Source organism: Leptinotarsa decemlineata, unplaced genomic scaffold (assembly GCF_025532065.1).
Source record: "Leptinotarsa decemlineata unplaced genomic scaffold, Ldec_3_MD MMD2_tig00078422_RagTag_RagTag, whole genome shotgun sequence".
Classification (NCBI taxonomy): domain Eukaryota; kingdom Metazoa; phylum Arthropoda; class Insecta; order Coleoptera; family Chrysomelidae; genus Leptinotarsa; species Leptinotarsa decemlineata.
The window spans coordinates 5,848,769-5,989,681 of NW_027412747.1; the positions used below are offsets into that span (position 1 = coordinate 5,848,769).

Consider the following 140,913-nt stretch of genomic DNA (forward strand, 5'->3'; position numbering starts at 1 on the left):
TCTAGTTTTAGTCTCATGCCAAACCTCAAAACGGGAAATCGTTTTTTCCATAAACCGTATTGACGCTCTACTACATTTCGAGTCCTTATTATAGACTCATTGTATACATTTTCAGCAGGTGTTCTAGTTTGTTGTAACTTAGTCATAAGATATGGCTTTAGAGAATATCCACTGTCACCAATTAGCATATACTGACCAAATACACCATTTTCAAATTTTTGCTTCAAACTGCTATTATTGAAAATTGTTTGGTCATGCACCGATCCTGGCCATCTCACAACAATATCTCTAATTTTCAATTTAGCATCGCTTACTGTCTGAACATTTAATGCAAAATAAGATTTTCTACATCTGAATATTTCTGCATCATTTCCACCGGGAGAATCAATTTTAACTAATGTGCAATCAATTGCTCCAATGGTTTTGGGAAATGAAGCTATTTCATAAAATTTTTCAACTGCTTCTTCCAATTCTCTTTTATTTTCATACATGCGAATGTGTTGTCGGGCTAGTGAGGCAATAGCAATAGACACCTTTTTGATAATCCTGCTAGCTGAACTTCTAGACACTCCCATAAAATCTGATACGATTATTTGCATATTTCCTGATGCGTAGAATCTTAAAGTCAACAATAATTGTTGTAATGGTGTAATGCACCCACCTCTAAAAAATAAATAAATTTTTTTATAATTCTGTTAATAATACAAATTTTACAACTTACTTATTAGTAGGTAACTGAATTTGTTCTTTTATTTCATCTAGTAGATACAAAACAGTTTGTTTTTTTAAGCGAAAACGTTGGTAAAAGTCAAGCTCATCATATTTTTCGAAGCAGTCTGTTCTTTTCCTATACACTTTTGGTCTTCTAGTATAAATAAATTCTTCATCAGATGAACTTGAGCTAGACGTTTCAAAATTATTCATATTTTTATGATTATTATGGCTAAACGAACACAAAACTAGCAAACGTAGCGAGTAGCACAACAAATAACAATTATTAAAATTGAGGTTATGTTGTAGTTAAATGACACTTTAGCGAGTTGAAGTAGAGAAATCGACACTTTAACTTTGAAGGACGTTTTTGGCTTAAAGGACACTTTAACTTGGTTATGAAATCAAAAATATTTATTAAAGTATCATTTAAAGTTAAAGTAACCTTTATGTTTCTTTATGAAATCGGCCGTAAAACCAATAATGATTGAGAGTAGAAGTAAGCCCAGTTGACAGCAAATCGGGGGCGTGCTTATTAATTTTTGAGAGGGATAAGAATGAAAGAAAAATTCCTAGTACAATTAGTTACTATTGGGTTGCAGCAATTGATAAGTGAACTCTTTATAACTATTCTCAAGCTTTCGAGTAACTTAAACTCATCGTCAGGGGTACTAGAAAATACAAATTACAAATTTTTGATAATAGAATATAATATAAATGTAAATGTACAAATTTTCGTCTAATCTTCAACCTCAGATTCGTCACTGTTGCTACCGCTATCATCAAAGTGAATTATGATTGGTTCAATATTGTGTTCAATACGGTTGTCTACGTCCCACATTTTTTGCTCCTCTTTTAAAACATGCTGCATGCATTTCTTCCAGTCTTCTGCAGAAACAGTTCGAATAGCTTCTTGTAGGTGATGTTGCACGTCCACTAATTTAAATGTTGTGTTTTCTCGTGCCACATATCCTTTTACTTGCGCCCAGATTAATTCTATTGGGTTTAATTCGCAGTGGTATGGTGGTAAACTTAAAACTGTAATTCCACGACTTAAGGCCATTTCATCCAATGCGAATTTTTTATATTTGTCTGTGTGTAATTTTGTTAGCTGAAGTAGTTCTGCCTTTAAACTATCTTTGTTATATTGGATGTTCTTATTAATTAACCATTCTTGAATTGCGGCTTTTTTCCATGATTGTTTCGGTAATGGTTCTAAATGTCGACTATGGTATGGGGCATTGTCGATGACGATGACAGACCCAGGTTCCACAAGTTGAATGATGCCTTCAAACCATTTTTCAAACACCTCCGCATTCATCTCTTCATGATAGTCGCCTGTTTTCTTAGATTTAAATATTAATTCACCATTTGGTAAAAATCCACTGTCGCTTCCTATATGCGTAACTATCAGACGACTACCTTTTCCAGATGGCTGTTTTAACCCAACTGACAAACCTTCAATAAAGGCTTGTCGTGCACTTGTTATATTACCATCCTGCCATACTTTTTTGACCGTATGTCCTTGGTTAACCCATGTCTCATCCATGAAGTACAATTTTTTTTTGAGCTTCCGAAATTCGTCAATTTTTCTTAGATAGTTTCTTCTCCATGCTATTATTTCTTGACGTTCAATGAGAATGCTTTTCCTGTCAACTTTTCCGTACGTAAATTTCATTTCGTGTACAAGTTTCCTAAAAGTTTCTTTACCCATTTTTGGGACCAATTCATGATCGCTAAGTGCCTCCAGAACTGTTTGTAGTGTGGGCAGCTCATTTCTGAAAAAGAAACTGTGAATAGTTCTGCGTATACTGGTTTTGGCTTCTTCATCAATTGTGATTTTTTTTCGTCCGCTACTAGTTTTTGGCGTTTGTACGTCCCCATGAATTTCTGCTTCTCTTAGTATTTTGTAAATCGATGATTTTGGTACACCGGTATAATCAGAGCACATATCAACTAATTTATCTTTTGTAATTGTGGAACTTAATGAAGTGCCCGGTTGGTTATTCGGAGGTACACACTTGGAATTACAGCACATATGCACAAAGTCATCTTTTGGTGGCTGATGATCTCTTTCAAGACAGTGAAATACTCGCAGTACAATTTGTTTTTCTCTTACTGACCGAGACTCCGACCGTTTTACCTTTTTCGACGTGGAAGGCCCGACCATGTCTCCCATTTTTTGAGTAGTTTGAGAACGGTGTAGAAATATAATTATGTAACGCTTAAACACTTATTAGCACTATTATTTTCACCAATTGTTATCACAACACGTCGATTGCTGACTAACTTAACTGTAAAACGTACAATTCACGCTGTATAATTCACAAACCAATGATACGCTCATGGCTGCAAGTACATTAGTGAGGACTGCAACGATGAGATGGAAGTTACGGTAAAGTGACAAAGACAGAAATATCGTTGCGTACAGCGTTGCCACTAGTTGTAATAAATATCTAACACTATATAGAAAATAATGAATTTTAACTGATCAGTAATCAGGAAATGTATAAGTATTACTCATTACAAGCTCATTACTGATTTTTGTCATAAATAATACCTTTTGATCGTACTAGTATTGTGTATTATCTATAATTTGCCACAACCTACAACTCTACTGCTTACTATATTTTGATTCTGCTATAAACTGGTAACGTAAAATTTAGATATGACAACGCGCTTTACTCTCAATCATTATTGGTTTTACTATAAATATGAATTATTTGCTAAAATGTACTGATGTACCTACTGAACATTGGCCAAAATCACTAGATTTAGAATGAAAACACTAGCTCTGGCAGTCCTGCATAGGATTCTGTTTAAAAACATGAAACTCTTTACCTCCAACCAGGGATACCATAGCCGACTGGTACGGGAGGCAATAGAGATACACAAATTTCAACAGAAAAGAAGTGTGAATCTCAACCATATGTAATCTCATTCCAATAAGTTCAAGAATAAGCAACAATCGCTTTACGCAGCCGTAATATCCAGTCATCGGAGATAACTCAGGATGCATAAAATCAGAAGAAACTAGCCACTCAGGCAGCGAAACGACAGGAAGAAATTCCAAAAATTGACGGCCTTCAAACACGAGAAATAGTGACAGTGAAAACCTCGGCCGCGAAAACCTTAACCATTTTAACATCTCATATTCGTCTGACAACTCACTCGAATTGCAGGTTGACTGGTCCGTTTTAGAGGTAGGTAAATGAAAAACTTTCTATAGTCCACTCTATACTAAACTACTCTGAAGTTGGTGTATTTTTTGATCTGTTGAATCTCATTTAACTCAAATATATTAAAATAATATTCCAAAACAGATTTCACAGGAGAAAACAGTCCTAAAAAACAACTTTTGACTTACTCGAAATGTTTCACTTCATGGCAAAATATAAAGGAAAAATAGCATCTGTTGGTCTAGTCTAGATTATATAGTTACCAACATATAACGTATGTTATATGTTATATGGAATATAATGAATGACATCAATAATACAAAGTATATTATCACGCTGAAACTTTCAATATCAGAATTCACTACTAATTCCGGATGACTTCTCAGACGAACAAAAAAAAGTTGCTGATGCCATGTTCAATAACTTCTTAGATTTTCAATGGTGCTTTGATGTTGTAATAACTAAGCAAAAAAAATTTCAATGAATTCCATGCAAAGCTGGATGATCTAAAACAAATTAATTGGTTACGAAAAATTAACAAAGATTCTCTAAAATTATAAAAAATGAAAAACAAATTGATACATGAAACAAAAGCAGGAAATCACCTCAGATTATACTTGTGATGCACTGTTTGGAACCTTCGGTGTGGTAATGAATATTAAAAGACACTAAACTAGTTTAATCTTCTTCTTGAAGATGATCACTCGGTGATTGAAACACGTCTCGAAGTGTTAAAAATATCGATTTGGTGTTGGGATAAAACTGTAGTAATAATGTTTACCTCAGATTATAATCATAAAATCGTTACTTACCGTGCATTCCACTAAGCGTTCACAATGATCAAAATAATCCTATAGTTGTTCCACATAACGACCGCGGTCGTTCTGGTCGCCTCGAAAACGTCATTCATGCCTTCATTACTTTCGCTCACGGCACCGTATAGAAGATAGAAGTACTGTTTACTTCTATCTATAAAGTTCTCTTGTCTAATATTCTACATAATCTATACCTATACGGTGCTCACGGCAAGCTCACAACGACCCATCTGAAGAGGTGGATCGAAGTGGACGTTGAGAATATTTCTGTGCAATTTTTAAAATTGTTTTTGAAATATCACATAAATGTTATCTTGTCATTCGTAATTCCTTTCCAATTTCTTAACTTACTCCATTATTCAATCTCATAAGTAATCAATGGAATTAATTACTTACACATAATGAAGTGAATTTAAGAGTTTCATAAATTTACAGTATAATCTAAGTGTGCAATTAGTTCTTCGAAATCGGAGAAAAGGTGCAAATTTTAGGGAACTGTCCCGCTTTCAAGTAGGCCACACTGCATATAAATATATGATAATATCAACGGAAACAAACTCGTAGGTGAGCTTTTTTTAACCTATCTCGTTAATTCGACACCATAAAGCACGAATATTTACTAACTAGATTAGAGGCAATGCCATATACAAGGCTCAATTTAGTAGTTCATCCAGTCATACATATTCGACAGAATGCTTAAGGTGTAGATTGAGAGTGAGTTGTGTGACACGAGAATTAGCACAACCCAAGGTGTCCTAGGTCCATTGCTATTTTTGCTTTATGTGAATGATTTGCCCACTCACATTGAGCAAGGACATTCTTTCTTCTACAGTTATTGATGTAGCTATTACCGCCATTGAATTCCAAAATAAAGATATACTGCTTACAGAGAAATTCGCCCACTGGCGTGACTTTTGAAACATTAAGTAACAATGCTGAGAAAATGGTGATCATAGAGTTTACAAGTCCCGTCAGGCGAACGCTCAACCTTCCAATGAATATCGATGGCCAAGGTTCCCAAATTGTGATGATAAGAATAAGGGACGTGTTTACGGTGCTTAAGTCTATTGTACCGGAAGTACAAATGTTATAGTGGCCTACTTAACATATATTTCTTTGGTTTTAATGGTTTCATGAAACTTTATTTTTGTGAAAGACGAAATATTTATTTGAAATTTATATCAATCAACATAGTTTTTTGAATTTATTTCTAAAAAATCTTTCTTACAGATTAATTTCATTGCAAATTACAATCAACGTTTATTTCTTCAGAAAATTGTATTTAGTGCTTGACTTTACTGCACTGACTATTTTTTTCTTATTAGGATTTTTCTTCATGTTGTCAAAAAATTCACTGCAGCTTATGGACGCAGAGTTAATAATTACAGTCAATTCAGCTTTCATCAATTCTGCAAAACATCTGTTTCGTATGTCAGTCCACTTCAAGTTCATATGTTAAAAAACCCTTTTCACAAACGCATTTTATGGTGGAATGCTTAAGCGAAATGAAACAACAAATAAATTTGGTAGCTCGGGGCTCTTTTGAAATAGCATTTTCCATTTACTCCCCACGCTCATTTCTTTTTCCGCTACAAGGATTTCAATGCAGTCTTTTACTGACGGAAATTCATCGTATAAATCGTATAAATCGTCTAGGGATACCCTATCATCAAACTTCAACTGTTCGAGGATAGAGGTCAAGTCATTGAATTGAAGATTGTGATTGAATTGTGATTGAAGGCCATTGTTTCTAAAATAAATAGGGGATTGGCATCCGTGAAATCAAATCATGTCTTCAAGTACCTTACTGCTGTTCTCAAAAACAACTTGAATTCACTGCTTAAACCTTTTCTTTTACCGTCATCTAATTTCTTCATTGCCTTTCCAACAAAAGATCCGTGAAAACTGTCTTCTATTCTATTTTCCAATTTCTTGACTAACTTAACCATTATTTCATATATCTCAGCTGCTTGCAGCCTCAAAAACAAGTGACACATTAGTAAGAAAATGGGAAACTATTGGGATATCAGTAGTTCACACTCTTCTACTGTGCTTTCTTCATTCAAAAGCAACAATCTTTTAAGACACTTGGGAATATCCACCCCTTGACTGATGAAGTAAGACAGGCTGTACACATTACACGTTGGTGTGGCGTGGACAGACAGACGATTCGTCAAATATTTTGTGTTTAAAATTGGTTTTATTAAATAAATTTGTCCCTTCAGCAAAATACGGGATTTTTGCCGTCCCTTATCAAAGTTTAACGGGACGCGGGAAGGGACTGTCCTTTAAAATCCGGGACGTTTGTCAACCCTGTCGATGGCATAGAAATAAACACGCCAGAATCAGCAAGATACTTAGACCAAGTTCTATCACATATTCAAGAATAACAATATTTCAACTCATACATCTATTTATTTATATAAATTACTCACATATATACCTCCTCTAATAGAGGAAAACTAAGCAAAAACACTGATACCACTGATAGATACAAGAAAAAAAATGACTTTCACTTACATCCTGTACTTAGGTCACAACATAATAAAATCACCTTAGTATACAGGGACATGTTTGATCATCTTTTTTTCTGAAAGCATGAAATCGTAAACAAACGTCAACACTTTTAAGCAGACACTAAAAAATGTCTCAATCCTCCTTTAGATAATTATATTCAAAACCGTGGCTGATTTCTCGTCATGTATGTAATGTACATTATGTATATAGCTTTCAATATGTATCTATTCCGATATGTTTCAACTTCTTAATGTGTCCTTGACTACTGTTATGTGTTTGTACTTGTTTCTTTTAACATATCTCATGTTGTAAGAATAACCTATCCATAAATTTATAAATTTTTCTATCAACTGTTGAAAAAATTCATGTTTCAAAATACAAAGTGTCCACAAACATTAAGTCCGGCCATACACGGACCACATATTTGCAGTTGAGACAACCACAACATTGTGGCCACGTTGACTGCACTTTGCGGTTGACCCAACCACATTTTTGGGGTCGACTTGCGGTCATATAAACCGCACTTGCAGTTGAGGCAACCGACATCTTTATTTTATGGTGTCAGAGTTTAGTGCCAGTTTGAATATGGATTTCGAAGAAGAAACACTACTACTTCTTATTTAGAGGAGAAGGAGAAGACGTAGGAAGGTACGATCGTTTTGGGTACATCCACTTCTGGTTGCGCGACAACAGGAAGGAAATTTTTATATTTTCTTTGAAGGATGTTGACAATGTTTCGTGGTGCATTTCATCAGTTCGGACTTCCATTGTCTAATATGATATAAATTGATTTTAAATCCCTGAAAAATCTGTAAGAAATCAAAAAGATTAGCTGAAAAAACAATTTTATTAAGCAAAAAACTGAAATTACAATTGTTTTGACTTCACCTGTAAATTAGGTGTTATTGGAAATATCCAGTCTCGAAGAACCAAATTAAAATCCAAAATTTCTGTCTGTCAAACTCTTATCTATTTTTTTCAACTCACAGCTAACTTATACATATTATTAAAGATTTACAAAACATCAAAAATAATTATACAGAATGTAACAATTTCAAACTAAATAAAAGAAATGAACTCCAACAATATTAAAATAATATACAAGCAAAAACCGGTAAACTCCGACAAGACGAAAAAAAAAAATTTAATTACTTCAGAATGTGCATTAGTTCTTTTGATGAATTAATTATAATTTTGAAATCGAAAATTGAACGCTGTGAGACCAATATGAGAAAAAGTACACGACAGTGTACGCGGTTGGGTACGACTGCAAGTTTGTGGTTATTGTACGGCGGATGCCGCGATGACATCTCGGCGGAGATCAGCAGCAAGTTTACTGCAGACGCCCGTTTTGACTTTTGTGAACGCCCGTGTACGTGTAGTACAGTATTTCTTATGGGCGGCTTGAGTTCGCTGGAACGCGACTGCAATTGTGTGGTCGATCCGACCGCAAAATATGGCTCGTGTACGGGTGCTCTAACACAACTAAATCAATATTCAACAAATACGATTTTTTTTCATATCTGATCTCCATTAACCCAACAATTCAATTCACAATGGGCCAGTAAACTAAAGGAACACTTCTTAGATGTACTGGTGAACAGTTTTGAAGATGGGATATTGGGTCAAAGGGATTACCTACTGGTAACCTATGCAAACCTAAAGGTATCTAAATAGAAACTCTTATCACCAGCTACGATTATAAAAAGAGGTATTTCAAATTTTAGTTGAGGGGGCCCGACATATCTGTAAATCTGAAATTCTCCTCGAGAAACTGAATCATCTGAAAAATGCCTTCAAAGAGAATGGGTATTGCGTAACCGAATTAGAGCGAAAATGTGACCCTTGAAAAGAGAATAGGTCTGTCAATGAAGACAATTTCCTGCCCTATGTGAAGAATTTTACAGCCGTATTGAAATAATTCTAGAGAAACACAAAATGAAATCGATATTCAGGTCAACAAAAACCATCAGAGAGACTCTTAGATCAGCTTAGGTCCTTCAGCAGCATCGGAGGTATATCAGATCCCGTGTAGCTGTAGATCGGCCTACTGCGGTACTACAAAAAATAAGTGGAAATACCTGGCGCTCTAAACACAAGAGAAATGTTTGCCTGGGATACACCAAAAGGGTAAATTTTCGTTATCTGGACACCCGGCGATTTTGAAAAAATGTTTGGCTGTACTTACGTATTTTGATGCGTAGATTACGAATCCGAAAGAAAAAAGCGGCGCTCTCCCTTATTTAAAAAGTTACGGCCCTTCAAAGTTCAGAAAAGGGCAACTTTTCAGCCTTCTTTTTCACTAAATAAACTATTTAAAAACACAAGCATTTATTCACTAGGTCACCTTTACACCTTATTCCTCCTTCTTTAACACTTTTCACTTCAATAATCAACATTTTTCTTACAAAAATGTTAAAAAATGTACGGAGCTGCTTTTTGGTTACATATTACATTTTACGTTTTTAAGGTTAATGATATGGTTGGTACGACTGATGCAGTCCATATTCCTGAAGTAATTCAAATGTTTTTTACCTTCATTCTTTAGATCGTAAATTGGTTTTTGGTGGTGTATTACGAATTTGAAATAGTAGGCGACGGCAAATACCAACCGCTTTTTTCTGAAATGTCACTAGTAACCAACCTAAAAATAGAATAATGTCACCAGGAGAAGCATTCGTTTTTAAATTAAGTTTTTTATAAAAAAAATGTTGATTATTGAAGTGAAAAGTGTTAAAGAAGGAGGAATAAGGTGTAAAGGTGACCTAGTGAATAAATGCTTGTGTTTTTGAATAGTTTATTTAGTAAAAAAGAAGGCTGAAAAGTTGCCCTTTTCTGAACTTTGAAGGGCCGTAACTTTTTAAATAAGGGAGAGCGCCGCTTTTTTCTTTCGGATTCGTAATCTACGCATCAAAATACGTAAGTACAGTCAAAAATTTTTTCAAAATCGCCGGGTGTCCAGATAACGAAAATTTACCTAAATGGGTAATCCTCATTAAAAAAAATCTACCGGACTTACTTATGTTGCGAGATTCTCGAATATTTTTTTATGAATAGTAGGGAAAAATATACAGGATTTTTTGACCAAACTTACAAAAGTAATATGTCAGTTCAGAAGGAATCCCTGAATATATTTTCCAATCGATTGCTGAAGTAGGTACACCCAGAACTACATTAATTTCATTCAATTCGAATTTGCCGCTGACAAATGTAATACTAAGGAGTGGAGGAAGGACACGAAAAATCGCCCCTTGAAGATCAAAGTGCCACCTTTAACTTACGCTTCTGTGTAGTTAGTGTAGTTAGGTTACAAGTCCCGTCAGGCGAACGCTCAACCTTCCAATGAATATCGATGGCCAAGGTTCCCAAATTGTGATGATAAGAATAAGGGACGTGTTTACGGTGCTTAAGTCTATTGTACCGGAAGTACAAATGTTATAGTGGCCTACTTAACATATATTTCTTTGGTTTTAATGGTTTCATGAAACTTTATTTTTGTGAAAGACGAAATATTTATTTGAAATTTATATCAATCAACATAGTTTTTTGAATTTATTTCTAAAAAATCTTTCTTACAGATTAATTTCATTGCAAATTACAATCAACGTTTATTTCTTCAGAAAATTGTATTTAGTGCTTGACTTTACTGCACTGACTATTTTTTTCTTATTAGGATTTTTCTTCATGTTGTCAAAAAATTCACTGCAGCTTATGGACGCAGAGTTAATAATTACAGTCAATTCAGCTTTCATCAATTCTGCAAAACATCCGTTTCGTATGTCAGTCCACTTCAAGTTCATATGTTAAAAAACCCTTGATATGACATTGTCCTTAATAGAATATACATTTCATTTTTTTATAGTGTTGTTGAATATTTTTCTACAATTATATACTGTGTTTTTTTAAAGATAACGCTATAGAATTCATGGTTTTAGTAGGTACTCTAGTATGATATTATACTTATTTAATTTTATTGTTTAACTTCATAACTTTGATATTATGCTTTGTCAATGAGAATTTTATTTCTTCTACAATAAATTACTTACGCTTCTGTGTAGTTAGGGTGTTCTGTGGTAATACCGTTAGCGCCACGTTATTTACGCCAGAACAACACCGCACGTAAAACGTTGCGCTATCATACTTCGGACTGAATCAGATAGATCCGGTAGCCGGTAGCTGTGTTTGTTTTTATTTCCTGATTACCTCCGGTATATGCAAGGCAGCAGCTAGTCTAAAGATATCGTCTCTTTTGAACATGAAATTAATTTTTATATCTTCTGCCATAATGTTGTCCAGATTGAACCTATCTTCAGCAGCCCCAACAGGAAAATTTTCAGGCACGCTGAAAATATTGTGCAAAATCACTTGCTCCACTTCATCGTCATCAGCATCAGCTAAAATTACTCGCATCGCATAATTTCTCCTAAGGAGAAATTATGCGATGAACAGGGCAAACAATCAAAACAGAGCACACTGGTTTTAGAGAATAGTTCCAAATAAAACTGCTCGTTAATAAAACTCAAAATATAATGGCAAAACGTGTACCGCCCCAAACAATGTTAAGATGTAAACATAATATTTAACGCGGAGTAAATAACACTAGCTATAAAAAGCATTGCCCTCAGTAGAACACACCCATTAATGACAGTAGTAGAAAACCAAGACGCGATGGAATCCTCATATAAATCATATGCAATAAAAGGGGCAGTGAACCCAATAGTGAAATAGGAGTTGATATTCATGAAGTGCAGAAAAGTAGGAATAATGAAGTTATTCTCACAACACAAACGGATGGGACAGAGTTGAAATTTTGAAACAATAGCTAGTGCAAAAAGTACCAGAAGCAACGGTTCTGCTACTTTTTAACAAAAAGATCATCCACATAAAGGGGATGGGCGCAACCGTTACTGAAAAGAAAATAGTAGAAGAAGTTTCCAAAATTATTAAGCTTTTGAGGTGAGGGTACTTTGACCTGCTTATAGAAATAAACAAAACGCAACACTAGTAATACACGAAGACGATGCCATAAAGCTGGTGCAGTTGAAAACAATAAGGATTGGTTGGATGATCTGTAGAGTTGCTGAAAGACAGAAAGAGATTTGCTGCTTAAATGTTGGGAATTTGGACATTCCAAAGAATAATATACAGGGCCAGATCAAGAGAGATTTTGTCTGAGATGTGCAGAAGAGAGACATAGGGCAAATGGAAAGACACAGGAAGACATCAATCTGATACACTCAAATGCTCAGCACAACCGAATAAAAAAAAAAGCACTTTTAACCTTGCGAACAGTGCAGGAAGCATCCACTAGAACAAATAAAACCGAAGAAGTATTAACCGCAGAAGAAAATGTGAGCAAGGGTGGATAAGCAATGGAGGTGGAAACTTCAAATACTGACAGAAACAAGCATCCTACAAATAAATTGTAACAGAAGTCGACCAGCTCACGATATGGCTCTTGCTATAGCCAATAAGCTTGAAGTAAATATACTTATTGTGAGTGAACCCAACATAGGCGAAGCTTCTTTGATGATTTTCCAGGATTCTATCACCTTATTGTCAGCAGAAGAGATTCTATCATCATTTAGTTAGTTTAGTTATTTAGTCTGATATATTGTTTTGAGTTCTTGATATTCCCTGTGATATAAACCGTATTTATATACTTTGTTCGGCTTAGATAACTCAATTAACCTACTAATTTCTATAAATATTATTATTATTATTATTGTGAAAACGACTATGTTACAAATATTTTGGAGTACGTAAAGGAATGAAAATAAAAACTAGCACTGGTATAATAAACATTTTATTGATAAAAGATAAAAATATGAGATTCACAGCCACTGTCACAGCTAATGTAATTATACATACAATGAATAGAATATAATATAAGGATATATAAACTATAGAAAAATATATTGAAACTATAAAGATTTTTAGAGTCAAACTACCATTGTAATTTGTTTCTGCTGAATCACATTATATGGGTAGTTTTAGGTAACATCTCAGAAAACAAGCATTCTTCCTGAACAATTATCTTTGATCGAAAATAATCTCTCTGATACATCTTCTAGAATGTTCTTCAAACTGCTTCATTCCTTTTCAAGATATAAAAATCTATTCTTTGGTGTGCGAGGGTGTATGCGAATGAGAATGTAACATTTTTTGGCAGAGAGCTTTAATGTTAGGTTGATTCAAAAGTTCGGCTTCTCTTAGTATCCTCCTTATGTCAGACATACGTTTGTACTTCACAGCGAGAAAATAGGCGGTTTTCAACTGTTTCGCTTCGATATACGCCGATATCTGTAAAATAATATATTCTTCTACATCTTCATATAAAGGAAGTGATAGAAATTTTCAAAGAAGCAGTAGTAAAAATATACCTAGACAAATAAAATATAAAAGGATACTTTTGATCTTTAGTAAATATCATCACCACTACCACCGTCAAAAAACACCATTGACAATACTTCTGACTTGCAGATAAGTTAAAGCTCAAGTTATAGTATGTGTGATTGATGACTTGTATACTTTATATGATCACTTAAATTAAATGAATAAAAACACTTTCGTCTAAATACCACTGGAAAATTTTATTTATAAGACCGGTTTCAGGTTTGATCTTATTATCAAGTATAAAACTGAAATCTGAATTTTGAAATATCGATTTTATTAGAATTTTCAGGTGTGCTGCAAGGACAGGTACTTGAGAGACAGGATGCCAACTTAAATACCACCATGAAAATTCTAGGGGTTGTTAGACTCATAAATTCAAGAGAGGAGACCTACATAAATCAAGTTGCTCGTTTAGGGGTATATGTTTCTAATCAAATCAGTTTATTCATTCAAAGGACCCATTAGGGTATAGAACATGTCAGGATATAATGTCTTAGTGCATGTATATAAATATAGTAAAGACTACATACATAACTACAAGACAACAAAAGGAACAGCGATATAAGTTATTTGCTTAAAAAGTTACAATAAAAATTCATCAATGCTATAAAATTTTCTTGCAGAAAGTGTTTTATGGAGTTTCGAAATTTGAAGTGTGCCAGTGGATAATTTATTGTAAATTCTCACACCTGTTGAGAGTGGTCCATTTGATGTTATTTGGAGATTGCTATGATTGGGATAGATTTGCTGATTGTTTCTGGTTTGGCATACATGTATGTCCGAATGCCTGGGAAGAGTGTTTTTTATTTTATGGATGTAGCAGGCAACTTCCATAATACAAAGACAGGCCAGAGGAAGAATATTCAATTTGGCAAACAATGGTTTACAGGAATTCCTGGGTGATACATTTTTTTATAGTTCTTACTGCTTTTTTCTAAATAAGAAATAGATGCTGTGCAGCCGGAGAGTTTCCCCATAGTAAAATGCCATAAAGTAGAATAGACTGGATTTCAGCAAAGTAGAAATTTCTCAGACTTCCGATATCAACCACATTCCGCATACATCGAATTTGATATATTTTTGTATTTAATTTATTTATAGTTGCTGTAATATGCTCATTCCAGTTGAGATCGTCATCTAGGGTTATTCCCAAGAATTTTGTTATTGATTTTCTGTTAATATTTAAGTCATTCAGTTTGATCAAGAGTGGATTGTTTATTAGTCTTTGTCTGGTGTGAAAGATTAGATACTCAGCTTTTTCTGTATTGAAATGTAGTTGATTAGCTGAAAACTATAGTCCTAGTTTATTTACCAAGAAGATGGTTACAAGCTTGTTCGGTCATTTCACTGCATTCCTGGGAGACAAGAAAAGATGAGTCATCAGCATACAGCGTGATGTTATACTCAGGTAAAAATTCCACTATGTCAGCAATGAATAAAGAAAATAGTATTGGGGCCAAAACACTTCCCTGTGGCACTCCCAGCTCCAGTTGCGAGGCATCTGAGCAGTGCTTACTAATAGATCCGTGCTTACTGGTTTTTAATTGATTTGTTAATTTCCATGACCTCCAACATATTCATTTCTCCCTTTATTACATATATGTAGGATTTTGAGATTATCTTCATTTATCTTGTGGTTTGATTCTTGAAGATGTTCGTACATTGCAGATTTTTTGTCCAAACAGCAAATTTTGAAATAAGACTGCATGAACATGTCACGTCTATCAGTCAACTTCCTATCAAATCCATTGAACCAAAGCAATATTACAAAAAATATTGAAACTTTTGCAAGAGTAATCTTGATAAAATAAAAATTAACTTGATTTCATGTGAATGGGCATTAAGTTTAGTAGATGTAAATATTATTTATTAAAAAAATCATTGATAATTGTTCTACAGTTATTAACAATATAGCACCATTGAGAATATGTCAATTTTAAAATAATGTACCATGGTTTGACAATGAAGTAAATATTTAAATTAAGGAAAGAAATAAAGCCTATAAATCATTTATTTAATCTTCATCAAAATACTCAAATGGGATAGCTTTAAAATACGCAATTATTCTGTTAATAGTTTCAACCAGGTAATCGAGAGCATTCAAAGTGATGAAGTGTGGTATAATTGAGATTCTAACCTTTACTTGCCTATAACTAAATTCAAATTGTCTCCTTAGGAGAATCACGTGATATTGTTGCTTCATTAGATAATAAATGTAACACACATGAAATCCAAAGTTCTGAAACAAACTTTGGAAACTGCTGATCATACCATATTGAATATTATAAATATTTCGCTTCAGACTGGAATGCTCCCAGATCTCCTAAAAATTACTACTATTATTCCAATTCCACAGGTAAATAAAACTATCAAAGCTGAGGAATTTGGGCCTATTAATACCTTGCCACCCTTTGAGAAAGTACTAGAGTATGCCGTTTACAATCAATTACTAAACTTTGTGAATGAAAATGAGATTCTGTTTGATAATCAGTCAGGGTTTTGGGAAAAATACTCTTGTAAATCGGCACTACAGAGGTCACTTAACTATCTGATAAAAAAATTAGATGACAAAAGTATGTAATAGCGATTTATTCAAATTTGAAGAGAGCTTTTGATACAATTGACAGAAATATAATCCTCAGCAAAATCAAAATATACGGAATTGAGGGCTATGTGAATGAATGGTTTTCTAACTATCTTGAAGACAGAAAACAAAGTGTAAGAATCAATGGCACAATTGCAAATGAAATCTTAAACGACAAAGGAGTTCCCCAGGGAAGTGTTTTAGGTCCCTTATCATTTATTCATTATATATTTATATGATATTAATATATATGTTGAATGTGAATTTACAAACTTATTTGTAGATGATCCTCTATTAGCTTGTAATGATATAAGCCAAGACACTACTGTACAGAAAATGAATGTGATATATATATATATATATATATATATATATATATATATATATATATATCATATATAAGTCTTGATTTTTGTAATATTAATTAATTATTTCTTACTTATAACTGTGTTATTGTATCCTAGGAAGGTATCCTATTTACCAAATGAATGTTATATAGATCCTGCAAAAAGAAAATCGAGAATCCACAACCCGGTCACTATACAAAAGTTAACTTATTCAATAACAAGAGTACTTTTACAAACATCTTCAACGTTAACTCTCAAGCCATTTTCTCTGGAAGCCGTGTATATATCCTTAGCTTTGAACTCTATTCTGACGAATCCTCTACAACTGAACCAATTGACAGCAACAATATCCAGTACGTTCACTCTTAAACTGACTGAATTGCTCTACTGTAACATAAATAGCTATCCAAAAAAGAAGCAAATCATAAACCGTTATGTTGAAAACTATGACATCGAGTGCATGTGCTGTTTGTAGAAACTAAAACTGACAGCAACACTTTGTACCAAAATTGGAAGAGTATCTAAAAGAATGGTCATCAAATACTGAATAAACCTAAAGATGGGTCACTTGTTCGAAGTAAACCACATATTAACATTGACAAAGCAGATGCTCCAGCACAATTAATCATCAGCCCAATGAATGTATCCCTTTCACAATGACCTTTAGAAGGAAAAAACTAAATATATTTTTGGTTTACTTCCATCCCAACTCTAAGCTGGAAGAAAAAGTCTGTACCCAAGTTTGTTTGTATCTCTATTCAATTATTATTGGCGACTTCAATTGAAATAATAGGTTCAAACAAAGGCAGCTGAGTTATTTTCTCCAAAATTCTAACAACTGAACAACTCATTTTAGAAAATCCACCAAAAATTAAACTCTTGTTCCACTATCAGGAATTACCGTCTTTAATCATCAGCCTGAAAAAAAAAATACCTTGACTTCAAACCTAATGGTTATCTGCATCCAAAAGATGATAGAAGAGTTCAGAACATGATCAAAAACAGGTCAATACAATACAGCAAACCTATAGAGAATAATGGAGAAATGTTTAAAACTACTAACGTTCACGGATATTATTTCAGAACCACATCCATGCAATGTCAGGACATAAACTTCGAAAACAATCACTATTATAATGTAAATTATTGGTTTAAAACATATTTTTCATCAGAGCCTCCTTATGAAGAACACCATATTGATGAAGAAGAATACTTCCAAATAATCAGTTACAGAAAAACTACAAGTCCTGGCCATGACTTAACGTAAACATCAATATATACTACATTCCTCCAGAATAGAAACATGAATCATCATAACCATTCCTAAAAAGTGATACAATCACAGTAAACCACAAAAGTATGGAGCAATCACACAGTTCTGTAGCTGAAAACCTGGAGAAAATAATCAAAAATCGTTTGGAATCAGTAAAAGGAAATAAAATACCAAGTTACCAATTTGGACTCAACTCCCTTAACAAAGTTCAGAAATAAAGAGAATCGGTGATAAGTAAATTCAAAGTATTTTTCCCAAAAAAAAAAATCCATTTATCAATAACTTGTCATATTAAATAATTTTGCCTGCGTGCATATACAATTTTCATATTTTTCAGAATATAAAAGGTGAAAATACCTAAAGAATGTCTATAAAAGCTGATTTTCCTCCACAAAAAATGACTTTTGTTCAGTGTCTCAAAATGAATTTTGTTATACATCTGAATAAAAAATTAATACTATATACAGGCCGTTTCTTTTATCATGTGGTGACATTGCTATATTCTAAACCGTAACAGATACGAAGAGGATTAAATGAGAAAAAAGGTAACTGTCATCGGGAACAATACAATAGTCAAAGAAAATTTACGGGGACTCTCGCCCTTCTCGAGTTATACGGGGAACCTAAAAATGCTGTTTTTCGTTTTTTTCGAATGGAATTGTTATTTCGGAGAATATCAAAAAATGGGAAAGGAAAATGTTAATGTATTCGAAGTGTACTATGACGACGTAATAATAAATATTAGATGAAACGGTTTGTGTCATGGTCACCATCATTTTTTTTTTTAATATGGACCTACCTTTTTTATTACAGATATTGATAAAGCGATAAATTCTAAATCCAAGGGTATATCACATTTGATATTTTTATAGCGTTTCATTTGAAATAAGTACCATCATCAGTGACAACAAATTACGGTCTTGTCATTTTGATATCTCAAAATATTATTCAGACAACCCAATAAATTCGACAGGTAGGTACCCTAATACAATGAAAATTCTTACTTTTTTGTTTGTATTCAAGGCTTATTTCTCCCTAATCAATTATAATTCGTAATATTTTTATAGATCTCAATCCTAGAAATAACGAAAATATCAGTTTTTGGTCAAAATTCGATTGTTGTATAATTTGTTATAATCAAATCATCTCAATTCATTTACCATGTTAAATGCATAGGCTTTGCTTGGTTTCTATGGCAGGAAAAATGAATGCGTTGTTGAGAACTGTCAAAGGTGTATTCAAATGATGAAAGGACTGATATGCTATTTAGTTATGAAAAAGGAATATATGTGTTGAGCTATACCAGAATCCTCGTATTCCGAAAATCCAAATGTTCAAATGATTGGAATGAAATTTGAGGGACTATGGTGCATTTGACAGAAAGAAAACAAGAAAATGTGTGGTTACTGGAAGTGTGAGGAATCAAATAAATGTTATGGATAAGCTAATATTACCACATAAAAATTTACACAGTGAAAGCATCATCTTTTTTTTTATTTAGGATCAGCCAGTTACAAAAATTATGCTAGATTGTCTGCAGACAAAGGCAGTGAGCCAGGGAAATTGATATAATTACACAGATAGGTCATAATAATGGTTTCAACGCAGATACTATCCAGAAGTTAGTCTTAGTCAGGAAACAAAGCCGGAAATTCACTTACAGATTAATATACCCTCAGGTCAAACAACCAGAAATCATAGAAATTTTCATTTCTTTTTTCATTATGATTTCCTACCAAGTAGTAACGGCTACATCCATCAATTTATATCCATTATAGACGGAATAATACAAATGAACATTTACATAGAAAAACCAATTTCGAAGAAAGGTTCGGAATAAATGTTTGGTTGGGAATTGTGGGAACAAATATCTTTGGCCCTTTCTTTCACGAGGATCATTTGAATAGTGAAATCTATTCTTCATTTTATAGTCAATGAATTCGATGGCTACTTAGATGAATTGCCATTGAATATTCCCCATGAAAAAAAAAATCAACAGGACGGCGCTTCTCCCGATAATGCAGCAATGGTAAGGGAATATTTAGATGCAATACTCCAAGAAAATGGATGGGAAACAATGGACCAATTAACTGGCCAGCTCGATCCCCAGATCTTACTCCTTTAGATTTGTTGTCTGAGGATACATAAAGGATAAATTTTTTTCAACACCATTTACAGATACCGACCATCTCGAACAAAAAATAAAAGATGCATGTATTAGTATTACACCTATTATGGTAGAAAATTGCCACAGAAATTGTCTGGACCGACAAATTATGTGCATTCAACAAAGAGGTCGTCAATTCGACCATTTAATGTAGATTGCCATGTAGCTTTCATTTTTCGTATTGGTTTCATTTTTCCCAAAAGTTCATGATAAAATAAATTGTTTTTCTGTTTGATTGTTGTCGCTGATGATGATGATTATTTCAAATGAAATGCTAGAACGCGAGGACTGCAAATTAGGAGTTAAACTGATACCCAAACTCCTTGCATCTACTGATAATTTTTGCAATCCGAAATTATTGATTAATGATTTGAAAATAAAAATGAACTCATCCCAAATAATAATATCTGAAGATGATATAATAGATGAAATCAATGAGAGGCAGAGAAAGAAAAACAATGTTATGGTTTTTAATCTTCCAGAAAATGGAAATTCACTAGATGGTGACTTAACAGAAGCAAATTATCTTGTTAATGAAATAAAAGAGGAAGAACTGAAAATTGTTGCCACACGAAGAGTTGGAAAAAAGAATAAAAATGGTGCAAGAGCCTTAAAAATTATTTTTTCTACTCCCGTACGCCCTTGTGCGTGAAATTATTTTTACGCCCTAGGGCGTGAAATAAACCCATAAGAATAACATGGTACATTCAAGTGTTTTTATTATCAGTGCGTGAAATATACTCATAAGGAATACATTGTAGTCTGTCCATAAGACCTAATACATGAATATTTCGCTGATAGGCGGCCTTAGTGCATCTTTTGTGTAAGAGCAGCAATAAATCATAAATAAACTGTCAAAATAGCTTGATCATTATTGTTGTGAGCTCATTGTTGAGAGTCAATTATTAATATTTTAACATTATATTATAATGGATTCTGATCATTCAGATATACGAAGTACCCCGCCGGATGTTATGGATGCAGCCAATGAGGCTAGTAAGACTTTATTACCCCAAAAATCATTGAGCGTGTATGAAAGTACATATGAGAAATTCATGGCATGGAGGAAAACAAAGAATATCAATTCATTTTCTGAAAACGTAATATTGGCATATTTGTCAGAATTATCCAAGAACTTTAAGGCAGCAACACTTTGGAGTAATTTCTCAATGTTAAAAAGTACCATCAGCATTAAAAAAAACATAAATATTGACTATCCTAAGGTACGTGCTTTTTTAAAACGGAAGAGTGAGTTATGAGTTCCCAAAAAATCCAGAGTTTTGGAGAAAGAACAAATACTGAAGTTTATACAAGAAGCTCCTGACGAAAAATTTTTATTGACCAAGGTAAGTTTAATGTCTCACGGTAGTATTAAATAAATAGAAAATAATATCTATAAATTGAGTAGATTCTAATAAGTATAGTTGGCCAAATCAGATATATTATCTATAACTATGTTAATGTGATATCTAACTATGATCTTCTAAATTATTTTAAATTGGGCGTTGAGAATCGCGTTTTCACACATATATTTGTAAATACGAATGGTTCAGCGGTAGTGCGTCGGCCTCGCGCGCCCAAGGACCTGGGTTCGATTTCTGACAGTCATAATCTTTTTTTAGTTTCTATATTGTAATTTCTTTTTCTTTTAGGTTATACTAATATTTGGACTTGCTGGAGCTCTTAGAAGAGATGAACTGTATAAACTGAAATTAGATGATATTGAAGATTTAGGTACAATACTCATAGTAAACGTCCATGATACAAAAACCAAAATCTCAAGAAAATTTACCATCACGGAACATCTTGAATTATACCGAAAATATACGGCACTCCGTCCGCAAAAATACGCAGAAAAAAAAATTAATTCTTAATTATCAAGGTGGAAAATGTACCTATCAGATCGTTGGTATAAATAATATTGGTAAAGTTCCTTCGGTAATCGCAAAATACCTAAATTTACCTCATGCTGAACAATATACGTTGTTTTAGGCGGTCATCCGCCTAAAACAGTGGCTGGAGTAGAAGCTGGAGTAGAATCTGGAGGCGATTTGCTTACCTTAAAAAAACATGGAGGTTGGAAATCCTCTGCAGTGGCAGAGCATTATATAGAAAACTCAATTACTCAGAAAATTGATGTGGCAAATAAAATTTTATCGCCTCAAAATCAAATTTCCTCAGCCCCTATCGCCACTACTTCTATCATCTCAACTTCCAAGTCAAGAAACACACTAATAGAAAAATCAAATGCTGCAGGTGTAAGTTTTGGAATGGTCACAGGTTACAATATTACTATTAATAATCATTATTATTCCACATCAGAATGAAAACCAAAAATAATAATCTCAGTATAAGAATTAATTGTTAATTTTATAATATAGGTATTTACTAATTATTCTGAAATTCAATAAAGCTCTTTAAACTAATGGTGCTTAATTTTCTCTGTATGGTCGTAGAAAAAGTATAGTGTGCAACATGTGCGTGAAGACTTTTTTACACTCGCGTTGTTTGCGACACTCGCCTGAGGGCTCGTGTCGCAAATTCCACGCTTGTGTAAAAAAGTCGATTTCACGCCCTTGTTACACAATATACTATTTTCTAACTCTGAGGATGCCCTCAAAGTTCTCAGATGTAAGAAAAAAATGAAAAGGAAAGAAAAGTGCTGATTTAACCCTGCGTCAAGCTGAGCACTCGAGGAAAGTTCAGAAGGAGATGGAAGATAGAAGGTGTAAAGGAGAAAATGTTTTTATTCGATATGTTGGAGGTATTCCTCGAGTGACAAAAAACTTAAAACAGTAATTAAATCATCAGCCAGCAGTATTGAAACAATTTCAATATATTATCAGAACGTTGGGGGACTTCGAACAAAACTAAATGAACTACAGCATTCGATACTAGGGTTTGATTATAATATTGTAATTCTTGTAGAATCCTGGTTAAATAAAAATTTTTGTAATAAGGAATTAGGTTTGAAAGGTTATAATATATTAAGGCTAAATAGAGATAATACAGATAAGAAGCGTGGTGGTGGTATTTTGATTGCTGTTAAATCTGAATTGAATGCCAAAACAATTAATTTACCAGGGAATGTATTAGAACAATTATTTGTTTTCCTCAATATTAAAAATCGTAAAGTAATAATTGGAGGAATCTATATACCACCATAATCATCAAATGATATTTATGAACAACACACGTATGATATTAACTATATTCTTGAAAGCAATAGAGATTGTGAATTTATCCTTTTTGGGGATTATAATATACCAAATGTGGTTTGGTTCAACGATGAATTGGTTCTGAATGTCAATTGTCCAGATAACTCTCCCACTATTGTGTTACAACACTCTTTTGGCTAATACAACCTTCATCAATTGAACACCATTGCTAATAGCAGAAATATTACACTAGATTTAGCTTTTTAACATTAAAAGATCTTTATATTCATGAACCGTTGGATTTGCTGTTTCCTAACAGTGTGCATCACACCGCAGTTATTGCAACCTGAAATTTGATACAGAATCGCAACTTACATATGAAGAGTACTATTATGATTTTAAAAATGGTGATTATTATGAAACAAATAATTTTTTTGCTAGTATTGATTGGAATAGCATGATAATCCCAGGAAAACTTATTGGTATGCTTGGTCTTGGAAAATAATTGCGTGATATGGAGTCCTCTATATCAGACAGATATATCTATGATTGAGAAAGTACTATACAAATTTCTGAGATCATGTGCATTTAAGCTCGGATAGCTGAGGTCCGACTATGAGTACTCAGACATTCTGCTTCTTCTGAATGTATCTGCTTTGGAGCATCGCCGAGCTGAAATTGATCCAAGACTTCTTCATAAAGTTATAAATGGTGACATGAACTGTCCGTTTGTAACACAAATGATTAATTTCAATGTAAATTCAAGAATAACCAGAGTGTCGGAGTTGTTTAATGTTCCTTACCATTCTACTGGCTAGGGCTTAAATTATACCATCACTAGAATGCTTAGGTTAGCAAATAAGAATAGCAGCTATATTAATTTGTTTGACTCATCCTTGTACTCTTTAAAAAATCAGGTTAAACGTATTGACTATGTATATACTATGAAGAAACTGCTGATTATTATTATTAATAATTAATTGATATTTTTTTTATATACTATATTATTATTCAATTGTTTATTTTTTTCAATCACACTATTTATATGTTCATTGTATAATGGCAAGTCCGTAAATGAATAAATAAATAAATAACATAAATAAATAAAATATCAAATGTGAAATACCCTTGGATTTTGAATATAGCGCTTTATCAATATCTGTAATGAAAAAGACAGGCCCGTATTTAAAAAAAAAGTTGATGGTGGCCATGTTGACACAAAATGTTTTATTGAATATTCATTTTTACATCGTTATAGTTTATTTTGAATACAATAACATTTTCCTTTCCTATTTTTTGATATTCTCCGAAATAACAATGCCATTCAAAAAAAACGAAAAATAGCATTTTTGGTTTTCCCCATGTAACTCGAGAAGGGTGAGAGTCCCCGTAAATTTTCTTCGGCCATTGTATTGTTCCCAATGACAGTTACCTTTTTCATCATTTAATCATCTTTGTATCTGTTACGGTTTAGAATATAGCATGGTTACCACATGATAAAAGAAACGGCCTGTATGTAGATAATAAATTATGTATATGTATAGACTAATCATACCTTAGTTGCCTTGTCGAAAATCAACTTGATGAGGTCCTCCACTTTTGTGCCAGACATGTTCGCTTTTGTAAAAGTAGCGACAGCTTGGGTCAGCATTTCATCGCACATGTCCGTTACAGCTGCATCTTTGGAACCTCCACTCAGTTTTATACAGCTAACTAATTGCCCGATGCCATTATATCTTTCTTCTCTTGCTAGCTGCTTGCCTGCCTCACAATATACTTTCACTGGCTTCAAAAAATAATCTTGAATTATCCTGAAAAAGGTAAATAGTTAGATGCTCCTAAATACCAATGCAGTGTGGATTGTAAAAAAATACCTTAAAGCGATATTAAACCCGTCAGAAACATCTTTTCCGCATACGATGGCCAACACAGCCAGCTCTAGTTTTTCCTGCATACTTCCAAATAAGGTAGGAATTTTGGGTTTCTCGATTTCTGTAGTCTCAGATGATTCTGTAAGGAAGAGTTATGGTACAAAATTGCAATTGCAAAAAATTGTAATAGCAAAAAATTGAGTAATTCAGAAATATGTTGGTTCCTGTATACCATATTTCTCCCAACACGGTAGAAAATTATAATATTAATAATATTATTAATACTTGTTCGATTGATGACCTATTTATTTTGTAGAAATTCATATTGAATATAGAATAAAAAACCATTTTTAAGTAAACTCTTTACCTAAAAATGGTTTAATAAACCGAAACCAGTCGTAACAAATAAAAATCGTAGTAGAAATTACTCAAAACTTATGTTCTTTATTCTATATTCAATATTAATAATGCTTATTAACGTTATAAAATCTACAGTACATACTAACATAGTCACGATCTTTAAGATGGTGACTACAATGATAGTAAAATAATGTAAATCATGCCCAAAAGAAAATAACACCGGCCGTCACTGGTAACCATAAACCAAACGTGACGTAGCTAAGAGTGCGCAAATGTACGATGATTCACCGCCACTCTAGAAGCAGCGAGAATAATGCTACCGATTTCGACGGAACTTTGGAGAAATTTCTACGTAATTCGATTACGATTATGTGTGAATCCCAGCTGAGGGTTGAATCTAGTATAACGCCCAGGAACTTTATATGAACTGATATTGGAACTGCAAATCGGTTCCAATATCAGATCATATAAAATTCCTGGGCGTTATACTAAATCCAACCCTCAGCTTGGATTCACACATAAACATCTTAAATAGGCTGAACTCCATCTGTGGAGTTATACGATATCTACTGGACCAAGTATCAGTCAGCTGTTTGCTAACATATTACTATGTTCATGTTCAGTCAATTATTTCCTATGGGATTATATTTTGGGGCTCTTCATCAAGCTCACAAAAAATATTCATAACACAAAAGAAAATTATGAGATGTATACTAGGATTGAGTCGTAATACTTCATGTAGGACATACTTTTCTGACCTAGACATCTTGACAGTACCTTCATTGTATTTCCTGTTTCCTACAAATGCTGATCAATATTCTACTAATATGAACCTCCACACTAGACATCAAAATGAGCTATCTGTCCCTTACCATAAATCATCTTATTATGAGAAAGGCACACACTACCAAGCAATCAAAGCATACACCTCACTACCTCAAATACTGAAAGATACCGGCCTGAAGAGGTTCAGGAGTTCTGTCATAAGTTACTTGAAGCAGAAACGCTATTATTCTTTTAATTGTTGGATGTAATAACGTGTATTAGTTTTAGATACTCTTTCAATTGTGCTTCTCAGATTTTTAAATTCAGCTGTATAATTAAATTCTTGTCTTTGTATTAGAATACTGTTTTAACATTTTAAGATTTGTACTATACCTCAATATTTAAATATTTTCATCCCCCTCCTATTTATAGACATTGTAAATACATTTTAACTTGCTTTTTTGAACCTGTACCTGACGTTTGTTGTATCCTGTGATGATTGTTTTGCAATTAAAGTATTATTATTATATTTAAAGGCTAGCCACGAGGATACCTACATAGTCAAGTGGCAAAGTGATCTAGTAAGGCGATAGACATTCAAATAATAGTTGAAGTGTTTGTTGTATTTAAAGTGAAATAAAGTTAAGTTTGATTATTCAGTGTAGTTCGTAGGGGTGCGACAGCTGGTTAACATAAAAACAGATTTCAAACACACTTTTTCAAACAGAATTATTGGTCCACCCACCGGGAAAAACGTAACAATAAAAACAATGATTCAACAGGTACTTCTCGATATAAAGTTTGAATGAGTGCATGCTTTCAATGAACTTCAGTTCAACTGAAAGATAACTAAATATTTTTACGGTGATATTCTCAATCCATTGGAAGAACGCACTTTTCCATCCGTGTCCAATTTCTTTACAAAAAGATGAGAGTTATTTTATGAAATAGAAGTAGAGAAGTGATCTACACGATTCCAGATAAGCTGCTCTTATCTATCACGCTCCTCATGATGAGCTTCTGCTCCATAAAAACTATCCAAAAATTCAATCCATAGCTTAGCGTTAACTATACAGGCGCAAAATAAATAATTCGCAAAATATTTATGTCAACTGAACCTCTCTATTGACTAATTGCATACCGTATTTTTTCACATTTCCAACAGTATGTGAAACACGCCTCTCAAAAGAAAAATTTTAGTCAATCTTCACTGCTAGACATTTTGCGAATGGGTGAACTGGGGTACATTTTGATTCAAGTTCATCTAGAACATTGAATTCTGGCAAAGGTTTGTTACTAAATTGAACCGCAATTGTTTTATCAATGTTCAGCCAAAGATTTTTTATGAGACACCCTGTATATTCCGGCATATTTCAATAAAGCTTGAACCAATCTCTTCAAAAATATAGCATACTTGATGTTTTGCTCGAGTCATCTTTGAAATACAGAGCTTTTGGCTGTTTTCATGTAGACTTTGAAACACACACTTTTATCAAGTAGGCTTTGGACGACGCAGCAATAAAACAGAAAGAAATTATTCAGTGTTAGCTATCAAATGTTGAGAAAGCTTTTAACAACAGTAATTTAAATGCATAGTTTCAATAAAACTGATAATAATTTATACTATATTCACTACCAATAAATGAAACTTCAACAATAATAATAATAATGATAAAGAACAAACAATGAAATAAATTTTTTCAGAAATATTCGAAATATCTACCAGCTTCTATACACACACGCGACACCTTTTCTGAAGGTTTTTTGGTCGAATGAATTAATTCAATAGGAGTGAGAGAAGCAAAACTTTGCATCATTGCCGCTCCAAATCGTATGTAAAATTGGTCGGCAAGAGGTAAAAGTCCATAGGTGTTAGGTCCGGGGACCTGGCCAGCCAATGGTTTGGCCCTTGATTGGCGATCCAATTTTAACCAAAATTTGCAGCCAAAAAATTAGTGACAATTGCAGTGTTGTGAGGCGAAGCCCTGTTTTGCTGAAAATATATTTTTCTGAGCTACATTAGTGGCAATTCACCAACAAGGGATTCAATATTTTGCCTTAAAATTTCTTCTTATGTAATGTTACATGGCTGATAGACTGCGATTACAACATCGGATCGAGAGCAAGATCTTCTCAGTTCAATTCTTGATTCTGTTATTGAAGATAGGAGGCTAAGTGGTACAGCCAGGAATTGGCTTATCGCCTCCTCAAGAGCAGAATATCTTATGAATCCTTATGCCAAACTTTTGGGTCTGCAGAAGCTGAATCTGCATCAAGAGTGGAAACAAATTTTCCCTGAGCAGGTCATCAAATACTTAGACTTAAATAGTGATTCACCTAAATCAGAGGCAAAGAAGCCATTCATGGCTGAATCTAATATATTGTCGGGTAGAGCTAATTTAGAGATACCATTTGAGGGTTTTTATGATCATTAACATGGGAATTTTTCTCCTTGAACTTGTGACCTCAATATTGACCAAACAATCGAAATCTTTTCAGTATGCCATTACGGCTGCTGCAGAAGAAATTCCAGAAATTGGTCAATAGGTACGATTCCTGAGATTGATGGCTACAGGTAACCTAAGTGGGTGCAGTTAGTACTCTGCAGTCATGCGAAAGTATCTCTCTGAAATGTGTCACAGAAACCTACTCCCAAAGCCACACATTTCTGTTGTTTATCAACCTGAGAAAGGTAGTCGCAGATTGACTGCTGACCAGGTCCACTCTAGATTTAAGAATATGTACTATAGTCGGTTTATCAACCTTGATCTGGTAGTAAAGCCAGAATAGCTTCGTTATCGATTTATTTGATTCATACTGCATGCCTGCCCCGTTACAGACTGGAACAGGTTTTTAGCATTCTGCAGAGTCCGACTCCTGTCAGCTGACATGAAAGATCACTAACCAAATTCAGTGAGCAGCTTCGTTAATAAACTGGATTTACTTGGTCGAGTTTGAGCAGGTGTGCCACAATAAACTCTCATGGGTTGCAGTATATGGTCAAATAGACCCACTCTCTTTGGACCTACCTACCTACCCTAAAGAAAACAAAAACTGAAGAAAAGAGTCTAGTAGTTCTATAATATAACTAAAAGAGTATACCATTGAAAGTCTTCTGAGGATTATTTTGAGATTATTATAAAAGAAGAAGTGCTCCTTAGCTATTTGTCTGTGCCCTATTATTTTTATGAAAGGAAACAATAATGAAATTGATGACTTAACTTACCATAAATAAAAATTATAGGAAATTGAAAAATTCAATGAAAGGTGATCCTTGTGGCATTTGATTGTGGCTCAATTTACATAAGTTGGCACATCATATGACACAGGAAATTATTTACCTTCAAAAGCAAGAACATTTATTTTTTAAAGGATAAACTATTGATGGGCAGTTAATGAAAAACAAGACAAAAATATCTCAAAGCATCGAATTTTATGTTGATTCTCTCGAGCGAGAAATGATACCAATTTACCTTTAGTTCCCAAACTGAAATATCAAAGAGTGTATGTATTTGTCTCTAATGTCAGTTATCATATATACATGAGATATGGATTGCCATTATTGAGTTTTATTTATTGTATGAATGTCGTTGAGTGTGTATTTGTCATTAGTATTAGTTGTCACGTGTAATTGATGTTTATATTTAACGTTTGTTTGAACAATGTTTCATGATGAATTTCACTAGTTCGGACTTCCATTGTCTACTATATAAAATGATTTGAAATCCCTGAAACCACTAAAAAAGAAGAATTAAAAATGAATAGCTGAAAATAACAATTATATTAAGCAAAATAAACCTGAAATGAAATAATAGTGAAATAAAATACAAGTAAAATAGAACAATTGAACAAAAATAAATAAAAATAAAGAAATGAAAAAAGAAAATAAAAATAAAAAGTTGAGAGATTCCAAGTCACGTTAGTTCACGACGTTTCGATTGTTAGTATCTACAATCGTTTTCGGGTGATGACTGGACTGATTCCTCCGAGAGATGACTATTTATAGGTCATTCGAGTACTTTCACTTATCCCCGCTTTCCATTTTCCGCTTCACTGGTTCCGTGGGAGATGACGGTTTGGCGGGAGTTGGCCATTTTTCGCTTGATGATGGGTTTCCATATGTTGCGTATTTCTACGCTGGCTTGACTGAATACGCTGTTGGACAACATGTAAGCAGCTTCCTTGAATTTTCTCCTAAACCAATGTTCCTCTCTGTGCAAGATCTCAGCTTGGGACCACTCGATGTTGTGTTGATGGGTCCAAACATGGTCTGCTATTCCTGATTTGCTGGTTTCCCCTCGCTGTGTGTGTTTCTTGTGCTCGGCAATGCGAACATTACATGGCCTCTTAATTTCACCAATATAGGATTTTCCGCACTCACAGGGTATCCGGTAAATGCAATTCTTGGAATCGCAGTCCGCGTTTGGTGGCCTGGTTTTCGTGAGGCTGCTAATATAATTGCTAATATAATTGTTATTATCAGCTATTCATTTTTAATTCTTCCTTTTTAGTTGTTTCAGGGATTTCAAATCATTTTATATAGTAGACAATGGAAGTCTGAACTAGTGAAATTCATGATGTTTATATTGTTTATTTTTTAGTTTCATTTGCTGCTTTCATTGTACTCCTAATACAATTAGTTTTCTTAATATTGAGTTGAAGTAACATCGTAAACAATTAAAAAAACAACTGACACTAATGACAAGTACACAATACTAAACGACAAAATACATGTACTACAAATGGAATCATTATCAGGTATGGTCTATTTAGAACAACATTATTCCAAATAATCAAATCTAAATAATTCAGTTTTGTCAAAAAAGTGTGTTTTTCAAAGGAAAACACCCGAAATATGATTTGGGCAAATAAAAAGTGACTCTAATGCAGAATTTAAAACATCTTATCATTATTACAAATATTGAAAGTAGGACTACAGTACAATCAAAATAGTACATGCCTACAAATGTACAAAATATAAATTGAAACTCAAAAATTTCAGGTAGAATCTGGAAATGCTCTACTCCGGCTCGGCTTTTGTGTTTTGAAATTTCTAATTTAAACATCATGAAATGCAGAATTTTGAAAATCCAATTTTTCCCAAAAATTTTGCAGATAAACAGTGATGCACTTTTGTTGTCAATTTTTTCGTAAATCTATAATAAACATTTGCTTAGTTTAATATGAATATTCTATATCTTAGCAGGTGAAAAAGGTATTTGAAACATACATATTAAAATACCTGTTTTTTGATGAAGGTAAGACCGTTTGGTTTACAGGTGAAAACTGTAATAAAAGCCTAAATACGGCTGCTTTAAGTAGCTACTTTTTGAATATCTGTGTTTCACAGTATAGGTGGATATATATTGGTCTACCTTAATTTTAGCATTAGCTATGAAACATACAATTCAATGAAAAAACATTGATTTTTACGATTTGAATGAGTAATGGTTTTTTCAAAATGATGTACAAAGAAAAAATCATTAAGGTCTAAATTTTAATATAAAATTAATTTCAACTTATAGATAGTTTATATATGGTCTAAGCGATTTGGTGAAAATATAGTTTATATTTAGCTGGAAAAAAATGTATGTTTCAAGTTACTTTTTGAAAATGAGAAAAGTTATAGTTTTTGTAGGAAAATGTGTCTACTTTTAGGAACTGTAAGATTTTTTTTAATTTAAAAACTTTATGCCAAAAATACAAAAAACCATAATACTATTAGAGCATGAGTTTTGTGCAATATTTTTTGTGATAACTTTAATATGGTATATTATGTCGCTATATAATGAATGGCATATGGAACCTATACCGACTGTTACCATGTGGAGTAAAATTTGAGAGACCCAACTGAAGCTGCAAACTCACCTTCGGTTGTTTTTTTCATATCCTTTAAGATTTTAACTGGTTTAACTTCAGCGTTTTCGCATTTTGCCAAAAATGCTACCACTTCGTTTTGCCTTTCAATAGTGTTGATATGTTTGTTAACGTCTTTTTTACTGATCTTCATAACCATTGACAAGTTTATGATGCCTTTCTCTTCAAAACTCGCTTGCGAAGCAGAACTTAATCTTCGAACTGTGAAAAATACAGTTTACTTTTATTGTATAGTCAATTTACAATCAAGCCTTTTTAAAATTATAAATACATAATTTGATCAGAAATCTACTCTTAAAAAATTTTACAGATCACATGTGGCCAAAATTATTTTGAAAACGACCTTTATTTTTACCTGAAGCAACTTCAACCCACTGCTCCTGTTCCAAACCATATTTCAAGTGGTCTTCTGCTTCAATCAAAAAATGAGCATTGCTTGAAAGGTCATTGAAGTTCATAGCATTCTCTCGATAGAAATGAATGCATGTCATAGCTGCTCTGATGTAGTCTCCCATGAACTGCTGCAGCTGATAGAGAGAGTGCCACATATTCTGTTTCTCTAAATGTCTGCAGATCTTCAGGAGATAGTCCTAAAATATTGAGATTCGTGATGGAAGCTTATATTTGGTATGATTATTTGAAAAAGCAAGTCAGAATTTCAATTAATATTTATCCATGATTCTTGATTTGACTGTTATTAGATTATTTGAATAGCCCTAAAAGGACAATTTTCTAATTCCTCTTCTGAAAATACTGTTGATACTACTGACAGTATATACTCAAAATATGAGCTCCAACTCAACAAAATTTAAAAAAAATACCTTCCAAACATCCAACGTCGAATCGATCATGGACATCTGGTCCTGTAACATCCCGATGATCCCATCCTCCAAACACTTCATGTAAATATCAATGAATACATCACCGCTGAGCTGATTGTCGATGATGTAGTTCAGAGCCTCACTAAAGTCTCCTTGCTTCACATAAAATTCTAAGAGACCTGCATGACTACCATATCTGCTCAAATAATACACACACTCATCGTAAAACATTCGGTGGATTGGAGGTTCTACAGATGAATCCCTCATTTCAGTATCACTTGACTGGTAGTAGTTTCCAACTGAAATATTCTTCAAGTTCTTCAACTTGTTCATGATGCAAATCGCCGGATCTGCAGAACAATAAGCGCTGATGGACTTGTCCAAAGTAAGAGTAGAGCCGTAAAGTTTTTGCTTATCGGCTTCCTTCATCACATCCGGATCGATGATTCTCGTGTTAGATTCCAAAATGTTGATGATTTCATTCACTAGCGGCGGATTTTTCGAAGGTTTCGTTTCGGATAGAGAGCTCAGATTGGAGGTTTTGGACATATTTCTGCTTCTAGTGAGGTTATCGGTACTATCAGTCATGCTGTGATCGTTTGAGCTCTCGTAATGGCCGGTTTTGTCTAGGCAACGCTGAAACTTTTCTCTTGCTAAAGATAAACTTCCAGCTTTCAGGCAGCTTTTACCCCACACGGCGAAAACACCTAAAAAAATATAGGTGGTCTGAAAAATTCAGAACTTTCTTACCCAACATCTGACAGACCATTTCCACACATAACAAAAGATACTACCCAAATATATTTTGTGGAGGAAACAAAGTTTTGACATTGACACAACCATCTACTCAACAATCATAATTACCATTTGATCAACTGCCTTTGCAAAGGAGGCATCAAAGTTACTATGACGTTTGGGAGTTTTCCCCAAGAAGAAAGTAAATACTGTGTTCACTGACATGTATAATACATTGACGTGACACCTGTGTGGTCTCTAAATGCCTGTATACAAAAATGAATTTCTAGACACTACATGCTGACAGAATTCATAAAGGTAAGTTGAATCATTACAAAAAAAGATCTATCAGAACAGAAAGAATGCTGCCCTTGTCAACGAGAAACTGATGAACCTTGCTATGAAACTAGGAAATTTGATGCATTAGAGACAAAATTGAACGTCTTACCAAACCAATAAAGAGGGGAGTAATCAAAACTTGGTTGAGAGAGGGCAATGCATCTGCCTTCAAAAGGAATAGGTACAGCAGATAGAACAAACCTGCAGTGTTCTACACTGCAGTTTTGAACTTCAACTCTCGGATGTTATACTCTATTTCACCCAATAAAGACCATTATTATTATTATTATCATTATTATTATTATTAAAATAGAATTCGAGCAAACAATATGCCCCAGGAGAGAGAATGCCCTCAGCTAGGTCCTGTTATGGAAAATCTTCCCTTCTTCTATGTTTACAGACCAGATTGGGAAAACTCTGGAGAAATACAATCCACTACTATACATTCTTTACACTAACAATGTGTCTGAAGTCGTTGATGAATACATGGTTCAGTATGCCGATGACTGCTCTGTAGTTTTCAGTTCAACCAATCACAACTTCCTACAGGCAAATATCTTTTCCAAGCTAAAGATTCTGGAGGAGTACTTTATATCACACAATCTCAAACTGAACAAAAAAAAAGACACAAATCATATATTTCACCCAAAACGGCACAAAATAATACTTTAAGTGATGGTGTAACTACTTTAGAACCAGAGCCCCAACTTTCCTTTCTTGGAACTATAATTGACTCAAAGATGGACTGGAAGAGCCATATAGATAAAGTGGCAACACAAATGTCAAGGTACTGCTATACCCTGAAAATAATTACACAAAATATATCCACTAAGGCTGCGATGTTCCCATATAATGGTTATATTCAGAGTCACATCAGATATGGCACTATATTCTGGAGAATGTCTGCCCATACACAAAAAATATTCATATTGCAAAAACGGTGTCTCAGAAAAATATTCAACCTTTCTCAGAGAGAAAGCTGTAAAAAAATATTCGTAGAGAAAAAAATATTAACACTAATATTTGTCACAGAAAATATATCTCTTTTTGTGACTCATGATAGGAACCATACCCACAACACATGAAACAAAAATAACCTTTTGAATATAAAGACACATTTGACCTATCTTTAAAAAAAATACCTTTTTCAATCATTAATATTTATAACAAGATATCTGAATCTCTCAGAACTTTGTCTTCTATGATCTTGAAGAATAAACTGAAAACTTTGCTTGTCTCCAAAGCTTATTATTCGCTGTCGTATCATTCTGCACTGTGATGTAGTTTATTCTCTTTTGGACCCTACATAAAAATGTATATGTTCGTGTTCTGTATCTACTATAATAATATTACATTAAGTATATTGACTGTGATAACCTTGCTATTCATATTCATATTCATCTGTAGCAATGGGATATTAATGATACTGCCTCATGAGTTTCTTTAATATTTACTGTAATTGACATGTTCTACACCTGAAAAGGTTTTTTATTACCAATAACTAATAAAGAATATCTATCTCTATCTATCTATCAATATTCAGACTAACAAAAACTATCAAATAGAGTCTAGTGTCAGCTAACTATGCCAGAGAGCCATGAGCGAATCTCTTGTATCTGTGAGTCGGTCTAAATTCAAACTATGAAAAAAGTATAGATACTTTGTTCTTTGAACACGAGATAAATTGAAGCTTTGAGCATACCGACAAGTCAGCTGTAGCCAATAGGGAGGAAATAGAAATTCATGAACGCAAAGAAAATTTCAATGGAAGGAAGAAATTACCATAAATAAAATCTGGCTATATGCCTGAATTGTACGCAAATAATGCAATTTAATCAAAATGAAACCACGCTCACCTTAAATGGAATAAAATCGGAGACAAATTCCCGAGCACTTCATCCGTTGCCTTATTGCCGTTGATAATGTCTACCGCAGTAGAAGACGAAACGGCCAACAAACCCGGAAAATAGCTCTTTGACACAGTTATCTCTATGGAAAGTTCACATTCTTTAACTGAACTGCAAGAATTTGTCAAAATCTATGATTTTGTAAGAGTCGGGCAACCTATGTATTACAAGGAATTTTTCTTAAATGTTTAAAACCATCAGAAACGAAAAAGGTAGCTCAAAAAACTCCACAGCACTTTTACTGACTAGATTGGTAATCAAACTAACTAAATCGGGATATATCATGAGTAAAATTTACATCACTATCTGAACTTGAAACAATGATAAATTGTGATATTAGCAAAATATAAAGATGGTGTGACGCAAATCTTCTCAGTTTTAATATATCTAAATTAAACTTAATTTGCTTCAAATGTTTCATTAGCAATTTACAAGTTGACATCTTTGTTGTGAATAAATCATCAACTTAATTTCTGTGACTAATTATTGACAGTGATTTGAAATTTGAAGACCATATCAGGGTTGTCAAATCAAAGTTATCCTCTGGATCTAACGCTGTGAGGCTGACATCTTATGAGTAAGGATATGCTGCTGCTTAAGTTACATATCACTCTTTCATAGAATCACACCTACGATATGGAATCCCTTTCTGGGGTGCATATACTGTGACAAAATTGCAATCAATTTAAGTAATATAGAAAAGAGCTGTACATTTCCTGTGTAAAGCAAAGCCACGAGATTCTTACAGATCACTGTAATCCAGAAAAGAGCTGTACGTTTTCTGTGTAAAGCAAAGCCACAAAATTCTTACAGATCACTGTTCAAGGAAAAGAAAATCCTCACTGTAATATCGATTTTCATTATTCAAACAATATGTCTCATAGTAAAACATCAAAATCAGTTTTCAAATAACGCAAACGCCACTCGCCAAATAAACAACTTCAATTTGCCCCTTCCAAAATATTCCCTTATTAAAGACTCTTTCATTTATAATGGGTTGAAAATAATTACCTTCCATCGCATCTGAAAATGTAGGTATGCCATAACAGGAACTTCAGGGAGTTTTTAAAACTTTTTTTTGTGAGAGAGTCTTTTATAATTTATCAGAGTACTATCAAGATACTTTTTAATTCGATTTGTGTCTCAATACATTTTATGTAATCAATATTAGAAATTTTTAAAATACATTCTTATTGGCTATTTTCGTAAAGTGTTGTATTGTGCTATTTAAATACAAACTCTTTTTGTTATCTTTTTCTGCCTTTTTTTATTTTATGTACACATGTTCAGTAACTACTTTAAATTTTATTCAAGACACTAGCAATGTATTTTATAGTGTATAGTTTTACCTGACTAAGTAGCGATAGCTGATATGTGTAATTTTTTGTTATTATTTCAACGAAGTTTTGTCAATAAGATATGAATCTTCAGACAATAAAGCATATATTGACTTTGATTTGCGAAAAATAAATCTATCTATAAGTTCCCTTAGCACTCTTGGTGTAATTAGATTTTAGTTTTTGTTATAAGGTGTTTAAAATGTTGCTCCATTCAATAGATTCACTTTTCAACTATTTCTCTGAAAAGTACCTGTATTATCCAATCCAGCCTTTGTCGATACTTCAAGAGCTAAATTCCACTGTTCCCGCTCTAGAAGTCTATCTCTCAAACGTCTCAACACTGAAGCATCTATGTATGGACCTTGTGAAAGGGAATTCGTAACTGGCAGAAGGTTGAGACAACCACGTTCAGCAAGCAAACTAAGAAGATCGGCTTGAGATAGTATACGATCTGCAAGAGAGGTTCCATGGTGCAAAGTACATTCGATGGAAGACATTTTTGCAGCCATGGCGAGCGATCTGAAAGCAAACATGTTAACTCTGGGATATTTTGAAGAATGGATTTTCTCACTTCAGCATTTTGATGACCAGAAAGTAATCGATTTCCTGAGTAGGCTCTTGGCTTGGGAGAAGTAATTTGAGCATAGAATGGCACTGATCCAAGAGAAACCTAAAAACAAAATGAATAGAAAATTTCCGGGTTTCCGGGTTTGTTGGTCACAGTCTATTAATTTTCTTGGAACCCGTATTCTTGACTTTATTCTCCTATTATTCACAGACGTTGTTACACGTCAATGGTAAAGATAAAAATATCAGCCTCAAACCACTCATAGAAGAGTAACAATCAAATCAGATCTGCAAATAAAAATTTATCAAACATCGTTCGATGTGACGTCACCTGCGAACGACGGGTAATTCGAGAATAGCCCCCCAGGTTTTTGTGTCTGACGTTTCATCTTCAACTGCGGTAGACATTATTAAAGGCGGCAAAGCAATAGAAGCAGTGTTTTATGTCAGACGTTGATTATGTAACCGTTTCTTGTTGGGTAAGTAGGCAAAATGATCCATAAATCACACCTTCAATGCCAATAACAGATTAGCAATTTAATAACTTTACAGTCGTGCTAGAATTATTTTCAAATGTAAGTGTTCAGTTGGTTTGAGAGTCGACTGTATTGTTTTTATTGTCACAATGTCCCAGCATCCATATTCATCAGACATGACTCCAAAAATAAAGAAAACCTCGAAGGACCATCGTTTTACACACATAGATGAAACCAAAGGCGCATTGCTGAAACAGCTGAAAGCTATCTTAAAGGTCGAATTTGTGCAGCACTTTGAGGTTTTGTGTGTTTGGATTTGTACGTTTTTTTTATATTTCAAACTAACGTTGGTGAGCCTTTTGTAAAATTGTTATTACTATATAATGTTTGCATCTCCATATATATATATATATATATATATATATATATATATATATATATATATATATATATATATATATATATATATATATATATATATTTCAATATTAAATTCTACAAAAAGGATTTGAAGCTTTATATCTTCTATTAATTATCTGCGAGCGCTTTCGACAATTGGTAGTACCGTCATCTTCTAGCACTCCTCAAACTATTGTTTGAGAAACAATTAGGGGACACAACACTCCAAAAGTGGGGCAAACCGCGGACACGTGTTTCTGGCTATTGGCCTCATATTGTCCGCGGTCTGCCCACTTTTGGAGTGTTGTGTCCACTAATTGTTTCATTTTTTATTTTTATATCATACCCACTCGATAAAATCTCTCTTTGTATATATATATATATATATATATATATATATATATATATATATATATATATATATATATATATATATATATATAAAATCTAGAAAAGTTAATGCAGTCAAGCTGCTGGAAAATAATTCCATGAAAATCAAAAAATAAATAGATAAGTACTTTTTTTATCATTCCAATATTGATTTCAATTTAAGAGCCACCGGTAGACAGCTGTTTCAGCCTATTGGGCATCGTCAGTACCGGGCAGGCGGTGCTCGATTGAAGACAAAATGAGAAAAACCAAGAAAGTACTTTATAAAAATAGCTGCGTAAACGCAAGCGAAACATAAGTGGAACTACCTATTGGTGTGACACTCAAGTCAAACTTGGCAAGTTGACTTGGGTGTCAAACTCTGTTCAATTCCCAATCATCAACGAATAAACTGCATACGCTACAATTGCCTCATTTAACCCTCTCTGTCAAACCCATCACACATTTTTCCGAAATCCAGTTGAATTTAAAACACCCCTTTTCAAATTCCACTACATTCCGTCGCCCAAATTGTGGCAGAGGGATTTTAAGATAGCACACAGCAATGAAGAAAAACGATCAACAAGGAGAAAGAATGATTAGGAACTATCCTTTGAGAAATAGATTGCATGCAATGCCAGCAAATAACGCAACCACTGGGAGTCTTGGCAGTAGTAAACCAGAGAAAGAGAGTATAGCGACAGAAACCATTCCAAAAACTACACACGCAGCTGTTAATGTAGATGATCAACAAACACCAGTAACTACAAGTAATTCAGGTTATGAGACAAACAATTATCTCCAACACGTTAACCAACTCCAGTAAATATGAAATAGAAATTTGAATAGAGACATACATCATTTGAGTAATTGTAGTGAGCCATTTGTGAATGATAATAGAAATTTTTGGAAAAATGTCTGTACACCAGTCAGTAATGATAATAATGTGAGTGCAGGACCATTTTTGACCTTTTAGAACGGAAGTACATAATACTACAAATCAGCTATTTGAAAGCAAAAATGGACCTGCTCACGCCACAAATTCTCATTCACAGATTACACAGCAAAATCAACAAGTGATAAATAATGCTGTTCCCATCTGGAGAAATAATAAGGTTAATTTTGAAAATCAGAGAGTGAATTCATCAGCTAATATTTTTCACATATTATCCATGTAACAATCAATGTTCAGAAAATGAAAATAGGGCTATTTCAGCTAGTTAAATAGATTTTTCCACTATCGTCAACCAAGTGATTGAAAAAGTACAATATTTGAATAGTACGGGTATGGTTAGAAATGTAAACAATCTTGTGGCGAACAGACGCTTACCTATTTTTGATTATTCAGAAAATTTAGCTCCTACGGAGTTTTTAGAGCAAACTGAATACTGGTTTCATCAGGAAAATATACCTTTTGAAATATTTCGTTTTTTGATTATGGATCCAAGCATATGTGAATACTTTTTCAAACTTCAATATGTTGAAAAAAGCATTTATATATCAATTCTGATAAGAAACTGTTTTGTTTCTATTTTGTTTCAAGCTGTTGCTTGAATTTTGAAACCCAATAGCCCATCCGTCTTATCGTGAAAAATATCAATCAAACACTTTTTCTAAGGAAAAACAACATCCTAAGAAAGAATTTTCTCGACAATTTGAACCAAAACGAGTTTCGGTAATAGAGGTGGCAGAAAACGAAAGTGATTGTTCGGGAAGTGAGTCAGAGCCTCTCGATCAGTGAGTCCGGGTCAGGAGGCGGACCAGATTAATAATCATTAATAATCCTATGGATGATCTATTGATGGACCGTGACTTTGAATTTGATCAAGAAACTCTCAATTCGCGGTCACTCATAATCTCCTTGAAAATGTTTCATAACAATTTTCCTGCCTTAATAGATAGGGGTAGGGAAATATGCGCTATTAGTTACGAGGTTTTTCACAGCTGGGAGAGTATCATGAACAAATACCAACCTTTCCGTGCACTGGAGTAAGAGTTACGGGGACATTCAAAAATAAATAATGACGAGCCAAACAACAGTCTTTAATTTCTTGTTCGATTTTAAAATATTCATTTCTTCACAAATTCTTACCAATACCGGACCTGACTCATCCAGTAATTTTAGGATCTGATTCACTTAGATTGTTCAAGACAAAAATAGATTTAGCTGAAAATGTCATTATGTTCCATATAAACGGAAATTTTATCGTGATTCCGGAAGAAAAATGGTTTGTAAATTAGTTGTCTTAAAGTCGGCTGGGATAAAGCCTCTCGTTAGCAAAAAAAATGTGGCGGATAAAAAAGAAAATAGCCCTTCGAAAATAACGGAATTAGGGGACATGGTTGCTAAATGTAAAATTTCGGTGGATCAAAAAAAAATATTTGAAGATATCTGAATAGAATATCATAAAATATTTTCAGATGTACCTGCTCGGACACCAGAGTACGAGCATGTCATCAAGTTGAGAGATAATAAAGAATTTTGTCAGAAACAATATCTGTGCCTCCTATCAACGAAAGACAGTTAATAAACAACTCCATATATTTCACCTATTATGACCACCATTGAGAAGGATAATTCTGTTCGGATTTGTTTGGACGCTCAAATTTTAAACTGAGTTATGGAAAGCGAATCTGAAAATCCGCGGCATACAGAGGAGATAATGCGCACTTTACCAAAACTTTGATATATGGCCTCGATTGATTTTACTCATTTTATTGGCGGAACCCACTTTCTACTGACTCAACAATATACAGGTTTCAGATTTAACGGTAACGGTAAGACTTATTGCTTTTGTGTATCACCATATTACTGATTTCAAGTGTTAGTGAAGTACTTTCACCCGTTGCCTTTCGAAGATTTTTGGCTAAGAATTTCAGAATTTTGTAAGAATCTACGTGTTGAAAATTTCCAATAGTTTTGACTCTCACTTGAACCATATCGGGAAAGTTCTTTCAGGACAACAACAGGCGGGGTTCCCGCTTGAGCCAGATCCTTCTAGAACTCAGGCCATAGTAGATTATGCGACTCCACGCGATGTCAAAGAATTACAATTTTGGGACTGGCTAATTTTGACAGAGCGCTTTGTCAAAGTTTCTCTAAAATAGCAGCACCAGTAACTAATCTTTTACAAAAAGAATCAAACTGGTGTTGGACCACACGAGAACAAAATGCATTCGAGGAACTGAAAACAGCTCTAACTCAGAGTACCTTACTTTATCATTCACAAGTGAAATTCCGTTTTGCCTAGCGACAGACGCTTGTGATACAGAGTTAGGCGCCTAACTATTTCGCCAGGTAGATGGAGAACGTCGGGTGGTAGCGTGGGCCAGTCGCTTATTATTGGACCGTGAAAGACGTTATAGCATAAATGAACGCGAAGCATTATCCGTAGTTTGGGCATCAAGAAAAATTCAGAATCTACCTTTTAGGAAAACGTTTTATTATTATCAGTGATAATAGTTCCATCACATACCTGAAAACACGTCGCCTATTTTCACCACGCCTTGTAAGGTATGCTTTAGCAATCCAAGAATATGATTAGGAAATGAAGCGTATTCCTGGGAAAGCTAATGTTGATGCAGACGCATTGTCTCTTTACGCGGTGGTGAGACCCCCTCTCTAGCAGACAAAATGTTGCTGAAACTTCCTAATTAATTTCAGAAAATACTCAAAGATATCGATCGTTACCAAAGATCAGATGAAAAACTTGGTGATATTATAAATGAATTACCAGGTGACATTCGTGTTACATAATAACTTACTATATAAGCGTCGAGCGAATGATGAATTTTGTAGATTGTGTATACCAAAAAAACTAACTTCCAAATTCATCAAGGTTTTTCACGAGTTTATTCAAGACCTGAAGGCTTTACAGGGAGAAGTTTGGTGGAATAACATGAATCAAGACGTGAAAAAATGTATACGGGGCTGTGACATATCTCAAAATGGGAAGTGTTTGCGTCATTCAATCATTCCAACCAGTAAGAATTAATTAGTATCAATCTGTGGGACAGTAGCCTGGTGGGTTGACGTGCGTGGGTGATTTGCTTCATTCACTCAATCCACTGCTGTGTGGACCGGTGGTTCAAACCTCATAATCGGACGATCCATTTTCACATCCCATTGTCCAACCCGTGTTAGGAATCACACGTTAAAAAGTAATACCTCGTTAATCCTTAGCTCGCACAAGTTTTGACTTTTGAGAGTTGTCATTCCTAGGGAAGTGACAGCTGGTTAACGGAAAAACAGTCATCCAGTAACAGTTTTTTTAATAATTACTACGTAGATTTGACTTATCGATAACCGGTAATGTTTTATGGGTGTAGTAAATTACATTCTATTCTATAGCAAGAGTTAGATATAGACACCACTGCAAACCAATATTCAAAACACTGAAGATTTTACCATTCCCGTGTTTATACCTATAAGCCCAAAGTAAACGAAACTTCATACAAAAGTTAGAACACACCGAAAACTTATAGCTTGCATCATTATCTATCATATATATATACCATTAAAGTGAATAATTGTAAGTAAGACTAAAAAAATAGTGAAAACTTATCCCCAGATAATTTATTGGCATTTTATATTTTACTTACTTGGGATATTCAATTGTTTTAGAATGATACTTCATGAGTGACAGACAAAGCGAGACGCTCGGAGCGTGTTCATATGAAAATTCCTCTCGGACGATTTTATTATGATCAGGATCGTCGGTCAGCAACCAATAATCGTAGACTATGGATTTTGTCGACATAGTATCATTAACTTCCGAGTTATTACTGCTTCCCACAGTTTGGTGGTAACAACTTGAACACACTCGGACCAAAATATCTCCATAGGTAGGCACCTGCACAAAAAATATTCACATAATAACTTCAGAAAAATAGGAGAGGCAAAATGTGGCACCTGCTTCAATTCAGATTAAATATATAAACAAAAATATCTGATTAATCATACGGCCAGTGATGTGAATTGTTCAATCAACAGTGCTTCGAAAATCGAAAAATATTTTGAATAAATTATATATGAAGAAAGAAGACGATAAGAATGATTTCAAACTAATGTTTATGGATACACAGAGTCTAAGAAATAAACTGGACGAACTAGAAATTATTCTCTCAAAGCATACATCCATAAATGTTTAGGTAATTACAGAAAAATGGATCTACCATAAGGAAGTGGAATTCGTGCACCTCAAAAACTTTGATTGTGTTATTTGAGTGTCGACATAAGGGTAGAGGTAGAGGTGTAGTTATATTTCTGAAAAAACTTCAAATACTCAATTATTAGTTTAAACTTCTCACAATATGAATATTAATAACACTGAGACTCCAAAATGGAAATTATGTGATCGGTACAAGCGACCAAGAGTTAGAAATTGAGATTCTCTTATATTTTTCAACAATAAAAATAAAAACTGTATCATTGTGGGTAACATGCTTTCTCCGAGTGGAAACCATTTTATAAATATAAATGACACAGCCACTTATTCAGGAGCCAGCACAGATGATTCGAGGGAACAGGGGGAATGGCAGACCATCTCGTTCAAAAAATCTAGAACACAAACAAACCTTGTTGTTGTAGAGAACAGTGAACAAATCAAAGGTGTCCTGAAGTTTGTTTACTTGCATTTGTGCAGAGTGGATCTAGCAACCACACCTCAAGATATGTCAGCCCAACTGAAAACCACTTTTCCCGAGGTCACTTGTGAGTCACTGAAATCAAATCAACCAACTATATACTCATCTTTTAAAGTGGGTATATACGAAAAAAAAATTCAACACCACCATGCATCCTGAATTATGGCCAAGTGGTGCTTTTGCTGATATTCACAAAAATAACAAGAAAAAACATACAAATTTGGTGAGAGAAACATAAGGAAACTATTATCAGGAGATAATACGAATGTTTGAGAATAGTTCGAGGGTTTTGTGGAATGTCATATCTGAACTCTCAAGTGGAGTTAAACATTCATCAGGAGATATGGTTATCCAAAAGGATGGTGAGTTGATAGAAGATCCTGTAAAGATTGTGGCTGAATTAAACAATTTTCTCATTGAGGCTCCCCAAGCACTGATGGGGAAAATTCCAAAGGTATGGCATCTAGACAATCCGACTAATTCCATAGATTTCTATACACACACTTTATTTTTGAAACCATTAATTGAAAGAGAAAGGTACCTGTCTTGGTGAAAAAAATATTAAATACTATCATAAAACCGATAACCTTTTTTGGTGAACCTATCATTTTCAAACGACATCTTCCCATCGCAGCTGAAGATGGGTAAAGTAACTTCTATAAAAAAAAAATAATAAAATTCGTATTATAAATTCTTGCAGCAACTTAAGCACATTCATTATTTCGATAATAGGTTGCAACAATTTCTATTCTTTCTTCAGTAGAATAAACCATGTTGAAACATAGTGAACACGGTTGACCGAATTCGTGAAGAAGTGCCAGTGGCCAACTATCTACTTTTTGTTCTGCGACAACTAGATTCAACAAAAACTATACCAGTGCAGAGAAAACTAACAGTGTCGTTCATTTCAAAACGTTTACTACAAATTAAATAAATTCTACAAATCTAAAAGAACTGTGACAGAGTATTGTTCAGAATTCCGATTTCTGATTCCGGACATATTCAATAATATAAGGAATGCTTTCGAAAGTAGACTGTATTATTGTATAGAACTAGATGGAGGTCATTTTGAACATGTTATCCGTTAATTGTGTTGGTATTGATATTACTTTTGTTGATTTCCGCAATAAAATGAGCGACAGCGAATTTTATGTTTTTTTTTTTAAATAAAACGTTCAACATTTAATTTTTCAATAACGAATGAACGAATTTCGAAAAAAATTACAGAAGTAATAGAGAGACAAAATTCCTTTCAAATGATGTATCACTCGACCCCACATGCCATTGAAAAAAATAGGGGGGTTAGTTGCTGACCGCAGAGGGGGTGAACTTTCGGGTATGATTTCCATATCAGAATTTTTCCCCCTAGAAATAAAAATTAACGTGTTCTTTGAAATTTTCGATTACACGTCCGTTTCTGACTTACAGGAGGGATCAAGTTTACGTTGAAACGCCCTGTATATATCCCTGTACATATCCAGTCGAATTTAATATAACTACTACCAGCATGGAGCCAGTGTACCGAAAAAAAAAACACAAAGATTTACTTTATAGAATTCAGAACAATGCAGTAAGAAGTCTTTTCAAAATTCACAGAGAGAACATCAATTTCTATATATTTCAAGTTGTATGTTAGCAAATACTGATCTTTCATCATATACATAAATACCATAAGGCTTTGGCAAAACTCTAAGTATATCTTCTAAAATTTTCAAGTGTCAAAAAAATAGCAATATAGATAAATGCCAATGTCGGTTCAAGTTATTCTTGCTGAAATGTGTTCAGTGAATTGAAAGTCATGATAATGTATTCTATATTTACGAGTCTTTTTCATATTCAATTCAAAAGAAACCGCTGCCTATGATTATCTCAATAACATATACTCCGAAGTTGATGCCAATAGTTTGTAATTAGTATTTTTTTTTTATCTGTCAATAGCATTTGGCACTGTTTCATCAGATTTTCTATATATAAAGTTAGAGAGGCTTGGGTTTTCACATAACATACTGACTTAGATAAAATCCTATATGAGGGGTCGGCATTTGACAGTCAAATATAACAATATTGTGTCCAAGGAACATGATGTGACATTAGGAGTTCCTCAGGGATCAGTACTGGGACCTTTACTTTTTGTGGTATTTGTTAATGATCTCTCAGAACATGTTAACAATTGCCACATTGCAGATGATACCACAATGACAATCTCTGGGTCTACACTGGAAGATGTATTAACAAGAGTCAAAGAGGTTAATGATAGATTTACGTCATGGTGTGAATGCAATCACTTGAAATTTTATAACATAAAAAATAACATTCCAGATGGAGTTGATATTACTGATGGAATAGCAATGTCACATCGTGTTAAATTTCTAGGAACCATGTTAGATGAATCTTTAAATTGGTATCTACATATTGATGGGGTTTGCAAGAAACTTAATGCAGCATTCTTCGCGATTAAGCAAATGAAATTGCTTATAGATAAAAAAATCCCTTAAGTATATATTTTGCAATGGCATATCCGCATATTCCCTTAAATATAATGTCATGGGGATGTGGTAGAGATCTTAATAGAATATTTGTTGCACAAAAGCGCATTATATAACTGATTTTTGATATGGATTATCGTGATAGCTGCAAACCTATTCTTGTAAGGGTAAATATATTATCAGTTTCATGCATATATATATATATATATATATATATATATATATATATATATATATATATATGCATCTTCTGAAACGAATGCTTCTACTCATAATTATCATACACGTCATGGTGGATACCCTCGCACAAATCAAATAAATTTAAAAATTCTCCAATATACAATGCTATCTCACTTCACAATAAATTATCTGAGTCAATCAAGGAGTCAAAATCATATAAAATCTTTAAGAATAATACGAACCTATTCTTAATAAAAAAATGTTTTTATAGTTTGAAAGACTATTGGAGTGATAATTCCTGGGAATAATTCCCAATGTAATATAATATATGTATTTGTTTTTAAATTGTAACATTTATATATTAGGTGCCGTGTTTTATGTTTTTATATTAATATTTTATCTTTATTCTTCAATTTGTTATTCAAGTATGACTAACTATTATTTTTATTCTTAATATGTATATAACATATATTACAATTATTGACTTACCATATGTACATTATGTACCGATAATGGTTAATAAAATTATTATTATTATTATTAATTTCAATCTTATTCTGAGCTAACTACGTGACTTCAACACAAGGAATAATATTCATCTGATAATAATCCAAAATAGGCTTTCTAAATCTGTTAGTAATTCCTTTGATTTCAACTTGTTCAATAAATTCCCAAATGGGGTGAAAAATATGAGTCATGAAGGATTCAAAAAGAAATAAAATCTTTTTCACTAACAATTCTTTTTACTCTCTTAACGATTATACACTTTGCCACTTATATTGCTACAACAATGAGTTATCATACAAGTATATTTTCTGACTGAACTTCTAGTTTCTCATCATGTTTTAGTTTCAAATATTTGCCATATCTACATTTTGCATTCAATCTTGTATGTATTATTTTTGTGTAAGTGTAATTATGTTTTGTGTTATCAGCAATTATCATATTTGGTAACAATGTGATTGTACCCTCTCATTATGAATTTCTATGTATTGTGACTTGATACAAATACTTTATACATAAGGTAGTCAAATAAAGTATCTATTTATGTACCTAAAAGCATATAGTTGCATAATAGTATGTACTTTGAGTATGATTAGTAGGATGCATATACAGTGTGTCTCATTTTTCATGGAAGCACCTCCGTAACTTCTGCAATTATCAAGGGAGAATGATGAAACTCACAGGACTGATGAAAATGCTAAAAATACATTTTCCAGATAAATGGTGTTGGCCTAAGTGACATACACTGCTCACCATTTGTGACGGAAGAACTAACTTTTACGGTAAATCATACTAGGGGGCAAAATGGACTGAAAATTCCTTCAGATTTGAGATCTACTACAAGTACACCTTTTTCCCGAAAACATTTTAGCCCTGAAAAATCCAAATTTGTATCACTTTTCATGGAAGTAACCCCGTAACTTCCGTAATTATCAAGGTAAAAATGATGAACTTAGCAGGATCGATGAAAATGCTAAAAATACAGTTACCAGCTAAATGGTGTTGGACTAAGTGATAGACACTGCCCGCCATTCGCGATGGAAGAACACATTTTTACGAGAAATCATACGGGGGTGGCGAAATAGGCTGAACATTCATTCAGATTCGTGATCAGAACCCCCAAATTACTACAGATACACCTTTTTCCTGGAAAAATTTCAGCACTGAAAAATCCAAACTTATCTCACTTTTCATGGAAGCACCCCCGTAACTTCTGTAATTATCGAGGACTGATGAGAATATTGAAAATTCACTTACTGGCTGAATAGTGTGGAGCCAAGTGCTATGGAACTGCCAACAACAAACTTTGAAATATAATTCTACATCAATCAGAAATATCAATTTTTTAATCAAAATTGAATTCAATCCTCACTTGACATTTTGTACATTAACATGAATTCGCTCATCATAGTAAGATGATTTTAATTCTGAAAAGTCATTTGGGTTAACAATCGACTATTTTCCAATGTTCATTCATGTTTTGAAATTATTGAACAAGATATTGTTCATATTTGTGTGTTTCACTTGTCATATATTTTTTCTATAATCACTAGATTACAACCACTTTTCTTACTTCCCAGGTGTTATTTCCTGGCATGTCTCGACTATTCTTGCGCGAAGATCTTCACGAGTAATGGGTCTATTCCTATTTTTTAACGTTCCCCGTATATAAAAGTGTAGGAAGTGAGATCAGGGGAACATGGGAGCCACGTTACGAAAAGGCTATTAGGTCCAATCCACTTCCTAGGTAGGTTCTGTTGAGCCATTCCCTTCTTGTCCATAAATTGTGAACGGGTGAACCGTCCAACTGAAAAATTAATTTATTTCTTACACTCAAAAGCAATTGATTTCGACAATTCACCACCCAGTGCGGATTTTGGTCTGCCCAATATCTCAAATTCTGAGAATATACCACACCGTTAGTGGTGAAAGTCGCCTCATAACTGAATAATATATTTTTCAAGAAATTATTGTCATTTAGGTTATTGCTTTGTACCCACAAACAGTATTCCATGTTTCTTTGTTTGTCTCCACCGTGTAAAGTGTGAAGAAATGGTTTCAAGCATCTCCAAAGTTTACTTTTGCCTATATTGAGTTGGAGTGACAAGTTTCTCAAACTTATATGGGGATCAGCACGGTGTGCTGCCAAAATGGTATCATCATCAATATAATTTTTTTCGAATTTCCTCACCTTCATTACTTGACTGGTTCTTTGAACTGGTTGTAAATTTTGGAAACTGTTCCAGAGTATATAGGAATATCAAGTAGATGTCTTTGATTAAATTCAGAAGCTTCTTCGTGATAAGGCCTTGAACCTTCTCCAATCATCAGTATCATTTCAATTTTCTCTTGTATAGTTTGTCGGGACATGTTTTCGACTAAATCGTTATAAAAATCAATAGATTTCTATCAGAAAAGAAACGTACAGGAACACACAAACAACAGGATCTATAGGATCAACAACAACAAAAAACAACAGCAAAAACAAAAGCAACAGGAACAATAACAGAATTAACACGAGGAAGTAGGACTAAATTTAATACGCTCTATCAACAATATTGTTGGTTAATATCAATCCTGGCAGGTTGGCTGTCCTTGTTCATCTTTCACTACCTGAACCACTGTGCATGCTATTTTTGGCGAGTGCATTGGCTTGGGATGTCGGGGTTGAGCAAACCGGCCATCGGATGCCTGCTTCCACGTAGCCCCGCTGGATACGGGAATGACAGAATCACTTGTGTTTCTGTTATTCCCTAACTGAATAGCATCCCAACGATGGCTTAATCCTAAGGTGTGTATATCCGTGCCGAGAGGATAAATGACTCTGAGCCTATCAGCTGTCTGTACGGAACTGGGCGCCCTCTCGTCGAAGCACTGCCTTGTCACAGTAATGCGGGGCTCTGCCGTGATTGACCTTCTTTCCCTAGCTACTCGTGGGACTTTTATGGACAGAGTAAACTTAAAAATTATTTCTGACGCTGAGTCTACAGAGGAGATGAATGTCGAGCTTACGACTCCAACTGACCTCCCTGTAAATTTAGATCAGGAGCGAGTCTACAGAGGAGATGGATTTCGAGCTTACGGCTCCAACTGACCTCTCTGTAAATTTAAATCATGAGCGAGAGCTTCTCAACTCTCCAACTCCTTATCCAATAACTGAACCTTAAAAAGGTTTGGTGGTGCAGCCAGGAAACGACTGAGTCGTTTCCTCAAGAGCGGGGTACCTTAAGAAACCGCCTTGCACCAAATTCTTGAGCGGCGTACGCCGAATTTGTCTCAAGTGGAGGAACAAACCCCCCATGAGCAGGTTAGCAAACGATTGCGCTCAAGTGATGATTCACCAAAACCAGAGGCGAAAAAGCCCTGCACGGTTGAATCTAAGGCATCGTCAGGTATAGCTGACGTGTAAAAACCCTCATATGGTAGATTGTCGCGGGTATCAAGGGGGGAACCTTGCACCTTGACTATCCGACTATCTCATTAATGATGAAACAGCAGAGCATATACTTTGTGCCTACCCCGCTGGGGACCGAATCAGGTCTTAAGAGTTCGGCAGAGCCGTACTCTTACTATCTGACCTGAAAGACCACTCACCATACAAACTAATCGGCTTCGTTAAGGAGCTGGGTTTATTTGTTCGAGTGTGAATAGGTGTGAGCCACAATAAACCCTTGCGGGTGGCGGTGGAGGGTCGAATAGATCCACTCACTTTGGACCTAACCTAACCTAATATTAATCCTCATTTGTTTTCCACGACAAAGGCATGACATCCCTTGTTTGTTTAGCCTATTTTACTCCCCCGTATGATTTACCATGAAAATGAGTTCTTCCTTGGCGACTGGCGGGCAGTGTAAATCACTTAGGCCCACACGATTTAGCCGGTGTGTACTCACAATCCTGTGAGTTTCATCATTCTACCTTGATAATTACGGAAGTTAAGGGGTGCTTCCCCATAACTTCCGTATGTATGTAAATAGACTTTCTATAATTAATTCATTAGCACTGCCTTCGTAACCTATTTTTGGAAGTTGTATTATTTGGTGAAGTAAAGAATTGTTACACAATTGAATATTATAAAAGGTTCCAAACAGTGCATCATAAGTGTAACACAATGGGGAATGTTCCTCAATTTGGGTTATTACAGCAAATGCAAGTTTGAACAAAATAAAGTTGACTTTAATTCATGAGTTTTTCAAATTCACTTCGAAAAGTATTCAAATTGATGTTTCAAATGTTGGGTTTTAATTTCTTTCTAATTCACATATTGGCAACAAAGCCTATATAAAGTTGAAATAATTTATACGTACCTAGATATTCTACTTTAAAAAAGGAAAATTATCTTTATAAATCAACAATTGAGGCAAAATATAAATTATAGTTCAATACCACCTCCACAAGCCACATAAACAACAGTTGTTTTGTTATTTATTTATATAGAGGAAGATAGGTTAGGTGCACAAAATGTCATATGTCACAGAATGTCTCGGAACTCGGAACATAAGTAAACAGAACAGCACGCCTCTGAAATATATGTCATCTTTGTTTGTCTCATACATGTAACAGATTTATTGTCCTTTATTAGCAACCAAGACCCAATAAAAAAACTACCCAGCAAATTTATTCATGTTTGATTGAATCAAAACCTTCTATTGCTGTTTTCATGGACCTTAGGAAAGCTTTCGACACCGTCGACCACTCTATCTTACTGAATCTTCTGAACGACATGGGAATTAGAGGTATAGCGAATGATCTTTTCAAAAGTTATCTTTATAACAGAGAGCAAAGGGTTAAAGTGGGCAATCATTAAAGTGGAGAGAAGATTATTACATGTGGTGTGCCCCAGGGGACGGTGTTAGGACCAATCCTATGCAATATTTACTTGAACAACCTTTTCCTACAAGACATCAACTCCAACATTCTGAGTTTCGCCGATGATACTGGTTTAATTTGAAACAGAAATTAGAACATGACCTTCATCAAATCAAATTGTGGTTCGACCACAGGCTCTTATCTATTAACTTTGAGAAAACCTATTACGTACCATTCAGTAGTTATGACAACTCTCTACCAGAATATGCCATCCAAATTTCCAATACGGAAGTCATCAAACCCACAAAGAAAATAAAATATCTTGGAATAATTTTAGAAAGAAATCTCAGATGGAACCAACACATAGACCACATAGTTAAAAAATTACGTTGCATACTTCACAAATTTAAACGGATAGCAAACATACTCAATCAAAAACAAAAAATTATGTTATATAAGAGTTTAGTAGAGCCCCATCTGAGATATGGTATATTTGGTTGGGGTGGAGTGTCGAAAACTCATCTACATTTCCTTGAGGTTATGCAGAAGAGATTTATCAGATGTATCCTACGGAAAGGTTACGACTACCCTAGCGATCTACTTTATTCAAAATATGGAATATTTGATCCCAGACAGCTGTTTTTTTATGAATTTTACCGCTGTACAGCATAAAAACAAAAAAGAATTAACTTCTTATCACCATAAATATGCTACACGTCGAAATAATAGTATTGTCATACCATTAATGGTCAAATCATTGGGCAGAAATCCTTCCGGTATTTAGGACCAAAACTCTACAGTTTTCTTCCAGAAAATTCAAGATGCGAAACAAATCTCAAAAAATTTATGACAAAGATTAAATTATTTGTCAAGAATATACCACGAGCAGAGATACATAGACAAATATAAATTTAAATACTTACTTCCACGATTGTGAATATGTATTGTGTATTGATTTGTTTGTAGTCTGGAATCCTCATGATTGAAATCTCTATATCCATTGATTGTTTGATTTATTTATATTATGTCCAAGTGTGTCCAGTTCAAAGTTATGTTTTTATCCATACTTAGTACCCATTCAATACATTAGTTTATTTTGATTCTTCATATTCTGTTTGAATATGTCCAGTTTAAACTTATATTCTTATCTACTATATCTAGTACTTATTTCAATAGATTTATTGGTTTTATTTATTTATATTCTTTTTAAATGTAGCTATTTTGAATTTATATCTTAGTACTTAATTTAAAGCATGAATCTCATTCAATGTCAGATTCAGTATTCTCATTCCTTACACACAGGCAGATCATTTTGCCTCGTAAGATGTATTTTATTTGTTCAATGTTCATTTCTATATGTACATATATATTTACTGTAAACAATCTCAAGAAAGTGAATAAATACATATTATTATTATTATAACCGATGTTGCCAAATTGTGAAATAGAAACGCATCCCTTTAAATGTTGAATGCATTATTTCATTCTTCTTTTTCAAGTATTTAAATAGTTTTTTAAAGAAAAAGGTTAAAATGATAAGTATAAAATGCGTTGTTTTAGAGCTTTTTTATGAAAACTACTTGATTTTCGTCAGGAGGGACATTCCTCATTGTAAATTGATCAATAACTATGGTAAAACAATTTCCTTGAAACCATAAAAATCTATCAGGACATAATGGACCAGTCTATAAAGCTTCTGAAAAGGTTCACGGGAATTTAGTTCATATATATATATATATATCAAATAATACACTCACCAACATTCTATGCAGTGAACAGCTCCAACACACCACCCTCCCGCACCTTCTGCAATGATGCCTGCGATTGAACATAGAAAAAGCAACCTTCTGGCAGCACATGCACTCCAAAACTTCGCTGTTTGGGAACCAATCAGCCTTCTGGGGTACCTCATCAGGCATCACAAACCCTCTCGGATCGGCTCCTAACAGAAGCGAGTCAAAAGACTGCAGCAGCTTGTATTCAGGTGTGCGCAGCAGTCTCGGGTTTGGCTGCGTGATTACGCGGAAATCTAAGCTTTTCTCTGCGTATGTCCGGAGCACTTCATCGATTTTCTCCACACAAATTCTGTCCTCGCTGAATTCGGCGTGCAAAATTTCGGATTTCAGAATGTTCAACACAGACGCAAGCTTGTCCAGTTTCATATTCATGACCAGGATCTCGATGATACCGACCGGATCACGAATCAGGCACAGCAACTGATCTTGCTCGGTGTGTGTAAAAGCAGACAATATTTTGAGACTCACCTGAACGTTTTTCAACGAATCGTCACTGACGTTGCTGACTAGGTATTCCGTGACCTGTTTTAAGTGATCAAGATGTCTTAGGAGTTTTAGAAGGCTGTAGCAATTTTTGATGGCGTAGTTGAAAGGGAGGGCGTCCAATAGGAGTTTGACAGGTTCAAAAGAATCCGAATTTTGGAAAATTCTAAACAAGTAGCACTCGTCAATGTTTTGTAGCAGCTCTTCATCTGGGGAGTGTAGGGAAATGAAGTCCAGTAGAAGGTTTATCTGTAATGAGTTATCAATATTTGGTTTTTATAAGAATATGAAATCATTTTCCTTACATCAGAACATTTATACAACATGCAAGTTTCACTAACCAAGTTTGTACTACCAGTTAACAGCTAGAATAAGTCACTAAGTATTTTAATGTTACTCAAAAGACCAGAGACACGAGGCCAATCATTTTTATAGTTTATGTTTGATATGATTTTATTTTTTGGATCGAATGTTAATGGAATGTTAATTCATGAAACAAGTCAATAAAGGAAACTGCATGAACATCTGGGAAAACCTAAACATCCATAAATTCAAAAGTCATAATTTACTTATAGAGGAAAAAATACAAATCAATACACAACATGACCTAACATTCAATATACTACACAGTACAATACAGATTCCTAGAAACAATGAACCTAGAGAAACACCAACACAAAGGCTATTCCTGATGTAACCCAAGTACAGGCAAATTTATCCTAGAGATATCCGAATGAAAGGAGAGGACAAATACCTGCACTAAGGCGTTCTAACCGTTTAAAAGAACAAACAAGAAGATAAAACGTTCCTTTTGAGTAGAACCATGAAGACGATAGCACAATCTGTTATCGAAAGCGCTCGCATGTAATAATTGCAAGTTATTAAAGCTTCAAATCCTTTTTTGTGAACACATGTTAATATTAAAATACTACTAGTTGCTTCAATCAATCAATATATTGTGGAATTGGCCGCGGTGGTAGTGCGCCCGATTCACGATTGGAAGGCCGTGGGTTCGATTCCCGCCTTGACCAGATATTTTTCTCGAGAGAATTTATCAGATTGAAGCTAGGATGATTCTGCAACCGTGTTAGGAATCACACGTGAAAAGGTAAGACCTCGTTAGTCCTTAGCTCGCACAAGTTTCTCAACTTCTGAGAGTTGTCGTTCGTATGGGGGCGACAGCTGATTAACGGAAAAATAGACAAAGCTTCCTTAAATCAAAGTAACCTGATCAAAAGGGAATGTGATCGGAGCATTACCGCTACTTTGATGTTTTCTATGTCACTTCACCAGACAAATTCAGATATCTGAAGAAACAGCTTAATTACAGTAAATTCATTAAGAGCTTGCATAAATCCCTGTATTAAAAAAAAACAATAACTTGGCACCGGCGTATTGTGACTCAAAAAAAGGATCATTTTAAGGACTAAAAATAAATGGTTGTTCTCCAGGAATCGGTTTGAAGATCCATTCATAATAAAGTTACTTCCTAATCTCAATTTACTGCCAAAAATGATACGCAGCAATTTTTCAACAACTACTGATTTTTCATAACAAAGTATGTGGCAACACATTTGATTTGATAAACATTAATTACCTCACTGAATTCCAGCAACTTGATAAGTACAGAATCCTTCTCATTTTCACACATTTTGTAAGCTTCATACCAAGTTTCCACTTCTAAAATAATCTTCAACTGAAAATTAAAAGCTTCCTTGAGAAAAAAAAAAGAACAAAATATCATTAGATTACCTTATCACATAAATCGATTTGCAGAAGCCACATTTTCAACTCGACCAACTTTCCGTCTTGCACCGCTTCGAACTTGGTGATTTCTGACTTGATAACGTCCATACAAAATTCACCCGGCCATTCCTTCATGTGATCCAAAATGATACCTATTCTCAAATCCCTGTTGCTGATGAAGAACACATACTTAAAAAACTCTTCCGTCAACCCATCCTGAATCAAGTTGGTTAGAATCATATCTTTCAAGTTAGAGAAAGCCTTATTCTTTGTAAGCTGATTTTCTGGAACGCACCTTACCAAATCGTAGAGCTCCCTCCAATTCGTGGACTTGTAAGTATCCTCAAGAAGTTCCTCTCCAGTCTCAAAACTGTCAACAGAGCTATGGAGCGAACACATCATATCTTGTCTCGCTATGAGGGAATTTGCATAATCGGACAATTTCTGAGCGCTTATTTCATTTTGCAACGCTGTGATGATCAGGTTGTTGTTATAAAGCGACTTCAATTGCGAGCATTCGGGAAGCTTCAAGTAGTTCAAGAATACCTTTACTCTAACTTCGCTGATGTCGACTTTCACGCCTTCCACCCTGTACATCTCGTTCAGGATGAACGCCAGTAACCAGTTTCGCTTCTGGATGTAAGATATTATGCTTTTGCTAGGGGTGTATAGATTATTCTCTGGATAGAGCTCGTCTTTAGCGAGGTTTTCCTCAGTGTGGAGGTTTATTGTGGGAAAACAATTCCCAACAACGTGGTATAAGTAATCCAGTTTTAACTTGCCGAAATACTTCTCAAATTCGCTCGGATCCAGATTTCTTTCGAACAGCAATTTCCCCATAAGCTCCGATCGATTGTGGTAAAGCAAGTCAAAGAAGGAAGTATTCTTGCCTCTGGAAATTATATCTGAGCTGTTCTGTTCAATGTAGAGTATCTTTGAGAAGGCCTTCAGGTAGTTGTACAGCTTGGATAGATAAGGTGTCCTCGTTTCAGAAACAACAGAGGATTCAAAGTTCTCGGTGCAGAGTTTATTCAACTTTATGAAGGATCTGTGACTGAGGTGCTTGCTGTTCAAATATCCAGCTTCATTGAGATTCAGATCAGCAATCAACTCATCGTAAATAACAGACAAATTCTCGCGAAACTCCTCATCTTTCTTGTACTTTCCCAAATCCATAGAATACTTCGGAGACACCAGGATTTCCCCTGCAGGTATATTTCTGCTAATGCCTATATCCTTACATACGTCCAAGAGTCTTTTACAGAACCTGGAATAGCTAGAAACCACACTGTTATCCAGAGTGTTATTTTCGCAAGCGAGCTGTAACATGGCCTCACAGTCTTCGGAAGTTTGTGATAAAGTAATTGCTAAATCCAACATATTCATAAAGGTTTCGCTATCTGAGTGAAAATGTTTGAAGAATCCAAATTTATCAACTAGATTATTGACTGACCCTTCAACCGCTGTACTAGTGATAATGGGGTGGTTTTTAAAGAACTGTTCAGTCGTTTTGACTACAGAAACCTCCACGTTGGCTAGTGATATGTTCGGGTTCACTTTGTGGATGGCTTTAATTTTGAAAATCTTCTTGAGAGAATCTCTAAGGCTCACGAGGCTTTCTGTGTATTCTATTTCGAAGGGCAAAGCGGGGTTTTGAAGGGTAAATATCTGAAAAAAAAAAATGATTATAGATATACCCAGAAATATTAGAAAAAAACAATTCAGCTTCTATATCTTCCTGAGTTCGAGACCTGAGAAAGGCATCAAAAAATTTTATACATTACACACAATACACGACTTTGTTCCTCGACATTGAATCAATTAGGTATTCTTTCAAATATCCTGGAGATATTTCTTATAATTTGATATCTATATTATGTTTCTCTGGGTCTCTATGTTTATAGGCTACAACTGTAGACGTCTTTGACCACCTATTTACCTATTACAGTAAATTTCATGTAGATATTTCCGGACTATATGCTCGACCAGAATCTTGTGGACTTGACAATTCCGAAATTAGCCTCCGGGCTCGACAGGCTGGATTGGAGAATTGTGAGAAGCATGTTGGAAACGATATTCGGATCCAGCGGCATCAAGATTTTGGTGTGCGGTAACCATCTTCTACGACCGAGCATGAAAACTGTAAAGTGTTACTTCCATCAAACTTCACAGTGCAGATATGGTCCTGCAGGTATCGACACATGCCAAGGATGACATTTCTGGGCGAAACGTCTTTACAAAGGGGGCAATGTAACGAATCTGAAGCCGCCCCTGACCGATATGCCGGCTGACTCAGTGAACAAACACATGACATCACCGCAAAAGAATGCAGTCGGGAATCGCCGGTAAAATTCTATGACCGAACCGACTACAGATTTCCAGAAAAAACCGTTATTCAAATAGTGGAAATAAATTGAGCTTTATTTGCTAAGCGTTTTAATAAATACATTAGTTTGTGATTAGTGAAATATTGTTGGAAATACATTTGTTCAAGACAAGGTTAATTTATTAATTTGTTACAATACTGAAAGTAAGTAAGTTAACAAACCCTTTTTCTTCACGGAATACAGAATCAGCCATAGAATCACCCCCTTAAATATTTCAAAGTTTTAGGAACACCCTGTGGAACTATCATAAGTAATAATAGTCGTACCAAACCCTACCAGTTTATACCCTCAAATATTTTTCTAAATTTGGGTGATTTATCAGTTTGCTTTTTATTTGGCGTGTCTACTCGCGCAAATAGGAAATAACAACTAGAATATAACCCTTTGAAGTTCATTTTTGTAAGTTATGATTTTTTTTAACCAAAACGTATCCAAATCGACAGACTTGGATCCTAAGAGTAGATAATTTCAGCAGATGTTCTTTTAGATGGGTTGCCAACAAACTTCATATCTAAAGTTGCATATAAAAACAGATTTATGACTACAACCCAAGAACAGAGGGCCGCAGAATATTTTTACATGCGCAGATTGAAAAAACAAATCATTGACAGTAAACCGAATTCTGAATTCCTTGGTTTGAATATCCATGATGAATTTAGTGAATACATCACAATACATAATAAGAAGTTTATCATCTGGATGCTGTACAGTACGAGTAGTAATGCTTGAACTTAAATTTTCTACAGGAAAAAGTACTACTATGTCTTATCGAGTCTCAACTCAAGTATAGTATTACATTCTAGGGTTTTTGCAACAAACGGCAAATGAAATAATTTTTTATACTACAGAAGAGTCCAAGGAGGTGGATATGTAAAGTTGAATACGATGACCATTGTAAATCTTTTTTTTTTTATCAATCGTCATATTTTAACTTTTTTCAATTCATTCATTTCAGAAACTGTTTTATTGACCTACTTCATAACCCTCGACAAACAAACGACGTGATACTAATATTTCAATGAAAACTTTGACAAAAAATTATATAATGTTTGGGAGCAAAAAAATTATAATCCCTCATCAAGCAGTATCAGGAATTTGTTCCAAGTTTGAAAAATCAGTGAAAAAAGTTACTTTCGAATAAAGCCTTAATTAATTTCACTGTGGCAAGTTTTGAGTTGAGGTTTAAATTAGCTTAGAGATTTAGACTTTGTATAAAGTTTAATTTGACAAGTATTAAACATAGTTATACATTTATACTTTATTTTAGAATTATTCATTATATCGGGTATATTTATTTATGTTTGTGTTTTTTCCGCAGTAAAAAAACCCTGGGCCGACAAGAGGTAAAATTACATTTAGTCTATTAGGTAGTAGCGTGTATTGAACAAATTTCAAACAGCATCAAGAGAATACATACATTTTTTGTGAAGCCTGTTTGGAAGATCTTAAATTAGTTCCAGTAACTGTCACACAAAAAGTTCAGCTAATGAAGCATAGAATCCTTAGAATACGGTTATGGATATTTTAACCGCTCATAACATCTTCGAAATAAATGCGACCAACACCAATGATAAAGTCAGTTATGATACGAAAAAATTAAAGAAATTACTCGTGGATGAGGCCATGTTGGAAAACATGACAATATTTCCAGACCAGTAGAAGTTTCCCCAAAAAGCAGTGAAGATGTACCGAGCATATTAAGAAACAAATATAAAATGTGTTTATCTGGTGTCAAAGTTACCTCTCATCTAACAGCAAAGCAACGTAACCATTTGAAAGATCTAAAGAAACAACTGAAAATTAGAGTAGCCAACTGAGAAGAAGATCTCAATATAAAGTACATGACCGGAACTCCAAGAGTGGTGCAAAAAAATTAATTGAGGGTAACTCTACATTTAAAAAAATAGAAATTTATTGTCAGAATGTCCATAGCATTAGAACTGAGCTCAACAGCTCAATGATCTCGAAATAAGCTCAGTAATTATTGACCATAACATAATAGCTCTCACAGAAAATTGTTTAAATAGCGTCATTAGATCCTCAGGATCTAGAAGAACAAAATGTGGAAAAAAACGTTTGACAGAAACTAATGACAGCATCAAATATACTACATGAGTTGAAAAGTCTCGGGCCTACCACATAGATGGCGCTAGTCTGATTGTATTCATCGCTTCTCGACTTAGTACTAACCTTCAAAAGAAAGCTGTGAAACTTCATGATATTCTGCTCATAAGTTTCGTAAGTTATTGTGCTAAGAGTGGCACTACTTTTGTTATTTTCGAAACAATGGGCCAAAAACAATTTCGTGTTTTAATTTCACACTGCTTCTTGATGGGAAAAAATTCCGTTCAAGCGAAGCAATGGCTTGAAAAGTGTTATAAGGACTCCGCTTCATCAGAAACAAACCTTTATCGTTGGTTTGCTGACTTCAAACGTGGTCGTAGAGCGCCGATGATGCAGAACGCAGTGGACGTCCAAATGAGGCAGAAAACTTTAAAAAAATCCACAAAACCGTTTTGAATGATCGAAAAGTGAAGTTGCGCGAGTTAGCTGGAATTGTAAAGATATCAAAAGAACGTGCTGCCTTTATATTGCATGAACATTTGACTATGAGAAAGCTCTGTTCAAAGTGGGTGTCGCACATGACAGAAGTTTTTAATTTAAGAAGACCAATTCCACCTATGCATGCCACCTTTTAGAGGACAATCACGATTTCAACATTAACTATGACATACTCCAAATAAAGGACATACATTGACGTTATTGGAGTCTCTGGAAATCAATAAGGGCAAACATTCAAATTAACTATTGAACAATAAATAAGAGATTAACCATTCACCACTGTTAAAACTTTTTTCATAATGCCAAGAATTATTCACACTCAAATTTTACCTGCTGTCCAAGGATTGACATTGTAAATTGTTTAAATTATTTTTATTGGATAACTTACCATAGACTGGTTTGATGATGAATTGGATGTATCAGCAGTAAACATTAACAATAATGCTGTGCGCAAAACAATAATTGACAACTTTGCTTTCCATATTTTTTTTCAATCAAATAAAGTTTATAATTGCTATGGTGTTGTTTGATCTAATATTCACAAATGAACGGAATGAATGCTTTGTAGATAGAAAAATTATGGCTTGATGGATTCCACGTACTGTGGAGATTTAACTTATAAAAACGAATAAATTGCATATGCATTTACCCAACAGTTCCCAAAACTTTATATATCTAACACAAATTATCATCAAATGCCAACCTTTGATTACCAGAAAACAACAGAAATGAATTAACAGAACAGAAAACAATTAATTTGAAAATTATGTTGAATAAATTATATCACTGTGAAACCAAATAAAGGGCAGGGACCAGATCAGATGAAATACCAGTTTAACTGTGAAAAATTTGTAGATTCAAACTGGCTGCAATTCTGTTTTTATTTTTTTTCCTTAATTTTGGTGATTTCCCTAGAGTATGGAAATCAAAATATATTGCACCAACCTTCAGGTCTGAGAATGAAGCAAACATTAAATTTTACCGACCTACCAGCATTTTGAGTGCAATTCCCAAACTATTGGAACAAATTATATGTGAGAGTTCAAAATGTCCCGTAAAACAGGTGACAGTTGAATGCCATAATGAATATCAAGTGGACGTAATATACACTGGCTTTTCCAATGTGTGACATTGAGGACAGTTGGCTTCTTTGGTAGTTTGTTAAATTGGATTTCAAAGTTACTTTTGAAACAAAATACATTTCATAAAAGTCAAAAGATTATATGTCTCTATGTTGAGCCTGAGATACCCCAAGTATTCCACTTGGGGTCATATTTGTTATTTTTTTATGGTGATATTTAAAGTAAAATCAATCATTTGTAAATTTTAATGTTTGCAGATGATCTCAAAGTTTAGAAAAATTGAATCTCGAAAAAGATTGTGATGAACTCTAAAACATTACCTACATCTTTCATAGACTGGTGTACTGACAACTACATCGATGTCAGTTAGATTAAATGCAAGAATATTTCTTTCTCGCAACCACTCAATTAAATCAAAGCTGAATATAGTGGAATTTGCAAATTTTCTACATAATCTAGAAACTATGGTAGACAATAAAATGGATTTCCACGTCTATACAATGTGTCCGTAAAGTATGGAACAAATTCATTTTTAGCTAAACAGGTCATTTTAAGAAATAATCCTGAAACACGTCGATTTTTGATGTTAATTTACCGTATTTTAAAATAATAATCTAATATACAGGGTGAATTACGTTCGAGTAATGACGTCACCGTCATTTTTTTTAAATGGAACACCCCCATTTTGTCTCAATTTTCGGATTACTCTAGCTGAGCTGATTCCAAAAATGTATCGCATGTTGATTCCAACTGGTACAGGGTGGACAACAATACAGTAGTTGTGTGTGTGCTAATAAAGTAACGTGTAACATTCTTTATTAGGTAAATTAACAATATTATCAAAAATACTTATTGTCTAGCGGCAATTGGTTTAAATGTAACACCCCGTAGTATGCTACATGTTTAGAGCAATACAAATGAGCTGTTTCCAAACATGTTTGGTACTTGTGGTCTAGCAGACAGAATATGAAAGAAATTATTTCTTATCTGTACAACTAAACTCAACTTTATTACACTACTATACAGTCATTACAACACAAAAACTCCAACTAAACTTCAGACTAAATGCTCAAATGTCTATGTCCTTATTATATAGATCAATGGGCTCATTCAGGCTAATTTAGATTTTCATTGAAAATTATATATTATAAAAGTAAATCATCTCCCAAGTATCCCACAAAATTTTCCGGTTTATATCTCAATTAACAACTGAGCAAGAGCAATTGAAAATGTGAGATCGCCCGCGGTACATCGTGGCGTCACACCAGGCAAACGAGCTTCGAGCGGTGGCAACCGGGCCTGTAGTTGGAGATTATGAATCGCTGTTATCGTCAATTCAATTTAATTTTCTTCAAAGTAATGTATATATCAATTCTGGGTAACTGGCATTTTTGAGACAAAAGTTCTATAATAAATAAAGAGTACCTTGGGATTCCAAGACATAATTTCGGATTTTTCTCCATGACGTAAATAGATCTCCGTTCAATATTGTTTTTCGAATTCCAGTTTTCAAATAATATTCCAGACAAAGTAGAATCTGATGATGTATCAACCGAAGGCATGTCTGATGTACTCAAACTCTCACTGTCCTCGGGGGAACTTAGTAGTAATTTTTTCCAATACTTTCTGTATTTTCTATTTCTTTAGAACGATTTCTTTTTCGGTGTTATATAATATTTACGGTCTGTTTAGCTTTTGATCTTCGAAAACCCTGTTTATTAACTTGAATTCCAACATCAAAGGTATTTTCCTGTGTACATGCTTCATCAGACATGATTTGATTTTTAGCGATATCTTCGTTATAAGTATTCAACAAATATTTTTTAACAAACGGTGGAGCTTTAGATGTATGGGCCAACGGTCTATCAATGTGGCAATCAAATATATGCGGAATTACGCCTGGTTTCAATATAATTTTTCCCACTTTCATAGTTTTGATATACATGTAATTTTCCAAGTCTGTTTCAAACTAAAATTCAAAGTTGTGCTCTGAGTAAACTATAATTTTTTTATTAATCATTATCATTCATACTTACATTAAAATGATCTTCGCAACAAAAATGCGTCCCATGGCGCGCTGCCATAACTTTCGTAACAGTGAATTAAAAATTTTGTCTGGTGCAGTTACGGAATAATTCTTGCATTTAGGAACGATGAAATACCCGTAACGTTATTTTTTATCATTATTCATATTAACGCAGTTGACACACTGCAGTAAACAACACACAACTTGCTTTCTATAGCTTTAGCACACGTATTTCGCTTATCCGCTAGCACTCCCTTGTCGCCGAGTCGACTGATGTGACGTCAAGCTTGACCACGCCCCGTTTCGGTGAACGCCACATTCGACAATTAATTAGAGGGGGAAGATAAAAAGTGAAAAATTAAATTTTTTGCAGATGTAGTAGTCTAAGAGCCAGTGAGCGGCTACCTGCATGTAGGTATTTGACCAGACTCAGGTTTTTGTACATTGAGGCCCCAATACCTACCGTACATGATATGAGACCTCACTAAGCCCAAAGTGGTGGACGCGGTGAGTGCGCAGGTAGGACAGGTATCAATTTTTTAGTAATTCTAAATGCATTTGACGACGTTTGCCGTTTTGATATTTTGAAATATATTATTATTGTGAACGGAAAATAATAATGGCTGAACATTACCTCGCGTTCAACATTGTGGCAGACATATTTGAAAATGTTAAAAATAAATATTTTTGAAAGTAATTGACGAGATCTGCCATTGATACATTTCACTTATTATAGTTTCAAAAACTCACATTAATTAGGGCAGAAGTTTTTAGTGCGTACAAGCATCAGCAAATAACAAAATCTGAGATACTACCCGGCCAGATGTCTATGTATTACGATAACTGTTTTGCATCAAAATAATGTATTTATGATTTACTTGATCACTCCAAAGGTACTCATTCTAGCCTATAACATTTTTTCTGATATTTTCTACCTGTTATTTGAATAATATAATATTTATACCAGAGAGGGCTCTATTATAATCCCAAATCTAATGGTTTCCGTCAGATGTTTTCAGTATATTTGACAACCTTCATATAGATGTCTCGTGTTGCGTGAATTTAAAAAAATTGATAGTGTTGCTTTATTTTATTCATTGGATTATTAATTGTTGAATATTTTTGACATTATGTCGAGTGAAATAGATAAAGTGTTTTTTGTGACACATCAAAAACTGAAAAATTAATAATATTTTCGGGAGAGACTATGGTAAAATGTCGATGCCGGCTATCATAGTAGTTGTTATAATACGTTTACAGCTTTAGAAAAACATTTTTTTTGACAGATGCCAACAAAAAAGTTTCATTACAAAGTACGTCGTCGTCTGCGACTGAACAACCATCAACATCAGTTAATAGTTCAATAATTGATGATGCAATAGTACAGGATTCCGTTTTGAATGACGTGAACGTTACTGAGATAGATGAAGTTGTAGAAAAAAATATTAGCGTCGCAGTAGATCAGCCGTTCGAGGAAAGACAATTGGAAGATTCCACAGAACCATTAACTGTTCAGAATCCTGAAACTGTGGCTTTAGCAAACCTGAATTTGTGCTTTTTATGATAAAAGAAAAAAACAATATAAGTCTAAGAATGAGCCGTTACGTACTTCAAAAAAAAATCAATTTCAAATAAATATCTTATCAAAGTTGGAACCAGATTCCAATAAAATTCACAATAAAACTTTGATAAAAATACAAAGTGTTGCCTCTGATGAAGTATACCTACTATCATGATTTTTGTCGACAAAAATTTAGAAATCACAAACGGTCACTGGTGAAAAGTCCTTTCCGTACTTCATGGCATATTTCTCGAGAGATACATGAAACCGTTTATAGAAAAATTTGTAATTTAATTGAGGAGAATGTCATAAAACGGGGACTTTGTTATTTTCTGTCATATTTGCATAAAGAGTATCCCGATATGTTTAAAGAATTCAGTGAAGGCTCCGATAAAGCATCAATATTTGCCGCGCATTATTTACAAGAAAAAATTCACAAGAAATTTAATGATTACATTCAAAGATACCTTGCAAGCAGCTGCTGCTATTTTCAGAGAGGAAATTTTGGGAATAACCGAAACAAAATACCTGATTATTTAACTAGTCAACGACTAATTGAAGGTGAATGTTCAACACCACCAATGATTTTGGAGTTTTTTTCGCCAATATTCCTGGTAAGTTGATAAAAATCAATTCTTTATCGAATATGTTCAAATCTATTTATAAATTATCAATATTTCACAATTTACGTTTATATTTCACAGAATCTGACTCAATTGATGATGAAGATGATTTACACAACGATGAACATTACCCGAATGATGATGAATGAAGAATAATGAATACTTATAAATATGTATGTTACCTTAATATACCTTGATATTTATCGTCTTTTTTTATTGTCAAAATTTTTGAATATTGTATAAACTATATAAAAAATATTAATTTCAATAAATGCAGTGATTAAGTGAATCATAAATACATTATTTCGATGTAAAACAGTTATCGTAATACATAGACATCTGGCCGGGTAGTATCTCAGATTTTGTTATTTTCTGATGCTTGAACGCACTGAATACTTCTGCCCTAATTAATATAAGTTTTTAAAACTATAATAAGTAAAATGTATCAATGGCAAATCTCGTCAATTACTTTGAAAAAATATTTTTTTTAACATTTTCAAATATGTCTGCCACAATGTTGAACGCGAGGTAATGTTCAGCCATTATTATTTTCCGTTCACAATAATGATATATTTCAAAATATCAAAACGGCAAACGTCGTCAAATGCATTTAGAATTACTAAAAAATTGATACCTGTCCTACCTGCGCACTCACCGCGTCCACCACTTTGGGCTTAGTGAGGTGTCATATCATGTACGGTAGGTATTGGGGCCTCAATGTACAAAAACCTAAGTCTGGTCAAATACATGCAGCTAGCCGCTCACTGGCTCTTAGACTATAGGTACTATTTGAAACATGAACTCTCAAATTATGAAATAAAAAAAATTGTTAAATGAGCCCATTCGCACTACACTTTCCGAACCTGACTAGACTCCGCTACGTCATGGTAAGGCTTATATAACTCGATGGAAGTCTTTCTCGAACAGACGCAGCGTTCCAGAATTTTCAAAAGACATACAAGCGAGGCTGAGCCGTTGTCTATAGATTTATAGTCAGTCAACCTTATGGAGTTATCATTGGAGGACGATGGAAACGAAAAGTAGATGGCGCCAATACCGTGGTCTCCAAAAAAGAGAAAAAAGATTGAGATGGAAAGTGTCATAGTAAAAAGTTGTAAATGATTACCAATACCGTGGTCTCCAAAAAAGAGATAAAAGATTGAGATGGAAAGTGGCGTAGTGAGTTGTAAATGATTATTTTTATGTTTCTGACAGGCTCTGTCTTCGTGTCCTGCTCAGCCAGCAATTTGCGTTGCAATTTATAGGCATATAAGAGGTTGTTATTAGTAGTGAATTTTTGTGAGTCTGATATGGTTTTATTATTTTCTTCGTAATCAGTTTGTGTTATTTGTGCTTTTAGTAGTTATTAGTTTGTGTTATTTGTATTTTTATAAGACAATAATTGTGAGTGAGTTGTGACAGAACATCGAAAAAAGGTAAAAATATATTCAATAATTATATATAAAATGTCATGTTATTAGATCCCTTCAAATGTAAAATGAAATTAAATGGCCATTGTTTTCCAAATAATCTTGGGACATATAACATTTCACCTTCTGGTGCATCCTCTCCACATACCTAATGTGAAAAATTATGCATTAAAATTTGCCATTTTAATTTCTTTGGTCTTTGGCTACTACCCTTGTAAAACAAGTGACCTAATTTTCAAGTTGGTGTTAGTAATTTTGCAAAAAATATTTTTTTTTATTTCAGAATATGTGATGAATGTGCACTAACTGGTAAAATTTTTATAAATAATGAGATTATGTTCATCAGCAAATTTACCTAATTGAGTTAGCCTTTTGTTTCTTTTACAATTTTATCTTCATTTCCAGATGTCTGGCAATAAATGTACCAACAACAAATGTGGACTCTCAACTAGAAATGACCATAGTTTGAGTTTTTTCCGTTTTCCAGTCAAAAATCCCACAAGATGTAAACAATGGATAATCCATTCAGGTAAGAAACCTCAACAGTTCCCAAAATATATCAATTTAAAAATATGTTGATGTAAAGTGACTTCCAATGGATTTATTATTCTGCAAGAGTCCTACTCTTGTATCAATATTACAAAAAAATTCAACAACTATCTTCATGTGAAAGTTTTGCAAACGAATAATGATATATGGTTCTTTTTGTCGCCCTTATCTAATTGGACCACCAAAACAGACCCGTATGGAAAGCTGTTTTTGACAGTTTGGAAGTTTGACAGAGTATCATGAACATTACCTACTAGTTGTTGGCAGTTTGTCAGATAGGTTTGTATTCAATGAAGCGAAATACCTGTAATCCCTAATTTTCTCAACAGTATTTCATGTAAGGCACAGTTTTGGTTAGATCGTAAAGCTTTAGGGTAATTTGATTGCCTTGCTCAAGTTCTTCAACCACGCCTGTCACCATCACCACCAGCGCTTTGCCGAATTTTGAAAAATAATAATTATCAGTTGATGATTGTCAATGACTGTTGCATCAATTTTTTTTATAAAGGTTTCCTGATATGTATGGAAACAGTCGATTATCTCTTAAAGTAAGATATCTAGCCAAAAATATTAAAATACAGAAGTTTTAGGTTGTTTCCAAATCTACCACACTAAATAAAAATTTGGTTAACAGAATAAGTCAAAAAGTCTTGAAAAAATAAAGTTGCTTTTTCTTCAATAGAACATCTTATGTATTATTCCATATTCTCATTCTAATTGAAATTCTGAACAAAATTGATATAGCACATCATTTCCTAAATTCAACCGTTTTCGAGATATCGGATTTTGAAAATAACTTTTTACTACTCTAAAATTTATTAAAGAAAAAACACGAAATGATGGATATTTATTATGAAAGTCACACAAGGTGGAGTATGTGGACACAGTTCACAGTTTTCAGACCCTGAAAACCCGCCAGATACCAGAACAAAAGTTGTCCGCCATAATGGAGCCGCCATTTTGTTTTATTTTTTCTAACAAAAATTTCATAATGCATTTTAATCGGAATTATCCACACTTACCAAATTTCAAATCAATTGGATTATTAAAAGTGTATCAAATTTAACTTGCAAGATTTGATTACAGACAGATACTGATATAGGTGAAACTAAATAAAATCTTGTGAAAATAAAAACTTTAACAAGTTGTTTTATCGAGTTACCAATTAGTATTTTTTCTTTTTCAGGCAACATCACATTGCCTGGTCTGAGCTAAAAATCACTAAGTAACAAATTTTTGTGCAGCAGACATTTCAACCCACGATTTCTTCAACACAAACGGTTGCCAGGATCATTGGATTGGAGGAGTCTTCAAATTCAAGTAAAGCATCAGAAACATCAAATGCACCTGCAGATACAATAGATGATTTTTCCGCAACAGTGGAATCCTGCGCAGTAATATAACTTGCAGGTTACTTAGTAAAAAAATGTTTAGATCGATGTAAATGTCGTGAATGTAGAGTTATTTTACAAAACGAAGAAGATTTGGCAGATGATGATGAGCTATTGAATTTTTACAAAAATTACAATATTCAAAACTCAAGTGGTTTGAAAACGCCCTCAAATTTTATGAGGCAATTCACATACAAGAATGATGTGTTATAACCAGTATATCAAAAATACTGTGCCAAAAACATAATCAGCAATATTAGAGACAAAGCAAATAAACAACTTTTTAAGTATCTTCCTGAATGGTTTGTGGCACAAGAAAAATGTAAAAAACACTGAAAATATATTATTGATCTGTTGTTACGCACACAAGTTTTCAAATACTGTAAAGATATTTCAAGTAGATTAAAAACAAGGGCAGGGGCAAAAAATGACAAACTTAGTATTTTAACATAATTAGTTATAGTAATCAAATACCAACTAAAATAATCATTGCTACTCAATCCACTGTATGATATAAATGAAATTTTTCTTTATTCATGGGTCTTAATACTTATTTTTTGCTTGTTAAGAGTGTGCACTACAGATTTTGTGATTAATGTTTCTGTGTTTTCCATCTGCGTGCCTCTAAAGTTAAAACTGTTTGTATAAGTGTGACTGGTTTTATATATGTAAATATCTAATTTTTGATACACTTACAATTTTTTTCTTTATTCTTATATATTTTTTAGTTTGAGAATACTCTTTACAATATTGTGACCTACCTAAACAAAAAACTGTTGTGTGACTATTGTAACACACTGTTTTCTGTAAAAATTTGTTGAAGGTGAATAAATATCTTATAAGAATTATATTATTATTATTTCGTTTTCATACAAATGAACAGAATACTATTTTCATATGGTTTCATTGATTTTGTCATTCCGCAATAATCTTTTAATTTTAATTGAGAATATTTCTTTTGGAGGGCATTCATATTGAAAATTAAACATTCGGGAACAGAAATCATAAAAAATTGGAAAAGTCTGAAAGTAAAGATTTATTTTCATTGAGATGACTGATTGAAAGGAGAAATATATTTTGATAGGCAAAAATATAATGGAGGTCTGTGTATAGTGAGATGTCATTCTGCATCATAAATATGTTGGGAATGCTTTCTGGTGAGTACATCTTTTGAACTGCGCGGTAGCAGACCGAGATTTTGGGGTTGGCAACAACCAAAAATGTCATTGAATTCCTATTTAATTCTATTTTTACAAAAGATACCCAATCTCCGACCTCTTTATTCCCCACATACCAATTTTGAATCGAATCTAATTATAATCACAAAACTCGTCCGCCATCTTGAATTGAGAATTGTCTAAAAATTCACAATCCCGGATCCCTAAAACCCCCACATATCAGTTTTCAATCGAATCGGATCAAAATCACTAGACTCATAGCCATCTTGGAGCCGCCATCTTGATTTTAGTAATCTTGACTATTAATTCATAATATCTGGCTCCAAAAACCCCCACAAATCAATGTTTAATAGACTCAGACCATAATCATATATCACGTCCATTTTATTTTCTTTTTCTGTAACAAAAATTTCAAAATGCATTGTCACGGAAATTATGAACATCTGCCAAATTTCAACAAGAAGTTGAACAAATTTCACTTTACAGGATGTTTATTCTATGATTTTCACTATAAGGGTTTTACAAAAACCGCGACACGTGTTTCGCTATACAATAGCTTCTTCAAGCATAAGTTATGCTTGAAGAAGCTATTGTGTAGCGAGACACGTGTCGCGGTTTTTGTAAAACCCTTATGGTGAAAATCATAGAATAAACTCTATTTATTAGTTTTTTGAATATGGATTTTCATCAAGTATCGGCCAGTTCTATTCAATTATTACAGGATGTGTACAGAACAAACAGACAAGAAAGTGAGTCTATAAAAACGTAATAAAAAATCATGGCCCAAAAAGCTCCTGTATACCAATTTCAAATGGAATCAGACCATAAATCACCTAGCTTATCCGCCATTTTGAATCTTGTAAAAATATCTAATCTTCGATTTTAAAATACCAATTTTCAATAGAATCGGAATTAAATTACAAAACTCTTCATCTATCATGAATGTTGATAAAAATCTTTTAATTTACCAAACTCAACCTCTATGTTTCTTCTATTGCATAAACATAAATGGTAATGCATTGTCAATCGAATAATATGTATCCCTGCCAAATTTCAAGATAACTGGATAAGTGGAATTGCCTCGAAACGATATACCTCAATATCTATACTTGGTTATTATTTTTCAGTAAATCTGATATTCCAAACAATCGAATGCAAACTATATCTCGACTTTAATGCAAGGTCAACAGTATTTCATTCATAATTTTATTTTGCTCTTTCATCAATGAAAGTTTTGCTTTCCTTCCGATGAAGGCGCCACATTACAGGACAAAATTTCAGAATTTCTAGTGAAAAAATATAGATGGCTCTGGCAGCCTCCAATCCAATGCTTCTTTACATTGTGGTTGACCGACTATAAATCTTTAGACAATTGCTGAGCGCAACTTTGAGCAAGTCGTAAGAATTTATGGCTCTATACTTCTGGTATATTTAACTAATTTAATTTTTTAGAATACATTAAATACATTGTATTCACTCGAATAAAATTCAGAGAACATATTATCATTGCTCTTGGTACAATATATTCATACAAATTGCCTTTCAAGTTATCTACGATATATTTCTGGGTAAATATTATTTATCGCGAATATCTAAAATCTTTCTAAAATTTTATATAGCCACAACTCCTCATACAGAACAACTTTTTTTCAGTGAAATTCTGACGTAACAAACAAAAAAGGAACATTTCCAGGATTTCATTTATTTATGCGTGTTCGTTTTATAACTCAATTTACACCCTCGAAAGCTTGGCAAAGTAAAAAAATAGTTTTTCTTATAACACCACTACTTTGCTAAAAATACAAACTTACTCTATACATTAAATATGACTAAACGAAAGTTTTGAATTCAGAAAGAAGTATGTCTCATAGAATTTTTGTTGAAAAGATCCAAATCAACAAATAACAAAAGAGTATGAATAAAAAAACATATTGAAAATCAGAGTAATATTTATAGTATACTAGAGATGGATCAAGCTACAAATATAAATAATTCATTAGATTATTTTGAAATAATATTACTTTTGTCATTACAGTTACCTGTCAAAATGACATCTATGAAACAGTTCTCAATTAGTGTTATGCTATACATTTTCCTGCTCAATTTAGAAATATATTGCATTTGGCCACCTGCTTATAAGGTCAACTTAACCGATGAGGAAACCTTCGAAATCTTTGACGCTTTGAAGAACAGCGACGTTCAGGATGTGTACGACGAAGAAGAACTGATCAAAAGAGAAGATTTGGAAAAGCTCGGCATCAAGTCTCACCCTGAGAAATATTTCCGAATCCATCACAGCCTTCGAAGGAAAAAAAAAGATATCAGTACAAAAGACAAGAGAATGAAGAAGAAAGTATTTGAAACATTCAATCCGGATAGCGAGTATTCACTACCGTGGAAGGGAGGATTCGTAAACGAAGAAGGAAGTTTTATCAAAGTGAGACAGTGTTCACTTCTGGCAATAAAACATAATTTGTAGAGTGAATTTAATATAATTGAAAGCAGGAAAAATTCATGGACGGAGCACTCAGAAAATATGCAAACCTCAGAAATTTGACTCCGTACATTTGTGTCTTTTTTTTCGATGCTTGTCCATTTATACGCTGCCATAGGCTATAATTGTGGCGCGTGATGTCCTGATTGGTCGGCGTCGTGTGTGCTTGGAGAGAAGCATTCTGGTTGGTTGGCGAGAAGTATGAGTGGTGTGATGGGTCTCGCTCAACTAGAAGCACACTGATTATTGTTCCGGGTAGGGCCGTAGCGAAAAGAAAAACCAGGGGGGGAGGGAATCCAAATTTTCCCAACCCCACCAGTAAAATTTCCCAACTTTCGAAAAAATGAAAGCCGAGGGATTAGTTACTACTATAATATATTAATTTTCCTACTTAGCTATCCAAAGATTGGCTGAATGCTCATGCCCGTTAGGGTATGCATAAACAAAAATGAATTATGGTAATTATAAAAATAATAATGGGAATTATTCTACTTTGGACCAAGGTCCTTGGTCTTCCACCATATCCACCATGTATAGGAATATTCAATACAAATGAAAGGAAACAACAGTCAAATAATATTGTACTTGTTGTTTTCAACTATTATTTTTTCTATCTTCACGACCCGAAATTTCCCAACTTTTCCAAGTCGAAAAAACAGCGAAAAGTTGGGAATATTGTAAAATTGTCACTTCAAAATTTGTGGACTGTTCAGGACTGTTCTCTTTCGGAAGAAATTGGATTTTTTTGACGTTTTCAAACAACTCAGAATTTCAAAGTATGGGATCTCCAAGTCGAAAAGGCAGGGGGGAAGGTTCCCTTGCAATCTGGTTGCAGTTTCTGAAGTTGAAATTGTGACCTGTATCAAGGTAGTGTTTGTATATGTCTGAGGTTGTTTGTTTGTTGCGAAGTAAGAGTTTGTTTTTGACCGACGTATTCTCACCTGCAACCTTATATATACCTTGGTTTTCTAGGTTGACTTTGTCTTTAGGGTTGCTTAAGTAATTTCTGATGGTTCTCGAAGGTTCATATGTTGTTTCTATGTTGTGTCGCTTTGTGTTACTTTGTGAATTGTATGATTTTTATATCCATTCTGCTGAAGAGTGTTTTGTATGTCTTACATTTCTTGTTCCTTCGTGTCTTCGTCTGTATTTAAGGGTGTTGGCTACCTTTTGTATTTGTTCCGCCGCGTTTAGGTGTCTGTTAAAACGTTTGGTTTCCTATAGATATGAAACGATCAAGTTCTCCATATCCACGAGGCCAAATGATGGAAATGTCGTTAACATATCTCGGTCATAATTTGGGTTTCTACGAGGGATTTTCATCAAGTACTCTAATTAGTCCTTCACATTTTGTCTTCTATTGAGGACCGCCTGCCCAGTACTGATGATGCCCAACAGGCTGAAACAGCTGTGTACCGGGTCTTGAATTGAAATCAAATTAAGAATGATCGGAACAGTACTCTGCATTAATCTTTCTTGATTTCATATTTCTAGAAACATGGAACGCCTGTCCGATATTGATGAAACCCAATAGTCTGAAACAGCTGTCTAACTTATATTGTTTTTTTTTATTTATATGTTCGAAATCAACTGATTTCAACATTAAAATTTCAATGAGAGCGAATGTATGATCTATATACAGTTTCACAATGAAATGAAAAAGCTAGATGAACTTTGCAACAACAAAGAAGAATTTCTGGAGGAGCATTCATTATTTGCATGATAACAGGTATCTTCTGGAAAGATATGACATCGAAGTGTCATATTTTTCAAAATTATGAAATTTGAATCATGTTTCTCTTGAATCACTAGAGCAAGATTCAAATAATCAAAAAATGGAAAAAAATTAAGTGAAGACAGTTCAAATTTTAAGAAAAGATATATAATTGGAATACAAGCTACTTTTTTCTGACATTTCGAAATTTCAAAAAAAAAACTTCATTTCTTCAAGGATTTTTGAAAAAATCTCAAGTTCGACAGATTTAGAGTAGCGCATGAGAGAAGGAAAGAGGCTGTTTTTTACTCACTTGAGCCCAAAATTTATGTGTTACACTGTAAATATATTATGCTATTCAACTAGTAAACTGCCTTATAAATATGTGGAAATTATAAACAAATATTAACTATCATTAAAATCAGGATGAAGATGTGATCTACTTCAATCAAGACGCTATCATCTCTGAGGAACATAAAGAAAAAAGGGACGATAAAGTGGAGAATAAAGACGAAAATTACGACTACTCTAAACTGAAACAAGAATATAAAGAAGAACTGAAAACCATTGTGAAATCGAACGAAACATTGAACTATACTGATACAAAAGAAGAGGAATCATTGAAAGAATCAGTTAGATCTCTTATAAAGAAGCCACTAAGAAATTGTACAGATGAAGAAAAGAAAGGAATAGGTAAATTAGTGTTCTTCTGATTTTTCAAAAGCTTTTACAAAGTTAAAAATGAGCTATTGATTCATAAACTTTGTTCATACGGTGTTGATGGGCTGGCATTGCAGTGGCTCGAGAGCTACATTACGTAAAGAACGCAAACTGTCAGGGTTAATCATTATTATTCTAACACCATCTTAGTTACATCGGGTGTTTCACAAGGATTACACTTGGGATCACTTATGATGCACTGTTTGGAACCTTTGGTGTAGTAATGAATATTACTGGAGTTTTTTCCCAACACCAAATCGTTATTTTTAACACCTCGACACGTGTTTCGATCACCAAGTGATAATCTTCCTCTTTGAAGATTTGTACTACCAAAAAAGACACTTAGCCAGAAATTTATTTGGTTTACCCCATGGTTGTTAGGGGTGGAAAACGCAACCCCTAAAATTTATTTCCAATGTAACTTTTTGTCTTATTATTTACCATTTAAAAATTTATTTCCGATAGCCTGTATCATTCTAAATAAAAAATGTCTCTTGGATTTTTGCCCAAAATAAACCAGTTCGCAGCAAAAAATTATTTTAGGAACAACTACAGAGATATATCGTCATAAATGCGAAAATACGAAACTAATCTATCTAGTAGGTCGCTATTAGCGATAGTGACAATTAAATTGGTATGACGCTGTCAGTTTGTGAATTTTCGAAATTGAATTAATACTAATTGTGTGTTGTTGTTCTGTTCTTAATTTGTTACTTTAATAATTCACTTGTTATTAAAATGGCATACACAAATGAGGAAATGACTGATATGCATTATGTTAACAAGCTTGTATGTAAAAAATGGTTTTAGTCATCTCCTGATGATGTACTTGTGATGCACTGTTTGGAACCTTTGGTATAGTAATGAATATTACTGGAGTTTTTTCCCAACACCAAACCAGTTATTTTAACACCTTGACACGTATTTTGATCCCCAAGTGATCATGTTCAATTGGAAGATCAAGCAGTTTGCATAATGAGGGTCATTAAATAAAAAAAATGGCGGAACTACATTTGTTTGAAGTCCTAAGATAACTTTCAAACTCACTTTTCACCCCTTATTACCCATTATAATTTCAAAAGAAACATAAAGGTAAGAAAACATTTTCTGATTTCAGGAATACTTGCTATCGAATGTCTTCTTTCAGACCTAAACAAGCCTAGGATGAAGAACCAGTTTCTTGAAAAACTTGTGAGAATTGTAGCCGTTTGGTTTGCGGTTTACTTAATCATAGCAATACCCTGCTGGTGTCAATATGGTGAGTTTAATTTTGATAGCAATAAATATTTGTAAGTTCCTAGCTGAAGTTTGCATTCACGTAGTTGAATGACATAGTTGCAATTAACAATAAATGAAAGTTATAAAAGAATGCCTAGCCCATGTAAGAAGAGAGCATATTCAGAAGTGAAAAGTTACCTTTATAATAATATAATATATATGGTTATTTTATTTTTGAAATAAATTTTCAATAAAATCAAATAATAATTAGGGTAAGTAAGGTAACTATGGAAAATTAAGAGAATAAGAAAAAGTAAAGTAAAACATCGTTCAAAATATTAATTGATCGATAAAGTTCATTGATGAATTTAAAAAAATATATTCAATTCGTTACACATACATGAAAGAATAATTTGAATAACCATTACATTCACTTCAAGGCACTTCTGAACTTGTTCCACGTCATTTTTAATAACCTAATTTTAAAATGACCTTAAGAAAAATCCTCACATCCTCAGCACAATCAATAAGAAGGTTAGGATATGTGTTGAAATTGGCCCGGTACTTGATGAAAATCCATAACGTATTCAAGTAACTTTATTGAATGTTTCGATCACCAAGTGATCATCTTCAAGAGGTACACTAAACCGGTTTAATATTCCTTCATATATCCTTTGGACAAAGTCGAGAATTCGGAAAAGTCTACAATTTACGAAATCAAATGTAATGTAATGCGGCATTTTATTGTTCAACAATTACAAAAAGAAACAAATACAATAATAATAATTACAAATAATAATTACAAATTAATAATAATACAAAATTAATAATAATATATAAATATTTCTTATCCCCTGCCATTGCCATTGTGATGGTTGAAGAAAAATATCATAAAGATCGGGGTCGGCCACCCGGTTTTTCGATATCGATACCTTTCCAACAGAGTAAGCGGTGAATTTAATTTATGATTGTTGAATTTTGGCGGCATCATGAAGGTTACGTTTCGTTCAGGCTTGACTAAACAAACGTATTCTGTTGATAAATTATAATACTGGGAACGCGAAAATGCAAGCTACGAGTTTACATTTCAGCTTAGTGGACAGAAAGTTCGGCCATATCTGAATAGGGCCTGAAAATTTATTTAAAATAAAAACTGACAAATGAGTTCGATAAAAAGAAGATAAACGTCTTGAGTAGGAAGGGTTATAGAAAAATTCGGGAATATTAAACAGAGATCAGACCAATCAGGGAACGGTACAAGGGAGGAGTGTTACGGACAGTTTTTTGTACTTGGGGAATACTAATTAGGCGGTTAATTGGAACAGGGGCTATCGGACAGTTGCGGAAGAGGGTCGCGAAAGTCAGCGGAAGAGGGTTGCGAAACGGGGTTTTGCGATAGAGGACTTGCAAAAAGAATCCTTGGCGAAAGAGAGTTGCGATCTGACAGTTGCGGGAAGTTGGTCGCGAAAGTGAATTGCGATAGAGAAGTTGCGAAAGTCAGTTGAAAAGTCAGTTGCGAAAAGATTCCTTCGCGATCGAGAGTTTATTGGGAGAGTTGCGACAATGGACTTTCCGAAAAGGGATTTTGCGATAGTGGAATTACGGTAAATTATGGTCAGTGAGTTAATTGTTGTTTCATTTGGTGACACTTAGAACGAATCAGTATTTCAAATGGATACTGTATCACAGAGGGAGACCAGAACCCAGTATAGTATTGTGAGTCAATTTGGATTTTTACTAACCCCCATATCGGTCTAGAGAGAGAGGATGTCATTTTAATTTTGTAATAATTGTCTTATTGTTGTTACGTCTTGGGGACAATATAAAAAGGGCAATAAATTACACTACACCCCTTTCATATGTGTAAATATCATAGCAATTAGTACACACGGATTTGAAACTAAAAAATAGTACGGCGGCCAGGCAATTTCAAATAATCATTTCAGAATTTCCGCAAAACTCGATTAGAGTAATTTAGGTTTTCGTGTAAGTTGGAATTCTACCTTATTAGAGAATATATAACATTTCACAACTTAATAAAGAGATAATTTTTGTTTGAGAATCATCTATTTTAGATGTCCTTTCTTGTTAAATTTTGATCTTACCTTTCGAACATTTTTGCTTATTGCTCATGTTACATTTTTACACAGTTATTTATTAAGGTCTATAAACATACCCGTTTTTTCTATCTATTTGTTTTGTAATATAAGCCTAATCTGAAGCTTCTTGTTGTTTTTAATGGCTCACTATTCGAGCAAGTCCCTCATCATTTCAGAGTAGTCGAAAGGCCTTTAGTTGAAAGTATTAGCTTCCTGCATCGTTCCAGAGTGGATCTAAGAAGGAAAACAATCTCAAAAAGGTACACGACGTAGTTAGGTTTCAAAAAGACCGGCCTTTGTGCGATCGGCACGAACCCTACAGCTTTTTCGGACCGCCTTGGTATTCAAAATTTGATGCAGAGAAATCTGCATCTGGTGACAGCCGCTGCCAAATTAATTTCAGAAAATAAATGAATCAGAAATGAGCATTTATTACACTGAAAACGGTCGATATATTCAATAATAGATAAAATCATATATACATACATATATTGGTTATATTACAGTAGGGACTGCGATGTAAAATATTATGGACTGGCAAAAAGATCTTTTAAAAATTAGATATGAGGAACACTTAGCACAACTAAAATATTGAAGACCAGAAAAGTCAGCAGTCATCCATCACGTTTTGTAATAAAACCATTCCATAGACTTTACTTCATTAAGATAAATTAGTTACCAACAACAGGCATCTAGATGTCTAATATGAGAGCTTAGAAATAAGTCAACATAACGATGGTGGACCAATACCTAATAGTTTACTATACAGCTTGTTGAAATGAGTATTTTTAATTATCAGATTCACTTAACTAGTAGATAAGGCAACATTGTAAAAATAATTTTAAGATAATTAAGACACAGGTGCCTAGCAGAGATATCTACGGTATAAATTAGAACAACATTGTATGTAGATTTAGTTTTATCTTTATCTTGAAGATGATCACTTGGTGATTGAAACATGTGTTGAAGTTTTGAAAATAACAATTTGGTGTTAAGATAAAACTCCAGTAATATTCATTACTACACCGAAGGTTCCAAACAGTGCATTACAAGTTACACTTTATTACACTTTATTGCTTTTTCATATGCTTTCATGCGATTAATAATTGCTTGTATCTATATATATTATAAATGTTATCATTTATAAATAAGTCTATCATTATTACGGCAATTTTGAATAATCTTAGAGGAAAAACGAAATGAAAGAAAATAAAAAAGTTATACAGCCAAAAATTTGTACTATATCATATGTCCATCAAGAAAACAGAATGTACTCTTGCTTGAGCTGTGAAATAAATTGGACAAAGATTCTTTGCATATATCTGACCATGATTATTGAATATTACACCTAATTCATTGAAAGCTTTTTTGTTTTGTAACGTTTTCAATGAGTTGAAAAAATGGTTGCTATACCGACACTTGTTTGTAGGATGTGGTGAATTACAGGTTTGGGCTGAGAATGTTCAGAAATTTGTTGACGATAAACTTTGAATAATTACAATTACAAGCCTTATTGAAATTTAATGGTGGCTTGTGGCTTTTTAAACAATAGAAAACATAAACAAAAAATAAAAGTCCTCATAAAAATGAAAATAAATTATATGTTGGTTTAAATTGGTAGTGTTACCAAAAAACTTGAGAACTCTCTTGCAAATTCGACACTGAACTTGACCATTTTCTGTTTTGTCGAAATGTTCCCAAACAATAGATTTCTTAGCTCCAGGGTGCATCAGTCAATATCAAAACAGTGCCTAATAATGACGGAATAAAGGTATCAACTACACAATAAGTAAGAGCAGAAAAAATAGTGGAATATATGAGTAATAACAGAAATTTCGTTGCAACGGTTTGAAATCCTCCAAACTGAAAAATTATTGCCACTGTTTCAATTTCAATGTTCTCTGTTTGTATTCTTAGTGCGACAAATTAAAACAATTCTGACTCATAAAATAGTCCAGTTCATTCCGAATTTCGGCATGTAGCCGATTTACGATACCCGCCTTCAAGCGAATAGAAATCTTAAAGCAAATTAATGTGGGCGTTCCACAAGGCACATGATCTCATGAGCATCGAGTGATTGCGTGCTTATTGCTCGCATTGTCGGATCTCGAAATAAAATCGGTGAGTGACAAGTGACATAGTATCCGAGTGATTTCATTCGAATGATATTTCAATTTTTGGGATCACTTGAGTACTCATCATTCGATTCTCAGAATCATTCGATTATGCCCAGCACTAGTACACATGGGATAATAGTTTTCAGTCTCATTTAAATTTCTATGGAAATACTATTCGATATAAAGGCTAACAATATCCCATTATCGAAATTATAATCATACCAACATGTATATGTACATTTCAGGCTGGTGCTGCTGTTGCTTCAGATGCAAGTTCTGTCAGCCTAGGGAAGAAATTGAAGAAGTGAAGAGATATTTCACAAATAACCCTCCAGGTATCTTTCACGATAAAGATAACAAAGTATTTGAGTACCAGCCAACTTTTTATGAGAAGTATGCCCACAAAAAACTTGAACAAGAGTTGAGAAACTTATAATGTGAAGTAATTGTTGCTCTGTGAGTTTATTAGGAGAATATTATACTGTTGAAATATTGAGTTTTGCTTACTTTCATCACTTGGAATGATCTTTCAAAATCGCCTTGCTTCAAGCACATGTGGATAAGAGATTCTGGTGAAGATAGCATATATTTCAAAAGGTATTTTTCACACTTTTCAGACCCTTTCACTGCTTCAATAAGTTCCATTCTCCACAATCCATCAGTTACCAGTTTGTTCAAGTACAATAATTTTGAAAATTCCTCTGAATCTTTGTCAAGTATGGTTTTCAGTTTGATTTCTTCGAGAATTTCTTTCAATAAAAAAATTAGAAGTCGTGTTTCTTTTCTTTCACAAATGAGACGTGACTCTTGCTCATAAAAAAGCAGAGCAAATATATTTTCGAGAAGTTCTATTTGTAAACTCGCATCCTGTATGTTCAGCATATTGGTTTTGGTGATATTTACTGTCTCAATGAGGTTCAGACCTGGAGTTTTTGTGAGACAGTTTAGAAGATGTCCTAGAATGCTGAATGCAATGAAATTTGTGGACTGTGTTTTGCTAGACAGGAGACTATCCTCTTGTTGTAGCCAAAGTAGTATTTCATTCCAGTTGAACTGTTTTATATCAAGAAAATGGGAAAATGTTTGAAAGGTTGAATTTTCTGTTAAGTAGGTAAAAACTTCATTTGTAGCTTCAGTAGAAGAATCTCTTTGGCAGAATTCAACAATACCAATAAAGTGGATCACCTAAAATAAAACACAATACAATTTTATTATATGAGTAAACACAAACATTGATTGATACAGTAAATACTAATAAGAATGATGGAAAAATTTCAAAATCAAAGTGTCCCTGCATGATATAAAGTGAGGAAAATTCGAAATTAAAATCAAAAATTAAAAAAAAAATCACATTCAGAGTCACACACAATCAATTTGAAAATGTAAAATATATAATGATATGCATCTGAAATAAGAAAGTTTTCACCAATCTCTTTTAAAAATTAAATTTAGATTATTTGGTAAGAGTAGGTAATTCAAAACTTTCTAAAAACCATCAAAAGCTCAAAAAATAAAATTTCACCCAAATTTCAGTTTTAAAAAATGTCAATTGGTATTTTTTCATTTTAGTCAAATAGAAACATTCTATTTATTCATTTATTTATTTATGGTTATGCAATTTTACAATGAAGATATTTATAGTGTGAGAGAAAAAAAAGGGAACAATAAATGAGCCTTTTTCCTGAGAATAGTACAGCGAACGTGTCACAAGAGGCAGCACTAGTAGTAGGGACAACGTAAAATATTCACATGTAAAACAATGTTATTTACGTAATATTGATTTATTATTTAAAAATATTAATCTCATATAAAAAATTATTTTGTGCTAGTATAATACCAACAAAGCATTTCTGTTTTGCAAATTGTACGTTGGATAATCGATATCCGGAAGAAAACGTGTTTTTTTATACCATTTATAAAACATCATATTAATGAGGTTAGATGTAAGAAATGGATACATGCTTCGAGGAGAGTGAAGAGTGCCAAAAATAAATTAATATTCATATGTATGCTCTAAACATGAAATGAATAGTAAATGTTTCATAGTTAATTACCATTGATCAGAATGAGATATAATCTCAATCGTTCATTAAATTATATTCATTTATTATATTTAATTGAATTTATTTCAGTAGCATCTATATTTGATACATATTTCACTCGGAAATAAATCTGACATTCATAATTATTTTAAATTTCTTTTATTACAGTTTGAATTTACCCCCACTCTTTTACTAGAGTCTGTATTCTAACATGTCTATCAATTCACTTTTTTTTCCAGTTACTTTTGAATTACGTCATGCAAGCCAACATTTTTAATGTTACAACATTGTTATCCTTTACAGTTGCAAATTTTAGTTTTGCTCCAGAAACATCTTCTGTTAAAAACATTGTTTTTTAATTGTACTTTACCATATGTTTATATGAGGATTAGGCAGTGTTTGTCCCTACCGAACTACTAGCGCTGCTAGTGACTGATTTTTTGTACTTCAGGGAAAAGGTTCATTGGAATATCAAAAATACATGAATATCAATTAATTATTAATAATAATTAGCAGTTTCTTCATTGTAGGGTGATATGTTTCACCTTATTTTTGATAAAGTTTCATTTAATAAAGTATCTTGAAATGTTTTACAATGCAAAATTGTTAAAATAATTTATTTACCTGCTGCATGTACCTCTGCCAAAACAAGGGCAACCTGTCCTTGTTGATATGGTTCAGCAGATTTTTTACATTATCCACAGAGATATCAGAGGAATTAGTCAACTCGATAAACCTCAACGTTTGTACCAAATTCACAATTTTCTCATCGAATATTTTGGAAATTTCACTACTGCCAATGAACTCCTTGAACCAATGCTGTCTCTCATAAACAACATAGTCATATAGTTTCGTTGGACTGCCAATATCGAGTTCAAGAACCCTTTTGTGGAATTTCATGCACTTGTTAAGGAGTTCCAAATTGTTTGAACCAAGTAGCGACAAATACAGAATGTCTTTTCGGATGATGTTTTTGTTGTGTAAATCATTGATTTTGGGTAGTACATATTCAAAGAGGTATTCGTTCTCACTCCTGTCACCAACTTGATATTCACTGAATTTTTTGTAAAATTGATTGGTTAGTTTGCTATGGTCCTCGGACTTTGGTAGTCTCTCTAGTACTCTGAGTATCTCTTCCATTCTGATAAGTAACTGTATCAAAAAGAAAGTGCTTTGTTTACATGCAATACCAAATAAATCATATAATTTATAAGCTAATGAGAAAAGTTGAAAATATATTTATTTTTATACACTGTTCAGTGTCGCTAATTTATTAAATTGGACAATACCTTAATAAATCAGACTTCGGGCACTTCCTATTAAGGATAACATATTATAAAACAACAAACAACTCAAATCCTTTATCCCTTGTGATGCAATCTGTAACTTTATCTGTACATTTCTACGAAGTGGTGTACTGAAACAAACAACAAACAAACATCATCAGCTGATATTAGGTGTGTTTTGTTGCCGCCACAGAATACTGATTGTTCTCATCTGTGTCACACGACAGAGACCATAAGTTCTATCACCTGTCAAAGGAGATAGCATTATAAAAGACCAAAGATAATTTTCTAGTGAGAGTAGAAGTTGCGAGTGAGAAGTTGATGAGTAAACATCAAAGTTATAGAACAGTGACAATTTCAGCATTTAGATACGCTATCGCCTAAAAAGTATTTTAGGACGATAAGCAATGGAAGAACTATTGAATAAAATTCACCACTTCTGTAGGAACTATTCCAGAGACGCGTTTCTCGCGTTGATGGCGGCAATATTAGATCGGTACGACGTTTCCAGCATAGAGCTGGCAAAGTCGTACAAATATTTTGAAAAGATAATGGAACAAAATATACTAAACCGCAAACCTAAATATTACCGGCTCTTCGAAGCTCTGCCAAGCTACGTAGAGGAAAGATACGATCCAGATTTCGACAACCTCCCTTCGGAAGAAGAAGAAATCCAAGGTGAAAACATGCCACAAAAACGAGCGGCCACACCTGAGCCCCGCGTTGAAAAAACAAAAATCCCGACTACTGAAAAAGTACAAACTCAGCAGCCGAAGAAGAAAAAGACAAAAAGCGAACGAACAAATCCTGGAAATTCCGATGACGTCACGACCAGTACGTCACAGGTACAGGATAAGCCGGAAGTGTCTAATCCGAAGACAATACAGGTAGTCCAAAAGGATAATCCCCCAACAAACATTGAAAACACACCCGAACAGATGGATTTGGATGTAGAACAAAAGGTCGATGAAGCCCCGGTAACAAACCAGGGGGAAACAAAAACAAAGAATGAAAAACCTCCGCCAATTACCATACGAGCGAAGGACAAATGGAAAAATTTCAATACGATAACCGCCGCGCAGATAATCGACATATCTCGGGCGGTGAACACAAATGACGGGATAAAGGTTCATTTTAAATCCATAGAGGATTACAGGAAGGTAACAAAATCCCTCGACAAAGAAAAGATACCTTACCACACATATTCGGTACAAGCCGAGAAACCGTTGAGAGTCGTTTTCCGGGGAGTCCCAGAAGCCCTGGAAATAGATGATATCAAAAAAAGAATTGCAAGGGAAAGGATTTGAAATCATTTCCATCGCTCGTATGAGTAAAGCAAACAAAAAGCCCATCCCCTTCGTACTAGTCCTGGTCTCCAGAAACCAGGCTAACATATACGATATCAAGGAAATCCAAAAAGTCCGCGTTACCGCAGAAACACAAAGGCCACGTAATATATAGAGCAGGACAATGCTACAGGTGTCAAAAGTTCGGGCACACACAGCGGAACTGTAAAGCAGTCCCGGCCTGTGTAAAAGGCCGGGACTGCAAAAGAACCAAAAACTCCCCTATGCGGTGCTTCAACTGTAAGGGAGAACATACAGCTAGTTTCCACGGGTGCCCGGAACGCCCCGAAAATAAGAAAAAGGCCTACAGACGAAAGACAGCCCCCAAACCCGAGGACAGTCAACCAAAATAGAGTCAGAAGTGGAACCTCATACGCGAGAGCCGTATCAACTAGAGAAAATTCCTGCAACTCTCCCGAAGGTCTCCCAACGGCCTTAGGGCAGCTGCAGGAAATTCTCACGAAGTTTCCGGTTTTACAAGCTATGCTCGCCGGAAATAAATAAAAAAAGAACATGTCTTAACGACAAAAAAAGGACAACAGCTACAAGCTACAAGAAGGTGATAGAGACTTTTTCCTATCACCCTAACATAAGAAAACATAAAACAGACTAAAGAACAATTAGCTGAAAGGGTAGGGGGCCTTTGGTTCGGATACCTGACTTAACAAAGACAATGCAGGTCTAGTGAGAGTAGTCCATTCAGTCGAGGAATCGGCAAGCCTTCGATTGCGCAGAAACCCACGATAATCCGTTAGTTAGGGAAGCTATGGATTATGCTGTAGACGACCCCTCCCGATATAGTAGGCCTACACACTTCGTCGAGTGAGGCCCTCATGTCCTCCGTTAAAAGATGAACAATATCTTCATCCAAACACCCCAGCCAGGTAGGGGTCCACATGAAGGGCGGCACTGATGTCTGAGGACATTCATGCCGTCATCCCATAAATCAGTCTTGACCCGTTTGTCTTTCTGACGAACATCAGTCCAAAGGGTAAGGGAGCCAGGCTCCAACCTGTTTTAGCCAAGATGACACGAATAAACAAATCTAGTGAGAGTCTTGTTTGTTCTATCTAAGATGTCTAAAAACCCAGGAATCTTAGTTCTGCCAATGCACATTTAGGTGGGGGTATTCCACATCCATCAATAGACATTTAGGAAGTGAAACATTATTCGTCTTCATCTCTGACAGATGGTATACTAGGCAGACATACACGGTATTTCAAGCCTTAGATGAGTTAGAAATAGAATATAATACTTCACTATAAAAGACACCATTCAGTAAACAGATTGCCTCCATTTATGAGGAATGAAGGTCTAAACAAAAATTGAAATAGAATCCTTAGAACATCGATTACACCATACATTTTTTTTTAGCGGAAAGATCACTAGTGTCCAAAAAATTATGGAATATCAAACAAATATATTTCAATGGCAGTATCTGTTTTTCCAAACTGAGATAAACACTGTAATTCGGATCCAAACGCTGTCCATCTAAGCAATGGAGTGCTTGAAAAGGCTGCTTGTACAGCTGACCGAATTTTTTAAAGTTTGTTTGATAATATGCTACTGGGTATAAGAAAATTATTCAAAGTTTAACTAATGAAAGAAACAAAAACAATTTTGTGTATTCAACTTGAAATGAACTACAAAAAATGGAGTCAATTTTTTTTTTCAACAGGACAAACCGGTAATTAGTTTTTGATTTCAAAATGACGTTTTAGCGTATAAATTGAAAAAATTATAATAAAATAATGAATCAACTGCGTTGAATGCCTACTAAACATAATAAATAGTTCGTTGGCCCTCAGACACTTCCCCAGAAGGTGGAAGCATGCGGTCGTCGTCATGATCCCAAAACAGGGTCAGAACCCGCTGTCCCCACAGAACTACCGCCCGATCAGTCTACTCTCTTCGGCGGCTAAGCTGGCCGAAAGAGTTGTTCTCCAAAGGCTCAACGAAGAAGTTGAGGACTGAAATGTTCTGCTTGATGAACAATTTGGCATCAGGAGAGACCACTCCACTGAGTTACAGGCTCTAAGGCTGGTCGAACCATCCACCAGTTAAACACCAACAAAAAAGTGCACATTGTTCTATAAAACATCTCGAAGGCCTTCGACCGTGTTTGGCACGAAGGTCTTCTGCACAAATTCAACGCGTTTGACCTGCCTCGGGGCCTCGTCCGGTGGATCGGGTCTTTCCTGAAAGACAGGACATTTCAAGTTAGAGTAGAGGGATCTCTGTCTGATAACAGAGAGATCCTTGCTGGAGTGCCACAGGGGGCCGTGTTCGACGTTGTACTCACTTTACACCAGTGACCTTCCGAGGCCCGAGCGTGTGAAGATATCTCTGTACGCCGATAACACGGCTCTCCTCTCATCTTCCATGGGTCGGGAGCTCGGCGTCTCTATGCAACGTGCATTGGACGACCTCGAGCGCTGGTACCTTGATTGGAAGATCCGAGTGAACCCGGATAAGACTCAGGCAATAACCATGGGAAGACTGAAATCTTCTCCGGCCAGAAAAGTGAGAATCTCTGGAAGGGAGATTGACTGGCAAGCGCGGGTAAAGTACCTCGGCCTTTTAATAGACCGTAGGCTCACTTGGAACCCGCACATAACGAGCGTCAAATCAAAGATCGAGGGTCGGATAGCACGTTGTACCCTCTGATAACAGAAAATCTAAAATGAGTCTCAAAAACAAAATTACCATCTATAATACGATGTTCAAGCCTGTCATCATGTATGCTTCAGGCGTCTGGGGACAAGCGGCGAAATATAATATCACCATTCTGGAGGTATTGCAAAACAAGCTAAGGATGATTGTGAATGCTTCTTGGTTCGTGCGGAATGAAGCCATCCGCAAAGATTTGCAGCTGCCTTCCATTCGGCAGTTCATTCAGTTAAGAAATCAGAGAGTTTTCGATGGTGCAGAAACTCATGAAAACCCATTTGTCAGGGAAGCTATGGATTATACTGTAGACGACCCCTCCCGATAAAGAAGGCCTCGACACTCTGTCGAATGAGGCCCCTATATCTTCCGTTGAAAGATGAACAACTTTTTCATCCAACTCACCCCAGTCAGGCAGGGGTACACCGTGAAGGGCGGTACTGATGTCTGAGGACACTCATGCCGCCATACCATCAACACCCACCATCAGTTATGACCCGTTTGTCCTTCTGGCAAAGATCAGTTCAAAGGGTAAGGGAGCCAGGCTCCAACCTGTCTGAAATCAAGACGACGTACAGAAATAATGATTTTTTTTTTTCATTTTAGACGGATTTCTGTCAACTAAATCAGCATCCATTAGATGGTCTAGTCTTAATACTTTCATTTCTACTTTATATTTCACATGCCCTACCCAATTAGGGTAGGGCATGTGACACAGGGGAAGCGTTTCTTTTCATACTAATAACATCATATAACAATAAATTATCTAGTTCACAAACATATGCGGTTTCTTGAAAGTATAATAAAGTGATTCTTACATGAAGTGTTTTTCAAGCCAGTTAAGAAGCCGTCTAAAAAGGTTTATCTTGAAGAAGTTATTGATTCATTAACCCAAATTTTACACTCAGTGTGGCCTGCGTTTAATCACGTTTCATCTAGGTGATAGTTTTTTTATTCTTTCTTTTGTAGGCTTTCATAAACACGCTTGTATTAGCTTTACTTGTATGTTTGTAACCGACCCCGTTTGGACTTGATTTTTGTTGGAAATGCAATGAGGTCAGTGCAAAAGTGTAATTACAATAAACCTGAGTAATTTTTAGACGTTATAATGAATATATCAAAAAATAATATATCTATAAACTTTCATCTGACAGTAATTCATTTACATACAAATGTCAAACAATAACTGAAAATAAATGATTGATGTACAATACAGGGTGTGTTGCATTTTGAATTACAAACACCCCCACTAAAATGCGGTTAAACATCAATATTCATTTTCTCTGAACATATATTATGTTTTCGTCAAAAAACAGCAGCCATTTCTTCCGTTCCAATATACTAATATACTCTATATCTATATATCCGTCTTGTAGTTTTTGTCTGACAAAATGATGGCGATGTGCTTAGATCTTGCACGGTAACCATCGTTGGTTGCTAGATTTATTGCACTCTTGTTATCACAAATTATCAAAAGTGGCTTCTTGAGTGTTTCTTAGCTTAGTGTTAGCTGCTGATAAAGCCATATATTCGGCTTCTGTTGTTGATAACGCAACAGTATGCTGTCTTTTACAATTCCATGAAATCGGCCCTCCTTGTTGCAGAAATACATATCCAGTACACGATTGTCTATTGTCAACATCGCTTGCCCAATCAGCATCACAATATCCTTTTAGTCTGGAATCAGAATTCTTTGTGTATACCAATTTAGCATACATCGTTCTTTTCAGGTATCGCAAAATTCTTTTTACTGCTGTCCAATGAGCCTTGCCGTAATTTTTGTTGAATTGACTAACAGTATTAACAGCATAAGTGATGTCTGGTCTGGTTCCTTGTGAAGCATATAAAATACTACCAATGACTTCCTGATACGGTATTTTAGTCATTTATTCTTTTTCTTTTTCATTCTTTAGAGACATTTCTTGAGTTAATATTTGATTTGGGTCCGTTGGAGTCAGAGAGCCATGTTGAACTTTTCCAATAAAGTTTTAATGTATGTTTGCTGGTCTAGATATATTTCACCTTTATTTCGATTTCTAGTGATTCTGAGTCCAATACAGGTCTTCGCTTCACCCAAATATTTCATCTTGAATCTTCTTTCCAAGTCTTCCTTTAAATTTTCCTTTGCATTTTTGTTGTTGCAAAATATTAATAAATCATCCACGTATACTGCTACCAACAATATTCTGCTCCTCAGTATGATAGTATATACATGGGTCATTTATTGATTGCTGCAATCCAATATCCTTCAAAGCAGCACTGAGTTTTTTATTCCATTGACGACTTGCCTGTTTTAAACCATAAATGGCCTTTTTCAAGCGATAAACTTTGTTTCCTCGATAAAATTCGTCTGGTGGTTGCAAATATACTTCTTCTTCAAGGTCTTCTTGCAAGAAAGCGGTAACTGCGTCCGTCTGCTCTATATACAGATCAAATTTGGCTGCTAGAGCTATCAAATACCTGATTGAATTGTAACGAACTACTAGGCTAAAAGTTTCAGTGTAGTCAACCCCTTTCTTCTGAGAATAACCTTTGACTACCAGGCGGGATTTATATCTGATGACCCTGCCGGTTTCATCTCTTTTTGTTTTGAAAACCCATTTACAATTTATAGGTTTTTTGCCTGGAGGTAAGTCAACGAGAGTCCATGTATCATTTGCTAGTAAAAAATCGTATTTTTCCCGCATTGCAGCTATCCACTGATCACAATCTGGGCTGCTCATCGCCGCATCAATATCTGTAGGATCACCTATGTCACCAGAAGTCTGAGTCATATAAAGAAAGTAATCATTTTGCTGTGGAGTATAGGGACAAGTTGTTTGATGCCTGATTCCACATTCTCTGAGATAGTTTTCAAAATGTCGATTGCAGTACTCTGTTCCGTTATCTGTTCGAAAATTTTATATGCGATTTCCAGTTTCATTTTCTACCATATTTTTGAAATCTCTAAAAGTATTTTTAACATCTATTTTAGATAATATACAAAAACTTTCCGAGTGTAGTCGTTAATTAATGTGATAAAATATTTTGCTCCTCCCAAAGATCCATTTTCTGTTGGACCAGATAAATCGAAGTGAATTAGTTCTAACACTTGATTTGCGCTAGTGCCAATATGGTTGAATGAAAGTCGACATTGTTTGCCTTTCAAGCACGGAATACAATTGTCACAATTTTCTTGTTTGACGAACTGACTACCTTCAACAATTCCATTTTTCAAGTTATTCAGATCTTTCATATTTATATGACCGAGTCTGCGATGCCAGAGGTAACTGTCACTCTCTGTAGACGCAATTAAAATTTCATTTGTACTTTCAGTCTCAACATCCTGTATATACATTCCATTCATTATATGATGCTGTTGCTATGGTTTCACATTTTGTGTGTTTTGTTATTAATAAATTAGTTTTGTTTATTACCCTTTAATTGTTCAATGCAGGTACTAACTACAAAATAATAAATCCAGTTCGCATTTATGACGATGTATCTCTGTAGTTGTTCCTAAAATAATTTTTTGCTGCGAAATGGTTTATTTTGGGCGAAAAACCCAAGAGACATTTTTTGTTTAGAATGAAACAGGCTATCGGAAATAAATTTTTAAATGGTAAACAAATAATAAGACAAAAAGTAACATTGGAAATAAATTTTAGGGGTTGCGTTTTCCACCCCTTACAATCATGGGGTAAACCAAATAAATTTCTGGGTAAGTGTCTTTTTGGTAGTACAAAACGTCAGGTTAATTTCAATATTGTAACTTTTTAGTGCTTGTGAAAAAAATTGTTATACAAATTTTATGTACCCCCTTTAAGGGGTTGTATCTGTAACAAGGGATGTTTCAGTTTATTTGAAAGATCCTATTTTTTTTTCGATGAGGAATCACCTCCTTAAATGTTTTATACTTATTTATTTACACCCTGTATAAATGTTAACTATGATTCCACCTTGACAAAATATTATATTTTGAAAGTATATATGATTTTTATGTAAAATAATTTTAAATTGTGACTTCGCTTGAGTTTAGGTTTAACTGGATATAGTGCTACATTAACTATGGAATATTGATATGGGGTGCCTTTCCACTGGGGAGTGAAGTATTCATTCTCTGAAAGAAGATACTGGGATACTTTGATAAAGTTGATTTCAGAACACCTGCTATACCAATCTTTTAAAAATGGGGCATTATGATTTTAACCTATATTTAACCTGATTTTAACATGTATATTGTAAAATCAATATTGTTTGTACATAAAAAGAAACATAATATTATAAGTAGTCTTCAAAAAAAAATGTTAGTTTATACTGCATCTAAGGATGATTGTTATTCGTTATCCTGATTTCAATAAATGTTTTTATTTAGTATAGTTTACATCAATGTGTTGGAAGGCTCCCCACTAGGTACGATTGTGTATGAAACTACCCCATGTGGGGCACATTCGTATGTTTTACATGTAAAAAAAAGACTACCATAGCTTTATTGCTGAATAATGTTGCCCCAAATCAATTTGAACTACATTATTATCAAAACTAGTTACTAAGGCTATATACCAGCTTTGCAATTATTTTGAAATATTTTCAAGTGTTCCTCTGAGAAGGTTTAGAGTAAACATGAATCCTTCCTGCCCTGCCCTGATGTAGATGATTTTACCCTGATTTCAATTTTTGATAACTAATCTCTATTCAATTTCAGAGTGATACAATATACTTTCTGTAGTCATTTCAATGTGAATTAATTTCATGAAGTTCAGTTTGGAGTCATAAAATAGTCACCTGAATCTTTAGATCAAATGCAAAAGTATAATAGATAACCAAATAATTATAATGCAGCACATGTCTATAAAGTAGGTGGGCCCATCCCTGATACTGGGTTGAAGGCTCGTAATTGAATGTAGAAAGCAAGATGAAAATGCTAAATCAATGATACAAATATACTGGACAAAACCCAAAATTACTATTCAAGAGTGCACCAAGAGGCGAGAGAAATTTATTAACACAAAGATAAGTTCAATCGAAAGGGAGAAGGCCTTAGCATTATCAAAACCTGATTTCCTGCCATGAAATTGCCGTGATAATGTCCACCACAGTAGTGGACAAAACAAAAGGATTAAAAACTTGAAGAACATAGCCAACAAACCTAGAAACTATCTATGACACAAAAGTTTGTTTTTTGTATAGATGTATATTGAACAATCGCAGTCCATGGAACTAAATGATTGATTGATTTTCAGTTTCAAGGTAGATGCACACAACTAGTCTTTGTCATAATAATAATAATAATTTTTATTAGTCTCAAAAAACACACAGTTTTTAAACATGTCAATACAATTTCTAAAATAGGTTTGAGAGGGTAAGATTTGTCAATATAGTTTTCAAAAAATGCTTGTAGATAAATTAGATTTACAAAAAAAAAGATACAAGTTAACAATATAAAGCATAAGCAGTTGAATCATTGCAACATGCACAAGCATAGATATTATTTTATAAATACTTACTCATAAGTATGTGTACGAAAGGAAATTTTTTGGTAGTGACAGGTAGAACACTAGAATTTTTGCCTGGTTCATGAATCTACCCTTAAAAGATTTGTGTGCCAAATGAAATAGTTTGTAACAAGATATTTGTTACTTGTTTATTTTGGACAGTACACTCAATATAATAACTCTCAATGACTAAATTTATCTTGACAGCCAAGATCTGCTCGAAAGGAGGATTGAAAGTATATCCTTCTTCATTTTCCCAGTTAAACTATAACCAAAATAGTTTCCATCAATTTTTCAAGGAGATCAAAGCTGTCAATTGAATACAGTCGTTAGTAAATCTGGTCAGTTTATAGCAGATGCCCATGGAGGTGTCATAGGCTGCGGATTTTGCAAGTATGACATCACAATCGCAGATATTGACAACATGAAGGAACTCAGTATTTGTTTTGTGTCATCCGTTATTCTAGAATTAGCGAAGCTAATACAAGAACAATATAGGGCTACCCAAGCACACCATTTCAGTCTCATCATTAGTCCGCACATGCTGAAGATCATTCCCAAAATGTTCATGTAGTCAGGCGTCAGGTCTTCTTGGCCATTCCCATTGTTCGTTTTTGCTGTATATCTCTGCACTTTCTCAGGTCTGCGAGGGTCTGAATTCATTGTTACTTTTAGTGGAGAAAAAAATACAAGAAAATGTAAAATTAAAGACAATATCGTATATTTAGTATAGTACTATATCTATGGTTAGGAAATTATCAGTAACGTCACATTTATTATCATGTGGATGGGAATTATAAACCACTAACAATGTCATACCAACCCAATGCCAACATTGCCAACCCAACTGCAGAATTCCAGAATTGGTGCTGACAAATGAATGTGTTTTTTATTGGGATATATTTCGTGGGATTTATGGATAGGCCACTTTTAAATAGATCAGGTAAGTTGATAAAATTAAATAAATGAAAATATGAAAACTAAAAAAAATATATTATTTATGAACATGAATGTCAATTCAAGGTATGAAAAATGTAAACAAGTATTAGTTATGTATGTATAGTAACATAAAACACAATAAATCTAAAATATAAAATAGTTCTATATAGTTATAAAAATACTACAAGTTACTGCTAGAACCTGGCAACATAAGATTCGCAGGATATGCAAAATAATTACATTTCAAATCACATAATTGTCCTGATAAATAAGTATTCATTTTTTGTACTGCTTTCGAAAAAAATTAACGCTTTTTTGAGTCTTATGTTGAAATTTATTTTTTAATTAAGTTTTCGATTTCTAACACATAATTGGTGCATTCGATCGTGAAAAAGACCATTTTCAATGTGCCATAAATCAAGAACCTCTCTACAAAGAAAAGGTCGGAAAGGAACCAGGAGACTACAAGTGTCAATTACCATACTGTGAGTGCCAAAATCCTTTTTTGCCTTTCCAAAACCCTTTTTTTGAGGAGTTTGGGAAATATGAGGTAGTGATGATAATTCAAAATTAATATTGGATATTGACATTAGATTTACTCGCGAAAATATCTAATTATTTTAAATATATACTGAATTCATCGATAGATGCTGAATGGGCTCATTTAACAATTTTTTTTTATTTTATCATTTGAAAGTTTATGTTTCAAATAGTATATCTGCAAAAAACCTGAAATTCCACTTTTTATCGTCCCCCTCAAATTAATAGTTGAATGCGGTCAAGCTTGACGTCACATCAGTCGACTCGGCGACAAGGGAGTGCTGGCGGCGATGGCAGCGATTCATAATCTCCAATTACAGGCCCGGTTGCCACCACTCGAAGCTCGTTGCCTGGTGTGACGTTAAAATGTATCGCGGGCGATCTCACATTTTCAATTGTTCTTGCACAGTTGTTAATTGACATAAAAACCGGAAAATTTTGTGGGATACTATATGATTTACTTTTATAATATTTAATTTTCCATAAAAATCTAAATAAGCCTGAATGAGCCCATTCTATTGATCAAAATTGGAACTTTATGAATGACATCGAAAATATTTTGCAACTTGAATAAAGTATCAGTCGAAAACAATAACCAAAACATTCGAAACATGCCGTCAGTAGAGCCTCAAAAGATCGACTGAAACCCTTTCAAATCTCGTTTAGAAAATATCAAACCCTACAATGGGGACAGTAATACTCTCAATAAATTCATAACTCGTTGCCTATTATGCCATATACGGAGACGCTGCTTTTCAAATACATATACTACAAATTCCTACAAATTAGTAGGAAAAGCAAAATCAATGGTAGAATATAGGGTGGAATTAAATACTTGGGCCTTATGAAGGAGAAAACCTTAGCAATTCTTGGAGTAGAATACAACTGTTGAAAAGAAGTGTTGTGTACATAATAACTCATGATGCCAATTTAAACAAACCCGAACATTATGCCATATTATTTATTATGATGAAATAGTACTGATCACCTTCATTGCAGAGTGTACTGGCACCCTGAAAAATAAAATATGAATAAAAAAACAGCTCAACTGGAAGACGCAATAGCAGATGCGAATGAATTTGAAAACTTTGAAAGAATGTACGGAAGTTCAAACGGAACACAGAATACAACTTCTAGAACTAATTTGGTTCCCTAACCACAATTTGGTAATAATTTACAAGGAAATAATTTCAATAACCAACAATAATGCAATCATAAACCCCACTTTCAGCAATGTCCACAATTTTTTTGAAAATGTCTACTCTATCCAGTCACAAAATAACCAAAACATTTGTTTGGCAAAATTAGCCCATACCGGTCCAACCTAGACAAAAATAAATTAGATTTGTTCTCAACAAATGGTGACGTTATCGAACCCCCAAAAACCTAACCAAATACCACAAAACCGATTACCGTAGATTGGGGATACTTTAAATCCTGGGTATACATTGGTCGACACTTCTTTTATAATTTGAACGTCGCTGGATCAAATACGTATGCAACCAAGGAGGCTGTACTTTTGTAGTTGGTTGGAGGCATAATATAAGTAGTTAGTCGTGTGATTTGCTTTGTTGAAACCGCACGTAGTCCTTTGTTTAAGCATCGTTTAGTTTTCACACAGTTTTTCAGCTGTTTATTTGTGTCCAAAACTTCCTGTGCACAGAAGTAAGTATACTTAGTAATAAACTTGCTACTGTTATATTGTGTCAGGCATATATTCGAGACTGAAATTACATCGTAACAACAGAAGTTTTCCATTAACCTAGTTTTTGGCAGTCATTTTTATTTGCTGGGGTAACTTTGATCAGCGTCTGGGGCATCATTGATCACTTGATCACTTGATCAATGATGCCCCTTTGATCAAAGTTGCCCTTTATCAGATAGTTTTGAATCGTTGCACTAAGATAATTGGACAAATTTGTTTTTTTTTTCAGAAACAATGCCCCGTGAACACAAACGTGTACTTGGCAGTAGAACATATTGCGACTACACCAAAGAAACTTTGGAAGAAGCACTGCAACGTGTAGTCGAAGGATCCACTATTCACGAGGCGTCAAGGGAATTCAAAATTCTACACAATAAGTACCAAGGAAGACATGGGGGTGAACCAGGCCGTCCAGAGGAGGTGGCTATCCTTAAAGCGGCTGCCAAATGTGTCGACTGGGGATTTCTGTTATCACTTATGGACGTAAAAATTATGGCCAAATATTATTTAGATGGAAGGGGTGAGACCATGAACATTTTTAAGAATAATAATCCCGGAGTTGACTGGACATACAGTCTTCTCGAGAGACACAAAGATTCCTATGGACAATGAATAGCCACCAACATAAAAAGGGCTAGAGCGTAAGTGTCAAGAGTTACTCTAGCAAAATTTTATGACAATTTGGAATATACGCTAAAGAATTTGCCAAGCTCTAACATATTTAACTACGATGAGTCCAACTTATCTGATGATACTGGAAAAATGCGTGGCATTTACAGACGAGGCGTGAAATATCCTGAAAAGGTAACGAACCACTCTAAAAGCTGTACGACGATAATGATATGTGGCTCAGCCGACGGCACATTATTGCCACCATATGTAATATATAAAAGTGCCCATCTCTATGATTCCTGACATCCATATTGTGACAAACCATGCTGCAGCCTCGGAACAAGGTACAATCGCAAAGCAAGTGGATGGATGGATGGTGGTACTCTTCGAGATTGGTTTACCAGTTCATTTTTACCTCATGTCAAACGCTTAGAGCGAAAGAAGGCTCTGATCGGAGATAATTTGTCTTCTCACATGGATGCCGAATTTTTGAGGATATGTGCCGAAAATTACATGTTTAGTCCCGCACTCAACCCACCTATGCCAGTCACTAGACGTCGGGTTCTTCAGGCCGATGAAAGAAGCCTGGCGTGTTGTACTGACGGAGTGGAAATTGCAAAATATACGTCTATGCACCGTTCCTAAAGATATGTTTCCGGCTCTTCTAAAGAAAGCTTTGAATAAGATAGATACTGTAACTGCAAGAGTTGCCAGAAATGTGGGAGAAGCGAAAACCAATAACACATCTGCAATTAAACGAAACTTGATCAGCTCTTTTCGGGCCACCGGCATTTGTCCTTTGGATCGGCAAGAGGTGTTCAAACGTTTGCCACCGGTAGTTGAAGATGATGATCCAGCCCCTGCCGTCGAAGATGCATTGACAACACTTCTAAGAAAGCAGAGATTTGGAGAAGTAGGCCGATCACAAAGGAAAAAGAAGAGACTTGATGTTCCACCTGGCTGTAGTGTGTCTACAGTAGCACCAGTTAATGGTGATCAAGAAAGTGACAACGATCAACCACTCTCAACGTCAGTGGAAACCCGAGTCAAATATACCAAAGAATTCAGAGAATGTTTAGAATATTCTAACTTCAGAATCTGTGTTGGCTTACCCAAACATCGAAAACGATTTCGAACTCTCTATCGATGCCTCTAACGATGCATTGGGTAGGTAGCATTTTATCTCAAAATGGTTATTCCATCTGCTATGCATCTAGGACATTGAATCCTGCTAAAATAAATTACTCTACTATAGAGAAAGAACTGCTCCCGATAGTTTGGAGCTGCAAATATTTCCGATTGTACTTCTTTGGTAGAAAATTTGTGATTTATACAGATCCCACATCCATACAATGTGACTTGTGAGATGACGCCTCGAATTGGAAAAATTTGATTATGCCATTCAATATAAAAATGATAGAAATAATCAAACAGTGGACGTCTAGATACATTACCGATTTCTTAAAAATCAATCAATATTTGACGTTCCACCGTCTAACATATTAGTAAAATCGGCAACCGAAGTGAACCCTGAATCAGAGGTAGACTTGGAAACGGTACACACTCCTGCCAACCAAAGTTTGACGGGCAAAGGTATTTGAAAAATTTTCACTATACGTCACCTACACAAAAGTTGAACTCGAAAATCAAATCGAAACTTTTCTAAAGGAATATTCGATCCTCAAACAGCATTACACTCTGTATTTAAAAAACCCACAACTTTGGGAAATATTGTCCGTAACCATCCATTCAAAAATTTCTTATTCAAATTATTGTACTGTACAAAATTTTTGACAGACGTAGCAAGACGTGAAAGCAAAAGCTAGATATATATTTAGATTTTGCTATATCTAGCAAAAGCTAGATATATTATCAAATATATGAATCCGGTAACAGAAGGATGAATGAAGTGAAGGCTCACGATAATATTGGCCGAATAAGTCTATAGATACATAAAATTATATCAACAATTGTGAAACATGTCTGAAAAATAAAAATGACAAGAAGTCCTTCTGCCATAAGTTCAATTTAACACGCACTGCGGTCAGACCATCACATCGACGTTTTTAGGACTTCCATATTTAACTGACCATAATTGGTGCTTTCTCCCGATAAGGTTCAGCATACCCTTTAAAGTCGGTTACAGGAGTATCACTAGTTGAAGTTTTTTTGAATTTTGTAACTCATCATGGGTTACACCCAAAAATCACAAGTGACAGCGGTACGGAGTTTAAAAATCAATATTTGAAAAATTTCTGCTCTCTTCACCTAAATCAGATTCATTTCGCCATGACAAAGAATGAAAACTCAATTCTCCCCAGTAGAACATTTTCGTTCTCTCCTAATCGAACATTTTCGTTGTTTGAGAAAAGAAAATAGAAACTTCACAGCGGACCAATTGGTAGAATACACTATTTTGAGCTATATTAACTCTTTTCATAGTGTAACCAAATTGACAAAGGACATATTGACGACTCTAACCCTTTCGATATGAAGGAGAGTGTAATTATATCAAAATATGTTCAACTTCAACTGTTTTTTCGGGTTTAGTTTGTGTCAAAAGAGATCTTAACGTGTTGGTAGTAATATACCCAGAAAAACAATAAGAAATATATGTATACAGGATGTAACATAAGTACGTTAAAATATTCAAGTGATGTATTCCTGAGACAAAATAAGTTATTTGGTAATTGGGTTTTTTTTTGACGTGAGAAATAATAATTTCGTATTAATTTTCATCTAACACCTAGAGGACGCTGCGTACGCTGCCATTATTCATATCAAATTGAAAAAAACCTAATTTCCACCCCTTTACCAAGTAAAGAAGATACACCTTCTCAACAACGCTGGAGGTGGTCGTTTTCAAAATATTTACAATTTTCTATATCAGGGGTCGGCAACCGTTTAACAAAGAGGTGCCCATGTGCAATTTTGAACAAAGCCAAAGTGCCACTATATAAAACTGTATAATTTTCATGCAAAAATTGTAAGAAGTAATGAGGAAAAAAATTATCAACAATATTTCTAAAAATTTTATTCAAAAAAGAAACATAGCACATGAAACGTTTTTAGTGTGATCGTTTCAATATTACAATATTACTTGATCTCTTTCTAGGAATTCTTCTTTCAGTGAAGTCACGTAGTTTAACGTTTCCTTATTGAATGCAGCATTATCCCAATTATTGGGGTTGTATAACATGTTTTAAGATTTGGAAATTATTTATATGTATGGGCGGTAATATCGTGGATATATACATATATTTTCATTTTGAAAAACTTCCAGCAATCATAAAAATCTAGAACAACGATCCTTGCAACTTAAGGTTTAGTTCGCCGAGATTATGTATAATATAAAGTGAGGAACAATAACTCACGAATCCATTCTTTATTATCTGGACTTGAGCTTGATTTTTTGCAGCAAAAAATGGCCTAATTTTTGCCAAACATTCCACAAATCTAGAAAGCACTTCACAACGGCTAAACTAACGTATATTGCAATATAATGGAATATCTGAATATGCACTCTCCATTTCTTGTGAAAATGACTTGAAGTTGACCGTGAGTTAATGACGGATGACTAGCAAAGTAATTGACAACTTTAACTACTGTATCCATCACGGATTTTGAGCTTCCGCTCGAGATCTCCGCCAAAAATTTCCTTGATGAATGATGCAATGAAATTTCAATAATGCTCGACCAATGCTCCATCTGTAGTTACGCAAAAAAATCTTAGTTGAGTCTAGTCCCCGTTTCTGAAAATGTTCAACAAATTCTGATACTATATCTTCGCCTCTTGTCATTCCTTCCAATAGAAACAAACATATCAGTTCTTCATACATACGGTTATTGTCAAAGTACCGCGCAACTTTAGACATCTTACGCGCAACGATTGCTAACCGGGAAATGTCATTAACGTCGACACTTGCATCCAATGGAATACGAAATACGATATTCAGTTCAATGGCGTCGATTTGTTGTTTCCCTACATTTTCTGTCATTTCAGTAATTCGTCTGTCAATAGTCAGAGCTGATGTTGGTATATCTTTGATGCGGGCCAGTATTGCATTTTTATTAGGAAAATCATCAAAAAATACATCCCCACTCAGAAATGTCTGCTTCATAAATTTTCTATCAGTGAAAGGTCTTTCCTTTTCTGCCAAAGATCATTCGGTTGCTTGATCTTTCCTTGACTAATTTTTGTAAGAATGTTGCCTGCTTTTTATACTGAGCAACTGCTCTTCAGATTGTCTCCGTTCTATCAAAATTATCCTCAAACCCTGATTCATGTCTTGTTTGAAATTGTCGTTGAACACTAGATGTCTGGAATACTACGCTTTTCCCACATAATGTACATATATGGCTCGATCTCTTTGCTGTACAAAATCAAAATTACTTGTCCAGGACTTTTAAAGCGCCGAACGTCTAATTTCTGCTTTTTAGCCGTCATAACACTAACGTTAATCGGACACTTGTACTTTACAGGTTGATAAATAGTGTTACAATACCTATCCTGGGTCCGTCCAATAACAACAGCTGGTACAACCTTTGCCACTAAACTTATTTTTATAATAGTTTTACTGAACTAAACGACTAACTTATTAGAAGCTTATAATATGATATGGTAAATCCGCCTCCTAGAAGTTTCCCGTATAACCGTCACCTCCTCACATCTTCTCTTTTCCAGAATAGTCCCATCTCTGTCCCGTCGTTCTAGTCTGGCCTCTATCACTTAGCTCGGTCAAGCTACGTTGCCAGTTTGTGTACAGTTCCGTAGAATATTTTTAATTTACAATGAGTATTCTTATTGCTAATTCACAAAGTTATGGCACCACTCGGTTTATCAATGGAAAACACCATTAGAAAAAAAAATTATGTCATTGTCAAAATCTGTTCATTTTTGTTTTGAATGTTTTGATTTGAAACGCTCAACTATTTGGGCGTTATTATTTATCACTTTCTATTTAGCGATTTCCACATCACAACTTGGAATGAGTTCAGAAGAAAAGATAATTTCCGTAGAATTTGAAGTTTTCGGAAGAGTACAAGGTTTGTTGATAATCTAGCAGCAATAATTTTAAATTAAAATTCATCTTCTCTTTCAGGGGTGTTTTTTCGAAAAGTAAGTTGCTTTGATTCTTTCTTCACAATTGAATTCCTATCATTGTATTCTTTTAGTATACTGAACAAGAGGCAAAGCGTCTGGGACTGAAAGGATGGTGCATGAACACCAGACAAGACACTGTTAAAGGGGTTATCGAAGGGATGCCGTCGAGAGTCAATCAGATGTAGGTATTTTGCTAAAATATATACCTTTACCTCTATAAAATGAAACCCAAATATTAAATAAACAAAATCTTGGTCTTAAATCTATTACATCTATCTTACAAGGTAAGACCATTCTAGCTTGGCCTTTGAAGTGCTTAGAAAAAAATGTGAGTGAATCACTGTACAACCGAGATGGTAAACCGAAAATTCCTTAAATGTATACTGACCCTAACAATAATTAATAATGAATTTTCTGTCAAGAGTTTGAGTTTTTTTTGTGCTATTGCTTGAGAGTAATTTCTTCCAAGTCTCCGGAAGGAACAGCAGTTTCATGGCTCATGCCATGATATCGATTCCAACAAACTTGTTCCAGTACCAGATTTTTATAGGTCCTCTGTTGAATATTTATCATATTCTCTATGAATTGCTGGTCTCCCATTATCTAGTGCCTCAAATAAAATATGACAAGCTATCTTTTTTTATTAGTTGCATGTCCGCAGTAAAGGTATCCATTATAGAATACAATAATTTATTCATCCTGTAAAATCACATATGATATTTAGGAGTCAATAAAAGCAGGAGAAAGGTCTTACATTTACAAATATTGTCAGTCATAAAAACATACAAACATACAATTAAAATTCCATATGATAATCTATTAAATGTTGTATAACTAATCAATAAAAAATTAGGCATCAAATACACTTATTTTTGCGAGAGACATAATAACTTCTGCATAAAATTTAATGAAGTGCTCATCATTTCACAATTGTGAAATTACCTGGACTGAGTGCTTGAGTGTTATACTATTGAGGCCAAGCTAGAAAGGTGCACTTGTATATTGAATTCAATTTTATATTGCAAGTTGAAATTATTTTTTTGCACTCAAATTCAGTCAGTATTTTTTTAAAATCGGGGGGTAATTAAGTATGGTATAGATTATTTAACTTACAAGATATTTGGTAAGGTTCGGAAATAAATAAATGTTTCTTTGTATTCACTTGCATTTTCAATTCGAAAACATTGCAACTGTCCACATCAGTTTCAATATTACAGAATACTTAAAAAAACGAATAACAACAAAATCTATGATAATATGTTGATTATCCATACTTCTTTCTTTATTTTTTCGAATAGTTTTTATTGGAGGTTAAATAATGTTGTTTCTGAATGTTAATCTCCATAAAATCTTTTTTTTTTCATATATTTTTTAATATTTTCAGGAAGACATGGCTTCAAAAAACTGGAAGCCCCTCTTCTAGAATCGACAAAGCCGTTTTCACTAATGAGAAAGATATAAATCAGCATACCTATGACTCCTTCAAAATAAAGAGATAGGTATATTCAATTCATTTTCAGTATTTATAAATTGATATCTAGTCAAACTGTATATGTGCTATATTAGTTTTCATGTAATATGAATGTGGTAATCGAAATCTGCCTTTTTCATTAGTTAAATCCCATATGTATAACTAAACTATTATCAGGGAGCCCTATATTATTTTTCAGATGATGCGAGATATCCTGGTTGCACCCCCCTCCCCTTAAAAATGGCGCAGTTTCAATTGAAGTGTGGAATAAAATTTTGTATCGGCAGTTAATGGAGAAAACCATCATTTGGGTTCAATTTTTCATGTCGAATTCTGTATAAACTATCTTATGTATTCGAAAAAGGGGAGATGAATATTTAGGTGAAGAAGTCAAAGAGATCATAAAAATCAATTAGGTAGTAAATTAAGTATAGGCTGGTGAAGCGCTAGAACAAATAGGCAATTTCAACAGAAAAACTGTAAAAAATACTTTAATTTTATGAATCTTGAGCACTTTCTGTCCAAGAACCAACTTGAACAGTCGACTTTTGCAAACAGCAAAAATATCTTGATACATTTTTTAGGGAATGCATGAAGAAAACATATTTTACTGTGCTTTTTATATGCCTGCCTATGCCTATGTTCTCGAATAAATTAGGATGAGGTCTAATAAGGTGTGAATTTTTCTAGTAGGTATACATTTGATATTAAATTTCCTTAAGTTTCGCAATATGGAGCAATTGTAAAAAATTACATGCAAAATAAAACTATGTAATAAATTTTCCACACAATTTTCGATACAAAGAACAAAAGATCAAAATTTCAAAGATCAATACATCATATAATAAACTCGCATCATCAATAAAATATGTCATGAAACACATACTTTTATATACCATCCTTTGCTCTTCAAAGAAAAAGGAAGACAAAACAGTTAACGTTTGCATTCAATCAAAAAGAACTCTCTTGTTCTTGCTTGCACTTGCTGGCACTCAGTATATCAAAGTGATATATCTATACAAACCTGGGTCGAAGGTAATATTCTCAGTTTTGACACCAATTTGAAGTTTCTACTGTAAAATTCATTCATTTTACACAATTTTATATTGTAAATCAAATTAGGAATGGTTTTTTCTTATGTTCTGTATACCAAAATATTCAAATTTCCAGATATCGGAGTTGAAAAATGAAATATTAACAGAATCATTAATAATATATATATATATATATATATATATATATATATATATATATATATATATATATATATATATATATATATATAATATAACCGAACCTGCCGAAGTTGACACAGATAAAAAAGAAATCTATGAACCAACCAAATTCTTCAAGGAGAAATATAAAATTAATGGTGAAATAAAAGTCATTGGTTTTTTATTGGCGCCCGAGGAACAAAATCATTTTTTCCTAATTTTGCCAGAGTTCAAAATTTCTATGAAAACTGTAAAATTTATTTCTCTTGAAACCTTGAAATAATCACTTAAATCGAACGATATTTATTCACATTAAATGGTTATTTTTTATTATTGTTATAGTTTATACTATACTAAAATTCTATAATAGTAGGCACTAAATTCTCTTAAATATTATTGAATTGAAACTAAAACATTTCTGAGAATTTAGGGCCTACTATTGAGAAATTTCAGTATGATGTATTTTACTATTGTCATAGTTATTAATTATTAATAGTGTCCGACTGAAAGTTCAGTTTCGGTTTTGGCCGAGTTTCGGCAAAAAAACGGGTTTCGGTTTCGGCGGCAAAGCTGCCGAAACTACGACCGAAACCGAAACTGCATTCGGGAGTTCCCGCGATGTGATCGGTCATGTTCGGCGCGTTGAATTTCATATAAGCAACGAAGACATTTTGCCGATCCACGTGTCTAATCATGTCATGACTTACTTTGTGATTTACTTTTTTCATTACATAAATGTTAATTACCTATTGTGATATTAGGTAACAACTTGAATAAGTAATTTTATGTTTAATATTTTTGAAAAACCATTAATAATATTCAAAAGAAGGATCTACACCTACTCAAATAAACACCTCACCTAATCATCTAAAAGAACAATTGGTTCAGGCCAGTCACAACTCCCTACACCGTAGGTTAATGGACTGACACCTATCAGAAAACAACTACTCCCCTGGCTAATACCACGAAGGGCGTTGGGTTATATCCGACAGGTGTCAGTGCAGGATTCTTCACTGAAGTTATTCCTGCATATGCTGTTGGCGATACAACTGCAATAGATTTTCAATTATTGGAACACTGACTGCACTGACACCTGTCGGATATAATCCAACGCTCTTCGCGGTATTAGCCAGGGGAGTAGTTGTTTTCTGATAGGTGTCAGTCCATTAACCTACACTGTAGGGAGTTGAGATTGGCCTGAACGAATTGTTCTTTTAGATGATATATAGCCAGTCTTCAAGTATGCCCACTGACTATATGTGAAAAATACCTCACTTATTTTAAGTATTTTCAAGGTGCAATTGATATTTTTTTAAATAAGGGTTTGTTATGTTGATTATCAATAAGTAAAAATATCGAACACTGCATAACGTTGTGATTTAAAGATAAACAAATTAAGACTGACTGGTTGTTATAACGTTTTCTTTGTTTTTCCATCAAAACATAATCCTTGTAAGAACGTTTCGGTTTCGGCCGAAACTGCGACCGTTGCTGAAATTCGGTTTCGGTCATAAAAACCAGTTTCGGGCGGACACTAGTTATTGTGGTATTCCTTGTTTTTTTTACAAACCAAATTTGTTGGATGGATGTTATGGAAATGTTAATGGAAATCACACGTTAGTCCTTAGCTCGCATAAGTATCGACTTTTGAGACTTGTTCGAGTATTGTTCTCTGAATTCAAATACATTTTTCAGATGAATGAAGACAATTCACTATTATTATTATTTATACCTGTAAGGTTGCGCCGACACATTTGGAGGGCGCCCCGGCATTACCAACCAATAGAGTAGAGAGGAGATCATTAAAAAAAACTGTTTTTCCGTTAATCAGTTGTCGCCCCCATACGAATGACAACTCCTTCTTGAGAAACTTGTGCGAGCTGAGGACTAACGAGGTTAAGGAATCAAATAATCAGAACAACCATCTCCACAGAGTGGTATGGATAGAGTCTGTGGATTTTGAAGAGAAAATCTTGAATAATCGATCCGCTTTTTCTCCTCTTTTCGGACGATATTCGTCTTACTCAAAGTTGAAAACTCCACCACGAATATCGTTTCGCTGTGCTGGCCGAGAAGGGCAACATCAGGCCCATTATCTTTTATGAACCCGAAGGTGGGAAAGCTCACTCGAGCCAAGGTCTTCCGTGTTGTTAAAGACAACTCAATGCATTGGCTTGCTGCAGGAGTGAAGTGATCTCTGTTGGTACTAACGGGTTCTAACTCGGTAACAGACTTATGATCACTTCGTTCAGTGTTGAAAACTAAACCGAGTTCTTCAGCCACTCAGGCAGCTGCATTAAAGAAAAATGCAGACCATGCAGAGAAGGAGATCGGAAATCCTAATGAATTTACAGGTTGAAAAATGAGAATTGAAACTTTCTGTTTTTTATCACTTTTATTTGTAACTAACGTTACTGCAGTTTTTTCTTATGAGGACATTTTCAAACGTATACTAATGATTGATTACATTAGCCCAAAAACACCACCTTTTCAATGCCAAAAATAAAATGGACAAGCTGGAGAAATCTGGAATTTATAAGCTTAAGTGTCCGGAGTGTGATAGTGTTTATGTGGAACAATGTGGTCGAAATTTCTCAAAACGGTATGCTAAACATAAAAGGTCCTTCAGACTAGGTAAAAATGATTCGACGTTTTCAAACCATTCCTTGGGATGCAATCATAAGTTCCCGAATTTAAACGATACAGAAATTTTGCACTATTCAAGGAAGGGTTGCCCAAGTTAGCATCATCAGGGGAAGGAGGAGATGACACCCAAAAGGGTCGAGGGTTTACGCGTTATGGAGTTAACGTTCGAAGGTGGGGGCAATGGGGGAGCGAAGTATTCGACAATGAAATAATTGCAAAATACGTTGTTTTGCGTGCGTTTAGACCGTTTTGCGTGCGTTTAGACCGTTTTGCGTGCGTTTAGACCGTTTTGCGTGCGTTTAGACCGTTTTGCGTGCGTTTAGACCGTTTTGCGTGCGTTTAGAACGTTTTGCGTGCGTTTAGACCGTTTTGTGTGCGTTTAGAACGTTTTGCGTGCGTTTAGAAAGTTTTGCGTGCGTTTAGAACGTTTTGCGTGCGTTTATTCGTTATCGTTTCGTCGTCATTGTCGTAGCCGTTTTCGTGTTTGAATAACTGTACACCATTTGTTAGTTACGTTCAATATGAGATTGAGAGGAAAACGATGTTACATACGCCGTTGGTGAACAAAAATTAATAATATAATGGCATTCAGAGAATACAGACGTAAAGTAGAGGAATTTTAGAGACGTGTCCAACAATTGAGTAAAGATATTGAATTTCATGAGAAAAGGAAAAATGTTCTGAAGCAGTTGAATACTTTAGATATTCAAGACGAAGTGTTCAATCGAATGTGGGTGAAATTCATGGCAATATGTGTGAAAGCTAGTGACTATAGATGTAATCAATGAAAATCGATGTGTTCAACAGCAGTCAATGAGGGTCAGTAGGCAGTATTTGCAAGCGCGATTCCAAACAATACACCATTCAAATATAAATTGAGGTTGATATTTCGAGATCTTCGTCAATTGAATACAAAAACTGTTCAATTTGTTCCAGAACACGCAACAAGGCTAGAGAAAAAGAAATCACAAAAATTTGACGTTTATAGAGTTATCATAGTATCTACTATATCAGCATGTATTTTGATTCGAGTTGTACAATAATTATGAAATTTAATAAAAAAATTGATATTTTGGTTGAAACAAAGCTTTCAATATATTGAAAGCTTTGTTATGTTCACGGATTTTACAGGTATATGAAACGCAGGTACCGGATATCAGGTATATCAGATATATCAGGTATATCAAATCATTTATGCTAGAATAATATAGGTATAAATTACTTGGATTTAAATGTAATCAGTTAGTTTTGAAAATGGTATAATAGCCGAAACCGGTCAACAATAAAGAAATATAGTGGAAAATCGACAAAAGTGTGTTTTTGTAGTGTATCCTCAGTGAACATGAATTTCCACAAAATAAACAAGTCGTCAATCGAAGAAGACTAAACAAAGACTTTTTGATTTTCTTTGTTTCATTTCCGAATGTGTCATCACCTATTTTTCTATTCATACTCAAGGTGACATTGACCAATGTCAATGCTAAATCAACATCTGGAGATACGTACGCCTCAAAACGACGAAACAAAGGCTCTTTGTTTGATTTCATAATATGCCATCACTTATTTTCCTATAAATACCTCCTGCGTGGCGAAATGAGTTAGTTGTATCAGTTGAAAGTGATACCAGTGACAAATGCACCGATTTTATTGGAATGTAAGTATTTTTATTTATTTTTTCATGCTCACTTTATGAGTTTTCATTGCAAGATTTTTTATACGTTTTTGATTATGATGAGTTTATTCAAATGTAATTTAATTCAAGCTGGTGAGAGTTGTTGTTGAATTATCATTAAATTTCCAGTTTGAATTTTTCTCAAATTAATTTACTTGAATGTTTTTTATGTATACTTTTTGAATGTTATCGTTTTTTTCCAATTAATTTGTAATACAAAACGGTTTAGAGGTAATTACGTATTCTTCGACCCAACCCTGGACTACTTTGTTTATCCTGCATAAACCTGAAGATAAGAAATGACAATTGCTGATATTCCTTTTTCAACGAACTCAATCTTTAATTATGAATAAAATATAATAACCGGTAATTGCTGACATCCATTTTTCTCGAATACTATACTTTACAATGAATAATTGTATCGTATAATTTGATTTGATGTTTTATTACATTACAGCTTCATAACGGGGAAATGTGATTATGAATTTTACTCGAGAATAATCCAAACTGAATAAGAGTTTTTCTCGTATATTATCTATTTGCCTTTAACAATGCCATAGCTTTTCTATATACACATTTGTAATGTTGTAACCAGCTCATTTTGTGACCAGGTTTCTAGTTGAATAAAACGCATAGTACGAATCTTTTCTTGTGTTGTTGTTTGTTGAGAGAGTGTTCGTATACTTTGTAATTTAAAACAAACTTTTTTTATTTTTGGTTTCTCGCAGGTGGATTTACAAAAATTGAATTCAAGTTCGGTCGTGGAGAGAAAACCAATTAACAAAATAACAGATTAACCTGTAGTGTAGAGACGCCGCAGAGAATACTGACAGCCAAAATCGTGAAAGGCAAATTTGGCGAGGAGGTGTTTTTGGATTTGGGCGAGAAAGTGTAATTTTTACCACACCGAGTAACGGAGGAGTATTACCCCCATTTGGAAGAATTTTCATCAGGAAAATATGCTGTCGTTTTTCATTTGAAATTTTACGAAATTAAGGTTACTATTGTTTTCCCATTTTTTCTCCGTTCAATATATGTAAAAAGTTTGTGGTTGTATACTATATATTTTTTCGACTCAAAAATTTTTTCGTTAATACATATGATGCACATAAAGTAGTGTTTTCATATAATACTTTTTCTTTGTTCAGTAGCAGAATGTATTTTAAATTACTTGAATGACAGTTGATTTTTTTTTAAATTGTGTAGCTCACTCATTTCATGAAAGACATTTCCCCCTCTCTTGATAAAAATAGTTTTCTGGTGTGTGTTTGTATTGAAAATCGAATTTATTTCAGAACAATACATCAATGTGTGCAGTATCAATTCAGAGTCATCTCAACAACTACATCCAAAACCGTCTTAGCAACCTTTCCAGAACGAACTTCAAACCTCAGCAGCTTCCAGAAGCATCTCAACAATTTTCACAGAACTAGCTTCAAATCTCTGCAGCTTCCAAAACCGACTGTCATACCAAGAATTTCATTTGTGAACAAAGTAACGGTGAGTCATGTCAATAAATAAAATCCAAATGATTGATTTTTCAAAAATCAAGTCGATAATTGATAAATACATCTTACTCATCAAAGATACTTATTCAGATTATATTGCCAAACAAGCTATACAATTTATTAACAAACATAAAAGGAAATGCGTATTAGCTATGAAAAAAATTAAATTTTCGGTAGGGGGAAAAAAAAATTACACAAATTGGGGAATTTAAACGCTTTAGAGTGATTATCAAAATAATGAATAATAAACATATAGGCTCGGGTTTGAAGCGACGAAGCTCCAGGGTAAAGTGGAAAATGTTAACAATGTTTTCAATAGTAGAGTAACAACGGGGGTAATCATCAATTTAACTCATAAAGATCCTAGAAAGTTTCTAGGCGATGATTTTCCATTATTCAAACGTGATATTTACAAAATTTCAAAACAAATGTCATGCCTCAAAGTTAATGTTACATTTTCAGGGAATTTTATTAAAAAATTGAATGATGGGGATATTGTTGATCGTAAATATTTCAGTACGCCAAATAAAGTTATTGATTCAGGTACGGACTGGACTGCTTGGTACAATGAAAATGCTGTAGATGTTATATTGAATAAATTAGGCAAATTTGAAGAACAGTAGGGGTGGGCTTTGAGTAAAACTATTTTGTTGGAAGTAGCAATAAATAAATATGTAATTCTCCAATGGACTTAACATCATATTTCCAAATTCGAAAAACTTAATATTTCTGTAAATGTTTACACGTAAGAATTGAATCAATTGAAGGAAAAATCATTTTATGTAGTAGTAGGTACCTGCTAGACTCACGACAATGAAACGAGACATGTTGAATTTTTCATTAATTCAAGAGAAATATTGACTAAAATTGAATGATTATGAGGCTTCACCTATTAATGATGATGACGAGATTGAAATTAAATTTCATTGTTTGTTTGAAAGTAGTTGACAATGTTTCTTGGTGCATTTTATTAGTTCGGACTTAATTGTCTAACATGATATAAATCGATTTGAAATACCTAAAAGAATCTGTAAAAAATAAAAAAAGAGACTAGCTGAAAAATAACAATTATATCAAGCAAAAAAACTGAAATAACAATGAAATGAAATACAAGCAATAACCAAAAAATAAAAAAAAGAAAATTAAACTGTTAACACGAGATGAAAATTAAAAAATTATTAACAAGAAATGAAATTTAAAAATCGAAAAGATTCCAAACCAAGATAATTCACGACGTTCTCGAGGTAGATGTGTTTCGGAAAGTGGGAGAGAGAATTGTTTGACGTAATCGATGCAGAATGGAATGAGTATCGTAGAGATTCAAAAAGCGTGTGTCCCGTAGGAACTCCGCTTCACCCCTCGGGTCCCCGTGGGACTCCACCTCACCTCTCTGACCCTTTGTCACGTAGCAGTTACGTGGTACTTAATAACAATAATAATATTTATTCCTTTGGTTGAAAAGTACAGTCGACAGAAATCAATGCACAATAAACAAAGAAAATGTCAATTATAAAAGTCAGTCCAAATAATATGTAACCATATTATGAGTCAGTCAAAATAATATTATATACAACACAATAACATAAACAGTGATAAACATCCATAAGTAATAAAAGTAACATATAAATGACTGGTTATAGACTATAAAAAAGCCAATCAAATATAATCAACACACAATTTCTCAAGTTTTGAAAGTAAACACTTTAACCAAATGTGTTAAAGCTCAAGATCTCAGGTTAGTTGATTGGTGAATTCTTGAATGGTGTAACAAGTCCTTTGAAGTAGCATTTTTTCAACTGACTTTTGAACACATTAATATTTGGGGAAATCTTCAGAGCTATTGGAAGCATATTGTATAATTTACACCCACTGTACTTTACGCTTTTTTCATACAAAGAAGTTCTATGAGCGTTTGGTACGATTAGATCTTTCGAACGAGCATTGTGGTTATGATTTGGAAGAGAGGACTGAAAATTAGATTTATTTTTGAAAACGTATGCACTAGCCTCTAGTATGTAGGTGCTGGCAACTGTAAGAATTTTTAGCTGCATATTTCTGGAGGAGAAATATCCTTTTAACTGAAGCACTCATACCCCAGTTGAGAATACCACATCCAAGGTGTGAATGGAAGTTAGCATGGTACAATGTTAAGAGTATACTAGAGCTGCAATGATTTGATATGAATATAATAGAATAACACCTTTTTTCAGTTTATTATATAAGGTATCAATATGTTGATTCCATATTAATTTTTTATCTAAAACAATTTCTAGCATATTTACAGTTTCTACAGGGCTAATTGATTTTTCACAATTTTCATATAGTATCACATTCGAATCCCTTTGACCACGTCTGCTGAGCAATATGGTGTTTGTTTTAGATTTTGAGTTTCAAATTGTTCTTTTTAGCCCACAATATGATTTTATCATATATATCCTCAGCAGTTTTATGGAGTGCCTCCAAGTTGTCTTCAACAATCAAAATATTTGTATCGTTTTACTGATGAACGTAGTTAGATCATTAGCAAATAACAAGAACCCTGATATCAAATCATCGCCTGTACATTGACCAATTCTCACTTTTTGCGTCCTACCTATAAGATAAGATCTCACCAAATCATGTGGTACCTTTCTTACACCTGATCTATAAAGCTTAGATAGTAACAGTTCATGGTCCACAACATCAAAATCACGTCAGAAATCTATAAAAAGGCCCATGACACATTTTTTCCTGTCGGGAGCATTAACAATTCTCGACTGAAATTCACATAGGGCTGACTCTGTACTCTTGGAGTTAGTGAAACCGTGCTGTGAGGATGACAATAGTTTGTTTTGTTCGTAAAACATAGTCAACTGTTGTTTTAGATTCAACTCGAATGGCTTGGAGAGACTTTGACAGTAGGCTTATTGCTCTATAATTGTCTAGGTAATTCACATCGCCTTTTTTAAATAATGGGCATACTGTTGCAAGCTTCAAATTTGCTGAAAAAATTCCATTCACAGAAGAGAGATTTATTAAATATGTCAGGGGATGACATAGTTCAAAACGGCAACTTTTCAGCAAGTTATAAGAGATAAAATCATGACCAGAATCATTGGAATTTTTTAGTTGAGAAGTAGCTCTAAGACGTCACTCTCACAAAGAAATTTAGATCATAGCACCTGTTTTCAATCAACGGTTTAGTAAAATTCTCATTGAACATATTAGCTAGTTCTTTTTCACCAATATCATCATCCTTAAGTTTAACAGTTATTGCACTATTTTGTTTAGATTTTTTTTGAATTTGATTAATGATCTGCCAAGTAGTTTTAAATTTGTTATCAGAATTCAGAATTGAATATTCATGATACTCTTTTCTTGCACAACCCTAATTTTTCTCTGTAAAGTTTACTGTAATATTTACTTATTTCTTTGTAGTTGTCGTCCTCCTTAGCAATTGAGGTATACAAAGTTACATTTTTTTTTAATTCTTGCAATTCAGGTGTCATGATATAATCATTGCTCTTTCTTGTTTGTATGGTGAATCTCCTTAATGGAAAGGAAATTTCAAAATAATACAATAGCATCTCTGAGAAAACATTGTAGGCCAAGTTTGGACAGTCTAGTGCATACATTTCCGACCAATGTTCATTTCCCAAGTAGTCCTGAAATCTTGAGATGTTTTCTTTACAGAGATCCCTGCGGAAGTAGTAATTTTTTGTTTTATTACCACTTTCTTTTACAATGTGATCTTCCATAACTAAAAATTGTGCAAAGTGATCAGATATATGCAAGTCCTTCACTGTTACTTCAAAGTGCCTATTACATTTAATATTTTAATCAATTCAAAAAGTTTATTGGTATGAGATTTGAACGCAGGTCGTCGGCGTGGTAGACGTTGTTCTTAGCCTCGACACCAACTTGGAAGTAATTGCGAATTGTTAATATTTATAGCGGTTGTTTTGTCGGGACTGAGATTGACTAATTTTTTATATTTAACCTCATTTCTGAATTTCCGTAGAATTTTAGGGAAATTGTAATGTCATTTCCTTGTAGAAGATACAAAACTATGTATTAGATTTAGGGAAGAATTGATGTTTCATATAAAGGTGTGTGTTTGAAAGAGCGAGAGAAACTCGTGTGACGTAATCGATGCCAAGAGAGATGGAGATGGTATCGAGGTTATAAGTCGCCAGAGCAAGGACAGTTTCGGTGTTGTCGGATGTATAGTAATTCGCTGTTTATGGGGAAATGTAGCGTTGCCGGTTTTAAAATTAAGCATGAAGGGTTAGGAATACGACTCGATAGAAATTGTATATTGGAAGCGCGAAAGTGATATATTAATAATGATGAATTAGATTTAGGAAACAATACGACAGTTTTACATTTCAACATGTCACGACCAAACAAATATAATTCCAACTAGTCATGGAATCTCTGCAGTTGATTCAGTGGGATGTCCACTGCGCCTCCTGCAGACAGAGCCAGGAAACAACTCCTCAAGCACACTCCGGGGTGGCAGTCGGAATAATGATTAATATTCCGGAGAGGTGCATTATGACATGCTTAAGGTTGCCCGTTTCCTCTCATGCAGACTTACGACTTTGTAGGTATGTGTGGCAGATACCCAACGGAAAAACAACAACTAACCCAGCTAATGCCGCGCAGAGAGTTGAAGTAAAACCATCAGGCACCTGTGAAACGTCTTCGACTTGGAAGATTCGTCGCAAGTTATTTCCCACTATGAAAAGCAGAAATTAATTTCGTTTGGTCGGTCCGACCAACCGATAGACCGGTTTCGGGGGTGTTTGGCCCATCATCAGTACCGGGCATGGTCTCTTCAGAACGGTGTGAACCGTCAGAATATCACGACCAAACAAATATAATTCAAGCTAATCATGGACTATCTCTGCAGTTGATTCAGTGAGATGTCCACTGCGCCACCTGCAGACAGCATACTCCGGAGTGGGAGTCGGAATAATGATTAATATTCCGGAGAGGTGCATTATGAGACGCTTAAGCTGCCCCTTTCCTCTCATGCAGACCTACGACTTTGTAGGTACGTGTGGCAGATTCCCAACGGAAAAACAACAACTAACCCAACTAATACCACGCAGAGAGTTGAAGTAAAACCATCATGCACCTGTGCAACGTCCTCGACGTGGAAGATTCGTCGCAAATTATTTTTCACTATGAAAAGCAGGAATTAATTTCGTTTGGTCGATCCGACCAACCAATAGACCGGTTTCGGGGTGTTTGCCCCATCATCAGGACCGGACATGATCCCTTCAGAACGTTGTGAACCGTCTGAGTATCACGACCAAACAAATATAATTCCAGGTAGTCATGGAATCGCTCTGCAGTTGATTCGAGTGGAAAGTCCACTGCGCCACCTGCAGACAGAGCCAGGAAACAACTCTACAAGGATACTCCGGGGTGGGAGTCGGAATAATGATTAATATTCCGGAGAGGTGCATTATGACATGCTTAAGGTTGCCCCTTTCCTCTCATATATACCTACGACTTTGTAAGTCTGCAACTTTGCCCCGGTCACCGTACTACGACAAAATGCTTGATGTGCATTCATGCAACTTTATTTGAAGATAGTTTTATATTTCTATATATTGTAATCGTATCAATTTTGATTATTAGGAACTTGGAATAATAAAAGATGGAACTGAGTGTTTTTGTTTCAGAATATTGAAGTTGAGGTTAAAACCTTCCATGTATTTACTTGAATAGTTTCGAATTATTTCATGACGATTTTTCATATTTGTCTGTTTCGTAACTTTGCTGTGTTTATATGTCCAAGAACTCATCTCACTCCCTGTTATAATGGACTCGTCACCACACCTAATGACATTAATTTGTCGTACAAATTTGTCGTACACCTAATGGACTCGTCCGGTATCTATTTCAATAGATGCTATTTTGAATGGGAATTTCGAAAAAGCCACAACACGAAATGAATTTCCAAATATCGTAATTGAAATTAAATGTCTAATATCAATCATTCATAATAAATTCCTGTATAAAATTCAGGATATAAAATACAGCTTTTGTTAAAACGACCCAACGAATCGGAATTCAAATTGACAGACAAACTCATTTTTTATTTCTCCAATGTCCTATGTATGTGAGTTGTTTTTTTGCCAACCTTGTATCTTTTAACATGATGTTTATTCATCACTATAAACCATGCTTTTTCGTTATTGCATATTTTCGACATTTTTCCCTGTATAAGATAAGTTATCAAACAAAGATGTGTGTGTGACATGCATTTTATTTATTTTGGTAGTACAGTGTCATCCCCAAAGTATGCACCATATGGAAAACTTTATTTATTAAGGGTTTTTCGACAAAAAGTTATTCTTGATAAAAGTTTGTGCATCCCCTAAAACTGAACATGCACCAACAAGATACAGTACAACACACGTAATATACGAGGAGCCTTCAAATATTTGATTTTGTGACAAGAGTAAAGTACTCTTATTTTGAAAAATATCGGGAAATGTTGTTTAGAAAAGTTGTTAAGCATTGAAAAATATATTTAGATTTGAAGTCATGGCCATTTAAGTGAAATTGAATTTTTTTTACCATTTTTTTTTTTTAAATGAGGACTACGAAAAACGTATACGTTAACGTATATGTTAAATACTGTATACGATGGTTCATTTTAAAAGCCTGTAATATTACGAATTACACAACTGTCGGGTTAACCATGGTCAATTTTTCTGAAAAGTAAATTAATTTTCAAAGTTTTTGGTGCAAAGTTATTTTTATTTCTTGTTATCACCGAAAATTACTCAAAATCATACAGTGTTGTAACAAAAACTTAATATTCAATAATATCAAATCACAAGACATCAAAATAAAATAGGTATTTCTGAACAAATTCATTGATTTCCTGGAGATTTTCTTGTTCAAAATAAGTATTTTAAGTTGAATTTCTAGAAAATCAATTAGTTTGTTCCGAAATGCATATTTGATTTTGATGTGTTGTAATTTGATATTATTGAATATTAAGTTCTTGTTACAATACTGTATAATTTTGAGTAATTTTCGGTGTTAACAAAAAATAAAAATAACTTTGCACCAAAAACTTTGAAAATTAATTTATTTTTCAAAACAATTGACCGTGGGTAACACCATAGTTGTGAAATTTGTAATATTACAAGCTTTTAAAATGAGTCGTCATATAAAGGATGCTGTCCATTTATCGGTTTTTTTTCGTAGTCCCCATTTAAAAAAATGGGTAAAAAAATAAAACTTCACTTAGATGGCCATAGCTTCAAATCTTTTCATTTTTTCAAAATAACATTTCCTGAGATTTTTCAAAATGTGAGTACTAAAACAAAATCAATCACAAAATCAAATATTTGAAGGCTCCTCGTATATTACGTGTGTTGTACTGTATTTTGTTGGTGCATGTTTAGTTTTAGGGGATGCACAAACTTTTATCAAGAATAACTTTTTGTTGAAAAACTCTTAATAAATAAGTTTTCCATATGGTGCATACTTTGGGGATGACATTGTATATTATAAAGCCATTTATATAAAATATCAACGTTATTGAGACTGCAGCTGAATGAATTTCCTTTGGAATGATCCATAAAGAACGTCGTGTTTTTCTCCAATTTTGGAACACACCACCATGAATCTTCAAAGTCTTCCAAATTCACTACAGTTGTGTATATATGGAATAGGTGCAGTCTGTCATCCAGAAAGGCTTTCTTCTGATGACCACACACATAAATGATATCAACATCATGTAGATATTCTTTGAGGATGCTATCCAGTATATAATATTCCACGAAGCCTGAAGAATAGTTCAAAACAAGAATGTTTTTTTTTCACTCTATCGTCTTTGCTCAAGGAGGAGAATGATTTCGGCGGTAGAAGCAGAGAATTGTTACCGATCTTGATGGCAATCAATGGGGTGAAATTGTTGCTCAACAATAAATCCCTGAATATCGACGACTGCTAGTCTCATAATGTGCAATTATAGACTAAAAAAAAGGAAACTGCTGAGATTTGAAACTGGTTCTGAAAGGTTGGCTGCTGTTGTTGAGATGACTCTGAACTGATACTGCACACGTTAATGTATTGTCGAAGCTGCTGAGATTTGAAACTCATTCTGGAAAGGTTGGTGAGATGCCGTTGTTGAGATGACTCTGAACTGATACTGCACACGTTAATGTATTGTCGAAGCTGCTGAGATTTGAAACTCATTCTGGAAAGGTTGTTGCGACGGTTTTGGATGCTGTTGTTGAGATGACTCTGGACTGATACTGCACACGTTAATGTATTGTCGAAGCTGCTGAGATTTGAAACTCGTTCTGGAAAGGTTGCTGCGACGGTTTTGGATGCTGTTGTTGAGATGACTCTGAACTGAAACTGCACACGTTAATGTATTGTCGAAGCTGTTGAGATTTGAAACTCATTCTGGAAAGGTTGCGACGGTTTTGGATGCTGTTGTTAAGATGACTCTGAACTGATACTGAATACGTTGATGTATTGATCTGAAATAAATTAGATTTTCAACACAAACATACACCGAAAAAATATTTTCTTCAACAGTGAGGGTAATGTCTTTCATGAAGTGATGGTAAAAAATGAGTGAGTAACACTTATAATTGAAGAAACTACTGTCATTCAAAACAAGGAATTTAAAACACGTATTCTGCACGTACTAAACGAAGGAAAAATATCGCATGAAAACACTACTTCATGCGGATCATATCTGTGAATGAGAATTTTTTATCCGAACAAAAAATATTGTATACAACCACAAACTCTTTGCATATTAAACGGAGAAAAACTGGGAAATAATACTAACCTTAATTTCGTACTATTTCAAATGAAACAACACGATTCGGTTTCCCAATGTCCATCAACCCTTTGAACACAACAGCGTATTTTCCTGACGAAAATTTTTCTAAGTGAGGGCGATACTCCTCCGTTACTCGGTGTCGCAAAAATGACACTTCTCACCCAAATCCAACAAGACTGCCTCAGTAAATTTACCTTTCACGATTTTGGCTGTGAATATCCTCTGAGGTGTCTCCACAGGCAAATCTGCTACTTTGATAATTGGCTTCCTCTTCACGACCAAACTTGTATTCAATTTTTGTGTATCCATCTGCGAAAAATCAAAAATGAAAAAAGTTTATATTTTGAATTACAAATTATGCGAACAATATTTCAAACAAACGACGACATGAAAAACAACTCTTAATTAAATTACATTTGAATAAATTCATCTGAGAAAAAGAAGTGATGGCATATTTTAAAATGAAACAAAGAGCATTTGTTTCATTGCTTTGAGAACATCTCCGGATGTTGCTTGTTTTAGCATTGACAGTGACAGTGATGTCACCTTTGGTATGAATAGAAAAATAGGTTATGACATATTCTGAAATGAAATACAGAAACTGAAGAGTATTTTTTCGTCGTTTTGAGGCGTATTGTCGAATATAGGGTCAGCATTGACATTGATCCATGTCACCTTGGGTGTGAATAGAGAAGTTCAAAAAATAACATATATCACATGAATTCTGCTTTTTTTCCCTTTTATTTGAAGTGTTACATGTGATGATGCGACTATTATTTGTGAAGATACAACTTAGTGCCCTCTTGGCATCTTTTTCGTTTTTTTCTCAGTCAATGAATTCTGCATTCGTTTCCCTTTCATTTGATGTGCTACACATTGAGATCCAACTATCATTAACGCAGATGTGGCTTAGTGTCCTTCTGACACGCTGCTCCATCTTTTTTGTTTCTCTGTCGATGAATTTTGCATTTTTTCCCTTTCATTTGACGTGCTGTACGTGACGATCCGACTATTATTAACGAAGATATGGCTTAGTGCCCTTCTGACATGTTCCGCCATCTTTGTTGATGAATTCTGCATTTCTTCTTTCATTTGACGTGCTGTACGTGACGATCCGAAGTTTTTCAATTATTTTCCTTGCAATTCTTCGTATGCTATTTCACATTAGGCGCTCGATATTATATTTTTATAATCTACAAATGAAATCATTTGAAATAAGTACACACATCGGTCTGTTGCGGCTAGTATAACGAAAATAGGTTATGATGCCCTTTTGGCTTCAAAAAATGATCAATTATTATTCATGATATCTAAACGAATCTAATGACGTCAAAATAATCGAAATCGAACGACCGAAAGTGAAAACCGGAAGTGATCTTTTTTGACGGATTCAAGACCTCACCATAAGAAATCCAAATATATCATATGTTTTAGTAATGCCGATTTTTTTTTTCGTTTTTAATTATAGGATTTCATTACCGGTTCATTTTCGCATGAAACTTAGAGATATGTCAAAGGTGGATAATCAAATTTTCATACTTTTTCTCAAGATATCTACACCTTTACATATCCTTCTCATTAGACGACAACGAAAAAACGATACGATAACGAATAAACGCACGCAAAACACCGTATTTTGAAATGTCATTTCGAATACTTCGCTTTTTCCATTTTCGAACAATACTAACCTCAATTTCGTACAATTTCAAATGAAACAACACGATTCGGTTTCCCAATGTCCATCAACCCTTTGAACACAACAGCGTATTTTCCTGACGAAAATTCTTCTAAGTGAGGGCGATACTCCTCCGTTACTCGGTGTCGCAAAAATGATACTTTCTCACTCAAATCCAACAAGACCGCCTCAGCAAATTTACCTTTCACGATTTTGGCTGGGAATATCCTCTGCGGTGTCTCCAAGGCAAATCTGCTACTTTGATAACTGGCTTCCTTTTCACGACCGAACTTGTATTCGATTTTTGTGAATCCATCTGCGAAAAACCAAAAATGAAAGAAGTTTATGTTTTGAATTACAAATTATACGAACAATATCTCGAACAAACGATGACATGAAAAACAAGTCTCAATTAAATTACATTTGAATAAATTCATCTGAGGAAAAAAAAGTGATGGCATATTTTAAAATGAAACAAAGAGCATTCGTTTCGTCGCTTTGAGAACTGCCTACCTCCGGATGTTGCTTGTTTTGGCATTGAGAGTGACAGTGATGTCACCTTTGGTATGAATAGAAAAATAGGTTATGACATATTATGAAATGAAATACAGAAACTAAAGAGTATTTTTTCATCGTTTTGAAGCGTATTGTCGGATGTTGAATCAGCATTGACATTGATCCATGTCACCTTGGGTGTGAATAGAGAAGTTCAAAAAATAACATATATCACATGAATTCTGTTGTAACTACATCAAAAACATAATAATAAAGAAAATTGTATCAATCAATAATTCTCTCTTTAAAGTCAAAGATTATGAAATCATCATACCCCTTGAAAAATGACATTTTTATGTGAAGGTATGACATTTGTCAAATCCAAAATAATTCCTATACATGTTTGACTTTTTTCGTCGTGATTTTTACTGTAACTATGATTTGTAATGTTTTTCAATGGCCTCGTCCTCGAGTGATGTAATACAAATCTAAGTGATTCTTGATTTGTATTACATGCGATTGGGATCGCACGTTGAAACGTTACACCGACACGCAAAAATTTAGCTCCATAAGAAAATACAAGGGATTTTGCGCTCGTATCCGCCTTGTTAATTTACTATTGAATTTCAAGACAGCAAAAATTAGATGATCGTACTGTTTTGAGTGAAAAAGTAAATGAGTAGAAAAAGTGAATGTAGAATTTCGAAATTATGTTCATAAACAAAAATACCCGTTTATAATTTTTGCTGATTTTGAGTCGCTGTTGGAAAAATGTAACGAAAGCATATCTAACAAAACTACAAAATACCAAAAACATATACATATACAGATAGCTTCATCTACGAAATAACGTGTGAAGATGTCTATTCAGAACTCATTAAAAAGCACCTATCAAAATTTGATACTTCCGATTATTTATTCGCCCGATAATAAGTCTCAAATTCTACTTGTGAATAAAAAAATTCCTGGGTTAATGAATGGTGAAGCAAATGGTAAAATCATCACCCACTGTGCAGGGTTACGTTCCAAAATGTACACCTACAAAGTGCAGAGTGGAAAAGTTATCAAAAAATCAAAGGGAATTCGATATAATGTAGTCAAAAATAAAATTAATTTCGAAGATTATATCGATTGTCTCAGAAATTTTGAAGAAAAAATATGTGAACAGTTTACTATTCGATCATACGCTCACAACGTTTTCAGTATCAAGCAGGTGAAAATAGGTTTAATTCCACACGACGATAAACAAAAATCAATCTCCAAATCATCCGACACTTTACCTATAGATTGAAATGAGGTTATCATTTGGGTTTTCTTTTTATTGATGTGATTCATTGAAAAATTTTGTCCTAGTTTGAATATGGTTGATAGGTGTGTGTTACTCTGAGAATTTCCAACAGCGGTAGAAGTCCACCAAGTTTGCAAGAATTGATTGCAAACAAAAATATGTTTGAGTATTTCAGTTTTTGTATACTATTTATTATTGTACACGCACACGTTGATATAATTTGGATGAAATATGTTGAAATTTTGTATACTTATTCATTGTTGTACATACACGTTGATATAATTTGAATAAAATATATATTCAAATTTTGGTATTTTATTACATCATACAACTTTTTGAAGTTGAATTTTTTTTCACCTCATACATCAAATGAAACAAATGTTATACCATTTTCTCATTTATTATATAGATCATACACTATTTTTTGTTTATAATAAAATAAATATTCACGTAAAGCATTAGCATATAGACTATCTAAAGCTGAGGCTTGACAAAAACCTTCTACAATTTTTTCCAAAGTTGAATTAGTTTTATTTTCATGTAACCATGATTGTATTATGTTGAAAACATGTCGATAATAATCACAAAAGTTCAAAGCATTCGCCATAGCAATAATGTCAAGAGAGCACACCAAGGTGAGTATTCAGGACATCGTTTACATCTTGTTGAGACAGCTCCATGTTCCTGGTGTCTTTGGAAATGGAAACTTGTTTGGTATTACTCTCGATGTACTATGTGACGTAAATGTAATCCTCGCAACGTGTTGTAATTGGATAATACTCGTCTAAATAACTTGTTAAGTAGATGGAACGAATTGAGAACTGCTGCTTCAAAATTATGCATTGGTTGAAGTTTCTGCATGGACTTTCATAAGATGACACGGGGAATGCCATCAACAGCAATTGGTGTTCGTTTCGAGCGATCATTTCATATTGCTCCAACGCTCTATCTATTGCATTCAGAGTGCCATTGTAATCTTCACCACTACTTTCGTTTTCAAACTGAATATCTATCTGCGTTTGCATGCGCTCTTATAGCTTCAGATCACGTGGTCAATTTCAGATATTGTGTTTGTTGAACACACAAATATTTCTTCACAAAAGATCCTCTCAGTACAATGTCAGTGTGCTTGTTTTACATAAGATTCTGTACAAAATCGACATTTTCGATCCAACTGTTATGTTTGTTATCCAAACCAAACCATTTAACGTACATTTTGTGTCTTTTTTTCGTTAACACTTTTTCCACGAGATATATATTAGGATTTGCAGTTTTTTCTAATTCTTTCCCATAGAAAGCACCTCTAATAGGTGCACCCTGCATATCTTCTAGCATAAATGTGGTGGGGTAGGTAATGTTTTAAATAATTCCGTAGTCCAATAGAGCGTATAGCGTTCTTCGAAAACGCGTTTCACCTTACTGATTCGCACGTCACCGACTTTGAATTTTCTCGGTCCAGCTATTTTCAGGTGGGAATATATTGATTTCGTCTTCGAATGTCGAATATCATAGTAGGATTTTATCATTTCAGGCAAGACATTCAACCATTTGTAGGTGCCATTTAGACTGAAATATTTGAAAACTCTTTCTTTCAACGTTCTAATGGTGCATTACTCCATACAAGCCTTTGTGATGCTGTACGTATTGTAGTGATTTATTCCATGTTTTTTATCAAAGTTTGAAACTTATTGTTGTAAAATTCTTTCCTTGATCAGTTTGTAAATTTTTTGGACAACGTTTGATATGTGTCAAGATATCTGCAAACTTTTAGGTAATTTCTTCTCCGTTTTCAATTTCAGTGGTCTAGTCCACACAAAAAAACAATCTATGACGACTAGAATGAGTTTAAAATTTCGATTTTGGTGGGCGAAAGATCTCATCTCAGCCAGGTCCACCTGCCATTAGTCATCTATTCCTTTGATAACTGTACGGCGTCGAAGATAATATTTTCTAATTGGTTTATGTAGTTCGTTTACAAGTTGAATCTTGTTTTTGGAAGTCATGACGCCTGATGGTGAAGATGTGTGAACCCGCTGTTATATTTTCAAAAACTACACCTGACGATTTGATATCCACAAACTTTATTTGAGAAATATATATCACAACATGTTCCGCTAAAACATTAGCTTTTTCAAGTGATTTATACTTGTTGTTCTTAACATTAATATTCATATACTATAGGTAACCATAACTGAGACTACCTCCAAAAACTTACCTGAACTTAACGTACCTGTTCAATTATGATCACCTGAAGCATATTACCTCACATCTACATCAATAATAATTCTTTCTCGGTTTTTTTTAAAGAAACAAGTTCAATAATGGTGATCTATTCAAATCTAGTTGGTCATTTATTAGAATGTTTGAATTTTTAAGTTTATTAAAAAAAATAATAAATAATCACTTGAAAAAGCTAATGTTTTAGCGAAACATGTTGTGATATATATTTTTCAAATAAAGTTTGTGGAGATCAAATCGTCAGGTGTAGTTTTTGAAATTACTATGGATCTTCATCAAGTAACGGCCGAATCAATCAGAAAAAAACCGCTGTTATATATTTGATTTTCTTTATTGAATATATAATATATGAAGCAAATATTCACAACAGCTAATGATTCATCAACGTACTTTTGTAACTAACAACAAACATGACAGTTCCTAATCCTAATACCTATATCTAGTTGTCTTCAAAAGTATAATAATATAATATATAACATCTCTCCGTTCAAGTTCAATTACTTATATAATTCGAAGTCTGTAAATTTTGATGGTATTCTAATCATTCTATTAGATTTTCTAAAAATGGGCAAGATGGAAGATGAGGGCGAATGTGTTTCCGACTCTATTTTATTTTCATCAAGTCTGTTTTTAATCGATGGTTGATTATCTGGACTGTTATTATCAGTTGGTTCTGAACTAAAGAATTTTCTGTTTCTCAAAAGTTGACCGTCATCTGTATCTACCACATATGCCCTAGGAGATGAATGAATTCCCTTTATTTTACCTCTCTCTCAAACTTTTCCTTGTCTGTAATACACATTATCCCCTTCATTTAAAGGCCGCAGGTCTTTTCCTCCTCTATTGTAATAGAATTTTTGTTTTACATGTGCTAATATTATCTTTTCTTGAATACCTTTAATGATATTTGGCATCAGCTCACTTTCTAAAATGTGCAGTTTTGTTCTGAGTGTTTTATTGAGCATAATTTGTGCTGGAGATTTTTGTAATTGTTTGAGGGGTGTATTTCGGTATTCCATCAGCATTACATAAATATCCGTACGCTGTTCGTTAGCCTTCCTCAACATGTTTTTCGCAATCTGGACGGCTCGTTCCGCTAACCAATTTGATTGCGGGTATGTTGGGGAACTTGTTGTTAATTTCATATCTCATTCTTTGGCAAATAAATGAAACTAATAACTATTGAACGGCATATTATCTGATACCACCTCTTCTTGTACACAGTTTCTCACAAATATTTCTTTCAGTTGGGTTATTACACACAACGCAGTTTTAACTTTCAATTCCTTGACTTCCAACCAGTTGGAGAAGTAATCTATTACTACTGAATAATTCACTCCTCTAAATTCCAATATATCAGTTGCAACTTTCTTCCAAGCTGTATTAGCAACTTCGTGTGAAATGAGTGTTTCTTTTCTATTTTTATTTCGAAATCTGTTACAAATTTCACAACTTACTGCTTAATTTTCTATGCTCTTCGTTATTCCTGGTCAAAACATGCATTGCCTTGCTCTCATTTTCATTTTTTCCATTCCCACATTCCCTTTATGTAAATTCTTCAACATTTTAGTTCACAGACTCGAAGGAACGACTAATTTGTGATTAACAAATGAAAGATTGTCCGCCACTGATATTGATTTCTTCATGCTCCAGTACGAACTAGCAGGTCCCTTGACATCATGTCTATAACGTGGACATCCATTTTGGTAATAAAATATTACCTGTTGCAGAACAGGATCTTCATTGGTCTGTTTTTTAAAATCCAGTTTTCTCTCTTCCGTAATTGCTTAATTTTTGGCAATAGAATGTACAACATTTTGAAGTTCAGGATCATCCCTTACTGGATCCTTTTAATAAGACCTCGACAACGTATCGGCAATATACATGCATTTTCCAGGAGTGTATTTTATTTTCAAATCATATTTCAATAATTTCAGCATCATTCTCTGTAATCTACTTGTGACACTATCAATTTCTTTTTTTAAAATAGTTTCAAGAGGTTTGTGGTCTGTTTCAATTGTTATTTCTTTTCTATACACATCTTGATGAAAATTTTCTACTTCAAATACAATACTCAGTAACTCTTTTTCAATTTTGTTTAAATGGTGTTAACGATCTAGAGCAATAAGATATGGGATGAGAATTTTGTTTATTACGAATTCCCAACCCATTCTTACTTGCATCACATTGAATTACAGTCAAATTTATATCATAATATCTCAATACTGGGGCATTACAAAGTATATTTTTAAAATTCTCAAATATCTTACTGTGTATAGTTAACCAGCACCATTCAACATCACATTTAGTAACCTTCGTAAGGGTGCATTGATTTCGGAATAATGTGAAATGAATTTTGATAGGTAATTTACAGTTCCTAAAAACCTTCTCAAATCTTCTTTATTTTTAGGCAATTCCATTTCAGTTATGGCTCTCACAGCCATTGATTTAGTTTTTGTGGTTGTCCAGATTTGTTACACCTTTGGCGAATCCTGCAGAACCCTTGCCTGTTCTTCACTAAGATCCTGTATTACACAGAAGTATATTGCTTCTGATAATGAAATGTCATTTGTCTTCAATAAAACCTTTTGCGTCATTTTGTCGAAAATTCCACTAACAATCCTGTCTCTTATTAAACTGTCTCTCAAACTCCCAAATTCGCAAGTTGCAGCTCGCGTTTTCAATTTCAACAAGAAATATTCAAATGGCTCCCCGTTATGTTGCTCAACTGCAAAAAAATTAAATATTTCATTCGTCAGGTTCTTTTTGGGTACACAATATTGTTCAAATTTAATCAAGATCACATCAAATTTATTTTCGTCTTCCTTTTTCTCATATTCAAATGTCTCCAATCAAATTCAGAAGTATATTGATCTTAGTTTTATCTGTTGCGCCATCCAATCCAATTGCACTCATATACAATTCAAAACAACTTTTCCATTTTGGCCATTCGGTGCCAGTATTTCCATTCAATTTCAATACCTGACGTAACATTTGTCATCTTGTTCTTCTTCTGCATACCCACTAAAGATGTTTTTATCATCATCATCCTCATTTATACCTGCAACATGTACGAGGAATTGGAATGGAGTCGTTTCAGGCTCTTCCACTATCTCTTGTTTGAGTTCGGTTTTTGCCTCAGTTTCAGTGGGTTAGTAGCTGATTGTGTTGTTGTTTTATTCGCTATTTTCGTCAATGGAATAAATAGAGGTCTTCGCAATGAATCATCTCCTTTGGATTTACCCAATTTCAGAGCCAAAAATTTTTTTTCGAATGGTGCGTGCAATTTCATGGATTTTATTCATTCGAATAACATCAACTTCTTTGTTCAACGGTTTCATGATAATGAATGATACTACATCATACCCTGTGTATACTTATATATTTGTCCAATCCTTGAAGATAACATCCACCATTCGTATCGAAATATTTCATTATAACAACGATTCCATATCGATGTTGTCAATATTAGGCACACATTCTCTTGAATTCATCAAAAGACATATTACAATTGTCTCGTATCAATTGTTTGGGATTTTTTTAATATGTCTGAATAATATTCGCGAATTTTCGGTTCGGTGCTTCCCGGCCAACTTTACTAAAAATTTCTTGAACCACTTGATATTTAGGTTGATACAATGATTTTGGATATACGTAGATATTTTCAAATTTGGCGCCATTCTGGTGGAATAGCAATGTTAAGATAGCGTTTGTCTTTCCACAACCACTCGGCCCACAAATTATTGCACGAAACGAATTGGGTAATAATATACCATGCTTCCCAACTACACTACTATTGTTGGCTTCATTCAAAAAGTCTAAATTTTCAATAGGTAATGTCTTGTCTTGTTGAACGACTTTCATGATGTGATGTTGGATAATGAGTGCGCTACGCTTATGAATAAAAACATCACAGTCATCACCCAATCATTCTCAATGTTGACTTACTCCGGTGCAAGTGCCGTCAATTCGCTCATCAATAACTTCCCGTTCGAATTACATATACCTGGTTATAAGTTTTGCGGACCAGGCACCAAACTGAAAAAGAGGTTGGAACGCGGTGACACGAGTGTAAATCCTTTGAACGAATATTATAAAGATAAGGATATCGCATTCTCTCAAAGCGACTCCTCAGAAGACCGACATAAAGCAGATCAAGTGTTGGAGAATAGAGCTTGGGAACACGTTAAATCGAAAGACGCTAGATTTGGTGAAAAGGGTGCAGCTTGACTCGTAACTACAACAATGAAAGCGAAACGTTAGCTCGGCATGGGGTTGTTCATTCGACGTAATATGCTTCAAAATATTACTAACAATTGGAAGCAATATCCTAACAATATTAAGAAAGAAATCCACTGCTTTGGCTTTGCGAGCTGCTGAAATGACATCGAGTCAAGCTGGAGGACGTAAAAACAACGCCATTTCAGCTTTGGGTTCGTTGGCAGGTGGAGCAGGCGCTATCGCAAAAACCGTAATAGATGCTAAAAATGCCAAAAAGAAACTAGAAGAAGATCAACGTCACAATAAAGCTATGGAACATTTAGGTTCCGGTTTGTACTTATGCAAAACACCTCGAGGATTTGGTCTGTTCCTAAAGAAACAACATCAACGCAAAGGACGAGGTCTTTACTTGAAAAAGCAAAAAAACTCCTACTTAAGCTACCCTATAAAGCATTATATGATTCGGAATTTGTAAAATGTGCCCGTTAACTGAGAATTCCACATTTACGTGGAGTCTTTATGCGTGACACGTTGCCAACTTGTGGTCCTCTGCTGCGAGAATGTGGTGTATTGAACTTGAATTCACAATTGAATGCAGGCACTCATTGGGTAGCTTACATAAAAAACGGTAATGCAGTACAATATTTCGATAGTTTCGGTAATCTCAAACCTCTAATGGAATTGGTAAGATATTTTGGAAGGGGTATAACGATTACATATAACAATGATCAGTATCAAAATTTTGACCAGAGTAATTGCGGACATTTGTGCCTAGAGCTTCTGCTTCATATTGTTTGCAAAAGCGGTTGGAGATAAATATTTGCGGGATTTAACCGCTGCTGAATTGGAGACTTTATCGATTGACTATTTGATTGAGAATCCTAAACCTTGGGAATTATTGGATGTTTGGCATAGATTACCAAAGGACCACCAACATCGATTCACTTTGCAGATTCGTTTATCAATGTATTATGGTCCTGTTAGCTCACAAATAGAATGTTATTACTGTAGAGATAAATGATTTTCATTCAAAATGTTGTTGTTCGAATCATTACTTAAGGAGATGTCATATTGATATTATATCAGTCATGTCAATGATATTAACGCTATCGAGTCGTTTTTCGACGCTCTCCATCGATTTCATTCCACCCATTCGGTTAGACTCTGATTATGAATATACTTTGGCTTTGCTCAGTTCCCATTCGTACAACAGTATACCCAACATTGAAGGAGGTACGAAATTCTAATACTATAAAAACTGTGACAAAACTAAACAAAAAATTATCGATATCCCTGTTGGATCTCACGAAATTGGTGATATTGAAGAATCAATAAACAGATATATCTCACCTAAAACGTTCAAGGAAAACCCTGAGGATTTTTTCTATCTCAAACCGAATAATAATACGCTAAAAAGTGAAATATTTTGTCTGAAACACTCGATTGATTTCCGACCTGCAAATAGCTTGGCTTACATACTGGGGTTTTCATCTACTCTTCTCAAGTCAAACGTACATTGTGAATCTGATCTACCTGTGGATCCTGTATCTGTATCTGTAGAGTAGGGAGGGTGAGTGTAAGCCCACGCACTTAGGCCACATGGAACCCATTGTACATCCTCCCGAGGAGTTGTCCTCCTAGGTCGTCGTCCATCCTGTCCTTTCCAGAAAGGTGGACAGGTCGCTGGGAGACATCTCCTTTATATCGGCAGGTGTAGGCCAAGACTCGCCGAACACACACTCTCTTATTGACGATAACACCGGGCACTCGCACAGGACATGCCTGACAGTCTCATCTTCCTGTTCACATATCCTGCATAGAGGTGTGTCCACTAGCCCCATATTATGTAGGTGTTTCCTTAGCTGACAGTGGCCAGTCAGAAATCCTACTGTAAGGCGTAGATTTTTCCTGGTCATCGCCACATATTTCTTCGGCGCCAGCTTCCCAGGGTCGTCCAAGGTGATCCTGGCAAGATTACATCCTTTGATTTCATCCCATCTCTTTAGAGATTGAGCATGGGTGTAACTTTTGACTAGTTCCTCAATTGTCGAAGTCATCAGGCCGTGGGTGCCACTTGGTCCTAAAATTCTTAGTCCAACCGCTTCCTTGGCTAAAGAGTCGGCAATGCGATTACCTTTACTCCTGTCGTGCCCTTCAACCCACCTCAGGATAATGTTATTATCTACCGAGGCTTTGGCTAAATCTTAGTGGCACTCTAGTGCTAGCCCTGAAGTAACACGGTGTCTGTTCAAGGCTAATAGTGCTTGTCTGCTATCAGTGCAGATTGTTATGTTTTTGCCAGAAATTCTTTTCATGGTTATTTCTTTTGTGGCGATTGAGATACCAGCCAGTTCTGTTTGGACCACGCTGGTATTTCTTCCCATTCCCCACTTAATCCTTAGGTTTAGTGATCTGGAGTACACTCCACATCCTGAGCCTTCTTTGGTTTTTGAGCCATCTGTATAAATCCGTATTGCATTTGTAGCATCTGACTCTGCTTGATTTGTATTTTGTAGGGTTTATTAAGCACAAACCTGGGTTCAACTGCATCACTTGTTGCTTGCAGCAGAGGTTGCGCAGTAAGCGCTTCCCGCCATAGGCCCAACCTCAATCGACCCATTCCTACTTCTAGGTTTACACCAGCCGTGTGCAATCGTACCATGGCCATTAACGCAACCTCCTTAACGTACAGGTCCAGAGGGGTCAGACCCTCTACCTGTGGATATCATTAAAGTATGCATCATACACATAGATATCAACATTACGTTTGGAGCCTTCTACAAAGACACACCGACTCATACGATATACAAATTTGTTATTGGTGTTGATCTTGGGTACGCAATTGAAGAAATACCTAAACATCCCATTCACCTGCCTATTGCAAACAGAGATGAAATCTGTCAGTTTGAATTCTGTTTTTCCGTTAATCAGCTGTCAATATTATGCTGCGAGTGCTCGACCAACATTCCTAGGCTCATCCGAAACGAAGAAATAATTCGCTTGGAATTGAAGCGAAATTATGGTGCTGACTATCTATAAAAAATTCACCTCCATACCCCAAGTCAGTCTTCAGTCTTCACCAAGACCTTCACTAGTCAACAACTATTGACAACGGAAAATAAATTGTTTCTGAAATCTCTTGGCTATCATGTTTTCCAATCAAGTGTTCAACATTTTCCGAAAACCGCATAACGATGAGTCCATACAAAAGGTAGAGTGGGGTATCTACTATCCTTATGTCAAGTCTTTTCGCAACAACGGTGTTATTGCATCACATTCGCAACCGAACCAACTACAATTGCAGTCTCCGAAACGTAGATATTTTATACAAATGGCTTTATGATATGTTGCCAAAATAAAAATGTATAATAAATTTCTATTCAAAATTATATCTTCTTTTTTACCTAACCTCATCGATAATATACCCTTAACAAAAATGGAAAACGAAACGAAAACGACAACGAAAAAAAAACGACAATGACGACGAAATGCTAACGAATAAACGCACACAAAATGGTTGAAACGCATGCAAAATGGTTGAAACGCACGCAAAACGGTCGAAACGCACACAAAACGGTCGAAACGCACGCAAAACGGTCGCAACGTACGCAAAATAATGTATTTTGAAATTTCATTGTAGAATACTTCGCTCCCCCATTGCCCCCGCCTTCGAACGTTAACTCCACAACGCGTTACTCTTCGATACTTTTGGGTGTAATCTCCTTCTTCTCCTGATGATGCTAACTTGTTTAACTCCAAACGAGTAGAGTAAGATCGGAACGGCAAGCATATTCGTAGTAACGACTTTGTTCTTCCCCGACAGTTCCGATGACCAAATCTATCAGAGTTTGGGTTGATACTTGCTGCTGTTACTTCTAGTGAGTGGCGTTGTTTCACCCCGAAGTAAGTATACGGGTTTCTGGTATTCAGATGGTGCAGGATGTTTCAATCTACGAGCTGTTCATCCTCTCCGTAATCTCTGCATCGTCTTTTTTTGAGATGGACCGTTGCACATTTGCGTATACTCTACCATTACCCTTAAGGACTGATGTAGATCCTTTTCTCCAAAAGCAAAACGTTCAAGGTCATCCACACGAAACAAATTGGTGTCTTTATGCCTGCGATTTCCAGAGGTTTCACAGTTATACCCTGGTTATATTTCTGAGCGCAACGGATAATGGCAATAGTGAGATGCGTAAGAGAAGAGGACTTCCCGTGGAATACACTTCTAAAAGTAACCTGATCTGTTTGGACTCTAGCTTGTGTCTGCCAAAGTGGTATCAGTTGATCAGTTGTTCACGGCATCTCACTATTTTGTCGGGTACCGCAAGGCATCTGAGCAAATGCCAGATGAGCTCATGCTATATTGTATCAAATGCCTTACGGTAATCGATTCAGACCTTTTAGAGGTTATGCTTATATTGTATTGAATCCTGCGTTACACATCTATCGATGCGCAGGTTCCCTTTATATCCAGCAACTGCTTTCTTCGACCCCCCGCCTGCTCATTTATCCGTTCGAACACTCGATTAATTGCGGTGAGTATTCGTGTGTATAAGATGCTGGTAAACAACTTATAACACGAATTTGAGCAAATTAGCGGTCGGCGGATTATCCACAACCCGTGGAGGCTCTTGGAATAAGCGAGAAGGTTTTGCGAAGAACTTTAAGTTTTCCGCGATTCTTCTCGCTCGCTTTTCGCTCGGTTCATTATTATTATTGTAATTATTTTTGTTATAATTATTTGTATTTTTGATGGCGTCACTCCCTTCGCACCGCACCGCACCGCAGAAATTGTAATTTGAATGTCGTTCAAAATAATTAACTTTTCATAATTATATGGTTGTGTATAAAAGGAATGGAAAGAAATATCGAGATGATTTCGAAATATCTCCAAATTTTTGCGTTCAAACGATCTGAGAGCAGTGCCTGTGTAAATGTTACAATTTGCGTTGGATCAAAACTGCTAATTTACCTTCCTTACGATAGTCCGGAACCACCATCAATCAGTGTAAGTAAGGACCTGTAGCGCAGATGGATCGCGGCTCATAATTGGCTGTGATCCAATGCACACCATCTTACCTGGGGAAGCAGCAACACAAAAAACGTGAGCATTCACTACATGTTGTTGAGGCAAATGAATGAATTATGAAACTGGATCGATTCACACCCCGATCACATCCTTTTAAAACTTCCGGAAAACTAACTGGGAAACTATGATGTCTTCTCGATTTTTTCCTTAATACTCCGAGAGAAAAGTTTTCCAGCAAAGAAATCACGAGTAAATTCAACATAGACATGAAGAAAAAGGTGGCTAATGAAGGAGGCAATACAAGGACGTTAAATAGACCTAAATATGTGCCAGACTATACAGTGTCACCGATAAAGTCCGCATCAAATGGGAAACTTGTTTATTTATCGTTTTATGTGAAAATTGATTTTGGCAGTAGATTTTGCTTAAGAAATGATGTCAAATGGCGTCTACAAAATAGGTCACGTGATTTCCTTAACCTGTCAAAATTGACATTTAAAAAAAGAAACATCGAAAAATGACATTATTCTTCAAAATATCCAAAAATATCAAAGGATAAAAACATTTTCTTTTGTAATTTTATACCCACACACCAAGTTTCAAACCCATAATAAGTATTTTATATTTTCACTATTTTTCCGCATTCCTGCTTTTTCTACTCATCAAAATTTAAGCACACCTGTACTAAATCATTTATTTTAACTGAACTCGTCACCGAATTTCTTTTTTTGTAATATAATCATATTTTAAGAGCCTCTTTGATGTTAAAAACAAATTTTGAAAAATAAAAGTTGTCAAACTTGATGCAAAGTTTCATCTAGTTTCAACGGGGCTTTCCAAACTATACAGTACTTGAGTTTTTTATTGAGCAAATGGCCTCACAATATGAATTAGAACAAAACGGAACATTAGGAAACAATATCTTAGAGTGTTTATTGTTTTTTTAACAAAAAATACAGTGGAATTTAATCTTAATTAAAAGGAACTGAAAATAAACATGTACCTATACCTAATAGCAAAAAAACACGAAAAAAAGACTCACGACATTAAATACACTACATTTCTGTATGTCTTCCATCGCGTTCTATGCAGATAATTGTCCTTCTTGATACATCTTTTATTGAGTTGCTGATACTCACAGGGTTTATGTTTAAAATAGAGTTTCTAATAACAGTTTCTAGGTGATTCACATCACGAAAAGGTCTTTGTTTATAAACGATTTGTTTTAAGTAACCCCACAAGAAAAAATCTAGTGGGGTTACATCTGGCGACCTAGGCGGCCATATTTGCTCCATATTTCGCCCAATAACTTTGCCCCTAAACATTTTTAATAGTTTCTCTTTGACTTGTCTTGAACTATGAATAGGAGCTCCGTCACATTGATACCACAGGCTGTGTCTTATTTCAACCGGCATATTGTCCACTATATCACTGATCTCAGTATTTAGAAATTGCAAATAATCCTGAGAAGTTAAATTGTGTCTAAAAAAGAATGGTCCCATTACCTGATTATTTAAAACACCGCACCACACATTTGTTTTAAATGAATATTGGTCCCGACATTCTATCACAAAATGAGGATTTTCCTGAGCCCACCCCCTACAATTCTGGGAACTGACTACGCCGTTCGATGTGAAGGTAGCTTCGTCGGTCCATAGGATTTTGTAAGGAAATTTTCTGTTTAATTCTACTTCTCCTTGGTACCAGAAAGAGAAATCTAGTCGAACATCGAAATCTCTTTCCTTTAAGGTATTTATAAATTTGGGTTTGTAGGGTTTGAATTTATTTTTATGTAAAATTGCTCTTACGCTTTCTCTTTTAACGCCAGTTCTATCTACAATATTGGTAATACTTGATTTTCCCTGTTCGATAACATCCAGGCAGACAGCCAACTGAACCTCATCATTATTGCGTTATAGATTATGACGTTTTTTAAAAGTATTTTCAACTGAACCAGTCAGTTTGAATTTTTTTAAAATCCTACTTACAGTGGATTGCTGTACATGTCTACCAGGATGTCTTGCGTTAAAAATATCAGCCACTTGTCGATGCAATGTGTTTTCACCACAAACTAGCACAATTGCAATTTTTTCTTGTAAAGATAACATATTATTTTAATTTTCATACATTACATTGAACTAATGGGCATTAATTTATTCAGTGACAGTGACGTTTTCTAAAACACATTATGTAGTTTCATATTTTTTCACAGCCTACCCAGTTTTTTTAAATTAGTGTTGTTAGCGGAGTAGGTAAATGTAAATACTATGAGTTTTTTTATTTTATTGAATGGACTTCAAGAATCACGAAATGATGTTTGCTCATTAAAAAACTCAAGTACTGTATAGTTTTGAAAGCCCCGTTGAAACTAGATGAACTTTGCATCAAGTTTGACAACTTTTATTTTTCAAAATTTGTTTTTAACATCAAAGAGGCTCTTAAAATATTATTATATTACAAAAAAAGAAATTCGGTGACGAGTTTAGTTAAAATAAATGATTTAGTACAGGTGTGCTTAAATTTTGATGAGTAGAAAAAGCAGGAGTGCCGAAAAATAGTGAAAATATAAAATACTTATTATGGGTTTGAAACTTGGTGTGTGGGTATAAAATTACAAAAGAAAATGTTTTTATCCTTTGATATTTTTGGATATTTTGAAGAATAATGTCATTTTTCGATGCTTCTTTTTTTAAATGTCAATTTTGACAGGTTAAGGAAATCACGTGACCTATTTTGTAGACGCCATTTGACATCATTTCTTAAGCAAAATCTACTGCCAAAATCAAATTTCACATAAAACGATAAATAAAAAAGTTTCCCATTTGATGCGGACTTTATCGGTGACACTGTATAATATTTTCTCAAAAGAATCCAAGGTCTCAAGTAATAACTTGAAAACCAAAACCGGGGAGTACGAAAAAACAGGAGGAGATACTTCAAATGAGCTTCTTCTATTGCATTTCCCCTGTTCAGAAATTACAAATGTAACTTCGGCATTATGAACAAATTCAGAACTAAAAGTGACTGAAATGGTGTTCAGGTGGCAAAAAAATTGATAGATTTGGACAAGATTAAATAAAGCGTAAACTCATGTCAACCATGGGTCAACAGGACCAGACGACAATTATGCAGTAACGCTTAAAATGGTTGAATTTCCAGATTCAACATTGAAACATTGTGTAATATTAAGAGGAAGTTTCGATAACCGAGACATCTTCTGATTGGTTGGCGAAATGTGCGTCGGAAGACAGCATTTTTGTTTTGGCGAGGGAAAAATGTTTTCAATAGTTTCGAAAAACTACTTGACTGGCATAATAGAGATACGGAGATAAAATTTTTGATGGAAAACATCCATTAAGGTTGCTCAAATAAAAAGTAATAGGTACTTTTTTATTTGAGCATCAATCTATATTGATATATAGAATATTTCTTTGAATTGAAAGGGTATATATAATATCAACAAAGATGTGAGATCACATATAGGAGTTTTTTCAGATCCAGACTGGAAGAAAAAACCTTCTCAAAAAAAGTACTTTCACACGAACATTGATTTACACGAAATTAAACATTCTTTTGAAAAAACTATCTTCATATGAACATTGAATTATATAAAAAAAATTTTTTCAATTCAATCTGTTCCAAACATTTGTTATGGGATTAAAACATATATCAATCACATCAAATATAACGAGTTTCTTGACATTGACTATTTGTAGTTAATGAACACAAGCCAGTTGTAGATTAATGTCTTATTTATTTGTAGTGAATGAATATTTTCCAATTCAGCAAATGCATTTACTTATACGTTTGCTAATGCAGTGCAGTTACTTATCGTTTTTGCAATTATTGTTTTTGAGGATCAATGTGGTAGAATGTTTATCATACGCGTTAGCCGTTTGACACAAAAAGATGTCTTTTTTATTCCAATCGTTTATTCAGAGAAGTGTTTGTTGTTGAACAAGTATAATGTCAGATTGATTAATTTATTGGTGAATGAGAATGAAAAACATGAAGATAAACGAAAAATGGAAACTTCATATTATCAACAGTGGAAAGTAAAATAATAATTTGCAGGAAACTATAACGTGAAATTATGGAAAAACTATGCACAAAGGTGACTGCTTCTAACAGAATACAATTCTCAATTTTTGAAAGAATAAAACATTCATACCTAGATATAAAGTGTATCACAGTGTACCATATACTTATTGTTCTTGAATTCAAAAAGGAAATCAAATAACAGTACCTTTTCTGTTGGTTAGAATAATTGTGCATGTGATATGAGTAAATATTTTTGAGACATTTCTCACATTAATAAAAATATTACTTTCGATTAGAAAATAGTTGCTTTTGATAATGTGTCCCTAGATTTATTGAGTCAGACGCCATGAAGAAAATATACTGACACCACAAATTGGAGGGGGATAGACAAATAGTAGTGTCATAGGTGACACTACTATTTGTTACTTTGACTTTCGGATAATAGCGTTTTGGCTATGCAGACGACTAGTCCAGGTCAAATACAAAAATGTGGTGACGCACGCAGAAGACACTGAATATTGTAAGATGGATCAAGAAAAAAGGATGAGCATGAATCCAACGGAATCCAACGAAATCCACCATAGCAGCATTCCCCAAAAGAACCAAGTCAGAGGGAGCCTAGGACCTCTAATACTTCGAGGTGGAAAGATACGTCTATCGAGAGAGACGTACTTACAGAAAACATGGGGCCTGAAACCAGATATGATGTATTGGCTCTACTTCATGGTGGGTAAACCCATATATGATTTGGTGGCCAAATATGAAAGAAAAGACCGCTAGTAACAGACTGAGCAGGATACAAATACTTGCTTGTTAGGGAATAATGGGTGCAGTTTTTTGGGAACTGTTCAAGCTGTTTACTTTACTACTAATAACAGTTAGGAGGCAAGAGTTGGTTGATTCGGACTGGAAAATGAACTGAGTTACAATAGATCGGATAAAACTAAAATTTCGAAATATGTGGAGGAACGAATATTTAACATGTACTCGGACTACGTACCTTCGAAATACATGTTCGATACAAACTTCGCGCTTTGTGAAAGTGGATAATTCCGTGAATATGTTTGGTAGTAGACGGGTCAAAAACCGAACATGGGATTGAGGCTGGGAC

General features: G+C 34.3%; 5 protein-coding genes and 3 long non-coding RNA genes across 10 annotated transcripts; 4 read left to right on the forward strand and 4 right to left on the reverse strand.

Moving 5' to 3' along the window:
- Nucleotides 1-13,012: 13,012 nt before the first annotated feature.
- Sptz (zinc finger FYVE-type containing 26 spastizin) lies at nt 13,013-85,277 on the reverse strand. Of its 2 annotated transcripts, XM_023160898.2 has the most exons (15): nt 85,106-85,277; nt 84,441-84,968; nt 82,282-82,959; nt 56,630-58,291; nt 56,475-56,573; nt 54,356-55,126; nt 43,576-43,826; nt 37,734-37,832; nt 37,413-37,681; nt 32,842-33,548; nt 32,376-32,610; nt 32,012-32,221; nt 25,022-25,157; nt 24,703-24,958; nt 13,013-13,525 (listed from the first exon to the last, which is right to left on the reverse strand). In XM_023160898.2, the coding sequence occupies exons 2-15, from the start codon at nt 84,954-84,956 to the stop codon at nt 13,340-13,342; spliced, it is 6,075 nt and encodes a 2,024-aa protein (XP_023016666.2). In that variant the 5' UTR covers nt 84,957-84,968; nt 85,106-85,277; the 3' UTR covers nt 13,013-13,339. The 2 variants fall into 2 exon arrangements, with proteins under 2 accessions (XP_023016666.2, XP_074042299.1); XM_074186198.1 differs by lacking the exons at nt 82,282-82,959; nt 84,441-84,968; nt 85,106-85,277 and adding an exon at nt 64,080-65,037.
- Nucleotides 67,548-71,014, forward strand: LOC141487292 (uncharacterized). Its single transcript, XR_012468313.1, has 3 exons — nt 67,548-68,300; nt 68,700-68,823; nt 70,030-71,014. It is a non-coding gene; the product is annotated as an uncharacterized lncRNA (long non-coding RNA).
- Nucleotides 73,273-82,270, forward strand: LOC111505981 (uncharacterized). The gene is made up of 4 exons (XM_023160899.2): nt 73,273-73,849; nt 76,046-76,313; nt 77,458-77,598; nt 82,020-82,270. Exons 1-4 carry the CDS (start codon nt 73,379-73,381, stop codon nt 82,208-82,210), a joined length of 1,071 nt encoding a protein of 356 aa, XP_023016667.2. The 5' UTR covers nt 73,273-73,378; the 3' UTR covers nt 82,211-82,270.
- A 5,298-nt stretch (nt 85,278-90,575) lies between the features above and the next one.
- LOC141487370 (uncharacterized) lies at nt 90,576-91,001 on the reverse strand. The gene has a single exon (XM_074186326.1). The coding sequence runs from the start codon at nt 90,999-91,001 to the stop codon at nt 90,576-90,578; it is 426 nt and encodes a 141-aa protein (XP_074042427.1).
- A 3,723-nt stretch (nt 91,002-94,724) lies between these two features.
- Nucleotides 94,725-95,388, reverse strand: LOC111505979 (protein Asterix). The gene has a single exon (XM_023160897.2). It carries the CDS (start codon nt 95,250-95,252, stop codon nt 94,932-94,934), a length of 321 nt encoding a protein of 106 aa, XP_023016665.1. The 5' UTR covers nt 95,253-95,388; the 3' UTR covers nt 94,725-94,931.
- A 7,799-nt stretch (nt 95,389-103,187) lies between these two features.
- Nucleotides 103,188-111,489, forward strand: LOC111505977 (acylphosphatase-2). Of its 2 annotated transcripts, none has more exons than XM_074186202.1 (5): nt 103,188-103,431; nt 103,488-103,504; nt 103,561-103,670; nt 104,874-104,988; nt 111,221-111,489. In XM_074186202.1, the coding sequence occupies exons 1-4, from the start codon at nt 103,257-103,259 to the stop codon at nt 104,986-104,988; spliced, it is 417 nt and encodes a 138-aa protein (XP_074042303.1). In that variant the 5' UTR covers nt 103,188-103,256; the 3' UTR covers nt 111,221-111,489. The 2 variants fall into 2 exon arrangements, with proteins under 2 accessions (XP_074042303.1, XP_023016663.2); XM_023160895.2 differs by lacking the exon at nt 111,221-111,489 and adding an exon at nt 105,160-105,355.
- A 6,648-nt stretch (nt 111,490-118,137) lies between these two features.
- Nucleotides 118,138-134,477, reverse strand: LOC141487295 (uncharacterized). The gene is made up of 2 exons (XR_012468316.1): nt 120,819-134,477; nt 118,138-120,501 (listed from the first exon to the last, which is right to left on the reverse strand). It is a non-coding gene; the product is annotated as an uncharacterized lncRNA (long non-coding RNA).
- Nucleotides 119,064-124,575, forward strand: LOC141487296 (uncharacterized). Its single transcript, XR_012468317.1, has 2 exons — nt 119,064-120,223; nt 120,433-124,575. It is a non-coding gene; the product is annotated as an uncharacterized lncRNA (long non-coding RNA).
- Nucleotides 134,478-140,913: the final 6,436 nt, after the last annotated feature.

Coding starts and splice junctions, on each gene's coding strand:
- LOC111505981 (XM_023160899.2), top strand. CDS start 73,379: ATGGATCAAGCTACAAATATAAATAATTCATTAGATTATTTTGAAATA. Junction 76,314..77,457: donor TGAAGAAAAGAAAGGAATAG/GTAAATTAGTGT, acceptor TTCTGATTTCAG/GAATACTTGCTATCGAATGT. Junction 77,599..82,019: donor ACCCTGCTGGTGTCAATATG/GTGAGTTTAATT, acceptor TGTACATTTCAG/GCTGGTGCTGCTGTTGCTTC.
- Sptz (XM_023160898.2), bottom strand. CDS start 84,956: ATGGAAGAGATACTCAGAGTACTAGAGAGACTACCAAAGTCCGAGGAC. Junction 58,292..82,281: donor GATCATTCCAAGTGATGAAA/GTAAGCAAAACT, acceptor TTTTTTTTTCAG/ATATTTACCCTTCAAAACCC. Junction 25,158..32,011: donor TATGAAAAAAACAACCGAAG/GTGAGTTTGCAG, acceptor TCTTCCTTACAG/AATCATCTGAGACTACAGAA.
- LOC141487370 (XM_074186326.1), bottom strand. CDS start 91,001: ATGACTAAAATACCGTATCAGGAAGTCATTGGTAGTATTTTATATGCT.
- LOC111505979 (XM_023160897.2), bottom strand. CDS start 95,252: ATGAATTCAGACCCTCGCAGACCTGAGAAAGTGCAGAGATATACAGCA.
- LOC111505977 (XM_074186202.1), top strand. CDS start 103,257: ATGTCATTGTCAAAATCTGTTCATTTTTGTTTTGAATGTTTTGATTTG. Junction 103,671..104,873: donor CCGTCGAGAGTCAATCAGAT/GTAGGTATTTTG, acceptor TAATATTTTCAG/GAAGACATGGCTTCAAAAAA.